This window comes from Rhinoderma darwinii, chromosome 1 (genome assembly GCF_050947455.1).
Source record: "Rhinoderma darwinii isolate aRhiDar2 chromosome 1, aRhiDar2.hap1, whole genome shotgun sequence".
Taxonomy (NCBI): Eukaryota; Metazoa; Chordata; class Amphibia; order Anura; family Rhinodermatidae; genus Rhinoderma; species Rhinoderma darwinii.
Genome location: NC_134687.1, coordinates 60,726,942 through 60,871,120, shown reverse-complemented (window position 1 = coordinate 60,871,120; position 144,179 = coordinate 60,726,942). Strand labels below are relative to the sequence as shown.

Genomic DNA, 144,179 nt, shown 5'->3' with positions numbered 1-144,179 from the left:
CGTTTACGAGAATGGGGAGCTCGAATTTGCCCGAACGGCAGGTCGCTCATGCGCACTGCCGCTCCATTCATTCTCTATGGGAGTGCCGGAGATAGCTGAGTGGAATGTTCGGCTTTTTCAATCGCTGCCATAGAAAATGAATGAAGCAGCAGTGCGCACGAGTGACCTGTCGCTCGGTTCAAACTTGGGGTTCGGGCAATTTCGGGCTCCCCTTTCTCGTAAATGGTGGGGGTCCGAGCGGTCGGACACCCACCGATCAACAAGTTACCCCTTACCCTACGGATAGAAGGTAACTTGTTGTAACCGGAATACCCCTTTAATGTTAAAATATTCGTTGACACAAACATAAATGTTTCGATATAAACAAATTAGACACTTTGTTACTCACTATAACAATTTGAACTCAAATTGATAGGGTGGTAGAATAAAGTATCTATACAAATATAACACAATTGAATCACACACTTGCTTTACAAAAACTTACCCTATTAAACTATGGGAAAGAGATTTAGGGAATACATTCGAGGATAAGCAATGGTTCAATGCTTTTTAACGGATTCATACTTCCCTACAATGCACTTCGCATGTTGAAGCTGCGGTTAAAACGGTTTTACGCTAGTACTATACCTCTGACTGCTTGCAACAGGTGTTCCCTGATCTATCTGTCCGTCCGTCCGTCCGTCCATCTATCTATCTATCTATCTATCTATCTATCTATCTATCTATCTATCTATCTATCTATCTATCTATCTATCTATCTATCTATATCTATCTATCTATCATAATATCACCATGTCCTTTTGATAATGCTCTAGATACTCTGATTTGCTCCCATACTCAAATTAAATGGCTTCTTATGAAATCTTCTCTTGCAGGACAGAAACGTATTTGACAGAATTATGTGATGTTTTAATAAATATCCTTTTTGGAAGCATATAAAATGTACTTATTTGACATATGACAGTCTTCCCTTCTAAATGATCAAAGTTGGCCTTTTTTAGCCTGTCTTATATAACAAATAATGCATTTTAAATATAGAACTCCCAGCATTGCATGTAAAATAACACTAAAAAATGTAAATTGATTCATTTCATAGCGACATATAAAAGCTCTTACTGGAAATATCTGCCCTGGGTCATTACAATATAAAATCACAATTTTCTGCTCAAACTGATGCTTCTCGGATGAATTTAATTTCTGTTGCTGCTTCTGAAATATGTTTATCCTCTACTCTGAGTTTTAAAAATAAATATAACATATTTTATTCTTTGAAGTCCTCCAAGATGTTTATGACAAGACAATTAATCCAAAATGTATGGCCACCATGGCACCACCAGGGCACCATACAGCCTATTTATAAAAGTGAACTCAGCATGATGATTCCTTTTGATTAAAGCCTAACTCCACTTAAACCCTAAGAATGTGAATATCTGTCTGTAGTTAACCCCAATATTCCTCTTTGCCCTTCATGCACTTACAGAGGTTCAGGAAGCTGAAATTAGGAGACATAGGCGTGTGCAGGGCATTTGGTCAGAGAGCGCCTTATGGAAGTCAGAAGTGGAGGATAATGTGCAGTGCACATAGGATGGAGCACCCCTTTATCTGGATCGCCAAAATCCAAAACTTGCAGAGCACGTAGGACATAGCGCACATTTGTTGGACCGCCCAAATCCGAAACTTTTGGGTTTTGCGGCGCACAAATCAACAAAATGGCATCCTTATTTGTGGAGTGAATCTGTATAACCATAATGGCAATCCTTTTTACTATGCCAGTAACTCTATTACGGTGTGGGGCGGATTCATAATATGGTGCTAATGTAATCTTATGTACATTTCCATTAGAATTTTTTTGTATTGTGGTATGGTCCATCGAATGCCAAATAGACAACCCCCCACCTGAAGTCAATAGAGACTGAAAATTGAGATCCATCTATACGGATCTGTGAGAAACATTTGTACGGGTACTGCATGAGAACCTCATCATACACTATAGGTGCATCAATGGAAAAAAAAAAATGCTCTAAGGGCATGACCACACGTGGCGTAATTGCTCTGGAATTCCGCTGTGGACAGTTAAGCGATCGGCAGTAACTGTTTCAGCACCCTGGACAGTGACTTCCGATCACAAGTACATACTTACCGAGAACTCCCTGCTTCTTCATCCAGTCTGGCCTCCCAGGATGACGTTTCAGTCCAAGTGACAGCTGCAGCCAATCACAGGCTGCAGCGGTCACATGGACTGCCGCGTCATCCAGGGAGGGCGGGCTGGATGTCAAGAGAGGGACGCGTCACCAAGGCAACGGCTTGGTAAGTATGAATTTCTTTTTACATTTACTAGGGAAGGGGCTGTCCCTTCTCTCTATCCTGCACTGATAGATTGAAGGGAAGCCCTCTTCCCCTGAATACGCAACGGCTAGTCCGCATCAATTTAATGCCCATTTTAGGCAGAGCCGCAACAGAATCTGCAACGCAGATTCTGTGCGGCATTGATGCGGACAGTGGCGGAAGAACTCCGCCACGTCTGGGCATGCCCTTAGAGGGGCAAACAAGAAAGAGGCCATCTGGTATTGGGTTGAGAGGATGGGAAAGGAGGGCATTTTCCTTGCTACTTTGAAACCGTTCTAAGGCCTTATTTACACGAACGTGTGCATTTTGCGCACGATAAAACGCAGCGTTTTGCGTGCGTAAAAAACTCAGCGTTTTGCGCGCGTTGCAGTTATGTGTGTCATCAGTGTTTGGTGCGTGTGGGTTATTTTTGCGCGTATGGCATCCTTATGTCACGTGTTTTTGACGTATGTAAAATGAAATGAAGGAGGTGGTTTTACTTTTCTCTTCATTTCTTGAGCAACACTTGCGCGAATCACGCACAGCACACGGATGTGCGTCCGTGTGATGTTCGTGATTTTCACGCACCCATTGACTTCAATGGGTGTGTGATGCGCACAAAATGCTCAAGTATAGGACATGCAGTGAGTTTCACACAACAGACACACGCTGCGTGAAAAACACGGAATGTCTGAATGGCCCCACTGAGTTACATAGGTCTGTGCGACATGCATGATTTTCACACGCGTATCACGGACGTGAAATACGCTCGTGTAAATAAGCCTAAGCGTGAGTTCACACTTAGCATAAATATTGGGGAAAATCTGCAGCATAATACAGTAGCAGCAAAGTAGATGATATTTGAACAAATTTCATCCACACGCTGCGTAAATGAGGAGCGGAAAAACAACAGGCTGCAGCGGTCACATGGCAAAAAACGTCATCCCAGGAGGTCAGAGGGTAAGTATGTTATTTTGGGTTTTAATGTGCAGTTTTCCGCAGTGGACAATCCGTCCGAAAAACTGCACCACAATTTGGTGCAGTTTTTTGGCCAGAATTGCCTGCGGTTGCCAGGGCGGATATGCTGTGTACCTCTATGCAGCATATCTGCCCTGTGTGAACGTAGCCTAAATGTTCTGTATGAGGTGTATTTTTATGCTGCTGAATTAAAAAAATGCCTTGTAAAAAGAAGTAGCATGTCACTTCTTGAGGCGTTTTTGGAGCTGATTTTCCATTGACACTATTGTTTTTCAGGCAGATTTTGACCTGCCTGCACTTTCTTTCCACAGTATTTGCAGAGTTTTTCGACCACGGCCATTGAGGACCGCGGGCAAAAAACACAGTGTAAAACACTTTTTCTGCCTCCCATTGATTTCAATGGGAGGTCAGAGTCGGAACCACGGCAAAAAAGGACATGCTGTTTTTTTTTCCCGTGAGCGTCCAAAAGCTGCCTGGGAAAAAAAAAAACACCTCCCATTGAAATCAATGAATCAATTGAAAAATATTTTTTTTTGCCGCTGATTCTGACAGTTTCCGCGTCAAAATCACGGCAAAAAACTCAGTGTGAACTGGGCCCAACAGTAGCAATAAACAGACCTATGCTGAAGGAAAAAGAAAACAAGAAACGGAAAAGCCTTAAATGGAAAAGAGCTCCGGAGAACAAGTCTGAACACTCCTGACACACACAACATAACGTTCATTACGGCACATAACATCTGCTGTACAGTAATTCCTCATTAAATCCTCTTCAGGTTATTGCTGGCAACCGTTTAAAGGATATTTATTTTGTGCTTTTCCTGTCAGAAGACAAATCACATCAGTTTTAATAAGGGGAGATAAAACTACAAGATGCAGCTGAAATAAATGGGAATGATGTTGTGCTGGTTAACAGGATATTTTACATATAAAATACCGTAATACATTTAATATGGAAGATGGAAATATTCCACTAAAGCAGCAGCTCTGAAATGATAATTCTGAGTATGATGTATAATTATTATGTATAAACCTCGAGGAAATGATATAACATAAGGAAACATAATACAGATGTGGCAGATGCCAGCTGGTCAACTGACACTGTTGTTCGTTTGTTAGGAGCCCCACACACGAGTGTGTGCGGTCCGGGATATACGGTTCGTATGTCGGCCACATTTCCCAGACCGAACACACTGCAGGGAGCCGGGTTCCTAGCATCATAGTTATCTATGACGCAAGGAGTCCCTGCCTCGCTGCGGGAATACTGTCCCGTACTGTAATCATGTTTCAATACGGGACAGTAGTTCCACGGAGAGGCAGTGACACCTAGCGTCATAGATCAGAAATGAGGCCAGGAGTCCGGCTCCCTGCAGTGTGTTCGGTCCGGAAAATATGGCTGACGTACAGACCGTACGTATATCACGGACGAACACGCTCGTGTGAATCCGGCCTTAGAGTGGGCTGTTGCCTGTGCAGGGGTGCGTCCACATACGATGGATTAGCTGCAGATTTTCCACATGGATTTGTTGTGGAAAATCTGCAGTGTATTACAATAACAGCAGAGTGGATGAGATTTGAAGAAAATCTCATCCACGCGCTGCGTTAAAATTCTTCAGAGAACCGTTCATAAAATGTATCTGCTGTGGAGGTTTTTAAATCAATTTATGCTGCGGAATCGCTGTACTTCTGTTGGAAGTTTTCACCATTGAATTCAATGGGGAGGTAACACATGCAACAAATAAAATGTTGCGATTTTTGTGGCAGAAAAGCTGCGAGGCTTGGAAGAGGTGCAGGATAACCCGAGATAAGCCAGATTTTTGGCGCATCTTGGGTACGTGCGCCACTAAATTAATCTAGTGCATGGAACTACTTCAGATACAAAGGAGTTCCTGCGCTAGAAATTATTAGTGGTCATTCAGTTACTTTATAAAGTAGGTAAATGATCGCTAGTAACCAGGTAGCGATCATTCACCTTGTTGTTGGCGTTCCTGCGCCATTATCTAATCTAGTGATGCAGGACTCGTCTCTTCTGACCAGTCCTGATCCAGCAGAACGACGCAGGCGGTGTGATGATGTTATACCGCTGCCTGCATCACAAGAAAAGCACTGAATGGCGAGGCAGGGAACTAAGGCTGGGTTCACACAGAGTTTTTTGCAGGAGGAAAATTCCAAACTGAATTTTGAGGCAGATTTTCCTCTGCCTGCACGCCGATTTTCGCAGCGTTTTTCGCCCTCTACCATTGAGCGCCTCGGGCATAAAACACTGCAAAATACGCTTTCTCTGCCTCCCATTGTTGTCAATGGGAGGTCATAGGCGTAAACGCCTGAAGATAGGGCATGTCCCTTCTTTTTCCTGCGAGCCGGTTTTTCCGCTCGCGGGGAAAAAACACCTCCGTCTCCTATTGAGATCAATGGGAGCCATTTTCGGCCGCTTTTTGGTGCATTTTCCGATGCGGTTTCCGCGTCAAAAAACGTGTCACAAAACTCTAATGGTTTCCTTTTTTCAAACGGCCACGTAAAAAAACGCCCCGTCTGAACGAAACACAGTTTTTCCCATTGAAATCAATGGGCAGATGTTTGGAGGCGTTCAGCTTCCGTATTTTCAGGCAATTTTCGAGGCCTTTACGGGGCGCACAAAGGTCTGAATACACTGCGTGTGAACATACCCTTAGAACTGGATATCTCAGGTTCTATCAGACAGGCAATCCTTCGCGTTACATCTGACACAATAAAAAAATATAAGACTTGGACAACACCACTATATCTTAATGGAACTTTGCCAGCGCTCCCTGCTTAAACCGCTCTGAGATGAGGATCTTACCTTCCCAATGTAGCATATGTCTACACATATGTTTCCCCGGAGAGCACTGCTCAACTCCGCCTGAGAATCCTCTGAACTAGATCTGTCCTGATGCTCGGATAATTATTCATGTTGACAAAATACTTAAATAAAAGGAAGAGAAAAATATATAGGGAAAGTGATGATCTTAATGACCACTACTGTATATTAACCCCTTAAGGACACGGACAATTTTAGTTTTTTCATTTTTGTTTTTTGCTCCTCGCCTTTTTTTCATCGTACTGGGAAAAAATGTGTGGCGTGAAATGGGCAAAAAATAGCGATTATGCCAGGTTTTGGGGGTTTTGTTTTTACAGCGTCCATCAGTCGTTAAAACCTATATGTTCACCTTATTCAATGGGTTGATACGATCACGGCGATACCAAATTTATATGTTTATTTTTATGTTTTACCCCTTTTATTAAAAAAAACCTCTTTTGCTAAAAAAAAATTATTTTGTGTCGCCATATTCTGAGAGGGATTCACTGGTGTGATATATGAGTAAAATATAACATTTATTTATAACTCTCTAAAAACAGGGGTACAATCACCACTGTGAAAAAGCCCCACCGTGTGTATAAAAACGTATTAAATAATAAACTCTGAGTTCTAATTCAATTGTGAACCTCCTATAGCTCAGTGTTCAACAAGAATATCAATACGGAATCAGCATTTGAAAAATGGGCATAACAATAGTCTTGACCCTAATTCACACTAGAGTCCGTGATAACCGCACCGGAAGCTCCTAGTGTTGAGGTATACAAACAATGCTAGTGTTCCCAATGCTAAAAAATTCCTATTCACAACCGACCCAACGCGTTTCAATACTCATCATCAGGGGTCTGTAGCTTGGTCACTCTGGCCAGGGATGCCAGCGATATTTAGTTCAGCAGCAGGTATTCTGCTGTACTCCACGGAAGCATGCTCGCATAGATGTCAGCGGCATGCTTCATTCTGGGACTCTGAGTTATTTAAAGCATCTGACTCCTCCCCCTGTCCTCGGCACCGCCAATCGAAACAGCCAAACACACTCACCAATAGAATTCGTGACACCTGTCCATGTGACTCCCGGCCATCAGCTGACAGCCAGGAACCAACATCGACCGCATCAAAAGCCGAACGCGCAGGTGCAGTAGAGGCCACAATCGAGTCGCCCATGCTGCCGGGAACTCACCACTGCAAAGAAGGAGTATATCGATATTTAGGAGTTTGGGTAAGTGTTGCGGATCAGCTCAAAACCCGCAGCTGGACTGCCATTGATAAAACAACTACACTGATAATACATATTGTGTAGATAAATGAATGTCTACCCCACTACAAGGTGTCATTGGAACATCTACTGAATAGACACAGATACAGATAAGTTACAAATCATCAATTTATCTGAGTATAATCTTAGCGCATCCGAGACTATGTTATTAGAGAAGGGGCTTTCATTTGTCCCCACAGTGAGGTTTGATTCATTCACCTGGATAAAGGACTTAAATTTGTTTGCTCGTAAACTCAAATGGATTACATTTTTTAAACATCATAATAGAAAAAAATGTATGGAGATGGGTTTAGAGATATCCGACCTGGAAGGCCTTGAGGCCTTGGAGGGGCTATTAGAGGAGTCAAGTAGAGCCCCTGGACAAGGCCCGTTTACTAATTGAAAGACTAAAAGTAGGAAGCTGCCACCAATAGGAGATTTCACTAATGTAGACTTATTTGTTGACATGGTGGGAGAGGAGATTAAACTATTGAGTCAGGATATGAGGGGTATTGACAACAATTTGTCTAGGTCTGAACGGCTAGCCCTAACCACATTGGAGAAAAAACAAAATATTGTTCTGAAAGCATCCGATTAGGGTGGGAACATCGTGGTTATGAGCAGGGAAGACTACAAAAAAATGTGTGAGGACATTTTGCTCAATCCTGACTGTTATACCATCTTAAAGGATAATCCCACAGCACTGTTCAAAAAGGAGCTTGGCGTATTCTTAGTACTGATGCAGATTTGATAGATCAGATTACGCAATGGCCTTCAGTCAAATTCCGGAGAGGGAAAAACATCAGGGACAGAGATATGCATAGTTGTTTTGACCCCATTGCACCTAAAGGAACATGGCTGGACAGACAAATACCAGGCACACACAGATGTGGCAGGTGCAAGGCTTGTGATTTTATTCAAAAAGGTGAAACAAAAAGCAGGTCCTTGATCAGTGCTAGTGAATTTAATTTCCTATTTCCACAATTTCCCATCATGGCATGTTTTTATAGTCTGCCCAAAATCCACAAAGGGTACCCCCCCTTACGTGGCAGACCCATTGTTTCAGGCATAAACAATCTAACTCAAAATGTAAGCACGTATATTGATCAGGTGCTGCGTCCATTTGTACTGGGTTTAACATCATATGTACGTGATACCATGGATGTTTTGAAACAAATTGAAGGTATCGCTTTGGAACGCAGTACTTTTCTGGCTAGCCTGGATGTAGAGGCATTGTATTCCTCCATTCCACACAAACTTGGCTGTGAAGCGGTAGAGTACTTCTTGAGATCTAGAGGTACTCAATTTGTGGCTCATAACCAGCTAGTTCTGCAGTTATTACATTTTGTGCTGGAGAAAAATGTATTTATCTTTGAAGACAGGATTTTTCACCAGCAATGTGGTACTGCAATGGGAAGTCCAACTGCTCCCACCTATGCAAATTTATTTCTTGGCTTTTGGGAGGGGACAATTGTTTTTGGGGAGAGTTTTTCCAAGTGGACTTCGTCAATAGGGATCTGGATCAGATATATTGATGACGTGCTGCTGTTCTGGAATTCAACAGTGGAAGAATTCAATAGTTTTGTGGCTTCCCTTAACCAGAACGATCTAGGGCTAAGGTTCACATGTGAAATCAACAATCAGGAACTGACTTTCTTAGACCTTAAAATTATAAAAACATCAGAGGGTACAATCCGTACTCAAGTGCATCGTAAGGAAACAGCAACCAATAGTTTCCTGCAATGGAACAGTTGTCATCCTTATCCCCTTAAACGCGGTATTCACAAGGGTCAGTTCATGAGAGTACGCCGGAATTGCAGCTCCATGGACGACTTCGAGAGACAGGCAAAGGAACTTACAACCAGATTGAAGGATAGAGGTTTCCCTAAGGGAGTAATCAGAAAGGCCTATGTGGGAGCGAGAGATGCGGACAGGCAGAGTCTTCTTGTTCCTAGACAACGAAGGGAAGAGAGCGTTACGAGACTTATAGGCACTTATGATTCTAAACAATGTGAAATTATGCAGATCCTGAAGAGATATTGGCGTATTCTTAGTACTGATGCAGATTTGATAGATCAGATTACGCAATGGCCTTCAGTCACATTCCGGAGAGGGAAAAACATCAGGGACAGAGATATGCATAGTTGTTTTGACCCCATTGCACCTAAAGGAACATGGCTGGACAGACAAATACCAGGCACACACAGATGTGGCAGGTGCAAGGCTTGTGATTTTATTCAAAAAGGTGACAAGTTTAGGAGTGTCGTTACGCAATTGGAATATGACATTCGTGATTTTGTCAATTGTAAAACAGCAGGGGTGGTATATCTGATAACATGTCCATGTCCACTGAATTATGTGGGAAAACGGTGCGGCAGTTTCGGCGCCGGATCAGAGAACATGTTGGCGATATTGCGAATTCTAGAGATACTCCTATATCCAAACATGTACACGCTACACATCAGGGTCGTGCAGAATGTCTTAAATTTCAAGCAATTGAACTCATTAGGCCTCCCAAACGGGGAGGTGACTGGGATAACCTCATACTACGAAAGGAAGCCCAGTGGATCTATAGATTGGCGTGCACACAACCAGGGGGTTTAAATGAGCAGACAAATTATGCATGTTTTATTTGAACATTCATTTAAACATGCATTTCCATGGCCAGTTTTCCCTTCAGGATAGCAGGAGACCCATATGGTCGTCATGACAGGTGGTCTCTTTATTATCAATGATCATCATGTGGGCAGTCTGGCTATGGTTCCATATTCAGTAGGTGTTATAATGACACTTTATAGTGGGGTAGACATTCATTTATCTACACAATATGTATTATCAGTGTAGTTGTTTGTCAATGGCAGTCCAGCTGCGGGTTTTGAGCTGATCCGCAACACTTACCCAAACTCCTAAATATCGATATACTCCTTCTTTGCAGTGGTGAGTTCCCGGCAGCATGGGCGACTCGATTGTGGCCTCTACTGCACCTGCGCGTTCGGCTTTTGATGCGGTCGATGTTGGTTCCTGGCTGTCAGCTGATGGCCGGGAGTCACATGGACAGGTGTCACGAATTCGATTGGTGAGTGTGTTTGGCTGTTTCGATTGGCGGTGCCGAGGACAGGGGGAGGAGTCAGATGCTTTAAATAACTCAGAGTCCCAGAATGAAGCATGCCGCTGACATCTATGCGAGCATGCTTCCGTGGAGTACAGCAGAATACCTGCTGCTGAACTAAATATCGCTGGCATCCCTGGCCAGAGTGACCAAGCTACAGACCCCTGATGATGAGTATTTAAACGCGTTGGGTCGGTTGTGAATAGGAATTTTTTAGCATTGGGAACACTAGCATTGTTTGTATACCTCAACACTAGGAGCTTCCGGTGCGGTTATCACGGACTCTAGTGTGAATTAGGGTCAAGACTATTGTTATGCCCATTTTTCAAATGCTGATTCCGTATTGATATTCTTGTTGAACACTGAGCTATAGTAGGTTCACAATTGAATTAGAACTCAGAGTTTATTATTTAATACGTTTTTATACACACGGTGGGGCTTTTTCACAGTGGTGATTGTACCCCTGTTTTTAGAGAGTTATAAATAAATGTTATATTTTACTCATATATCACACCAGTGAATCCCTTAAAATTGTTATGTTGTGGGAGCGCAATTGAATGTATCTTTGAAATACAGTGAATTCATATTCTGAGAGCCATAACTTTTTTATTTTTCCGTCGATTGAGCGATGTGAGGGCTTATTTTTTGCGGGGTGAACTGTAGCTTTCATTGATACCATTTTGGGTACATGCGAATTTTTGGTCACATTTTATTCCATTTTTTTTGGGAGCTAAGGTGACCAAAAAACAGCATATTTGGCAGTCTTATAGATATTTTTTTTACAGTGTTGACCGAGCGGGTTAAATAACGCTATATTGTAGTAGTTCAGACTTTAATGCTGGATTCACACGAGCATCATAGTTATGTAGGACGCTAGGAGTCCCTGCCTCTCCGTGGAACTACTGTCCCGTACTGAAAACATGATTACAGTACGGGACAGTTGTCCCGCAGCGAGGCAGGGACTCCTAGCGTCGTACATAACTATGATGCTAGGAGCCCGGCTCCCTGCAGTGTGTTCGGTCCGGGACTTGAGGCCGAAATACGTTCCGTCCATTACGGACGTAATGTGTTCGTGTGAATCCAGCCTTACAGACACGGCGATACCAGTCATGTTAATTATTTTTGGAAAAAAATGAAAAAAATTAGTTTTTTTAAACTTTTACTTTTTTTTGGGAACATTAAAAAAACTTTATTCAACTGTTTGTTCAACTTCATTAGGAGCCCAGGCTGTCAAGACGTACATCGGCACCCCGCGATTGCGTCGCTGGGGGCTAATAGCACGTTGGAGGGGGCCGCCACTCTGACTCGAATGATTTAATTGCAATGGGTGGAATCAAAGATTTTTTAAATATTCAATTTGATTCCACTCGTTTAACCCCTTAAGGGTATGTTCACACAATTAACAAAATACGGCTGAAAATACGGAGCTGTTTTCAAGGCAACAGCTGTCAAACTCTGAATGTAAACAGAAAAGCACCACGTGCTTTTCTGTTTACAAACATCCAAACGGAGTGTCAAAATGATGGCGGCTGCGCAAAAATCACGCAGCCGCGCATCATACGCTGATGACACACGCAGCTGTTAAGTGCCTTTTGTGCATGCAAAACGCTGCGTTTTTTGCATGCGTTAAACGCACACGCTCGTGTAAATCAGGCCTTATGGGAAACTGTCATTGTCGCTCTTATGTAGGCACTGGGGCTATCACTGTTATGGGAACATTTTGTCACTGTTAAGGACCGCTGTGGCTGTCACTGGCATGGAGGTTCTGTGATTGGTTCTGTTAGGGGGTTACTGTGGCTAGCACTGTTGTGGGAGTCATTGTGTTTGCCTCTCATTACTTTGTGGACAACGTGTCTGGTAATATTAGAAGGTGAAATTCCCATTTGGGGAGTTGGGGGGCACAATTTGAATCCTATCTCAGGCATTGAAAAGGCTGTACCGGCCCCTTTAGGGTCAGTTCACACAGAGTTATTCTGGCACTAATTTTGAAATGGAAACCACGTTGAAATCAACGCCAAAAATCAGCCGAAACGCCCTCCATTGATTTCAATGGGAAACAGAGACTTTTAGCCGATCGCAGGAAAAGTAAGCGGCATGCGTTTTCTTATCGCGGCACTCGTTTCGTTTTCACTGCGTTTTCTTTTGCCAGCGGTACTTGCATTAGATTCAATGGGCGTGGGCAAGAAAAACCAGCACAGGCAGTTTAAAACCTGCCTCCAAATTCCTGAAGGAATTCTGAGGCAGATTTCTTCTGCCTGCATAAAACTCTGTGTGAAAAGGGCCTTATGAAGAATGTTTCTCAGCACCGTGGAGCGCGGTATTTGCATTCAGGCAGGTTCTGTACAACACTAAAGCCCCATCTAATGTTAGAAATAGTTAGTGCAGCAATTTATATTTGTTTGGCACCTTGGGATGCTTCTTTAACGGATTTTAATTAAAAAAACAAATTAAATTCACCACTGACTCATGAGAAATGTGTAATAATAAAGGTATTAATTTAGTTAGAATTTTGTTAAAGGAAAATCATTGAGGCTAAGATTGCAGAGACCACAATTACCGACCAGCAATGTTGGACGAGGGTCAGTCACAGCTTTTACTTAACATTCAGCCATCTACTCATGTTCACATATCTCATAAAGTCATCACAGGATTTGAATGAATCGACCACCAAACTCCCGGTGAGCAAGAACACGTTCAGCTCCACCACTTCAACTCCACAATAACTATCAACCGCCAGCTGTGACTTATCATAAAAAAAACACTGCTGTCACCTACATTATAGCGCCCATCTCCTTATGTAGGAGAGAGGGCACTTATAATGTGGTGACAGAGCCTCTTTAAATGTATGTATTTGCAGGGTATTTGGAGCTCTGTATCAGAAAAACAAACTATAAAGATATATTAAGAAATTATGCAGTGCAGAAATGTGAACCAACTTAGATAAAGAAGACACAAAATAGTATTCAAGGGTGGAAATTCACTGTTAGGGTTGAAAATAAAATCTTGGATTTGTAAGAACATCTATAAGTCTTTATATGGATAATTAGTATTGCCAGTTCCTCTTAAATTGCCTTCTAAGTCCTTAGGGTATGTGCACACGACAACGCCAAATACGTCTGAAATTACGGAGCTGTTTTCAGGATAAAACAGCTCCAGAATTTCAGACGTTTTTACAAGTGCACACATTTTTCGCGGCGTCTTTTACGGACATAATTGGAACTGGTTTTCATTGGAGTCAATGAAAAACGGCTCCAATTACGTTCCAAGAAGTGTCCTGCACTTCTTTGACATGGCCGTAATTTTATGCGCCGTCTTTTGACAGCGACGCGTACAATGACATCTCGTCTGCACAGAACATCGTAAGACCCATTGCAAGCAATGGCCAGATATTTGCCGACGTATTGGAGCCGTCTTTTCAGGTGTAATTCGAGGCGGAAAAACGCCTCCATTATGTCTAAAAAGAGATCGTGTGAACATACCCTTATCGTAAAAAAAAAGCATTAAAGAGCACTACAACAAAACAAATACCAGTAAGAGCATATAATAATAGCAATGACAAAAAAATAAAACTCAATAGGGCAGAAGGGCGGACAGTTCCAAAGATGGAAGATGGAACAAGGTTTCCCAAATGCACATTGGGGTTTAAATTAACTACAGGGGTACCATGGTGAGCCCATAGGAGGCAAGGGGCGTCAATACAGAGCCCATCCGGACTGCACTATTGCTGTCTGGGGTGAATTTTTCTTCTGCCAGCGAATTAGCATTAAAAGAGAACCCACCCCAGTACAGCACATAAGGGCAGCTGCCGGGCTAACATTTGGACATCACTTTAATGGTATATTTAGACTTAGACCGGGTTCCCACGTACTGTAAATGCTGCTGAATTTCTGGAACGGAACTCTGTGTGGAAATTCTGCAGCATTTACAGTAGCAACAAAGTGGAAGAGATTAAGAAAATCTCATGCCCACGCTGAAGAAAAAAAAATCTGCAGCATAAATTAAAAATATTTCATTGCTTTGCTGTTGCAGGTTTTCAAAACCCGCAACAAAAATTCATGTGTTGCGACTTTTGCGGCGGAATCGCTAAAAGGCCTCGTGGGAGGCCCGATTACACGCAAAGAAGAGGGAGGGGGTAAGTATGAATAGTTCTATTTTATCCCCAGCGCACAATGTGGTACGGTTTTTCAGGGGGAATGTGAAGGTTCAAAGTCGGATACGCTGCGCAGTTTTTACGCAGCGTATCCGACCCGTGGGAACCCGGGCTTAGGGTATTAGTTGCAGAGTTTCTGTAAAGGATTTCAATGCGGAATATCCGCTGAGTATTATGGTAACCGCAGAGTGGATATGATTTTTATCATCCGCAGTATATCAATTTATGCTGTGGAAATGTTACACTTTTGTTGCAGGTTTTCCCCATTGAATTCAATGGGAGGTAAAACCCGCAATAAAAAGCAAATGTTGCAATTTTTGCAACGCAAAGGATGCAATTCCACGGCAAAATTTGCGAATCAGAAATTAAAACACTTTTTTTGTGTTTGAATTTAATTTAAAAAAAGTCTACACTTATCCCCGAGTGTTGCTATAGCAACACATCCCTGTATTTTCCGTGCAGCCCGGCCTCCTGCGGTGACATTTCTTCTCATGTGACTGTTGCAGCCAATCACAGGATGCGGTGGTCATATGGGATGCAGGTTCATCGCAGGAGTCCGGGCTGCACAGAGAGCAGAGGGATGTGTCGCTATGGCAGCGGCCGGAGGGTAAGCCATCTGAAAACCTCCCTATTGTGTGAACTCACGTAAGGCAATGAGGCCGAGGCAGCGAGAATAATCAGCACAGTCCGGGGCCACCTGTAACAAAGCCTACATGAAAGGAGATGGTGTGCTTATCCTCTGCACCTGCTTATCTCCATTCACAATAAAAGGAAACAAATTTCATGTTAAAGAAATATTTGACTTCCATTTAGTCCACAAAGCAAGCTCATTACAGTGAATAGCAATTTACAGGATTTCAAGTATTTATCTGCTCAAACAGCTATCATTTAAACCATCTGCTGGGCCGACTATATCGCTGCTATAGAATAAACAAGATTGACATTTTCTCCCGTCTTTGCATTAATTGCAAAATACATTCTGGCAAGGTGTCAAAGCGATTCCCAAACAGAATTGATGCAAAAATCACTACATTAATTAGCATCAATATTTAAAGATACATTTCTAATTTTGCTCTGCACTCGACAACACATGGTTCACTGTCAGGAGGAGAGGATGAGCCGACAAGAGATCTAATAAGATGCGGACGTTTATGCATCCTTGGTCCAGTTCAGTCTAACTCTTGTCAGTTTGATTATAACATATAAGCATAGCTGTCACCATGACCCACACACAATCTGATGAGGTTTTCTTCATTTATTTTCATTAATACATTGTAACACATTGACTCACATTTCAAGACAACAGATTGTTTTACTGTTTTTTTTTTTTATTCACCTTAACCCCTTAATGACCGGGCCATTTTGCACGTTAATGACCAAGGATTATTTTTTGTTTTTTCACGGTCGCATTCCACGTGTCGTAACTTTTTTTTTATTCCGTCGACATAGCCGTATAAGGGCTTGTTTTTTGCGGGACGAGTTGTATTTTGTAATTGTACCATATTTAGATGCTTATAACATATTGATTAACTTTTATTAACTTTATTTTAGGAGAGAATTGAAAATAAGCAGCTATTCCAGCATTGATTTTCACGTTATAAATTTACGCCGTTTACTATGCAGCATAAATAACATGTTAACTTTATTCTATGGGTCGCCACGATTACGGGGATACCAAATATGTATAGGTTTTATATGTTTTTCCTACGTTTGCACAATAAAAACCCTTTTAGAAAAAAATTACTTGTTTTTGCATCGCCGCATTCCAAGAGCCGTAACGTTTTTATTTTTCCGTCAGTGTGGCCATATGTGGGCTTGATTTTTGCGGGCCAATGTGTAGTTTTCATTAGTACTATTTTGGGGTACATAGGACTTATAGATTAACTTTTATTTTATTTTTTATGGGGGGAATGGGAGAAAAGAGAGAATTTTGCCGTTGTTTTTTGTGTTTTCTTTGGCCGCCGTTCATCCGGCGGTTTAATTAATGTGTTCATTTTATTGGTCAAGATGTTACGATCGCGGGGATACCATATATGTGTATGTGTGATTTGTTTTGACAGTTTTACTAAATAAAACCACTTTTTGGGCCAAAAAAGTAGTTTTATTTGACTTTGACTGTAATTTTTTTTTATTTTTTTTTCACAAACTTTATTTAACTGATTGTCATTTTTTTTTTAAGTCCCATCAGGACACTTCACTATGCGATGTGCCGATCGCATATATAATGCTTTGGTATACTTAGTATACCGAAGCATTATTGCCTGTCAGTGTAAAACTGACAGGCAACCTGTTAGGTCATGCCTCTGGCATCGCCTAACAGGCAGATGCTGAAGGCAGACCTGGGGGTCTTTGTTAGACCCCCGGCTGTCATGGAAACCCGACGGCGACCCGCGATTTGTTTGCGGGGGCGCCGATCGGGTGACAGAGGGAGCTCCCTCCCTCTGTCAAACACATTAAATGCCGCTGTCACTATTGACAGCGGCATTTAATGGGTTAAACTGCCGGAATCGGCACGCGCTTCGATTCCGGCAGTTGCAGCAGGAGCCAGGCTGTGTATAACAGCCGTGCTCCTGCCGCTGATCGCGTGGGTAAACTGTCAGTACCCGCGCGACCACAGGACGGATATATCCGTCCTCCTGCGCGAACTAGCAGCTGCTGAGGACGGATATATCCGTCCTTCGGCGTTAAGGAGTTAAAGAGGATCTGTCACTAGTTTATTAATTCTCTATCTCCTAACTAATCTAATAGGCGCTGTGATGATGATAACTACAGTGTGATTGCTTTTTTTCAAAAATGTTTATTATTTGCAAAGTTATGAGCATTTTTCTAAATATGCTAATTTGGCTATACTTGCCAAATAGGAGGTGACTCTTTCTTTTCACTCTGGGTGGTGTAAAGTTTTCTGTATGACGCTGTCCAATCGTCATACAGTTTCTCCCCCTTACCAGCCCAGTAACACAATGTTAACTGCAAACTTGGTGCCATATGAAAGATTAGGTGGTTCACAGCCAGAGATATGGCTGTTTGAGGTGATCCCCCCCCCTTTCCTCCATCCCCAGTCGCTCACACTGTGTGAAGCAGCTTTATGCTGATTGGACAGCGTCAGAGGCTGTAAGGAAGTTCCACCTGAGGAGAACCACTGCTGTTACCTCCCACTTGTCTAGTATAGGCTCGATTACATATTTAGAAAAAAGCTCATAACTTTTCAAATAAACTTTTTGGGACACTATTTTCACTAGAATTATCAGTGTGACAGCTCCTATTAGATTAGCTAGGAGATTGTGCATTATTACCCTTTCCTGCTCCTGGACATACTATTATGTCATGATAAGCGCATGATTCGCGCTCCATGACAAAATAGTATGTCCTGCATGAAACACAGCGCCGTTCGCGCCGGAGGTGTTCATAAGCTGTGATAGCCTGCTGTCGGAAATAGCAGCTATCACAGCTCAGTGTGCAGGGACCGATCTCGGTGGTCCCTGACGATTAACTTCTTAGAAGCCACGTTCAATAGCAATTGCGGCTTTATGGAGGTTAAGCCACCATCAACGGCCCGCTACATGATAGCGGATGGCAATGGCTGCTATGGCAACCGGAGACCTAACAATGGCCTCCGGCTATGCCATCTACGGAAGCCTAGTGGGTCCTGACAAAGTCAGGACCCACTATGCTTGCTGTCAGCGAGTAGCTGACAGCTCTAATACACTGCACTATGCATGTAGTGCATTGCATTAGAATTGCAATCAGGGCTTCCTACCTTCAAGTCCCCTAGTGGGACAAAATGAAAAAGTAAAAAAAAGTTGTACAAAAAAAGAAGTTTCAAAGTAAAAATCACCCTTTTTCCCTTACCAGTCCTTTATTATTAAAAAAATAAATAAACAAATAAACTATACATAGTTGGTGTTGCCGCATTCGTAACGTCCTGAACTACAAAAGTATTTCATTATTTATCCCGTGCGGTGAACGCCATAAAAGAAAATAATAATAAACCATACAAGAATCAAAATTTTTTGGTCACTTCACCTCCCAAAAAATTGAATAAAAAGAGATCAAAAAGTCGCATGTACCTAAAAATGGTTCTGATCAAAACTACAGTTCATTACGCAAAAAACAAGTCTTCACACGTCATTCTTCATGGAAAAATAAAAATGTTATGGCTCTTGGAATATGGCAACACAATAAGTAAATGGTTTTTTATAAAAAGTATTTTATTGTGCAAACGCCATAAGACATAAAAAAAAAACTTTAAACATATGGTATCGCCGTAATCGTATCGCCCCGCAGAATAAAGTGAATATGTCATTTATAAAAAAACAATAGTAGGGGGTGCGGAGCCTGACCGCTGAATGTGATGGCAGCATAAACAGTGCTCCTCACAAGCCGGCTCGGATCCATAGACAGAACGAGGCACAACTTACTCAAAATGGTTAAAACGGGAAAGGCCACCTCTAGTACCCCGGGATTGCAAAAACAGCAAGCTGACCTAGGTAAATTTCTTCAGCGGAGGGACTCGCAAACGGCTGCTGGAGCTTCCAAGATGGTGCCGTATCTTGCATCTGAGGACTTAGATGCTGATAACATGTGTGGAGCGATGGCGGCAGCCTCGGAAGCTGGTGTGATAACCAAATCGTTCCTGAGGAAAACTCTGCAACAGGCTATAACTCCCCTTGAAAAAGCAATCTACGCGAAACGCGCGTTTGGGTTTTTCTCCATACTTGGGTGCTGTCACAACTGAGGAGCCACATGGGTTAGTACTTGCTGGTTTTTTCCACTAAACTACTACTTTTTGTCATGCTGTTACCGGGTTATCTGCATATTTAGACAATGTCTTAAATAGGCTATCTCTACTATTGGTCCTTTTTGAATTTATTACTAAACTGGTACTGAGTGGATTAAATGTACTCACTACTATAAATAAATCACTATCTCGGTATCCCCTATTATTGTTTACAGAGACGCATTATATTGGGAATTTTTAGAAAATACTTTGGACACAAGTGTTCTGTTAGCCTTATTACATTGTTCTAGGGCAGACATGGGCAAACTACGGCCCGCGGGCCACATACGGCCCGTTAGGCTTTTTAATCCGGCCCGCCGAACTTGTCCAAATCATAGTAAAAACCTCCTTTTTTTCCCCTTTCCCTGCAATGCCCACGTTTTCCCAATAGATGGCGCACTCAAAACACAGTGACCGTTGTTAACTCCTTAACGCCGAAGGACGGATATATCCGTCCTCAGCAGCTGCTAGTTCGCGCAGGAGGACGGATATATCCGTCCTGTGATGGCGCGGGTACTGCCAGTGTACCCACGCGATCAGCGGCAGGAGCACGGCTGTTATACACAGCCTGGCTCCTGCTGCAACTGCCGAAATCGAAGCGCGCTCCGATTCCGGCAGTTTAACCCATTAAATGCCGCTGTCAATAGTGACAGCGGCATCTAATGTGTTTGACAGAGGGAGGGAGCTCCCTCTGTCACCCGATCGGCGCCCCCGCAAACAAATCGCGGGTCGCCGTCGGGTTTCCATGACAGCCGGGGGTCTAACAAAGACCCCCAGGTCTGTCTTCCGCAACTGCCTGTTTGGCGATGCCGGAGGCATGACCTAACAGGTTGCCTGTCAGTTTTACACTGACAGGCAATAATGCTTTGGTATACTAAGTATACCAAAGCATTATATATGCGATCGGCACATCGCATAGTGAAGTCCCCTGGTGGGACTTAAAAAAAAAATGTCAATCAGTTAAATAAAGTTTGTTGAAAAAAAATAAAATAATTACAGTCAAAATCAAATAAAACTACTTTTTTTGCCCAAAAAGTGGTTTTATTCAGTAAAAGTGTCAAAACAAATCACACATACACATATATGGTATCCCCGCGATCATAACAACTTGACCAATAAAATGAACACATTAATGAAACCGCCGGATGTACGGCGTCCAAAAAACCCGCAAAAAACAACGGCAAAATTCTCTCTTTTCTCCCATTCCCCCCATAAAAAATAAAATAAAAGTTAATCTATAAGTCCTATGTACCCCAAAATAGTACTAATGAAAACTACGCATTGGCCCGCAAAAATCAAGCCCACATACGGTCACATCGACGGAAAAATAAAAAAATGACGGCTCTTGGAACGCGGCGATGCAAAAACAAGTAATTTTTTTCTAAAAGGGTTTTTATTGTGCAAACATAGGAAAACATATAAAACCTTTACATATTTGGTATCCTCGTAATCGTGCCGACCCGTAGAATAAAGGTAACATGTTATTTATGCTGCATAGTAAAGGGCATAAATTTATAACGTGAAAATTAATGCTGGAATAGCTGCTTATTTTCAATTCTCTCCTAAAATAAAGTTAATAAAAGTTAATCAATATATTGTAAGCATCTAAAAATGGTGCAATTACAAAATACAACTCGTCCCGCAAAAAACAAGCCCTTATACGGCGATGTCGACGTAATAAAAAAAAAGTTACGACTCTTGGAATGCGACCGTGGAAAAACAAAAAATAATCCTTGGTCATTAACGTGCAAAATGGCCCGGTCATTAAGGGGTTAATGTGGCGCGTATTTCTCTTTATTTCACTTTAATTTTCACTTCGTTTCACGTCACCATTAAGCCCTTCGGTTTTCAAAGAGTACAATATCAGCCGTCACTTTGCCACGAAGCATGCAAACTATGCTAGCAAGCAGTCAACACAAGAACGGGCGGCTACTGCTCAGAGGTTGGCAGCTAATTTACAGAGTCAACAGAACTTTTTTCTTGATAAATCACAGTGCGTATGTTATTTTAATCTATTTACATTTCCTCCTCCCAGTATCTGCGAAATAGTATGTAAATGCCATATCTTGCATATTCCTTGAGACAAATTTATTAACTGATAAGGGCTATTTTTCACATTTGAAAGACAGTTAATAAATTGGGTTGTAGTGTTCTTACTGTGCTATGATGTTTGCACACACTACATTTAATGCTTTAGTATATCCGGCCCAAACACTCCCTCCAAATGCTCCTGGCCCGGCCCCTCTGTCAAATTTTAGAACCCATTGTGGCCCGCGAGTCAAAAAGTTTGCCCACCCCTGTTCTAGGGACTTGTTTTAGAGCATATTTTTTTGATAACCTGTTTTGGGAAACTTTCCCGATGTATGTGACATATAAAAACTGTATTAATTAAAGTAGCTTTGTGGCTCCACATTGTCTCCTACTTTGGAGATATGCAGTTATTGGGTTTGTAGTCTGTTTTTTAACCATGTATTTTTGTATTGTCCAATAAAATTTGTAATTTTCTATATTTTGCGCTTCTTGCTTAATAGTTTTGACTCCTTTTCTCGTGTATTTAGTATATGATGTTTGGAGTTTCTATTTCATTATTGGGGAGCTGGGAATTTTTGCACTTGCTGGTAGCTCAACCCATATGACATTATAGTCCCATGAGACATTTGTTTATAATAAAGGCTATAACTCCGGTGATGAAGGAGATAACTGAATTCAAGCCAGATTTTAAAGGTATGGGACATAGACTTGATACCCTGGAATCTGCAGTGTCTGATATAGTTAACCACGCTGACTCCGTGGGACATATGTTACAGGCCCAAGAGTTGCAACTGAACAGAGCATTTACTCTGATTGAGGACATGGAGAATAGAAGCCGCAGAAAACATATTAGGCTGAAAGGCCTTGCTGAATCTTATGCTAATGAGGCATTGCCATCAATTGCACGGCAAATCTTTACCTCATTACGGGGGGCAGAGAGGGCAGAAAAAGTGGTTATAGAACGGATTCATAGGGCCCTAAGACCCAAACCCAAACCGACTGATACTCCACGTGACATAATCTGTGGACTTTTAAGTTACGTAGATACAGCAGCTATTTTAACAGCTAATAGAGAGCAGCAAAGTGTGACATTTGAAGAATCTACTCTTCAGCTTTACCAAGATATAGCGGCGTCCACACTGGCAAAAAGACACATAATGAGGCCGTTGCTTGCGAAACTCTGGGAAATTAAATTGCCCTACACTTGGCTCTTCCCCTTTGGGCTGGCTATCATTAAAGATGGAAGAAAGATCCTGATTCATACTCCAAATGATCTTGAGGAGGCTTGGGAACGTTTGGGAATTCCCCCTATACATATACCGAACTGGCTACTGGCTCAGACGGGCATCACACTACCAGATCTGCCGAAATGGAACCTTGGCCCGTGTATTCAAAACACCGATCACCACGTGAGAAGAAGCAGCATGCAGCAGCATTGGGAGAGGACATAACTTGAACTTTCCGGTTTTGTATAGGGAATGGATTTTCTCTTACAGCAGTCCTTAATTCTTGTGATTTCTAATGATACATTTTATTGACAACGATAGATGTATGACCGTTTGTTTCCACTAGTTATGTTGGTCATAGGCCCACATGTTTCCAGTTCTAAGATGGTATATCCCGCGCTTATGTAAGTAAACCCTGGAGACATGTTGGTTTCCAAAATCATAACGAGGAGTTGCCTGGTCGCGACTCGGTTTATTAACAGTGTTGGGCCATGTGCCTCTCTTTTTGAATGAGCGACATTATCTGCATACTCTTGGGGAGTACATGGTTCAGCGATTATTTGCTGAGACACCATCACTTGGCCAAAAGTGTCAGGAATGTTTGTCTATTTTTTTTCTTCTGTACTCTTTTTCGCGACCGGGTCTACTCTTTCATGTCTAGTGCCTGTAAATGATAGTTTTTTTATTTTGATTTTATTATATATATATTTTTTTTTTCTCAACTCCGTAATCTATTATGGATCTGAGCCAGGGCCCGGATCAGGATTTTTTCTCCTTCCCCCATGCAGCGATGCATTGGCTACAGATTTGGGTTAGTAGTGCGATATCTACCCAACTTAATACATTGTGTAATACAATTTATATTGCCATGCAGGTCATCCATATGCTGCAGTTCTATAGTGCTTGTGCACTTTATATGTTGTTTGTGGTACTTCACCCCCTTTTTTTTTTTCTTTCTTTTTCTCGCCCTTTCTTTTGTTATTTTATACCCCTATTTACCCTCAGCAATACCCTAGACCGCTGAATAGCATAGTATCCACCACAGAAAAATGGCGACAGTGAAGCTGGTGACTTATAACACAAATGGGCTGAATTCACCCCAGAAGCGGAATCAGATAATAACGTTGTTAAGAAAGGAACAAGTGTCTATAGCTTTTTTGCAGGAAACACATTTTAAAGTTGATAAAGTACCAAAATTACCTACTAACTATTTTTCTTCGTGGTTCCACAGCTGCAGCTCGAACTCTGCTTCCAGAGGAGTCTCCATTGCACTGTATAAGGATCTACCGTTCATTTTTTCAGCTAGACATGACTCGAGGGATGGTAGAGCGTTATTTATAAAAGGTAAATTGGGGACACTTCCATGCACACTAACGAATCTCAGGTCTCATGGCTACTTCACATTTTGGAAGAGTTACGTGCTTTTGCGGAAGGCCCTATTATTATAGGCGGAGATCTGAATTTAACGCTTAACCCAGAGTTAGACTCTTCTACATATAAATCTACCATACCACAAATTGGTCGTAGAAAACAATTAAACAAGTTGCAAGAACTTAATTTACTCGATACCTGGAGAGTGTTGAATTCTACGACAACTGATTATACATTTTATTCTCATCCTCATTGCTCGCATCAGAGATTGGATTACCTGCTCATACATGCGCACTTTATAACATCATTGGAGTCGTCAAGCATTGGCCAAATTACGGTTTCTGACCATGCTCCGGTGTTCATTACTTTGAGGGTTACAGAGTTACCTCCTAGAGAATGGACATGGTGGCTGAATGAGTCCCTCCTAGATCCTCCGGACCTAGGCAGTTCTTTGACAGTATCTTTAAAGTCCTATTTTGAAATTAATGCTACAGAGGAGGTATCGGGGACTATAGTGTGGGAAGCACACAAAACTTTTATCAGGAGCATATTAATATCCTTAGGAACAAAGGTGAAGAGAGATAGGGAAAAATAAATATTTTCGTTGCTATCGCAAATAGCGGATACTGAAAAGTTGCATAAAATTTCTCCCACCAAAACGTTACAATCTGAATTGCATATTCTTAGAAACAAATGAAAAGATTCCTTGAATAAAGAGTTTGCAGCTAATTTAATGCACTATCAACAGAAGTTGTATGCACATGGGGATAAAGGCAGAAAATTAATGTCTGCCCTTATTAAAAAGAGAAAAGAAAAGGCCTTTATTCATACAATTAAAAATTCAGTAGATAATAAATGTACAAATACAGCGGATATTGCAGGAGCTTTCAGTGAATATTACTCGAGCTTGTACAATATTCCAGTCCCCTCATTAGAATCGAATATCTCAAGATCCATGCAGATTCAAGATTTTTTAGGACCCCTAATACTGCCCACACTTTCAGATGATGACGCTGAGGAGCTTATGACTCCAGTAACTCTTGAAGAGGTATCTAAAATATTGAGCTCCTTTCCCTCTGGGAAGAGATCAGGGCCGGATGGTCTCACTATTAAGTACTTTAAAAAATGTAAAGATATATTATTACCTCCTTTGGTAAAGGCGTATAATGAGTTGCTCCTTGGAAAAAGCTTAACGGCACAGTCCATGGAAGCGTATATCACGATTTTGCCTAAAGAAGGTAAAGACCCCCTTTTATGTTCTAGTTATAGGCCTATATCTCTTTTAAACCTGGATCTAAAGATTTGGGCTAAATTACTTTCCACTCGGATCCGAAAGTTCCTGACCACCCTTGTCCATCCAGACCAACAGGGTTTTATGCCAGGGAGGGAGGGTAGACATAACTCCATTCAACTGATGAATTACATCCAGAAAGCACATGATTCTAAAATACCTCTGGTTCTCATGAGTACAGATGCAGAGAAGGCTTTTGATAGAGTTGCATTGGACTTCATGGCATCTACTCTAGCAAAATGTAAATTTCCGGAAAACTTTATTAAGGCGATTTTCACGCTGTATAGTAGACCTTCGGCTAAGATCAGGGTGAATGGTGTTTTGTCTCCCTCCTTCTCAATAGGTAATGGCACCAGACTAGGGTGTCCCCTCTCACCTTCTTTATTCATTTTGACCCTGGAAACACTTTTGCAAGCCTTGAGACAAGATGAGCGTAATGAGGGCATACGTATAAATTCGCAAAAACATTTGGTGCATGACTTTGCTGATGATATGCTACTTACCATCACAAACCCGGTAAGCACTCTTCCACATATTTTAGACAAATTTCACAGCTATGGTTTGGTTTCTAATTTTAAAGTAAATTATACTAAGTCTGAAATTCTTAATGTATCATTACCGCCGAGTCAAGCAAGAGGTTTGGCAATTGCCTCTGAATTCAAATGGCCTTCTGCCTCGGTAAAATATTTAGGTATTCAATTGCCTGCAGATCTCAACTCTTTATACAATTTCAATTACCAGCCTCTCCTTCGAAAAATAAAAGATCTTCTCACCTCTTATAACATCCCCTACATTTCGTGGATAGGAAGGAAGAACTTGCTTCAGACCTATATACTACCTGTGTTACTCTACACGATGACTATGGTTCCAATTTACTTGCCTAGATCTTTTTTCAGGATTGTGCAACAAATGTTTTCCAAATTTTTGTGGAAACAAGGATGGCTGCGTGTCTCGTACCGCATCCTCTCGAGGGGTAAACGTCATGGAGGACTTGGTCTTCCTAGCGTAGAAGGATACTATAAGGCTATACACTTGCAGAGATGGTTAGATATGGCTTTGGCATCTGGGGATCTGGGAGGGCTTGCTTTGGAGTCTCTACACTCAGTAGACCATTTTTCAGCTGTCCTGTGGGAGCTGACACAACATGACATAGGATTTACGGCGAATCCTTTATTCAAAGGCACTCTAGCGGTTTGGGCTAAATATGGTTTGACAGACTGGGTGCTTCCTCAGCCGCCGCCATTGATGCCGGTAGCGGTGTTGCTAAAACTCATTTCACTTTTTATATCAACAATCTCTCCATTGTTTTTTATTGCTACTGGAACAGTATATGTGGGACCAGTTGATGAAGATTGCTTTGTGTTATTGTGATGTAATATTTTGATGTCTCTTATTTTTCTGTACTTCATGTTCAATAAAAACAGATTTGATAAAAAAAAAAAAAAAAAACAATAGTAGAATTGCTGTCTTTTAGTCACCACGCCTCTTAAAAAAATAGAATAAAAACTGATCAAAAAGTTGCATGCACTCCATGAAAACTACAATGAATTCCTCAAGGGGTCTAGTTTCCAAAATGAGGTCACTTTTAAGGGGTTTAGCCTGTAATGGTACCACAGAAGCTCTGAAAATACGACATGGCGCCCAGAAACCAATCCAGCTAAATCTACATGGCAAATAGCGCTCCTGCCTTTCTGAGCCTTGCCGTTTGTCCAACCAGCAGTTTATAACCACATATGGGTATTGCCGTAATCGGGAGAAATTGCTTTGCAAATGTGGGGGTGCTTTTTCCCCTTCCTTGTCAAAATGAAAATTTGTACCTTTTATCTTCAAAACTGGATTTATAATTGCACAGCCTAATTCCACAAAATGCAGCAAAAAAATCGGTGGGGTCTAAATGCCCACTATACCCCTCAATAAGTTCCTTAAGGGGTGTCGTTTGCCAAATAGGGTCACTTTTGGGGGGTTTCCACTGTTTTGGCACCACAAGACCTCTTCAAACCGGACAAGGTGCAAAATAAAAAGGAGGCCTCAAAATCCACTAAGTGGTCCTTTGCTTCAGTCCATTACCACACTAGGGCCAAATGTGGGATATTTCTAAAAACGGCAGAATCTGGGCTTGCGTTTCTCAGGTGAAACCTTCTGTGTCACAGGAAAAAAAATTGAATAAAAATTATTTTCTGACAAAAAAAGAAATTAGAAAATGTCACCTCTACATTGCTTTAAATTCCTGTGGAACACCTAAAGGCTTAATCAACTTTCTAAATTCAGTTTTGAATACTTTGAGGGGTCTAGTTTCTAAATTGGGGTGTTTTATGGGGGTTTCTAATATATAGATATATATTAGAAACCCTCAAAGCCACTTCAGAACTGAACTGGTACCTCAAAAAAAAGGGGCTTTTGAAATATTATTCAGAATAGAAGAAATTGCTGCTTATGTTGTAAGCCGTGTAACGTCCTAGAAAAAAAAGAATGTTCAAAAAATCATGCCAACATATAGTAGACATATGGGAAATGTGAACTAATAACTATTTTGGGTGGTATAACCCTCTGTCTTACAAGCAGATACATTTAAATTTCAAAAAATTATATTTTTTCCAAATTTTCCCTAAATTTTGCTATTTTTCACAAATAAACAATGAATATATCGACTAAATTTTACCACTAACATAAAGCCCAATGTCTCATGAGAAAACAAATTTCAGAATCGCTTGGATAGGTATAAGCATTCCGAAGTTATTACCACATAAAGAGAAACATGTCAGATTCGAAAAATGGTCTCTGAGCCTTAAGGCCAAAACTAGGTTGCCGTCCTTAGTGACAGATCCTCTTTAATACTCAGAAGTGATGCTTCCCATACAAAATCTATGATGGACAAGCCATTGTTCAAGTTAATGCACCTAGGTAGAGATCTACAGTAGTAATAATAATACTTAAAGGTTTTTCTTCCACAAAACATATGTATCCCCTATCCACAGAATTGGAGAAATATGTGTGATCACTGGGGGGTCCGACCACTGGAATCCCTAACGATGAAGAGAAAGGGGTACCGAGAGTCCCCCGAAGGTCTCATTGAGAGCCCTTCGGGGGCTTTTCTCCCCTGTCCTCCTCATCGCTGGCGTCCCAGCAATCAGACCCCCCATCGAACACACATGTATCACTAATCCTATGGATAGGGGATACTTGTGTTTTGTGGGAAAACCCCTATAAAGCATACATTCAGCTTTAGACACCATTTTACAGTTTATATAAAGAATGGTTTCTGTTTATAACGCTGTGCCGGATCTGTTGCATGACTAATACCTCATTGACTTATAACGGACAAGCTTGTGACTGTGCAACCAGTAAAATTGTGAATGCCGCTCTGGACTGTAATGCCATGTTCACACTTGCTGGATTTGTAACAGATTTTGGTGCAGATTCTGCACAGAAATCAGCAACAAAGTACATTACAATGCAAGTAAATGGGGTTTAAAAAAAAAAAGGCATTGGAAAGGTTTGAAATGCAACTGTATGCCTATACTTGGTGGTTCAAGTAATTCTAAAATGCTGTAGACTAGTGGTGCACCACCTGCAGCCTCCAACCATCAGAACATAAACATACTTCTCTGTGTCCAGATGGTTTTGGAAGATGCTGCTATGGGGGACACTGTGTTACTGACACTGTAATGGGCAATGAGCCCAATAGCAATACAGACAACACTGTTACTGTTTCATGCCCAGTGAAGACCATGACTTGTATTCTCTTCGGTGGTCCTTGAAAACCTGTTTCATGCACTGCCCCCTCAGGCTCAGCATTAGGCATAACACAGGGGTATTCAAATAGAATATGCCATAGGATATGCCATAAATGTGTTGCCCTGGGCAAGGTTAAAAGTGGGGCCCCAAAAGATTAATTACGGCCTGTTCACATCTGTGTCAGTGTTCCATTGATGGCTTCCATCAGACCTTTCCATCAGGGGAACCAATGAACACAAATCAAACGGAAACCATAGCTTCCGTTTGCAGGAAGACTCTGACGATCTGGCTTCAAGCCAGGTTTCATTGGATTCCAGATCCTCTACAGTTCCTTGGCACAGTGACAGTAGTAATATAGGTATTTCTAGCGTTTCCATTCCATCATCTATGTCTTCACTCCCCCTTCCTAGTGGGAAGCCATCTTTCCTGAGAGTCCTAAGAGACATCTCCTCGGGTGCGAAGGAAGATACTGAACAACATAGTGATGATGATTTGTTTTCCGCGAGTCAGCCAACGGAGTGTGTTGCGGCGGTGGTGGAGGTGGAAGCGGTGTCCGAGACGCATAGCTGTGGTAGTGGGGGTGTTGGTGGTGGTAGCCGTGGTGGCAGACGCAGTAATGAGGGGGGGCATGGTGCCCGCCATGTTGTCACATCACATTCACAACACAGTGACAAACGTTGCAGCGGTAGGGTCAGCTCAGGAGCCGATGACGGCGGCACTGATGCTGGTGTAGGCTCCCGAAAAAAGCCTGCCAGACAAGGGGCAAGCTCGGGTGGTGGTGGTGGTGGTTGTGGTGGTGGACGACATGGTACTACCTCTTTACGGTACTCTGCCGTGTGGAAATTTTTCTGTACCTTCCCGGAGGACGAAAACATGGCACAGTGCCGTATCTGCAAGCAGAAAGTAAGTTGTGGGCAGGGCAACAATGTAGGAACTACCGCTCTACGTAAACACATGGAGCGGCATCACAAGGCCATGTGGGACAATCGACATGCCCCACCATCATCATGTACATCTAATGAAGACCCCTCTGCCGCTGCTGCTGCTGCTCCGAGTCCCTGTCATCTAAGTAGTAGCCAGGCCTTATCCACCATGTCGTTGTCATCATCATCATCACTGTCATCTAGTGCTCCTCCTACGTCCCGTCAGTTATCCATTACGGAATCGTTGTCCAATAAGCAACAATATATACCCAGTCATCCACTTGTCGTGCGGATTAATTCACACCTGGCTAAGTTGTTGGTGGTGCAGTCGCTGCCGTACCACCTGGTCGACTCCACCGGCTTCAAGCAATTGATGGCGTTCGCTCAGCCTAGGTGGAGAATACCTAACCGACATTACTTCTCCACAACAGCTGTCCCTGCCTTGCAGAAGCACGTGTAGGAAAAGGTGTGCCAGTCCTTGCAATTATCCGTGTGCAGCAGGGTACATGCCACCGTCGACACGTGGAGCATCAACTATGGGCAGGGACAGTACAAGTCTTTCACGGCCCACTGTGTCAATATTTTGCAGTCCGATGCATCACCGCAGCAATGCTAGTCATTACCACCTCGTATCTTTCTGGTTCAACTCCGGACACCAGGCGCCTACCATCCTCCTCCTCCTACTCCTCCTCCTCCTCCTCGCCCTCCTCAATGGAGGTCTTCCAGTCCCCGACAGGACACAGTGTATCTTCCACTACATCTCCCTCCTCTTTTCATAGGTGCAATGTGAAGCGCCACAACACTGTCTTACACCTGCTGAGCCTGGGCGAGAAAAGCCACACAGGGCAGGAGCTGCTGCTGTGCATCAAGGAGGAAATTGCACGCTGGCTGTCTCCTCTGAAACTCACACTGGGCAATGTTGTCTCTGATAACGGGAAGAACGTTGTGGCTGCACTGCGTCTAGGTCACCTGACACACGCTCCTTGCATTGCACATGTGATCAATCTGGTCATAACACGCTTCTTAAAGTCATATGGTGGTTTGAAGGGTGTGCTGGCCATGTCCAGGAGGGTTTGCGTTCGCTTTAGACGTTTGTATGCATTTAACCATGCCCTCCTGGACTTGCAGCGTCAAAACAATCTCCCAGAACACAGCCTGATTTGCGACGTTCCAACACGCTGGAATTCCACCCTGCACATGTTGGACCGTCTGTACGAACAGCGGAAAGCCGTGAATGATTTCCTGATGCAGCAGACGGGCAGCGTTTGGAGCCAGTGTAATTTTGAGCTCAGGCACTGGCAGCTGGTTAGAGACGCATGTCGCGTTTTGAGGCCCTTTGAAGAGGCCACACGATTTGTGAGCCGTGACGCTAGCGGAATGAACGATGTTATGCCGCTGATATTCATTATGGAGCAAACGCTCACAGCGATGATTCAGCAAAGGATGGAGGAAGGATCACATCTGGCTATGGATGTTGAGGAGGAGGAGGATGAGGATGAGGAAACAGGATCTGAAGAGGAGCTGGATTTGGAGATGGAATAACAGGAAGGGATAGGGGACGAGGCAGCCGCACAACATGACAGTGATGGTGATGACAAGTCTGACGACGACCTTAATGATGGACAACCATGGCAGTATGGGGCAGAGATGGAACCAACCGGGCCCTCTGCAACGCTGGCGAGGATGGCGAGCTGTATGCTTCGTTACTTGGGCGCTGACAGTCGTATTGTTAATATGAAGCAAAGAGATGAGTACTGGATAGCCACACTTTTAGACCCTCGGTATAAAGCCAGAATGGGGGAATGGGTGAGCAAATTGGATCATTGGCAAGCACTGGCCCAGTTTGCCATGGGTGTACTGTCTTGTCCACCCTCCAGTGTAGCGTCAGAGAGGGTATTCAGCGCGGCAGGGGGCTTCGTCACCCCTAAGCGCACAAGATTGTCCGCCAACAGCTTGGAAAATCTCACGTTTCTGAAAATGAATCAAGCGTGGATCGGTGAGGATTTTAAAACCCCTGTGCCTGATGCCACTGATTAGATCTGACATTGCTGCTGCTGCCGCTGCTGCCTGCTACTGCCACCTGCTACTACGGGATTCTGTCCTGTCCACTCTTTTTTTAATGTGCCGCTGTTGGTGCTGCTACTACTTCTACCACCAATCCACCCCCAGTGCCGTCTGCTACAAGCAGGCCTGCCCCACCACAGGGCTTTGTCCTGTGACTGTCAAGTCACTTTTAATGTGCTGCTACTACTACTACCACCCTTGCTGTCCGTTGGCTACCTCTACTACCACCAATACACCTCCACTGCCGTCTGCTACAAGCAGGCCTGAGGCCTGCCCCACCACAGGGCTTTGTCCTGTGATTGTCCAGTCTCTTTTAATGTGCTGCTACTACTACTACTACTACTACTACCACCCTTGCTGTCTGTTGGCTACCTCTACTACCACCAATACACCTCCACTGCCGTCAGCAACAAGCAGGCCTGAGGCTTGCCCCACCACAGGGCTTTGTCCTGTGACTGTCCAGTCTCTTTTAATGTGCTGCTACTACTACTACTACCACCCTTGCTGTCCGTTGGCTACCTCAACTACCACCAATACACCTCCACTGCCGTCTGCTACAAGCAGGCCTGAGGCCTGCCCCACCACAGGGCTTTGTCCTGTGACTGTCCAGTCTCTTTTAATGTGCTGCTACTACTACTACTACTACCACCCTTGCTGTCTGTGTTTGTGTATATGTTTGTGTCTATATGGGTGTGTTTGTGTACATGTGTTTGTGTATATGTTTGTGTGTATATGTGTGTGTGTATATGTGTGTATGTGTTTGTGTGTTTATGTGTGTGTTTGTGTAATATATGGGTGTGTGTTTATATGTGTTTGTGTATATGTTTGTGTGTGGTTGTTTGTGTGTGTGTAGGTGAGTATAAGTATCGGTATTGTTCACATTGCTAACTTTTTTTTTATGTTGTTGCAGATTTTGATGTACCAATTGGACTACATCTTCGATTCGTTGGACTACTGCGTAGATCTACGTATTTTGAAAATTTTAATAAAATGGTTAACGAGGGTTTTGTTGGGGATTTCTTATTTCAATAAAAAAAATTGTCTTTGTGTTTTTTTTTCAAACTTTATTAGTGCCTAGATAATGGTAGTTGGCTGATTGACAGCGTCCATTATTAAGGCGGTACTTAGTGTTAGCCGGTGCAGAGGCTAGCACTAACCACCAATTATTACCCCGATACCCACCACCACCAGGGGTGCCGGGAAGAGCTTGGTACGATCCAGTACCCGACCATCTGTTGTGATGGTCGGGTACTGGGGCGGCCGTAGGCTGGTATTATGAGGCTGGGAAGGGCCAAAAACAGTGGACCTTCCCACCCTTGTTGCTGCTGCTGCTGTGTTGTATCGGGCTGGTTATAAAAATGTGGGGGACCCCCACGTCGTTTTTTTAAAATTTAACAATAGACGTTGGGTCCCCCACATTTTTAATAACCAGCCATATACAAGGCCGCAGCAGCCTGGCATTACACGGGTGGGAGGGGCCACTGGTTTAGTACATTCCCAGGCTAATAACACTGTGTTGTTTGTGGCTGGTTATGATAAATTGGGTGGAACCCCATGTCTTTTTAATAAAAATAATAAATAAATAATAAAAAAAAATGACGTGGGGTCCCCCCCATTTTTATAACCAGCCAGATACAACACAGCAGCAGCAGCCTAGCATTACAAGGGTGGGAAGGTCTCATAATACCAGCCTGCGGCCGCCCCAGAGCCCGACCATCACAACAGATGGTCGGGTACTGGATCGTACCCAGCTCTTCCCAGCACCCCTGGTGGTGGTGGGTACCGAGGTAATAATGGTGTTTAGTGTTAGCCTCTGTACCGGCTAACACTAAGCCTCCCCTTAGTAATGGACCTTGTCACTCAGACAGCGGCCATTACTAAAGTGATAGTAATAAAACTTGAAAAGAAAAGATATAGATAAAATATTTTATTGAAATAAAGCACCCCCAACACAACCCTCATTAACCATTTTATTGATGAAAAAAAAGCGTCATCTAAGTAGTCCTCGAAACCGACGTAGTCCAAACACCAAACCTGTAAAAAATCAAAAATATATTAAAAAAAATGAAATAAAACATGTCGTAGGCTTAGTTTCACTTTCATGTGTGATACTGACTGTTATACCATGTATAGAAGCCTGCGGCAAAGTTGGCTTAGATACAGGGCGCCAGCAGACAGTATCATACATGGCCATACAGACATATATACAAACAAACATACATACATACATGCAAACATACATGCACATATACACATACAAACATGACAACATATATACATGAAAACATACATACAAACATACATACATGCAAACATACCTACATGAAAACACATACATGAAAACATACATGAAAACATACATACATACATGAAAACATACATGCACATATACACATACAAACATGACAACATACATACAAGCAAACATACATACATACATACATGCATACAAGCAAACATACATACATACAAGCAAACATACATACAAGCAAACATACATACATACATGCAAACATACATACATGCAAACATACATACATGCAAACATACATACATGCAAACATGCATACATACATACATACAAACATACATAAATGCAAACATACATGCATACATACATGCAAACATACATACATGAAAACATACATGCACATATACACATACATGCACATATACACATACAAACATGACAACATACATACATGAAAACATACATACAAACATACATACATGCAAACATACCTACATGAAAACACATACATGAAAACATACATACATGCAAACATACATACATGCAAACATACATGCACATATACACATACATGCACATATACACATACAAACATGACAACATACATACAAGCAAACATACATACATACATACATACAAGCAAACATACATACATACAAGCAAACATACATAGAAGCAAACATACATACATGCAAACATACATACATGCAAATATACATGCATACATACATGCAAACATACATACATGAAAACATACATGCACATATACACATACATGCACATATACACATACAAACATGACAACATACATACATGAAAACATACATACAAACATACATACATGCAAACATACCTACATGAAAACACATACATGAAAACATACACACATACAAACATGACAACATACATACATACATGCAAACATACATACATGAAAACATACATACATGCAAACATACATGCACATATACACATACAAACATGACAACATACATACATGAAAACACATACATGAAAACATACACACATACAAACATGACAACATACATACAAGAAAACATACATACAAGCAAACATACATACATGAAAACATACATACATGCAAACATACATGCACATATACACATACATACATGACAACATACATACATGAAAACATACATACAAGCAAACATACATGCAAGCAAACATACATACAAGCAAACATACATACATGCAAACATACATACATGCAAACATACATACATGCAAACATACATGCACATATACACATACATGCACATATACACATAAAAAGATGACAACATACATACAAGAAAACATGCATACAAGCAAACATACATGCAAACATACATACATGCAAACATACATACATGCAAACATACATACATGCAAACATACATACATGCAAACATACATAAATGCAAACATACATGCATACATACATGCAAACATACATACATACATGCATGCATGAAAACATACATACATGCAAACATACATGCACATATACACATACATGCACATATACACATACAAACATGCAAACATACATACATACAAGCAAATATACATACATACAAGCAAACATACATACAAGCAAAAATACATGCAAGCAAACATACAAGCAAACATACATACATGCAAACATACATACATACAAGCAAACATACATACAAGCAAACATACATACATACAAGCAAACATACATACAAGCAAACATACAAGCAAACATACATACAAGCAAACATACATATGTGCAAACATACATACATGCAAACATACATACATGCAAACATACATAAATGCAAACATACATGCATACATACATGCAAACATACATACATGCAAACATACATACATGAAAACATACATACATGCAAACAAACATACATGCACATATACACATACAAACATGACAACATACATACATGAAAACATACATACAAACATACATACATGCAAACATACCTACATGAAAACACATACATGAAAACATACACACATACAAACATGACAACATACATACAAGAAAACATACATACATGAAAACATACATACATGCAAACATACATGCACATATACACATACAAACATGACAACATACATACATGAAAACACATACATGAAAACATACACACATACAAACATGACAACATACATACAAGAAAACATACATGCATGCAAACATACATACATGAAAACATACATACATACATGAAAACATACATACATGCAAACATACATGCACATATACACATACAAACATGACAACATACATACATACATACATACATACATGAAAACATACATACAAGCAAACATACATACATACAAGCAAACATACATACATACATACATACATACATACAAGCAAATATACATACATACATACATGCAAACATGCATACATGCAAACATACATGAAAACATACATGCACATATACACATACAAATATGACAACATACATACAAGAAAACATACATACATACATACATACAAACATACATGACAACATACATTCAAAAATAAACGAAGAGCTGAACGGTCCCGTCACTTTTCTTCTCCCATTCACAATAACAGAGCGGTGGGCGCAGATGACGTAATCACGTGGGCCTGATATGATTACGTCATCTGCGCCACAACGCATTGTTACCATGAATGCGAGCGGCGCCAAGAAGAAGGAAGATGGCAAGTGACGGGACCGTTCAGAGCGCCGTTACAACGCCTTAGGTGATTATTATTTTATTTTATATATTTTTAGTTGTTCGCCGGGTGCTGATGCAGCACCGGTGCGGCGGGTACAAAAATGTAGTGACAGGGTGGGGGAGGGAAAAGTGGCTTGCCGAAACGGGGTGAATGTAATGTAATGTAGTGTAGTGTAGTGTAGTGTAGTGTACAGTACATTCACGGTAAGTTCGTCTCAATCGGGCTTACCATGCCCGCTTGAGACGAACATTCTCCCGATGTTGCTAGAACTACAGTTTCTAGCAACATCGGGAGCGCGCACACTGCAGAGCGGAGCGGCTTGATTGACATCGAGCCGCTCACGCCCCTTTTTAGAAAAGATAACCAGCACTTGCTGAGTTATCAAGTGTAAAAAATAGGCACTTAGGAAATGAATTTTCAATTTTTTTTAACACCAAATGTTTTAAAATTCATTTCCTGCTGAGAATGTATAAAAAAAAAATTTTTAGTCAACTTGGGACAACCCCTTTAAAGACAGCTCAAAAGTACTTGGATACACTCATGGGTGACCTAAGAGTGTTATACAGGGCTTCTAGGGCTTTTAAACAGTGTTATACACCACTTTTAGGGGCTTTCTTGTATTACAGGTTCGGTCAGAACTAGTTCGGTCCGAATCTAACTTTTTCACGAAATTCGGCGAACCAGCCGAACCGAACTTTTCATAAGTTCGCTCATCTCTAATCTTGACCATGGCAATACAACAAAGCCATGAAGCGAAGGCTTTAGCATATGTAGTGTCGGTCTGTTTGGATTATTTTGAGTAGTTCTGTATAGTTGAATAATTGTGATGTTCGGGTAGCTAAGTGCATAGTTGTTTTCTTTTATGGGCCTGCCCGTGCCGTAATTACGGCCTAAAATAGGACATGTTCTATATTTTTCAACGGCCCGGGCACCTTCCCGTAAGCATACGGGGAGGTACGTGTGGCCAATAGAAGTCTATGGGCCCGTAATTACGGGCCGTAATTACGGCCCGTGATTACAGGCGTTTTTACGTTCGTGTGCATGGGGCCTTAGGGTATGTTCACACACAGTGTTTTCAGACATAATTTTGGCGTTTTATGCCTTGAATTACGGCTGAAAAAACGGCTCCATTACGCCTACAAACATCTGTCCATTGCTTTCAATGGGTTTTACAGTGTTCTGTTCCCACGAGGTGTAATTTTACGCGTCACTGTCAAAATACGGCGCGTAGAAAGACATCCGCGAAAAAGAAGTGCATTTCACTTCTTGGGACGTTTTTGAGACGTTTTTCATTGACTCCATTGAAAAACAGCTCCAATAACGCCCGTAAAAAATGCAGCGAAAAACACGAGTTGCTACAAAAACGTCTGAAAATCAGGAGCTGTTTTCGCCTGAAAACAGCTCCGTATTTTCAGACGTTTTTGTTCACTGCGTGTGAACATACCCTTACAGTAGCTGAAGTTGTTCTTTTACTCTGACATATTTACTTTAGTATTTGTGATGGTGTGAAGATATTCTTCTCCACATACCCATTTCTGACGTAAATCCTAAACCCGGAAAAAATAGGATTGTTTATGGTACCACATAAACATAAAGCATAAAATAATGGCCTCTAAATCTGCATATCTTGAGGAAAAAGAATTTCCCTTATATTTTTATTAAAAATGATTAACATATAGCTTATTATCATTTGTATTATATATGTTTTTATCCCGTCTGACCTCCTTTTAATATTTTACATATTTTGTAGCTTTGTTCATTACTGTAGAAGTGAAGTCTTTGAGCACCATCTTGTGGAATATGGGATAATACAGTTTAGCAAGATGAAAACAAAGCTTTTGTAGGTCTCAAATTGAATCTTATGAAACGAATTATGCAAAAGTCTAGTTCTTCTATGGCAAATTATATAAAGGAAATTATACTGTGAATAGAAAAACTCAACCATTTTCATTTCTTTGATATCTGTAGCGGAATCAGTACTTTTAGTGAAAGAAGTCATTTCGAGTTGGAGTGATAGAATTTATGTGATATTACGAAGAAATATCATTAATCAGCGTTGCAAGTAGAAAACTCACATAACAAGCAGAATTGTATATACAAGACATCTAAATGGTGACAAACGGTGTAATTATAAGGTGCGGTATATTGTGATCTCATAATAGTGTGTATTTGTTAGTGTGTTTATAGACTGTACTCTTTTCTGATATCAAAATAGTATATGTGTGTTGGTTTATTTATAGGCTTTGCTCTATTGTGATAAAGTATAAACCCTACTGTCAGTTATGAGATCACTAGTGTGTGGGTTTGGCCATTGCTCTATTTGGATGATGCCACAGCGTATCTGCATTTTAATAGGCTGCAATTTATAGGGGAGATGCCATACTAGTGTGTCTGTGTGTGTCTGTGTGTGTGTAAAATGTTTATTAGCAAGGACATTACAATATAAACATTACAGACAACACAGAAATGACCAGCATAGAATAGGACAGTATTTAGGAAAGGAATGAACAGCGGTCAATATTAGTTGTCACATTAAAGCATGAAATAATCAACAAAAAATAGATGCCTCAAAAATGGATGAAAAAATATTTTCACAATTTGTGTACAAACTTCAATACAGCCAGATCAAAATTATAAATCGTTTATAGTTTATTGCTTTACAAAATAATTTGACACAATAATAGAAAAAAAGCAAAGGCTATTCATCACATTAAAAAATAGTACAGATACATATCTGGGACAAATACAGATTCCGTACCATTTCTTTACACATTACATAATTGTAGTAAGATGGCATTCAATAGTTTATAAAAGAAAGAAAAACTGCAGCACACGTGTTTTGATGGTATCAAAAAGGCACCGGAAGTTTTATTTCACCATCACAGCGACGTTTCGACCCTAGTGTGGGTCTTTTTTAAAAAGACCCACACTAGGGTCGAAACGACGCTGTGAAGGTGAAATAAAATTTCCTGTGCCTTTTTGATACCATCAAAACACGTGTGCTGCAGTTTTTCTTTCTTTGATGTCCGTTTGGAGTTGATGGGCTACAACTCCCATACTCCCACTACTACTGCGTGCACCGGATGCTTGAAGCATTGGTAGAATTATCCTCCATGAATGCTGGAATTGTGATGTGCTGCTGTTCTCTCTTTATTCAATAGTTAATAAGCACTGCTGGTCTAGCGTTCATCCAAGATGACTGGATTGTCATTAGAGTGATTAACAAAGGTCTACATACTATACTAGAAGCCTTCTAATTGCTATGGAACCCAATGGGAGGAGGAGGCCTAGTAGTGTCGCTGATATGGACTAAACCTGCACCTCATCTCCAAAATCGCAAAGTAAACAAGATTGGGGGTGGTTGACCAAAAGTTAATATTACTATTATCTTCAACAAAGACGTAGGGAGGCATAAGAGCTTGGTCTTTATATACCAGGATGGAGAGGTGTGATGTCATGAACCATCGCCGTCACAACTATGAGTTTATTTGCTTGTTTTTCTCCAGGACCCCTTGAGTGACTATACTAGTTTTACAAGAGCAAGGAGTGCCAGTGTAGTAGCTTGCTGCCTGTGTGCGGTGTTTGATGATAGGTAATAGATCTCTCTGTTTCACCTATGCTTTGCTGATGGGCAGTTTTCTATTACAGAGATGCATTTTTATTATAGAAAACAATGGATGCAGAAATCTGTATTAAAGTATTTCAGCTTCTAATTATCTCATATGCAGGAAATACTTATCTCTACCACATATTTGCCTGCTGTCTAGCCAAGCCATCAAAATAATAATAAAATAAACCTGTAATTTAAAAAAAATAAAATAAAAAAAATAAATCGGCTGAAATAATGGCATACATTGAGCAACATGGTTAATATGTTAACATGGTAGTCTATGGGTGATGGATGGTCGACGAATGCATCTGATGGATGCCATCAGTCCAGTTTCTTATCAAACAAATTCAATACAATATCACAACATGCTAGCAAAACCCTTGACAGGCTGCAATTCACATTCCAACCACTGGATGGCCACAGTTAGACACATATACATAGACATCTCAAAGTATTGCGAAATCATGTGTTTTTTTCAAAGCTGGTCACCACATGGCACACATATCAGAATATGTTGAGATATGAGGAAAGGTAAGGAAGGACTCATCTGTATTTCGGATTTAGAGAGAAACTAAGGAAGGACACATCTGTGTTTATATACATACAGTGTATATATATATATATATATATATATATAGATAGATAGATAGATTTATTCTGGATGTGTGTCTTTTATGTTGCAAAATTGTACCATAAGTATAGGGAAAAAACTATAACGTGATGTTTTGTATATACTTACAGAAACATTTTTAGAATTGGGGCCAGATTGCCCATTAGGCACAATATGCCCATCTCTGGATTCGGCCATTCAGGAAAGGGCTCATGCTCCTTAGGGCTTATTCAGACGAACGTAAAATACGCGCGTGCAATGCGCGTGATTTTCACGTGCGTTGCCCGTAGCTATATTAGTCAATGGGGCCGTGCAGACATGGCAGCGTTTTTTGCGCAGCGTTGCTCCGTTGCAAAAAACTCACGACATGTCCGTTGATTCAGCGTTTTCAACGCATCACGCACCCATTGAAGTCAATGGGTGCGTGAAAACCACGCATGTCGCACGGAAGCACTTCCGTGCGAACTGCGTGTTTGCGCAACAGCTGTCAAAAGGATGAATGTAAACAGAAAAGCACCACGTGCTTTTCTGTTTCCGAACATCCAAACGGAGTGTCTTTGCGATTAGCGAAGCCGGACAAGCGAACCGAACTTCACCGGGTTCGGCCGAACTCGATTTGGCCGAACCCGGCAAAAAAATTATCGGTACGCGACGTCAGGAGATAGTCACTGTCCATGGTGCAGAAAGAGTTAAACTGTTTCAGCACCATGGACAGTGACTACCGATCCCAATAAACATGAACCTGTAAAAAAAAAAAGAAGTTCTGACTTACCGATAACTCCCGGCGTCTTCCTCCAGTCTGACCTCCCGGGATGACAATTCAGGCCAAGTGACAGCTCCAGCCAATCACAGGCCAAGCACAGCCTGCAGCGGTCACATGGACTGGCGCGTCATCCAGGGAGGTGGGGCCCGATGTCGAGAGGCGCGTCACCAAGGACGCGTCACCAAGGCAACGGCCGGGAAGTTCTCGGTAAGTACAAACTTTTTCTTTTTTCACGGCATTCACTGTCGAGGGTGCTGAAAGAGTTAGCTCTTTCAGCACCTTGGCCAGTGACGGGCGTCGACTAGACTCATCTCTATGATGGCGGCTGCGCGAAAATCACTCAGCCGCGCATCAGACACGGATGACACACGCAGCTGTCAAATGGTGTTTGCGCGCGCAAAACGCTGCGTTGTTTGCGCGCGCAAAAACGCAACGCTCGTGTGAATCCGGCCTTAGTTTTAGGGCTTAATTTTAATCATCATGTAGTGTTAGTTGGTACAGTAAAAAAGGAGGAGGCAACACTCCAAGTAGATATCAAACAGTTTATTCACCCATGTGTGCAGAAGATGCCTCTCTTCCCTTTTTGCTTATGATTACGGGATCTACAAGTCAGATTCCTGGAGACTGGCACCCTTTTGGCCCTAGGGAGGTCTGGTTTCTGCTGTGCTGCTCGTACTCCTGGTGTGTGGACGAGCAGGTAAAGTAGTCTTCATTCAATACTTATAAATATGTGATATTCCTCATTGCTATAAGCACTGATAGATGAATACTTTGTTGCACTGCACTCAGCCATGTGATGTCATGCAAGTATTGACTTTGTATGATGCTTGTTCCATTATATAAACTTATTTCAGGTTTATGTGTTTTTATTTACATTTGGGGTGTGATGTTAGTGTTGATTTACCATTGGGAGGGACATAGGGCGCAATGACTATAGGTTCCTGAGATATAAATCTAGTACTGATTAGAATTTATAGATGATTCATTTTAATTTGATTTTTATCTTTTTAACATCAGCACATTTTTTTTTTGTAGAAAAAATATACAGAAGTAGAATATTACTGCTGGTGTTAAATACCGTACAATACAGTTTCATTGAGAGTTTACATTGTTTTTAGTTCACGCATGTTCGGTTCCCATTTCACTTTCATCTCCTCAACTAGATCACTTCTACCACTCTTCTGTAGATGTCGGGCTAAAAGCCGGAACTTGTCTGTTGATGTGGGGAGCCTCTTCTTCCAAAGACTCAGTAATTCATAGATCTGATCAGTCAAATTATCTGGACTTTTCAATCTCACTAGCTGGATAGTACTGCGATGAATGGGTAGAGAAAGTAACAGCTCTGAGGCATCTTCTTCTGAAAGTTCTTGAGCCACCCATTTGAGAACACTGTCCCACAACATATCTGTTATTGAATCATAGAAAGAAAGATAGAATTATCAAGACACCATCTAAGGGGGCAACTGGCAGAATTAAAGCTTGCGCCAAGCATCAGCGTGCTGAAGGTATGTGTCACGTTAGCATCCCAGTGCACTGTTGAGTCTCTCCTGATATGTATGTTTTAGCAAATGTATTAATTCCTCATAATATAACAATGCGGGGTCATCTTTTATTAGAAGACTGCATTGTGTCTTTTCTCCGTTATTCCTCCTAGAAATGTATGAATAAATTGACAACTGGGTGTGGCCATTCTCCTTGTCAATGAGGCGTGTGCTTACACAGTCTGATACTGTCAGCACTGATTGGACAATGTCAGACTGTGTAGGGACACGCCCCATTGACAAGGAGAATGGCAACACCAAGCTGTCAATTTATTCACTAAAACTGACTTGTCAGGAGAGCTGACAGATCCTCTTTACAAAGTTGGAGAAGGAGACGTTAGGGATTCAAACAAAATGTCACCTACGTACATGGCACCCACATTCAGTATAGCACAGAAAGCTGAATTTCATTACAATTATTCTCTTGAAATTATCAGAATACATGGTTTTATGGTTAAAAAAAAACTTTATATCTACTACACAAATATTGTACAGTTCTTACCTCCCGGACCCAATTTCATAAGCTTTGTACTTGATGGACGACTGATATTTTTCTCCACCTGGTGCACAAAACAAGGAAAACAGCTGTAATAATATGTATTATAGATGATACCATATCATTAATCTGATGCTGCTATTTAAAATCTATTAGAAGTTACAAACCAGGCATAGTTTGTACCATCCATAAATGCCTTTCATTTGTGGCCTTGACCTTTTACAAAATGAACTATGCAGTGGCTCCTAATTCCTATCTATTTTATTGCAATATCCCATATATTACTGAATGTTTTATACAGTACAAAAATTAAGGCTGACTTTCAGTATTATAACTGCTATGAAATTAGCTACCCTATTAAAACATGTTTACCCTATTTTTATACCCTATTTTTAAACATTTACCTTGTCAGATGTGAAATGGATTCTATGTTTACATCTGTTTTGAGTGTTAAGTGTTTTAGATGTAACTGGGTCAAGAATATTAAGCTGCTTTGAAAATTAATGTACCAAGGAGATCACTCAGTGTGTTAAGAAATCTTCTTGCCATCTCCCAATTTCACCCAGAAAAAGACATGGCTTCACGGGAAAAAAACCTTAAAGGGGATCTGTCACTAGGTCATATAAGTTGAGCTGGTTAACCGACCTGAATAGTTTTTTTTCTGAACCCCCCCCCCCTCCCGTTCCAGGGATATGGCCCACTGATGTGTTGGATCCCTATATGCTAATTTGCTGTAGTTAGCCAATGGGGTGGAGCTAGCTTCCCTGCCTCTGATGCTGCTCAATCAGCGCTAGGTAGCGTGAGGGTAGTTCACGCCCTGTTGGCTAACTACAGCAAATTAGCATAGCGGGAGCCAACACAACATGGGCCATATTTCTGGAACAGGCTGGGTCCAGAGAATAAAAAAAACAGCGCTGGAATCAGGGAGACAGCACTGTTTAGGTTAGTAAACCAGTTCAACTTATATGCCCTATTGACAAGTCCAACTATGATGCCAGCTCCAGTGCCACATAAGGTGTCACACTGACCATGAGATATCTGCCTGAAGCTAGATGGATTTTATGTTTATTAGGCCATAATGACTTTTGCAGTGATCATAAACCTTTGGCTTTCCATCTGTTGGGAGTAGTGGTTTCTGAAGAGCTGGTGATCCACAGGTTGGAGACAACTAGACCACAGCTTATAAAGGTGATAATTATTTTGTGAATCGTATTTCGACAGAAAAAAGTATCCACAATAGTAAGGGATATGTTTAACTTTGCTCTATCAGATTCTAACCTCATTGGTTTCATAGGTTTAAATTTGTTTGGATATTGAATAAAAATTCCAGCATGGCTAGAAATACAAACAGCATTACATTGAATAAGTGACCCCCAGAATGTGTTCTCATAAATTAAAACACAAGCAAAACAGGAACATAGATCAAGAATATTTTATATTCATACTAAACCCTTTTCAATTTTAACCCTTACAGACATTTAACGTAACTATACGTCATGGCCAAGAAGGGGGAGCATGAAGCAGGCTGGACACAGTATGTTACAGTAGACACTTCATTGTAATGGCCGGGATAGGAGATAAATTTGATCCTGGACGTTTAACCACTTTGATGCAGCAGTCAATAGGGAGCGTGACATCTAAGCCATTAGAAACAGAGGGTCACCCCCATCATCCCATAGCCCACCCACGCAACACAATCGTGGGTTGCCAATGGTTCTTTTGACAGCCTGGAGGCCCGATAAAGGCGCCGAGGTCTGCCATCTTTGTCCAGTGGCAGGGTTTAATAGGAATCAGGTATTGCAGTGTATTGTACTAGTGAACGAATGATCGCATGTTCATGTCCCCTAGGAGGACTAAAGAAATAATTTTGAAAAAATGTAAATAAAGTTTTTAGTAATGTACAAAAAATGATACAATATTAAAAGTAAAAATCTGATTTTTCTTCTAAAGTATTGTAAAAAAATAAACATAACTGGTATTGTCGCATGCGTGAAAATCCAAACTTTTCTAATATAACATTATTTAACTTACAGGGTGAACGCTGTTAAAAAAAAGAGAAAAGAAAAGATGAAAACACTAGAATTACTATTTTTTGGTCACCTTAGCTCCTTGAAAATATAATGGAATAAAAAGTGATCAAAAGTCATATGTACCCTAAAAGTGTACCAATAAAAACTACAGCTTGCCCTGCAAAATAACAAGCGCTCATTCTGCTCCATTGCCAGAAATAATTAAAAAAAAGACTCAGAATATGGCAACACAAAATAAATTTTTATTTTAACAATTTGTTTTTTTGGTAAAAGTAGCACATCATAAAAAAGCAATATAAATTTGGTATCGCCGTAATCATGCTGACCAGAAAAATAAAGTTAACATTTTGCTTTTAACGCATGCTAAACGCCATAAAAACGAAAACCCAAAGAACAAGGGAGAAATCATTGTTTTTCACCCATTCAACAAAGATATTTTTATTATCTCTCCCAGTACATTATATGGCACATTACATGGTGCCATTACAAATGACAACTTGTCCCACAATAAACAACCCCGCATACGGCTGTTTAGACAGAAAAAGTTATAGATTTTGAAAGGCGGAAACATAAAACACAAAAATTAAAAAACAAAAAAAAGTCAAGGGGTTACATTTATAATATGTATGATATAAATGTATTTTTAAGCAGAAAACAGGTACCTTTGGAAGAGTTATTGGTAGCTTGCATACTGGAGTTCTCTGTTGTATAAAGTTATCGGTGGAGTGTCCTGTATTGTAACTTCCAGTAACTTCCTCCTTGGATATTTTATAAAAGACAACAGTCCCCTTATAATGTGGGGAACTGTAGTTTCCAAACTCATCCACAACAGTAAGGTCCAAGTATTTTTTCTGCCTTCTTTGTGAGTGAAATGTCAGTGAAAATGTCTTTCCAGTCTCTTCACCATCTAAAAGTTAAAAAAATAATAAGAACATAATCATGTTAAAAATCTGACTACAAACCCTAAACTATTTATTACATTATAAAACATAAAGCGTGTATAGCAATTTAACTTTTCTCCAAACAACCTTAACCCCTTCAGTATACAGCCTGCTTTGGTCTTGTGGACACAGCCGATTAGAATTTTTCTAAATTTAAATGTATCTACTTGTAAAACAGTTAGTAATACTACACAAAATAGTTACCAGTTAACATTTCCCATATGTCTATTTATGTTGGAATCATTTTTTGAACATCCTCTTATTTTTCTGGGACGTTACAATGTTTAGAACTTTAGCAGCAATTTCTCAAATTTTCAAGAAAATTTCCAAAACCTATTTTTTTAGGGAACAGTTCAGTTCTGAAGTGGCTTTGAGGGTCCTATATATTGGAAGCCCCCATAAATTGCCCCATTTTAAAAACGGCACCACTCAAAGTATTCAAAACAGCATTCAGAACGTATCTTAACCCATTAGGCGTTTCACAGGAATTAAAGTAAATTACAGGTGAAATTTACAAATTTCATTTTTTTGGCCGAAATTAATTTGTTTTTGTACCATAGAAGGTTTTACCCGAGAAACACAACTCAATATTTATTTTCCAGATCTGCAGTTTTTAGAAATATCCCACATGTGGCCCTCGTGTGCTAATGGACTGAAACACAGGCCTCAGAAGCAAGAGAGCACCTAGTAGATTTTGGGGCCTTCTTTTTTTAGAATATATTTTAGGTACCATGTCAGGTTTGAAGAGGTCCTGTGGTGCCAAAACAGTTGAACCCCCAAGAGTGACCCGATTTTGGAAACTACACATCTCAAGTAAGTTATCTAGGGGTATAGCTATCATTTAACACCGGAGGGATTTTGCTGAATTTAGTGAAATTAGTGAAAATTAGGCCGTGAAAATGAAAATCTTTTTTTTCTTAAACAACTTAGATATTTTTACAAGGAACAAAGGAGAAAAATCACCCTAACATTTATAAAGCAATTTCTCCTGATTACGGCAATATCCAGTATGTGGTAATAAGCTGCTGTTTGGACACACAGCAGGGCTTAGAAAGAAAAGGTGCGCTATTTGGCTTTTGGAGCTCAAATTTTGCTGGAATGGTTTTTGGGTGTCATGTCACATTTGCAATGCCCCTGAGGGACCAAAACAGTGAAAACACCCCAAAAGTTACCCTATTTGGGAAACTGGACCCCTTAAGGAATCTATCTAGTGGCATGATGAGCATTTAGACCCCACAAGTCTTTTGCAGAATTTTTTAGAATTAGGCTATGAAAATTAATATAAATTTTTTTTCCACTAAAATTTTCACAGGGGATAAAGGAGAAAAAGCACCCCAACATTTGTAAAGCAATTTCTCCCGAGTACGATAATACCCCACATGAATTCATAAACTACTGTTTGAACACACGGCAGAGCTCAGAAAGGCAGGAGCGCTATTTGGCATACAGATTTTACTGGATTTGTTTTTGGACACCATGTTGCATTTGCTAAACCCCTGAGGTACCAGATAACAGAGGAAGCCCCCAAGAAGTGACCACATTTTGGAAACTACACCCCTCAAGGCATTTATAATTTGCCTTGACATATGAAAGGGCTCAGATGTGAAGAGCAACGTGCGCATTTGAGGCCTATTTTGGTGATTTTCAAACATTGGCCCACAATTGCAGGACTCTGAGGTCACATAGCAAAACAAACCCCCAGGTAGTGACCCCTATTTTGGAAATACACCCTTGAGGGCATTTTAAGGGGTGTAGTGAGCATTTTGACGCCACAAGTGTTTTTTCATTACAAATTAATGAACCCTTTCCGGACTGATCCATTTGTTGCTTTTTCGTTTTTCACTCCCCGCCTTCCAAGAGTCATAACTTTTTTATTTTTCCATATAATGTACTGGGAAACAGAAAAAAAAAACATATTTGCAGGCTGAAATTGAAAAAAATTGTGATTCCTCCATTGTTTTTTGGATTTAGTCTTTACGGCTTTTGCTGTGCGGTAAAATCAACAACTTACCTTTATTCTGTGGCTCAATACGATTACGGTGATACCAAATTTATATTGAGAGCTAAGGTGACCAAAAACAGTTTTAATTCTTTATTTTTTTTACTGCGTTGACGGTGCGAGTTACATACTGGTATATTGTAATAGTTTGGACTTTTACGGATACAGCGATACCAATTTTGTTTTATTTTTTTATTTTATACATTACTTTAGAGGAAGAATGGGTAAAGGGATGTTTTTTTTAACTTTTAATATTTATTTATATATTTTTTCCCCCAAGAGGACTTGAACCAGTGATCATTCGATCACTGGTATAATACTATTGCAGTTTATTGTAATTTTTACAGTTTTCAGTAACAGCGCGATCACTGTTCCTGTATGTTGGTCCCGGGTGTCAGCTGTAATACACAGCTGACATCTGCAGAGTATGGAGCGGGCTCAGCAAGTGAGCCCGCTCCATACATCACCACCTGCACCACGACGTGCTATTACGCCATGGTGCAGATTGCACAGCGGATGGTGCAAAGTGAAAATAGCAATAGCCATTTAAGTGCACAATATGTTGATCCCAGTTTGTGTCACTGAAGACAAATACCTCATAAAATGTTAAGCAGGTTCTTCCGGGTATGGTGATGCCTTATATTTGGACGTAAACTTTTGTTTAGGCACACTGTAGGGTTCAGAAGGGAGGGAGCGCTGTTTGGGTTTTTGGAGCGCAGATTTAGCTTAGTGGTAGTTCTGTGTGGGTTTTACTGGTTTTTCAGTTTATAATGTGGGGGCATATGAAAGCTGGGCCGAATACATCAGGGCGTAATAAGAGGGTTTAATAATGCGTAAATAAATAATAATTCATAGATATGTGGCCAGTATCGCACTGATAAATAATGCCCAATCTTATCCGCTTTTGGAACACTGCACATTTTGTGTCGCCATATTCTGAGAGACAGAACTTTTAGAATTTTTCTCCACCGGAGCTGTGTGAGGGCGTATTTGTTGTGGGACAATCTGTAGTTTTCATTGGTACCATTTTGGGGTACATGCAATATTTTGATCACTTTTTATTCCATTTTTTGTTAAGCAAGTTGACTAAGAACTAGCAATTCTGACAATGTTTTTTATTCTTTTTTATTTTACAGTGTTCACTGCATGCTTTAAATGACATATATTTACTTTATTCTGCGGGTCGATACGATTATGTCGATACCATATGTATACATTTTTTTATGTTTTGCAGCATTCGCACAATAAAATCAGTTTTTTTATTTATTTATTTTTTGTGTCACCACATTCTAAAAGCCATAACTGTGTAAGGGCTTGTTTTTTGCGGGACGAGTTGTAGTTTTTATTGGTACTGTTTTTGATCACTTTTTATTCTATAATTTGGGAGGGATTGTGACCAAAAAATATCAATTCTAGAATTATCTTTTATTTATTTTTTTGCAGTGTTTACCGTGCGGGAAAAATGACATCATAGTTTTATAGTTTGGGTCGTTAAAAACTTTTTAAAAAAATGTTAGAACATTTTTACAAAATTTTTATTAACTTTTTTTAACTTTTGTTTTCGTCCTACTAGGGGACTTGAAGACATGCAGCACTGATCGCTGCTATAATACATTACACTACCTAAGTAGTGTAATGTATTATAACTGTCAGTGTGACGCTGATAGGAAGCCGATGACTTCCGTATATGGCAGACCTGGAGCCCATTATCCGGCCTCCGGTTGCCATGCCAACCATCGGCACCACCCGCCATCGCATCGTGAGGGGTGCCAATCTGCTACAAATCCCTTAAATGCAGCGATCACAATAGATCGCTGCATTTAAGGGGTTAATTGTGAAAATCAGCAGTGATAGGCCTCTGGAAGGCAACAGTGGAGTGTCAGCTGTCGGGGACCTCTCAGTGACCGATGCACACTGTCACCGACAGTGTGCACCGGGAATGACTCGGTAACTGTACTTCCGGGTGCACAAAGTAACCTCCCACCAGGACGTACAGTTGCGTCCTGGTGCGCTTAGGGGGTTAAAGTAAACGCACTACACAAATCAAGTTCATATTGAATTTTCACAAATAATCAGATTCAGCGAAATCTGAAACTTTTCGGGTTCGCGGCACACGAATCATGGCAAAATGGTGATCGCCGGCTAGCTCCTAACGTCATTTTACAGATTAGTAAAAGGATCATTTATAATGGCTTACCCATAATGCCTTGCATGCAGCCTTTCCTCCCTCCAGCACAACCAATCATAAGGAATAGGTGGATGACATTTCTAAAGCAGTTTTAGAGTTAAAGAGCTTGAAAGGTTACATAATGTCCTAGAAGACCTCAGAGTGCCATACATGAGTTTTCACGTCAATCGGAGCACTTGAGTTTCAAATTTTTTCAGGCCTAATCGGACCCTAAACTAATTATTTCTCTCTCTCTTCTCTAGGATGAGCTAGCACAAGGAGTGAAGCCTTATTTTAAAGAGGCTCTGTCACCACATTATAAGTGCCCTATCTCCTGCATAAGCTGATCGGCATTGTAATGTAGATAAGAAGAGTGGTTTTTATTTTGAAAAACGATCATTTTTGAGCAAGTTATGAGCAATTTAAGGTTTATGCTAATTCATTTCTTAATAGACAAGTGGGCGTTTTTTACCTTTTTACCAAGTGGGCGTTGTAAAGAGAAGCATCATACACTTCTCTTCATTCATGTCCATTCGTACTCAGCACAGTGTGATCTCGTGAGATCCCACTGTGCTGTCACATACACCCACATTAACTTTACTGAAGTGTCTTGAGAGTGAATAGACATTGCCTCCAGGCAGGACGCAATGTCTATTCACACTACCGACACTTCGGTAAAGTTTGTGTGGGACTTGCGAGATTACGCTGTGCTGTGTGAGTAAGTCCCACACAAACTTTACAGAAGTGTCGGGCGTGTTGATAGACATCGCGTCCTGGCTGGTCTCGCTAGATCACGCTGTGCTGAATAGAAATGGACATGAATGGAGAGAAGTGTATGACGTTGATTGGTCAGCGTCATACACTTCTCTTTACTATTCCCACTGGGTAAAAAGGTTTAAAACGCCCAGTTGTCTATTACATAGTTACATAGTTAGTACGGCTGAAAAAAGACACGTCTATTAACTGCTTGCCGACACAGGACGAGAATGCTCGTCCTGAGCGGCGAGTACTTGGCGCATTAGGACGAGCATTCTCGTCCTGTGTGACAGCCGTCTCTGAGCGCGATCGAGAGCGGGGCAACGGCTGTAATATACAGCCACGACCCCGCTCTGACAGCGGAGACGAGAGAAACATCTTCTCTCCGCCGTTAAACCTTTGAATGCCGCGATAAAAGCTAATCGCGGTGTTCAAGAAGGGGGGACTGCACTTTGATCGCGTCACAGAAAATAACTGTGACGCGATCAAAGCCCATAACTCGTATGGCCAGACAGCCCAGGGTCCATTGAAGGACCCCAGGGCTGTCTGAACATATTTCCTGTTAGGGCATACTGAGGTATACAACTGCCTGTGTACAATCAGTAACAGGCTAATGTACTGGCATATAGATATATGCCAGTACATTACAGTTACAAAACAAAAATCAAAATGATAAATCCCTTTATGGGATTAAAAAAAAAAAAGTTAAATGAATGTAAAAAAAAAAAAAAAAAAGTAAGAAAAAAACACAGAAACACACATTTTTTTATAATAAACAAACTTTTTAAAATATAAGTCCCAAAACTTGAAATAATACAGACATATTTGGTATCGCCATAACCGTAACAACCTGTACAACAAATGTATAACATTATTTATGATGATCGGTGTATGGTGTAAAAAAACAAATATTAAAACTGCTGCGGAACTGCTTTTTTTCTGCATTTTCGCCAAAATAAACATTTATAGAAATTAAACGATAATGTATTTGTACCCAAAAAATGGTACCTACATAAAGTACAACTCGTCCCGCAAAAAACAAAGTCTCATAGAACTACGTCGTAGAAAAAATAAAAGAGTTATAATCGACGGGATGCAAAGAGGGAAATCTAAAAAAATTGTTCTGTCCTCAAGGCCAAAATTGGCCGTGTCCTTAACCCCTTAAGGACACGGCCAATTTTAGCCTTGAGGACAGAGCAATTTTTTGTAAATTTCCCTCTTTGCATCCCGACGCTCATAACGCTTTTATTTTTTGTACGACGTAGTTGTATGAGACTTTGATTTTTGCGGGACGAGTTGTACTTTATGTACGTACCATTTTTTGGTACAAATACATTATCGTTTAATTTCTATACATTTTTAATTAGATTAAAATGCAGAAAAAAGCAGTTGTGCAGCAGGTTTAATATTTTTTTTTTTTTACACCATACACCGATCATCATAAAGAATGATATACATTTGTAGTACAGGTTGTTACGGTCGTGGCAATACCAAATATGTCTATATTATTTCGTGTTTTGGGACTTATATTTTAAAAAGTTGATTTATTATAAAAAATGTGTGTTTCTGTGTATTTTATTCTTTTTATTTATTTATTTACCATTATTTATTTTTTTACATTCATTTAACTTTTTTTTTTAATCCCATAAAGGGATTTATCATTTTGATTTTTATTTTGTAACTGTAATGTACTGGCATAGATCTATATGCCAGTACATTAGCCTGTTACTGATCGTACATAGGCAGTTGTTAGGGCATACCTCAGTATGCCCTAACAACAGGAAATATGTTCAGACAGCCCTGGGGTCCTTCACTGGACCCTGGGCTGTCTGGCCATACGAGTTGTTGGCTTTGATCGCGTCACAGTTATATTCTGTGACGCGATCAATGTGCAGTCCCCTCTCCTTGAACGCCGCGATCAGCTGTCATCGCGGCGTTCAAAGGGTTAACAGCGGAGAGAAGATGTTTCTCTCCTCTCCGCTGTCAGAGCGGGGCCGTGGCTATGTATTACAGCCCTTGCCCCGCTCTCGATCGCGCGCACAGACGCGCGCAGGGACGGCTGTCACACAGGACGAGTATGCTCGTCCTAATGCGCGAAGTGCTCGCTGCTCAGGACGAGCATACTCGTCCTGTGTCGGCAACCAGTTAAGGGGTTAAGGAACGAATTCGCATAAACCTTAAATTGCTCATAACTTGCTAAAGAATGATCGTATTTCAAAATAAAAAACACTGCTGTTCTCTACATTACATCTCCGCTCACATTATGTAGGAGATAGGGCACTTATAATCTGGCGACAGAGCCTCTTTAAGCTCCTATGCCTAATTTAACCCTCTAATAGGGCCTGCTACTCTATCACTATGCTTACTCAAATGTGCTTTAATACATTTTAGAAGAATAAAGCAAAAGAAAATTCACAACATTGGCATAACCTTACATTGTTTCTGTATAATAAAGCATTGTAGAAATGAGTTTTACCTGATGCTGATATGTTTCCACAAAATCTAAAGTGGATTTGGTCTCCTTCTTGAAGAGCAATTGGTTCTGAGGGTTCAGGAGGCCCAGTGTATCCTGCCTCGATCAGGGCAGGGATTTCCCAGTTTAACTCCTTGGATGGAACCAGTTCAACAATGACTTTATTAAAGTTATCATTTTTTCTGTACAACACAACATTGACCATTGAGCTGTAGATAGCGTATTCCAGGCTCTGAATAAAACTAATCAAATGCTTGTTTTCCATTCCTGAGTATAGACGGACTACAATAAATCTGTAAAGTGAGAGAAAGGGAAGTTCCTAATTAAAATGTATATAACTAATAATGGGATAAAATATGATGATGATGATGATGATGAATAAAATCAGGCAGTTAGAGGAGTCCTTGTAGTAAAGATGGGCAGATGAATCCTGACAGTAGTTGGGAGATGTGCATATCAATGGGTGCCTTTACTTATTAGTTAGAGTTGAACGTTTTATGTTTAGCTTTCTACCCACAGTCGACATATCAAAATAAACTTTAAGATTCTTTGTGGTATAAAGGAATTGATGTTTCTAATTACTCTAACAGTTTTTAAAGTGAAAAGTATAACGCTGAATATGGAAGAATGTGATGATCGAGATTGCAGGAGCTATGAACCTTGGAAGATCACAGTTATACATAGCTCATGTGTTGATTAGGCTGCCGGTACATGAGATGGACTGGATCTTTAATATATTAATTATTTAAGCAAATAATTAGTCATAATTTATATAGTTTATCCAGAGTTTATGAAGTGCATCTAAGTATTCATCCCCTCGGCTATTTTATTGCATGACAAGGTTTAATGACAATAGATTTATTCAGGCTTTCTTTAAATTTAGAAAGGAGTGTAATGAAATTATCTACATCCATGACAATTATTTACCATAAAATAAACGAATGTAAAAGTATTCACCCCATAAATGTGACACATCCGATTTATCACTGATAAAGGCCATCGGAAGTACACTTCATGTTATTAGTCAAAATGAAGAAGAGGCTGGACGCAGCCTGCAGGGATTAAGGGAAGCCGACATGACCGTCCTGGTAGGGAAAGGGTTAATTAGGTGAGGGAGAGTTGGAGGGAGTTGGAGGGGGGACGGGGAGGAGTTAAGGGGGACGGGGGGCCGTTACTGAGCTTCCCGCTGTTTCTCGGCATTGAGCCGGAAGCAGCGGGAGGAGTAACACGAAAACAGTAAGCTCCCACCCTCCCACCCTTGGTTTGTTACTCATTAGGTCTTATGTACGTCCGTCTATGAGCGTTGTGTTTTTATTTGTGTGCTTATTTAACATGTTTTTCTTTTTTCCGGAGTAGGTTCTGTTGTCATGGCAGCTGGCGGGGGGAGTCCTTGAGGCCAGTCAGTACAAAATGGTGGGGGGGTCGCATCGGGGGTATGCGTCCCCCAAAAAAGGTACATGGTTGAAGACTTCATCGGGTGTTATCCCTTTGAAGTTGTCTTCTGGTAGAAGGTATATCACTTGAAGGCTTCATCGGGTGTTATCCCTTTGAAGTGGACTTCTAGTGGTCGGTATATCACTTGAGGGCTTCATCGGGTGTTATCCCCTTGAAGTGGACTTCTAGTGGTTGGAGCCATCTGCAGAGGTGAACGGTGCTTCCGAGCTGGTTTACGGCTGGAGGTAATTGGTGGTTTGCAGATGGCTAATTCGGTGTGTTCTTAAAAAAAAGGAATATCTGAAGGGGCTTCAAGGACTTCCTCTGCTCGGGTTAATGTTAACGTTAAATTGTTATTTACGATTCTGACCCATGTTGGGTCATGTGAATTATTAGGAGGAATTCTCGGGTGGATTCCTAACTAGTTATCCGAATGTTTCGGATTTAAATTGTTTTTATAAAACTGTGAAATTAATAAACGGCTGCTGTGGCCATTTCACATCCAACCTCGGTGTCATGTGTCTTTACTAAAGTGGGGGTGGGGGGATAGTATGGTCTAAGGTTAACACACGACTCTACTTAGGCAGGTCAAGTTCCTGTGTGTAGTTAAAGGATAAGTACACCATTGAAAAGAATTGTATTTAAAAATGTTGTTTACTTTTTTATAATACAGCTTGTATGTCTCCTGTATACATAAAAGATGTACCGTTCTGTCTAAGCCAAGTCTGTCAGTTTCTGGACACCCAGGATCCAGCTAATAATGATCACATCTCTAGCTGAAGAGGCCTAAATTTATTGTTTTCGCCCTTAAAAAATGCTCTGAAGCAAAAAATCCAACAGGACCTACAGGCCCCTCAGTGCTGACTGACGTGGCTCACCTATTGCATGTGAGTTTGTGCTGCAATCTTACATAATTGTGCAGCACAACACAAAGTGGGAGAAGTGTTGCCATGGTGCCCCAGCCTTAGGGCGTAAGTAATTTTTATAAGCACTGAGTGTCATTCAGACTTCAATTATGCCTGACGTCTGGATAAGTGACAGATTTTGCTTTTAGGATTTTCCTGCATATCGCTGGCACTAACACTTTAATTAGATCCAGGTTTTTACACTAAGGGTATATTCACATGGTGCGGTCATATCACGGTTTATCATGAAATTGCAGCAGGGTGCAGTGGTTTTGCAAATAACGCATCGATTTGCTGTAATTGCGATAATAAACCGTGATTTTTACCGCATCGTGTGAATCTACCCTAAGACTACAGAAACTCCTCAGGCTAAAATGCATAGTGAAAGAAAAGTACCTGACAGAAATATAACTTTTATCTTTTCTTGATAAGAGATTGTTAAATATAAGATATTTACCAATGTGATGTTTTTGTTAGATTTGTTTGCTTGTCATTTCTGTACATTCGGGGGAAGAATAAATACTTGTACACTGTATGAGCGTTGTGACAGCATCATTCCCCATAGTCATGTGATCTGGCGTAGGTTGATCCTCTGGCTTAGGCTGAAAGCATAACCAGGTTAAGCCTGGCGCTGTTTTCCTCTAGTAGTAAAGCTCGGCATAAATATGAAGCCACACTGACTTTTTCAAACTCTTTCGTATGTGTCAAAAGTGGAATCATAAATATAGTGTTTGGCCGAATGCCATGTCTTTTTTTTAAGTTTTTATGCCAGAAAACTGACGTACATGCAATGATAAGTTTGCCTCATTGGGGCTTCAAATAATATTGAATTGATCCTAACCCTGTTAACTATTGCACTCAATGTTTTACCTCTGCATATGTTCAGTTGCTTCAAATAAGACAATTCCATTCTGAACATTTTTTACCACAATGTCATCTAAAATAATCCACTGATCTTCTTTTAATGCCAGCAATTTCAGTAATTCACTATGATTATCACCATGCTTCCTCACTGAGGCACTGACAGCTCTGTAATAGAAGAGAACAACAATTATGGATTTAGTATAATGATTTATAAATACAAGACGTTGCCACCTTTACAGGTTAATAAGTAATAAAGTTTCGTATTTAATGGTATTTGGGCTAATTTTGTTAAATATTAAATTAATAGTTCAAATTTCCATGGAATAAAAAAACCTCATCTTTCGATTTATCTGGTAAAGGAAGAGTTTATGTCATTGTGCCTAGATAGCTGTCTAGACACTTTGGAGTGGAGTATTTATTCGAATAAGATTGCACGGATGTTACCGAACTATTCATTAATATATACTGTATGTTGTATTCTTTTGCTTTTAGAAAATGCAGTAGCTCCCACTCGATGTTATATATAGCTGCTTGAGTGGCGTGTTTTCATATTCAAAATGTAAAAATGTGTTTTATAATAAATCTCGTACTCTCAATATTTTTTTCTAAAACCTGCGTAACAAGCATTTTACTAGAAACCAGTAATGTCACCAAAGAACAATAAATTGAGCATTATTATAGGGAAAAAAATCGTAGTTGGCATTATGTATTGGTGTAACTACAGATGTAGCAGCTATGAGGCTGAGGAAGCCCACTATGGTGCAGTAACATTGTTCCTTTTTGGAAGTTAAGTAAGGGTCCTCTTGCACGGTCCGACGTAGTCAGCTACGCTATTGTTTTCGTGAAAAAAACAAACTTTACGGAAGCTAAACAAACTGAAACAAACTGGAACGGAAGCATTACCGTTGAAATCAATGGTAATGCAAATGGAAGTGTTAGCTTGAACTGAACAGATGAATGGAACCCAAACACTGATTTGAACAGGTCCCGATAAACGTCTTTGAAAACATTACAGCTGACAGATTATTTTTAAAGGTTAGTTCCTTTCTGGTCATCAAAAGTCGAATATTAGGGAATTTTATATATAGATGTCCCTTAAATGACTATAAACATGATCTTTAAAAATAACCTGTAGTAAGGTTTGCAGCCACTAGATCTCTAGCATGTCGTTATGCAGCTGGTGATTAGTGTTTCAAATCTGCCCAGATCGAAACCGGATGTTTAAACAATAGTTAGTAAAATAATTTACAAGTTAATGAGATGAATCCGGGAGCAGCATAAGGCGCATTCGCACAGCGCACATAAAGCCGAGGACAATACGCTGCACATGCACAGAGATCAGGGCCGGCCTTAGGGATGTGCGACATGTGTGGGTGCGCAAGGGGCTGCAGCCTCTAATTTAAGCAAAAAATAAAGTGCTTTATTCAATCAAATGCAGACAAAGCTTGAGAATCAATCAATCAATCAATCAATCAATCAATCAATCAATCAATCAATGAAAGGTCCTAAGGCTGGACAGAAACGTCTCATCTCTGCATTTGATTGACTAAAGCAATTTATTTTTTACTTAAATTGGAGTGCTGCTGAATTTCTTCTTGATATATTATACAGTCCTTGGATCAGGATTATCTGCTGTGCACCCGTCACTATAATGGGATTTGCTACAGAGTGCTGCTGTCTTTCATTTATATATATATATATATATATATATATATATATATATATATATATATATATATATATATATATATATATATGTATATATATATATATATATATATATATATTTATATATATATATATATATACACTACCGTTCAAAAGTTTAGGGTCACTCAGAAATGTCCTTATTTTTGCAAGAAAAGCACAGTTTTTTTTCAATGAAGATAACATTAAATTAATCAGAAATACACTCTATACATTGTTAATGTGCTGCAAACGTCTGGTTTTTAATGCAATATCTACATAGGTGTATAGAGGCCCATTTCCAGCAACCATCACTCCAGTGTTCTAATGGTACATTGTGTTTGCTAACTGTGTTAGAAGGCTAATGGATGATTAGAAAACACTTGAAAACCCTTGTGCAATTATGTTAGCACCGCTGTAAACAGTTTTGCTGTTTAGAGGAGCTATAAAACTGACCATCCTTTAGGCTAGTTGAGAATCTGGAGCATTACATTTCTGGGTTCAATTAAACTCTCAAAATGGCTAGAAAAAGAGAGCTTTCATGTGAAACTCGACAGTCTATTCTTGTTCTTAGAAATGAAGGCTATTCCATGCGAGAAATTGCCAAGAAACTGAAGATTTCCTACAATGGTGTATACTACTCCCTTCAGAAGACAGCACACACACAGGCTCTAACCAGAGTAGAAAGAGAAGTGGGAGGCTCCGCTGCACAACTGAGCAACAAGACAAGTACATTAGAGTCTCTAGTTTGAGAAATAGACACCTCACAGGTCCTCAACTGGCATCTTCATTAAATAGTACCCGCAAAACGCCAGTGTCAACGTCTACAGTGAAGAGGCGACTCAGGGATGCTGGCCTTCAGGGCAGAGTGGCAAAGAAAAAGCCATATCTGAGACTGGCTAATAAAAGGAAAAGATTAATATGGGCAAAAGCACACAGACATTGGACAGAGGAAGATTGGAAAAAAGTGTTATGGACAGACGAATCGAAGTTTGAGGTGTTTAGATCACACAGAAGAACATTTGTGAGACGCAGAATAACTGAAAAGATGCTGGAAGAGTGCCTGACGCCATCTGTCAAGCATGGTGGAGGTAATGTGCTGGTCTGGGGTTGCTTTGGTGCTGGTAAAGTGGGAGATTTGTACAAGGTAAAAGGGATTTTGAATAAGGAAGGCTATCACTCCATTTTGCAACGCCATGCCATACCCTGTGGACAGAGCTTGATTGGAGCCAATTTCATCCTACAACAGGACAATGACCCAATGCACACCTCCAAATTATGCAAGACCTATTTAGGGAAGAAGCCGGCAGCTGGTATTCTATCTGTAATGGAGTGGCCAGCGCAGTCACCAGATCTCAACCCCATAGAGCTGTTGTGGGAGCAGCTTGTCCATATGGTACGCAAGAAGTGCCCATCAAGCCAATCCAACTTGTGGGAGGGGCTTCTGGAAGCATGGGGTGAAATTTCTCCCGATTACCTCAGCAAATTAACAGCTAGAGTGCCAAAGGTCTGCAATGCTGTAATTGCTGCAAATGGAGCATTCTTTGACGAAAGCACAGTTTGAAGGAGAAAATTATTATTTCAAATAAAAATCATTATTTCTAACCTTGTCAATGTCTTGACTATATTTTCTAGTCATTTTGCAACTCATTTGATAAATATAAGTGTGAGTTTTCATGGAAAACACAAAATTGTCTGGGTGACCCCAAATGTTTCAACGGTAGTGTGTATATACATATATATATATATATATATATATATGTGTATATATGTATACATGCTTCGTGTGTGTGCGTGCGTGTGTGTATGTATACATTCCTCGAGTCTGTGTGTGTATACATGCCTCGTGTGTGTGTGTGTGTGTGTGTGTGTGTGTGTGTGTGTGTGTGTGTGTGTGTGTGTGTGTGTGTGTGTGTATATTTGCCTGTATGTCTAAATATATCTTTATGTATATTATATATTTTGTTAATTTTTTATTTCTGGAGGGTAGCAATAGAAAGCCCCGCATATCCAACCTAAGGCCGGCCAGCCCGGACAGTGAAGCTAGGTGTACTTTCCTCCCCTTCATGTGTGCAATGTTCATGCGAACAATGCTGCCGCACTCCTCTCCTGGACTCTTTTCAGTATCTTGTAAGTTATTTTACAAACTATTGCCTAAATGAACAGTTTAAATCTGGGCAGGTTTGGACCACTAAGCCTCAACTGCATAACTACATGCTGGTGGTTCAGTGACTATAACCTAGTGAAAGGTTCGCCTTAAAGAACCCTGCCAATATCTTGTAAATTCGCCAGCAGAATACAGGCCACTGTAATGTCATCACAGGAGAAATTAAGTGTCACACAGTTTTTATTGACAGCAGAAAACAGGCCACTGTATAGGACAGTCTATTTTCTGTCTTTAACACATCAGACAAGGTTAGTAGCATAGTTATATGGGGTGCAGAGGTTGCAGTCTAATTTAGGCCTGTCTGAGGGGGGCAAAAAAGGTCCCTCCCACATAAGGGGACACCAGCACTAGAAACAGCAGCTAACAGTTACGGGGGCCCCAAGTACAACGTTTGCATTGTGGGCCTGGAGCTTTAGGCTACAAGGTTATAGTAATACTGCTTGTGTTTGCTAACTACCTGCTGGGAAGCCATTGCCCTGTATTATTGTAAGATTTCAAAGGGAGCGATTCTCATTATAGAAGTTTAGGGATGGTGCTGTATACTGTATTTAATTCTGTAATGCAAATGTTTGAGGTTCACCAAAGGTGAAGCTACATTTTAAGGTTCTCTTTAAAGGAAACAAAAGATACATAATATATTCTAATAATTAAATGAGCCTTTGTGAATAACATTAAAACTGCGACTAAAATGTGGTAAAGAATTCAGTGTTAAAGTTAACAAAAGTCCTAAAAGCAGCGACAACAAGTTCAGTATAAAATAAGAATAGAAAAAAACCTTACCGAATCTGATGTGTTCCCGTGGTTTTTGAAGCTGCAGCGCTTGCTGCCCTCTTATTTTCTGCATCATCTCCTGCCTTCTTTTTCTCCGGGTTCGGAGGGCATGGAAGGAAAAATGTGACAGGCTTGTGGAAAGCCTGAACTGATGGCTGTTTCACATGAATGAGAGGACTGCTAGACACGACTGGATGATATATATCATGTTTTGTTTTCAGTACAGAGATCAACGATGTATCTATTGGTTGAACCTACAAGAATAATCTAAAAGTTACAAATGGTTTTGAAATAGAAGAAACAGAAATGTGAGCATTTGACCAATACTGGTTTCGGATAAAAAAATTAAATTAATATTGGATTTCCAGTGGTAAAAATGAAGGCAAGATATGAATATATCTATTGAGAATTTTCCAGTGTTTAAGGCTAGGTAAACCTTAGGCATTTTTCTTTTAAATAAAAAGTCAGTCAGAGACACGCAGGACCCACTGACCCCTCAATCCGTCAGGTCCGCAGGACTGATGGATTCAGGTTATAGCGAAAGATACAGATGCTCTGTATAGAGAATACAGAGCAGCTGTATCTCAAAAAGTAAGAAGAATCTTCAAAAAACTATTAATAAAGTTGCACCAATCATACTGACTAACCTTTTTATTAAAAAAATAATAATTGCCATTCAAAGGTTTACATAGCCTTTAATGGGCATCAACAAATGGTGATAATTGCCAAAGAAAAGCCTCTCCCTATTTCCACAAACAACCTATAACTTAAAATGAGCCAAAATACATTACTCTCTGAATAAGCAACCAGGTTGTACTAAATATATCCTTGTAGATATTCCAATTGACAAGAGTATCATGGAACTCAATGGTTCAATGGTGACTTGACTTCATTCAAATAATAAAAAGATCAGTAAGGGCTCATGCACACGACCGATGTTTGTTTCCGAGTTCTGTCAGTTTTTTTTAATGGACAGAACTCGGATACACTAAAATCCATGCATTTAACAGGGCTCATGTACACTTCAATTTTTTTTAACTGATCCGTGTGTCAGTTCCGTTATTTTTAGAACATGCACTATTCATGTCAGTTTTCAGTGTTCCGAGTCTCCATTCAAGTCTATGGGTCAGTGGAAAAAATGGACGGCATCAGATGTTGTCCGTGTGCCGTCCGTTTTTCACTGATCAGTTAAGAGAAATGATGTAGTAAAGATATTTTTTAAAAAAAGTCAAAGCAGGAAATATCTCTAGTGCCTTGCAAAGCATTGTGGAACTAGGCCTGGAGATATTGCTGCACCACAGTCTGCTGCACAAGTTTGCTGAAATAGCCTGTTTGAGGTGGAAAAATTAATCACGCTGGTAAGAGATTGGCCAGTATTGTGGGACAGCCGTTCTGAAGTGTACCGTAATCGGTACCAAAAAGATGCTGCATGGGAGGTGGTCTGCAAGGAGATCTTCCCAAGCGAATGGTCCATAGGGAAAAAAACAGAACGTGAAACAATCTGTAAGTGCATGTACCTCTGTCTCTCCTGTGCCATGTAATATGAGTAAATTATTAAATGCAAATATTTTGTTCCAGTGAAACATGTAAAGGGCAGGTGGTACAGCAGCCGCGACCAATTCCGTAAGGAGCTGATCCATCAAGCCAAGAGGAGTGGAGATGCCCCACCTACCCGGAAGCCCTACCTGTTTACCGAGCAGTTGAGGTTTCTAAGCAGTGTCATGGACAAACAGGCTCAGCACGTGCACCGTATCATGCTACAGTGCGCTATGTGTGCACCATATTATGCTATAGTGCACTATGTGTGCACCGTATTATGCTATAGTGCACTATGTGTGCACCGTATTATGCCATAGTGCGATATGTGTGCACCGCATCATGCTATTGTAACGTCTATGGCCACGGCCCGTCGTTATGACTTACCCCTCGAAGGCCGTGGCCATGGACTTGTGTGTTCTCTGCAGCATCATCCCCCAGTGAGGTGCCGGCACTCACTTCCTTGTATCGAGACTGTCTCCCGGAGGGTGCGCGCACCCGCGCGTGCACGGTCTTAAAGGGCCAGTGCGCGCATAATTGCAGGAAGTCTGCAATCAAGCCCAGAATGCTACTGGACTATAAAAGGGGCTCTGCCCTCTTGTTCCTTGCCTGAGCATTGTTCTTTACCCAAAGTTTGTCTTGCAAATGGTCTCCTAGTGTCTTACAGTTCCCAAGTGTTCCCTGTTACTGTATCCTGTATCCTGTTTCCCATGCTATCCAGATCAAGTACCGTGCTGAGCTGTTGTCGTGTTGTGCTGCATTCCACGCCTGTTCTGCTATGCCACGCCTGAGGTCTACCCGTCGCCGGGTCACAGCCTAGCCTGCCTTCCTACTGTCCGACTTGCCACAGGTACCCTTTCTGGACTACAGACTCTGTACTATACCTGTTTGGGCAGCTGCCGTCCCGCTACGCGGAACAGCCCAGTGGGTCCACACCCCGCATCGTGACAGTACGCTCAGGTCCTGGATCCCACTGGTCAATTCAAGGGCATGTCACCCTCCCAAGCCATGCAGGCGGACCTGCAGGATCTTCAAGCAAGACAGGATCAACTTCATGTCGCAGTGGACTCCATGGCACAGCAGCTAGGGACACTAGCTGCTTCCCTTCCTGCCTCTATGCAAGCTCATCAGATCGAGCCTCCTGCTACACCTCCTGGCAGTTCCGGTTCGGATCCTCGGTTCTTGCTGTCATTACCTTATCGGTTCTATGGAGACGCAAGTACGTGCCGGGGGTTTCTGAATCAATGCTATATCCATTTTACTCTGCACGCCAGAGCATTTCCGACGGATGGAAACAAGATCGCCTTCATCGTGTCTCTGCTTGTCGGCAAGGCCCTGGCATGGGCAAACCCTATCTGGGAGCGTCAGGGACCCGAGACCCAAGACTTCCAGGGGTTTGTGCGGTTATTCCGGACAGTTTTCAAGGAGCCAGGACGAGTCTCATCGGCAGCCACTGCTATCTTTAACATTCGCCAGGAGGACACCTCCGTGGGCGAATACACCATCCAGTTCTGGACTTTGGCAGGAGAACAGTCCTGGAAAAATGAGGCCTTGGTGGAATCCTTTTGGCATGGTCTATCGCCCGAGATCAAGGATGAACTTGTTGCTCGAGATCTGCCACCTGCCTTGGACGACCTGATTCTGCTTGCCACTCGGGTGAACATAAGGTGCAGGGAGAGATCTCATGAGGTTCATTAGGAGAGATGGCTTCCTAGACTGGCGCCCAACTTCCAGCAACCCCTCTTGCCTCCTTTTACTGCTTTGCCCGAGGTTCCGATGCAAGTGGATCGGCTAAAATTTTCTGTCCAGGAGAAACAGCGCAGGCGCACCTCTGGACTCTGTTTATATTGCGGCCTCGCTGGCCATGTTGTGCGCCTGTGTTCTCAGAAGCCAAAAAACCCCAGCGCCTAGGTTTGGTTGGACAGACAACCCTGGGCGCTACTGCATTTAATCCAGAACTATCCTCCAAACTGTTCATTCCCGTAACCATCATTGCTGGTGAGAGACCCCATCTGGTCTCTGCCTACCTGGACTCTGGCTCTGCAGCCAATTTCATCTGCCAAGACCTTGTGGATCTTCTTCAGTTGCCAACTATCCTGCTGGAAAGGCCGTTGATCGTTGCCTCGGTGGATGGACTGCCATTGCCTTCTCCAGTTTTGTCTGTGACCAAACCATTAAGACTTCAAAAGAGTGGGAGCTCTTCATTCTGAGCTCATCTCCCTGTTTGTCCTGTCCAAGGCCGTCAACCCCGTGCTGCTGGGTTTGCCTCCGTTTGCACACTCCAGTCCTGGATTGGAACTCTGGAGAGGTTCTCCAGTGGGGTCGCAAGTGTCTCGACCGCTGTCTGGGTCATTTCCAGCCACCGCAGCCTCCTCCGCTTCAGTCACTGGCTGGGTTGCCTTCTTGTTACTCTATGTTCTCTGATGTCTTCAAAAAAGAAAGAAGCTGAGACCTTGCCGCCACATCGAGCATATGATTGCCTGATCGACTTGGTTCCTGAGTCGTCCCCTCCTCGCGGTAGAGTGTACCCTCTTTCCTTGCCGGAGACCCAGTCTATGTCTGTCTGCATTAAAGAGAATCTGGAGAGGGGCTTCTGTAAAGGATCTGCCAGGCACAGCTTCGGGGTTAACTCCCATAATTAATCAGTCAGCACCTGAATCTACATCCCTGAGACTGACTCCAGCTTACACCACTCAGGCTGGCAGGCTTAGGAGTGGGAGAGCCTATCGCAACCTGGCCAGACTCAGCTAGCTCCCGCCCTTGGTCTATTTAAGCCTGCCCTTCCTGTCCCTCGGTGCTTGTGATTCTTTTCGTGTGGTTTCCTGGACCAGCTACAGCTCCTTCTATTTTGATCCTGCTCCATACAGACGCTGGCTTACTGACTACTCTTCTGCTCTTCGTTTGGTACCTCGCACACTCCTGGCTTGACTCGGCTCGTTCACCACTCTGGTTGCCGTGGGCAACTGCCCCTTTCCCTTGCTTGTATTCCCTTGTATGTTTGTCGTGTTTGTCGTGCACTTACTGAGCGCAGGGACCGCCGCCCAGTTGTACCCCGTCATCTAGGGCGGGTCGTTGCAAGTAGGCAGGGACAGAGTGGCGGGTAGACTAGGGCTCACTTGTCCGTTTCCCTACCCCCCGTCATTACAGCTTCATTCGTAAATCCTCATCCCCGGCCGGAGCCGGGTTTTTCTTTGTCAAGAAGAAGGATGGATCCCTCCGACCCTGCATTGACTACTGAGGCCTCAACCAGATCATGGTGAAGAACAGGTACCCATTGCCCTTGATTTCTGAACTGTTTGATCGCATACGGTGGGCAATTTTTTTTTCTAAACTGGACCTGCGGGGGGCCTAAAATCTCATCCAGATTCGTCAAGTTTACGAGTGGAAGACTGCTTTTAATACTCGTGATGGGCACTATGAATACCTAGTTATGCCCATCCGCCTGTGTAACGCCCCGGCAGTGTTTCAAGAATTTGTCAATTAAATTTTTCGTGATCTCCTTTATGTTTGTGTTGTGGTGTATCTCGATGACATTTTGATTTTTTTCCCCAAATCCAGTAACCCATCAGAGTCATGTCCGCCAGGTGTTGTTTCTTTTAAGAGAGAACCATCTTTATGCCAAGCTGGAGCAGTGTGTGTTTGAAAAAAAAGTATCTTCCCTTTCTGGGCTATATCATCTCCGATCAGGGTCTCAAGATGGACCCTGAGAAGGTAAAGTCTGTCCTGGAGTGGCCACGCCCCCAAGGCTTAAGGGCCATACAACGTTTCCTGGGATTCACCAACTTCTACCGGCTGTTCATTTCCAACTTCTCATCTTTGACAGCTCCCATCTCCACCTTCACTAAAAAGGGTATGAATGCCAAAGTGTAGACTCTGGAGGCAGAAGACGCATTTGAATCCTTAAAAAAAGCCTTCACGTCAGCCTCTATTCTTCACCACCCTGATGTATCCCTACAGTTTTCGAGGTGGACGCTTCCTCTGTTGGTGCTGGTAAACTGTTGTTTCAGAAAGGTTCGAAGGTTCGAAGGGCAAGACTGTGGTGTGTGGCTACTATTCCAAGCTTTTTTCTTCTGCAGAGCGCAACTACTTTATTGGGGATCGGGTGTTACTGGCCATCAAGCTGGCCCTGCAGTAGTGGAGACACCTACTGGAAGGCGCAGTTTATCCTATCCTGGTCTTCATGAATCACAAGAACCTGACCTACCTACAGACGGCCCAGCGTTTGAATCCTCGTCAAGCCAGGTGGTCATAGTTCTTTGCTCGGTTCTGGTTCGAACTTCACTAACGACCTGCCGACAAGAATGTGAGGGCCGATGCCTTGTCTAGGTAATTTGAAACAGAGGACACTGTGGAGTCCCCACAGAATTTTATTGGTCGTTCCTGCATCTTCTCTGTGAACCATCTGAAGGTTAGAGACATTCCTCCGGCAGGGACTTTTGTGCGTCTGGCAGATAGAGGAAGAATCCTTTGCTGGGGTCATAGTTCCAGGCTGGCAGGTCACGCGGGGGGCTCGGAAGACCCAAGATCTAATCGCCCGCCAGTTTTAGTGGTCCACGCTGCCCAAAGATGTCATGGACTTTGTCTCCTCATGTACGGTATGCGCAGCAAATAAAGTTGCCCACTTCTGACCAGCTGGTTTGCTTCGACCACTGCTAGTGCCCTTTGCTCCCAGGCAGCATGTTGCAATGGACTTTGTCACGGATCTCCCTCTCTCTACTGGTTGCAGTGTGATCTGGGTGGTGGTGGATTGATTTTCTATAATGGCTCATTTTGTTCCCTTGACTGGTCTGCCTTCTGCTGCGCAATAGTCCGAACTCTTCATTCAACACATCTTCCGTCTACACGGCTTGCCCCTGCATATTGTCTCGGACCGAGGGGTCCAGTTCACCTCAAAATTTTGGAGAGCACTCTGCGGTCTCCTCTGTGTAAAGTTGGAATTCTCTTCGGCCTATCATCCCCAATCCAATGGGCAACTCGAGAGGGTTAACCAGATTATGGAGAATTATCTGCGTCACTTCCAGGTACGAAGGTATGGTTGTCTTCAAAGAATATCTGGCTGAGGGTGCCGTCCAGCAGATTTTCCCCTAGGTTTCTCGGACCCTTTGAAATCCTGCTACAGATTAACCCGGTGCCATACAAGCTGCGGCTGCCTCCTACCCTCAAGATCCCTAACTCCTTCCATGTCTCCTTGCCGAAGCGCATTGTCCTGAACCGCTACTCCAGGACTCGTAGGTCCGCAGTGGCCCCTGGCGGCTCGTCAGATACTTTTGAAGTAAGGGAGATTCTGACCACCAAGAAGGTGGGAGGAAGGACGTTTTATTTAGTGGATTGGAGTGGGTTCGGTCCAGAGGAGAGGTCTTGGGAGCCAGAGGAAAACATTGATGCCCCTGTCCTCATGAGGAAGTTTCTTTCCCGCTCTGGTCCCAAGAAGAGGGGGCGTAAGAGGGGGGATACTGTAACGTCTATGGCCACAGCCCGTCGTTCCGACTTACCCCTCGACGGCCGTGGCCGTGGACTTGTGTGTTCTCTGCAGCGTCGTCCCCCAGTGAGGCGTCGGCACTCACTTCCTGGTATCGAGACTGTCTCCCGGAGGGCGTACGCACCCGCGCGTGCACGGTCTTAAAGGGCCAGTGCGCGTATAATTGCAGGAAGTCTGCAATCAAGCCCAGAATGCTACTGGACTATAAAAGGGGCTCTGCCCTCTTTTTCTTTGCCTGAGTGTTGTTCGTTACCCAAATTTTGTCTTGCAAATGGTCTCCTAGTGTCTTCTAGTTCCCAAGTGTTCCCTGTTCCTGTATCCTGTTTCCCGTGCTATCCAGATCAAGTACCGTGCTGAGCTGTTGTCGTGTTGTGCTGCATTCCACGCCTGTTCTGCTACGCCACGCCTGACGTCAACCCGCCGCCTGGTCACAGCCTAGCCTGATTTGCTAGTGTTCAAGTTGCCACAGGTACCCTTTCTGGACTATAGACTCTGTACTATACCTGTTTGGTCAGCTGCCGTCCCGCTATGCGGTACGGCCCTGTGGGTCCGCACCCCGCATCTTGACAGCTATAGTGTGCTATGTGTGCATCATATCTTGCTATAGTGCGCTATGTGTGCACCGTATCATGCTAAGGTGTATTAATTTCCATTTTTGATCTTTTTTTAAATAGCACAGCAGACAACTTGGCTCGACAACAGGAGCAGCAAGAGGACAGTGATGAGATACAAATTGTCCATACCCCATCTCCTGCCAGCACTCAGTCAGCTGAGTCACAGAGGGACCCTACTCCTGCCATAGGGACTACTGGCATACACCTCCAGCGTCCACCAATCAGAGGTGCAGGGGAAGAGTGGCAGAACCGGAACATGGCTCGGATTGATGCCGAATCCTGGGGTTCTTATGAGAGTGCCAGAAGCCTGAGGATGCAGAGGAATGCTTCCTTAAAAGCCTTACTCCCCATCTTAGGCAAGTTGACCCTGAGTACCTGTTGGCTACTAAAAAGGCCTTACTTACAGTCCTGGAGGCTACAAAATCTCCCAAAGACTCTAGGGAGTTTTTTAGGGGTTTAAACAAGTTGGCAGAGTCAGGTGTCTCTGGTACCCATTCGCCACCTGCCCCATATCCTGCTCCACAGCACCATCAATTTAGGCCAATGGCCTATGAAAGCTCACCTCTCCTATATACACAGGACAAGCCAGCTCACAGGCCAGATTATTTTTGCCCTCCTCCCACTGGGCCTTCTTAGCCTAGCCAGCAGTTTGGGCCAGATCGAGGAGAGGGAGGCACTGCTGCTCCTCCCCCTGGGCCTTCTTACCCCAGCAAGCAAACTATTTGGCCAGATCGTGTTTAGGGGTCATCAGCTAGTCCAGGTGTGCCAACAATGCACCAGTTTGAGTAGTATTTTTTTTTTTTACATTTGAAAATTTGATAATTAGCACCATATTGGTGCAATGTTATTTGTTTTTAGCACCATGTTAGTGCATATGAGTACTTTTAGCAGCCGAAAAAAGAAAATAAGGGTGATTTTTAAAAAGCTAAAAAAAATATATTTAGCATGGTGTCATTTATGGTTTGGGAGTTGGGGGTGGATAAACAACATTCCGGATATAGGAGCAGGTTCAAAACATTTAACACGCAACTATGCACCATCTCTGGAGCGTCCTGGCGATACAGCCTGAAATAAAATAATTAAAATATTAATAAAATATACACAGACAATTAAGGTGGTATTCATTTTTATTATTTTGGATAAAACCTTCTTTTAATGTGGTATTAGTTTAATTTTTGCCTAAATACAACAGGTTAAAGACCTATTTATGTTAAACAAAAGAGGTTTAAATAATTTTCAAGTTTTTGTAAAAAAAATAGTGGATTAAAAATAAAAACTACAAATGTAAAAGAAAAAGTATTTTGGCAAAAATATGTAAGTTCACAACCCTCATCAAGGGTCCTCATTGTCTTGCGAGTCCCTACTCTATGTAACAATAAATAAACAATTAACTAACTAACTCTGAAAAAACAGAAGCAAGTGCCCTGAGACAGAAAAAAAATTATAGACCTGTGCGACCATAGTCCTACTGCCAGGGAACCGCTCCCTCAAGGGGCAAACAAAATAGTCTGCATATACTTCCCGGTGAGCAATTCCAGCAGAACCATGTCTTCCGTACATCGTCTGGTTTTCATTGACTGTCGAGACGGTCCCTTGTTCTATGTTCCCGTCCAAACTTGCATCATAAATCCTGTAGAAATTATGTAGAATGAGACAAGCTTGAATCACCAGGTTTACATTGTCCGGATCCATCTGGATGGAAGACATAAAAATCCTCCATTTGTTAGCCAGAATCCCGAAGGCGCGCTCCACATACCGATGGGCCCTGGTAAGTCGGTAATTAAAAATGCGCCTCCGGTAATCCAAACCACGCCTCGGGTATGGGCGCATCACGTGGAGTGGACAGACCGAAGCCCTCATTAGCAACTACAACAAAGGGTGCTGGTGTTCCAGATGATCCGGGCAGTAGGCGGGGCTCAGGGAGGGCAAGCTGGTTGTCAAGAAGCCGCTGCCCCATTCTGGAAGCCCTAAAGATGTGAGCATCCGCAGTGCTTCCATAGGCCCCAATGTCCACAATTACAAACCGGTATGAACTGTCACCGAAGCCAACAGTACCACCAAGAAAAACTGTTTGTAATTATAGAATCAAGAGCTGGAGTGCGGCGGCTTCTTGACACGGATATGCTTTCCATCCAGTGCCCCGATGCAATTGTGAAACTGTGCATGGTCCATAAACCCGTCGCCGATACACAGCCAGTCTTCAGCCGTGGGCACAGGTATCAACATCTCCTTAAGTATGTTCGATATAAGATCACAAGTCCACCAGACTATTTTTCCTATGGCACTGGTCCCCAACAGAAATTCAAAGGGGAGTGAGGAAAAAGTATTTTCAGTTGCCAGGAATCTGGAAATGCTAAAAAAAAATAGAACATGTAATGGCAGGGGGGTAGGGAAACAGACAGTGAGCCCTAATCTACCCACCACTCAGTCCCTGCCTACTTGCAACGACCCGCCCTAGGCGACGGGGTACAACTGGGCAACGGTCCCTACGCTCAGTAGGTGCATGACAGACAAACAGACAAGGGGACACAAGCAAAGGGAAATGGGGCAGTTGCCCACGGCAACACCGTGAGCAACAAGAGAGGTGAACGAGCCGAGTCAAACCAGGAATGTACGAGGTACCAAATGCAGAGCAGGAGAGTAGTCAGTAAGCCGGGGTCAGGATGAAGCAAGGTCAAATAGCTAGGAGCTGCAGCAAGGCCAGGAAACCACACGAGAAGAATCACAAGCAAAGGAGGAACAGGAAAGGCAGGTATAAATAGACAGAGGGCGGGAGCTAGCTCCGTCTGGCCAGGCTGCGATAGGCTCTCCCACTCCTAAGCCTGCCATCCTGAGTGGTGGAAGATGGAGTCAGTCTCAGAGACATAGAACCAGGTGCAGACTGATTACCCATGGGCGTATAGACAGAAGTTGTGCCTGGCAGATCCTTTACAGAACTGTCATATTCCTCCCTGGTGACAGGGTGGGATGGGGCACAGGGCAATTTACTGTAGTTCTAGCTGTACCAGGGTGACAGGGTGTGATAGAACAAAGGGCCATTCACACTTTTGCTAGCCTTATCAGGGTGACATGGTACTGCTAGCTGTATCAGGAGCACATGGGGTACAGGGGTAGTGTGTGTGCTTACTTCAAGGTGATAATGAGCCGTTCTTCAGGTGATATGCAGAATCCCATATTGGTGTTCTGGTAGGTGAGACCAGGACGCAGAGCCTCCAACAACCGGTCGAGTGTACGGACAGTCATCCGACAAAGGGAGTGAAACTTCTCCTGGTGCTGATGAAGGTCATTGTACAGGGTATGGAAGTGTCACTTGCAGGCCCGCTGAGAGACAATGGGATTGACGCAGCACCTCCTCCTCTTCCTCGTTGGTTCTTCTAGCATGTCAGATTGCTTTCCAAGGGCCGAGAGAGAAGCCAGGCCAAGAATAAATCTTCCGCAGATGATGAGCACATGTTGCAAGATAAAATATGGGTAATGACAGGGGGGTAGGGAAACAGACAGTGAGCCCTAATCTACCCACCACTCAGTCCCTGCCTACTTGCAACGACCCGCCCTAGGCGACGGGATACAACTGGGCGACAGTCCCTACACTCAGTAGGTGCACGACAGAAAAACAGACAAGGGGACACAAGCAAGGGAAATGGGGCAGTTGCCCACGGCAACACCGTGAGCAACAAGAGAAGTGAACGAGCCGAGTCAAACCAGGAGTGTACGAGGTACCTAACGCAGAGCAGGAGAGTAGTCAGTAAGCCAGGGTCAGTATGAAACAAGGTCAAATAGCTAGAAGCTGCAGCAAGGCCAGGAAACCACACGAGAAGAATCACAAGCAAAGGAGGAACAGGAAAGGCAGGTATAAATAGACAGAGGGCGGGAGCTAGCTCCGTCTGGCCAGGCTGCGATAGGCTCTCCCACTCGTAAGCCCGCCATCCTGAGTGGTGGAAGATGGAGTCATAGAACCAGGTGCAGACTGATTACCCAACAGAAGTTGTGCCTGGCAGATCCTTTACAATATGCCAATAAATGCGAGAAACCAAGAGCAAGGAAGCAGAGGTATTTAATAATGCTCTGTATGTTGTAAAAGCCAGAGAAAATGGCATCTGGCACACCATGTGACTTTCCTGTGGGTGTTTTCAGTGGGTTGGAACAACATTTTTGACAAAATGACACCATTAATTTTTTTTCACTGATCAGTGAAAAACGGAACAGAAACGGATGGTACTCGGACGAAAAGGGATGCAAAAAAATGGATACTCGGATCGGATCGCAAACGGACACGGATGCAACTCGTATTGTACTCGGACACAAACGGATGAAAAAAACGGACACTCAAACACTCGGTCGTGTGCAAGAGGTGTAAGTAGTAAGGAAGGTACTTTCCAAGAATAACTGTATTTCACGTCTGATTTGCCTTTTTGGGCCACCTCCTTGTACTTTTCCTCCATACTACGTAGTGATCTAAAAATCAGCATACATAGGGGAAATTATCACATTTTACCAAACTATCCCTGTATTCAATCCATATTTTCTTTCTCTACAAATGTGTCTCTCTTTATACCTGCCATGTAGAAATGAAGTTACCACATTGGGTGTTATGCACGTGACAACTAATGTGTTCCTTCATGTGATTCATGTTCACTAACTTTCCCTGGTACACCATGAATTGAGTGGGCTAAGGACCCCAGAAATTACTGCATAGGACCATGGAAAATATGAAGTCCACTATTCCCTAAGTATGAAGACTTTACAATCTCCCTGTAAATATTCTGTTATGGACTGCTTATTAAACCCCTTGGCGCCACAGCCATTTTTCATTTAAAATTTATTTTCCACTCCCCGCCTTCCAAGAGTCATAACTTTTTTATTTTCCAATCAATAGAGCGGTGTGGATGCTTATTTTTTGCAGGAGGAATTGTAGTTTCTATTGGCACTATTTAAAGTGCCATATAATGTACTGGCAAATTTAAAAAAAAACATCTTTGTGGGGTGGAATTAGAAAATACTGTGATTATTCAATTTTTTTTTTGGGGGGGGGGGTTTGTTTTTTTCGGCTTTCAGAGTGCGGTTAAAAATGACAACTTAACTTGATTCTGCTGGTCAATATGATTACGGCGATACCAAATTTATGTAGTTTTTTAAATGTTTTACTACTTTTACAAAGAATAAACTGTTAAAAAAAATTGTTTTGTGTTGCCATATTATGACAGGCAGCACCTTTTTATTTTTTTGTTGATTGAGCGGTGTGAGGGTTTATAATGACGAGATGTCATTTTTATTGTTACCATTTTTTGGTGCATACGACTTTTTGATCCGTTTTTTACCTTTTTTTAGCACTAAGGTGATCAAAGAACAGCGATACTGGCGTTTTAAATTGTATTTCTTTACGGCGTTCCTCGTGGAAGTTAAAAATTTTGTTTCTGTTTTAGATTACTTTATAGAGGAAAAACGGGAAAAGGTGTTTTATTTGAATATAGAAGAAAGGTAAAGAATGGATCCAGCGCTGAGTCCTTTTGGATCTGTTTAAAATAGGAAGCTTCTTCCAAGTTTTATTGTCAAAAGGGATAAAAACAATTGCGGTAATGGTAGATATTCCCAGAGTACAAATGAGGCCATGACTAAGGACGCAGTAGGCGTTAGAAACGCGTAGGCACCGCTCACACTGCTACAATCCCTCCATTGTACTCCGGGAATATCTACCATTACCGCAATTGTTTTTATCCCTTTTGACAATAAAACTTGGAAGAAGCTTCCTATTTTAAACAGATCCAAAAGAACTCAGCGCTGGATCCATTCTTTACCTTTCTTCTATGTTTATACGTGTGCCAACACGAGGACCCGTGCGCGATACCACACATCTGTGATTAGGCTGAGCTGGAGGAACCCTCCTATTTGTTTCTGTTTTATTTGAACTTTTAACCCCTTAGTGACCAGCCCATTTTAGGGCTTAATGACCAAGCTATTTTATTCATTTTTCTATAGTCTCATTCAAAGAGCTATAACGTTTTTATTTTTTCGTCTACATAGCTGTATGAGGACTTGTTTTTTGCGGGATTAGTTGTGCTTTTTAATAGCACCATTTTTGGGTACATATAATTTTTATATTAACTTTTATTAACCTTTTTGGGGGGGATTATAAAAAAAAACTGAAATTCCGCCATTGTTCTATGCGTTTTTAAATTGACGCCGTTCACTATGCGACGTAAATAACATGTTACCTTTATTCTATTGGTCGGTACGATTACGGCGATATTACATATGTGGAGGTTTTTTTATGTTTTACGACTTTTGCACAATAAAAACACTTTTGAACTAAAATTATTTGTTTTTGCCTCGTCGCTTTCCAAGAGCCGTAATTTTTTTTATTTTTCCATCAATGTAGTGATTTTTTGGGCTTGTTTTCTGCGGGACAAGACGTAGTTTAGAATGGTACTGTTTTGGGGTACATGGGACTTATTTATTCATTTTTATTATGACTTTTTCGGGGGGCAATGGAAAAAAATTGCAATTTCGCCATAGTTTTTTGCGTTTTTTTTTACGGTGTTCACTATGCGGTTTAAATGACATATTAACTTTATTATTGGAGTCATTACGGTCGCGGCGATACCACATACGTGTACTTTTTTTTTTTTTTTACACTTTTACTAAATAAAACCACTTTTTATGGAAAAAAATGGTTTTATTTATTTTTTTACTGTAACTTTTATTATTTATCTTTATTTCACTTTGATGACTGATTTTATTAGTCCCACTAGGGGACTTTACTGTGCGATATTCCGATCGCTGCTATAATGCTCTGGTATACTTCGTATACCAGAGCATTATTGCCTGTCAGTGTAAATCTGACAGGCAATCTGTTAGGACGTGCCTCCGGCGCGTCCTAACAGGCATATGTCCAGGGCAGACCTGGGGGCTTTTATCAGTCCCCCGGCTGCCATGACACCCCATCGGAGACCCGCGATTGCATTCGCGGGCCGCCGATGGGTGACAGAGGGAGCGCACTCCCTCTGTAAACAAAGTTAAATGCCGCGGTCGCTATTGACGGCGGCATTTAACGGGTTAAACGGCCGCGATCGAACTAAACTTCGATCGCGGGCGTTGGAGCAGGAGCTCAGCTGTCATCAGACAGCAGAGCCCCGGCTCCTGCCTGCACGGGAGACCCGTGCAGGACTTAGACTAGGCTGACGTGAAAAGGCGTCAGCCTAGCCTAAAGCCCATTAGTGAATCACGTAAAAAGGCGTATTAGTGGTCACTAAGGGGTTAATATGCTTTTTATTTTTTGTATACCACTGAAAACGTTATTTAACTGTTTTTAACACTTTTTATGCATCTCCCTATGGGATTTGAACCAGCGATCATCAAATCGCTCGTACAATACACTACAATACTAATGTATTGCAGTATATTGCCATTTTTTAAGGCTCCTGTTAAGCCCTGCCAGGTGCAGGACTTAACAGGAGCATAAAAACGGCAGACCTGTGAAACCTTCATTAGGCCCCCAGGCTGCCATGACAACTATCTGCATCCCACGATTACGTTGCGGGGAGTCAGTAGTCTGACGGTGGGGGCCGCCCCCTATTTCTAACGGCTTAGATGCCGCTGTAGCTAATGACTGCGGCATCTAAGTGGTTAAACAGCCAGGATCAGCGTTTTCTCTGTTCCTAGCCGCTAGTCCGAGGTGTAAGCTGAAATGTACAGTTGACGCCTGCAGCATAGGGAGCGGGCTCAGGGTGTGAGCCCGCTTCATACTTCAACCCCCTCACCGGGACGTACGGGCACATCCTGGTGCATCAAGGGGTTTAAATGGTATTACAGTTTCAGGAAATAAAGATGTGTCTTTGTATCATTAACCCCTTCGCGCTCAGCGACGTAATAATCCGTCGCGCTAACTGTATCGTTAGCGCTCAGCGACGGATTATTACGTCGCGGGGATAACGGCCATTTCGGCCGTCCTTTCGACACATACAGGAGCTGTGACAGCTGCTGTCTCGTACAGCAGCTGTCACAGCTCCTACAGCGGGGACCGATCGCTGTGTCCCCGCTGATTAACCCCTTAAAAGCCGTGTTCAATAGTGATCACGGCTTTTTAGGGGTTAAGCTACAATCGCCAGCCTGCTACGCGATAGCGGCTGGCGATGGTGGCTATGGCAACCGGACACCAAACAATGGCGTCCGGCTCTGCCATCGACGGAAGCCTAGTGGGTCCTGACAACGTCAGGACCCACTATTCTTGCTGTCAGTGAGTAGCTGACAGTTCTAATACACTGCACTACGCATGTAGTGCAGTGTATTAGAATAGCGATCAGGGCCTCCTGCCCTCATGTCCCCTAATCGGGCAAAGTAATAAAGTTAAAAAAAAGTTAAAAAAAGATGTGTAAAAATAAGAAAATAAAAGTTTTAAAAGTAAAAATCCCCCCTTTTCCCTTATCAGTCCTTTATTATTAATAAAAATATATAAACAAACAAATAAACTATACATAATTGGTATCGCCGCATCCGTAACGGCCTGAACTACAAAATTATTTCGTTATTTATCCCGTGCGGTGAACGCCGTAAAAGAAAATAATAATAAACCGTACCACAATAACAATTGTTTGGTCACTTCACCTCCCAAAAAATGGAATAAAAAGAGATCAAAAAGTCGCATGTACCTAAAAATGGTACTGATGGAAACTACAGTTCGTTACGGAAAAAATAAGTCCTCGCACGGCTTTATTGATGGAAAAATAAAACCGTTCTGGCTCTTACAATAAGGAACACAAAAAGTGAATGATTGTTTACAAAACTTATTTTATTGTGTAAACGCCATAAGACATAAAAAAAACTATAAACATCTGGTATCGCCGTAATCGTATCGCCCCGCAGAATAAAGTGAATATGTCATTTATAGCGCACGGTGCACGCTGTAAAAAAAATAGATTAAAAAAACAATAGTAGGATTGCTGTTTTTTAGTCACCACGCCACCTAAAAATAGAATAAAAACTGATCAAAAAGCCACATGCACCCCAAGAAAACTACAATGGATTCCTCAAGGGGTCTAGTTTTCAAAATGGGGTCAATTTTGGGGGGTTTCCACTGTTTTGGCACCACAAGACCTCTTCAAAGCGGACATGGTGCCTAATAAAAAGGATGCCTCAAAATCCACTAGGTGCTCCTTTGCTTTGGAGGCCGGTGCTTCAGTCCATTACCACACTAGGGCCACATGTGGGATATTTCTCAAAACTGCAGAATCTGAGCGATAAGTATTAAGTTGCGTTTCTCTGGTAAAACCTTTTGTGTTATAAAAAAAATGGTATAAAGAGGCTTTTCTAACAAAAAAAATTTTTTAATTTCACCTCTACTTTGCTCTAAATTCCTGTGAAACACCTAAAGGGTTCATAAACTTTCTAAATGCTGTTGTGAATACTTTGAGGGGTCTAGTTTCTAAAATGGGGTGTTTGATAGGGGTTTCTAATATATAGGTCCATCAAAGCAACTTCAGAACTTAACTGTAACCTAAAAAAAAATAAAAAATTAGGCAATACTTCGCTTCTTACATTATACTGATAATGAGCCGTGCCCACCCCGAGATGACCCCAGTTTTGTCCGTTTGTATAAACGGAGACCCCTATTAGACCGTTTCAGTGCCCGGTTTTCCCAAGCATACACCCCCAAGAAGTGTATTTCTATTGATGAGTCCTTGGTGGATTTTAAAGGGAGGGTTCAATTCTGCGAGTACCTGCTGGGTAAGAGGGCAAGGTATGGCGTGAAGATGTATGAGCTGTGCGAGAGTGCATCCGGGTATACCTACAGGTTTAGGATATATGAAGGGAAGGACACCAGTGCTCAGCCCCCAGAATGCCCCCCCCCTTACTGGGAGTTAATGCAAAAATTGTGTGGGATTTGGTACACCCACTGCTGGACCAGGGTTACCACCTCTACCTGGATAATTTTTATACCGGCGTCCCACTCTTCAACTGCCTCGCTTCCAGTCCTGTGGCATGCGGCACTGCTAGAAGAAATCTGAGAGGCCTCCCTAAGACTCTGCAGGGCAAACAAGAAGGGGTGAGCGCAGGGCACATTCTAGCAGCAACATATTGTGTGTCAAGTACAAAGACAAGAGAGATGTCACACCAGTACCCATGTACCTGTACGAGGTACCAGTACAGAGACCCCTAAACCAGACTGCATTCTGTACTACAATAGGTACATGGGAGGGGTGGACTTGTCAGATCAAGTCCCGAAGCCCTACAGCGCCATGCGGTGTGGTATAAGAAGCTGGCCGTGCACATCATACAGATGGCTTTGTACAATGTGTACGTGCTACGTCGATGTACAGGCCAGAGGGGAACTTTCCTGGAATTTCAAGAGGTGATTATCAAGAACCTAATCTTTAGGGACCAGGAACGGGGGGGCACCCAGTACTTCTGGAAGCGAGGCCACATGCATCGTACCAGGACAACTCTTTCCAGGAGAAGTTCCCCAAACTGGCAAGAAGGGAAAAAGTCAAAAGAGGTGCAAAGTCTGCTATAAGAGGGGTATAAGGGAGGACACAATATATCAATGTAACGCGTGTCCCGAAAAACCAGAGCTCTGTATGAAAGTGTTTTAACATTTATCATACATCCCTTGTTTTATAATTTACCCCAATTCTACTTACCCTGATGCACTCCGCACAGCTTATCCCCCCTTATCTTTCCCTTCTGAGCCCTGCTGTGTGCCCAAGCAGCTGATAACAGCCACATTGAGGGTATTGCCATACCCGGGAGAACCCACATTACAGTTTATGGGGTGTATCTCTCCGGTCAAAATGCTCACTACACCTCTAGATGAATGCCTTAAGGGTGTAGTAAAACGGGGTGACTTCTTGCGGGTTTCAACTGTACTGGGGCTTCTGCACACATGACTTTGCACGAGAAAATCCCCAGTAGGCCAAATGGTGGTCCTTTCGTTCTGAGCCCTCCCATGGGTCCAAACGGCAGTTTATCACCACAAATGGGGTATTGCTGCACTCAGGACAAATTGCGCAACAGAATGGGGTATTTTATTTCTTGTGAAAATAAGAAATTTTTTAGCCAAAACTACATATTATTGGAAAAAATTAATTTTGTTTTAATTCCAAGCCCAATTCAAATAAGTTCTGTGAAAAAACTATGGGGTCAAAATGGTCACAACACCCATAAATGAATTCCTTGAGGGGTGTAGTTTCCAAAATAGGGTCACTTCTGGTGGGTTTCCATTGCTTTGATACCTATAGCCTATGGGGCTCTGCAAATGCGACATGGCACCCGAAAACCAAACCAGCAAAATCTGTACTCCAACAAACACATAGCGCTCCTTTCCTTCTGAGCCCTCCCATGGGCCCAAACAGCAGTTTATCGTCACAAATGGGGTATTGCCGCACTCAGGACAAATTGGGCAACAAAATGTAGTATTTTATTTATGGAGACAATAAGAATGTTCGAGCTAAAACGACATATTATTGGAAAAAATATTTTTTTTTTTAATTCCCAGCCCAATTCAAATAAGTTCTGTGAAGAAACTATGTAGTCTAAATGGTCACAACACCCATAAATGAATTCCTTGAGGGGTGTAGTTTCCAAAATGGGGTCAGTTCTAGTGGGTTTCCATTGCTTTGATACCTCTGGGGCTCTGCAAATGCGAGATGGCACCCGAAAACCAAACCAGCAAAATCTGCACTCCAAAGAACACACAGCGCTACTTCACTTCTGAGGCCTCCCATGGGCCCAAACTGCAGTTTATCGCCACAAATGGGGTATTGCTGCACTCAGGAGAAATTGGGCAACAAAATGGGGTATTTTGTTCCCTGTGAAAATAAGAAATTTTGATAAAAAATGACATCTTATTGGAAAAAATGTAATTTTTTTCATTTCACAGCCCAATTCAAATAGGTGCTGTGAAAAAACTGTGCAGTCAAAATTGTAACAACAACCATATTTGAATTCCTTGAGGGGTGTAGTTTCCAAAATGGGGTCACTTCTGTGGGTTTCCATTGCTTTGATACCTCTGGGGCTCTTCAAATGCAACATGGCACCCGAAAACCAATCCAGCAAAATCTGGACTCCAACAAACACATAGCGCTCCTTTCATTCTGAGCCCTCCCATGGGCCCAAACGGCAGTTTATCACCACAAATGGGGTATTGCCGCACTAAGGACAAATTGGGCAACAAAATGGGGTATTTTGTTCCCTGTGAAAATAATAAATTTTGATCACAAATGACATCTTGGAAAAAATGACATTTTTTTAATTTCACAGCCCAATTCAAATAGGTGCTGTGAAAAAACTGTGCGGTCAAAATTGTAACAACAACCATAAATGAATTCCTTGAGGGGTGTAGTTTCCAAAATGGGGTCACTATTCGGGGATTCCTACTGTTTTGGCACCTCAACACCTCTTCAAACCTGGCATGCTGCTTAAAATATATGCTAATAACAAAGAGGCCCCAAAATGCACTAGGTGCTTCTTTGCTTCTAGGGCTTGTGTTTTAGTCCATGAGCGCAGTAGAGCCACATGTGGGACATTTCTAAAAACTGCAGAATCTGGACAATACATATTTAGTAGTGTTTCTCTGGTAAAACCTTCTGTGTTACAGAAAAAAAATGAATAAAATTGAAATTCAGCAAGAAAAATGAAATTTGCAAATTTCACCTCCACTTTGCTTTAATTCTTGTGAAATGCCTGAAGGGTTAAAAAACTTTCTAAATGCTGTTTTGAATATTTTGAGGGGTCTAGTTTTTAAAATGGGGTGTTTTATCAGGGTTTCTAATACATAAGCCCCTCAAAGCCTCTTCAGAACTCAAGAGGTACCTTAAAAAAAAGGATTTTGAAATTTTCTTAAAAATATGAGAAATTGCTGTTTAGGTTCTAAGCCTTGTAACGTCCAAGAAAAATAAAAGAATGTTCAAAAAACGATGCCAATCTAAAGTAGACATATGGGAAGTGTGAAATAGTAACTATTTTGGGTGGTATAACCGTCTGTTTTACAAGCAGATGCATTAAAATTCTGAAAAATGCTATTTTTTCCAAATTTTCACTAAATTTTGCAATTTTTCACCAATAAACACTGAATATATCGTCCAAATTTTACCACGAACATGAAGCCCAATGTGTCACGAGAAAACATTCTCAGAATCGCTTTGATAGGTTTAAGCATTCCGACGTTATTACCACATAAAGTGAAATATGTCAGATTTGAAAAATGGGCTCTGAGCCTTAAGGCCAAAACTAGGCTGCGTCCTTAAGGGGTTAAAAGGGTTTTCCCATTAAGAACAATCCACAGGATAGGCCATAAATCTTTGACCCCGATGATAACTATAACAGGGGTCCTGAATTCCCATTCCTCCTTATTGCACGGTGAGGAGGAATTTGAATGGAGCGGAGGTCATGCATACTCACTGCCGCACTATTCAATGTCCAGCTGATCAGTGTACACACACGGTGGGACCCCCAGCAATCACACATTAATCACCTATCATGCAAATAGTTTATGTTTTTAGCAGGACAGGGCCGTAGCTAGGGTGAGGCAGGCGGGGAATGTGCCACGGGCGCTACTTAGAGGGGGGTGCCAGGGCCGCACTGTCCATGACGGCGACCTGCTGCCCCTCAGAGGGGTCGGGGGTGCCACTGAAACCAGCCGCCACCACCCCCTCCTGCACTATAATTGTACCTGTGTCTATAGGACACAGGTACAATTAGAAGCAATGAATGGCTGGGTACGTTCCGTGCACGGCCATACATCTCCTTTCTTATATTGAAGTGGCGCGCTACTTTGCGCCGCTTGCGTCGTTTAAAGGTGCTGATTGACAGTCAATGTGCCCTGCCAATCAGCGCCTTTCATAGAAGAAAATCGCCCGATCACGTCATCGCGCTGCTTGAGTCATTCAACCCCAGGAGACCTGCGCAGAAGAGAGCAGGTCTCCATTGCCGCCGGACGGCGCAGGAATGGGATTAAGGTGAGTTTGTATAGTTTGTTTTTTTATCCTAATAAAAAAGTGTGTGGCATTATCCACCGGGAGTGGCTTTATCTACAGGGGTTTGTTTTATCTACAGGGGGGCTTTGTAATCTACGGGGGGCTCTATCTACAGGGGGGCTATATACTGGAGTGGGCTATATGTAGAGCACTATATACAGTGGTGGGCTAGATGTGGAACACTATATACAGGGGTGGGCTATATCTACAAGGGGGCTATATACAGGGGTGGGCTATCTGTGGAGCACTATAGTGGGAGCTATATGTGGGACACTATATACAGGGGTGGGCTATATGGGGGGCACTATCTACAGGGGGCTCTATGAGGGCACTATCTACAGGGGGCACGGTGTGTGTGTGGGACACAGTGTATGGTGCTATTATAATTAGAGGTGCAGTGTATGGCGCTATTATAATTAGGGGCATAGTTTGTGGTATAATGAGAACTTTATCTTTGTGTATAGGTGTAGAAGTGTTTGAAAAGTGAGAAGCTGAAGTGGCAAACTGCAGAAATGGGCTGTGACCGGGAGAAGTCAACATAGAGGTCTGGACCGGATTGAGAAAAATAACTAGAACCTGTGAAGCCACTGGTGAGTCCCTTAATGCAAATGTTTATTCTGCCTCTAATCAGTACTGTAGTCACTGTATGATCTGCAGCGAGATGATGGGTGGTATGATTATGATATGATTTTTTTTGTGAAACAGCAACTCCCAGCATATCCTTACTATATATATATATATATATATATATATATATATATATATATATATATATATGTACTGAGCCTTTGTTCTGGAGCTGTATTTATGTACTGAGCTTTGCTCTGGTGCTGTAAATATGTAATGATCTTGGTTCTGGTGCTGTATTTATGTACTGAGCTATGTTTTGGAGCTGTATTTATGTACTTAGCTTGATTCTGGTGCTGTATATATGTAATGAGTTTTTTTCTGGTGTTGTGTATAGAACTATATTGCTTGTAAAATGTAGAAATGTATTTATGCTCGAGTTACATAAAAAAATGTGGAAAAGAAATGACACTTCATTGATTGGTAGAGAAAACCAACATGGCGAGGGGGAAGGAGATGTCGGGAAAGAGGTTAGGGGGGGGGGGTGGCGCCAAACTGAAAATTTGCACGGGGTGCTGGGGCACCTAGCTACGCCTCTGAGTAGGATGATTATTATATAAGTTATTCATTTTTCTAATATACTTTCTGTATTAATTCCTCACTGTTTCAAGATCTTTGCTTGCTGTAATAAAATAGGAACCTTCATTGTTTACTTCCAGAGGTCAGAAGAGTTGAGCACTTGTGTGTCCATCACATGACCAGTACCGACTTTTACCCACTGGAAGTAAACAATGAAGCCTTCTATTGAATGACAGAAAGCAGAGATCTTGAAAATTGTGAGGAATTGATACAGAAAATATATTAGAAAATTGGCATACATTTAATACAATAAATACAGATGTAGCCGTCTTTACCTTGACTTTTAACACATTAAATAAACAGATGCTAGATCCCTTATTTTGACTTTTTCAATGACTTTCAATGGCTTTTGTAGTGTGATATCACGCTGCATCAAGTTATCAGAATCAAGTTAAAGATGGCTACATCCATAAACTGCATTTGCAAAAACCAGGATACCCCTTTAAGGTCTTGTGTACTGCACAGCCCTGTGTTTGTAGTAAGCCCTGCAACCTTGTGCCGTTACCATGTTACCAACATAATCGTTTCTACTATAATCATTGTTAGCAAATTACAACAGAGATGTGAAAAGTTCATAAAACCCATTTTAAAGTTGTAATATTACTTTTATTAAAAAGTTATAATTTAAATTAGCGTCACAAAATACGATTTGCTAACAGGATATTAATGGTAGGTAACTACCCGCTCGTCTACAGTACTATAGCTAACTCAGCTGTTCTGTGTTCAACCCAAGGGGTTCATTTAAGAAATATCAAATTTCCATGAACATTAACTATGATTTTTTTAAAACAAGAAACAGCTCAGTTCATCTAGGAGATCAATTATATAGAGGAGTCTTTATACCTGCAGATGGTGAAATCTGAGGTGCGTACATAAAAGTCAGTATCTTGAAATACTTACCCCCTAAGGAGTACTTATCATTGCCAGCACATTACAATCATTCTAAGTTGTAATAATGCCTTTCCCACTTTTGTCTCAAGGACTGCTGCTCAGGGAAATAACTCTCACAATTTATGTTCCAGATGTAACACATTTTAAAGAAAAGATACAAATTCCGACTTACAGTACCTTAAACTGCACAATTACTGAAGAGCTAAAGCAGCTTGGGGGGTAATTTAAGGAAATCCGTGAATCCACGCTCAGCTTTAAAGATAATCCTTTTTTAAGAACAGTAAAATTCTCCTTCTTCAAACATGAAACTACAGAAAAGGTGCCAAGTTTGTACACTTTAACCTCTGCAAAACTCCCCTGCATTAAACAAATGACAAACATAAAACATTACAAGAAGCCTAGATAAGATGTTAATATGAAATTGCTGCGCATAACATTTAACTGAAAAAATATAATTAAAAGACACTCAAAATAAAGGGTAAGAGCTGACCTGAGGATGACATGTCTAGAGAATAAAGTAAGTTTACAATTATATTTTTGTTCTAAAGATTTGGAAAGTTGCTGATAAGAAAGCAATGTGTACTAAATTAACCTAGCCGGGAACCAAGAGCATGAATGTCATATAGGTAATCCCTGCCACTGGTACAGATATCACAAAGTTTAACTTGACACTCATAATTTGCTGCAGCGGGAAATCACGCAACAAAAGCCATTGAAAAGTCATTGAAAAAGTCAAGTTAAAGTTTCTTGCCACTGTGTATTTAACGTGTTAAAGAGGCTCTGTCACCAGATTATCAAATCCCTATCTCCTATTGCATGTGATCGGAGCTGCAATGTAGATAACATTAACGTTGTTTTTTTGGTTTTTTTTAATGATAATTTTTGGCTAAGTTATGAGCAATTTTATATTTATGCAAATGAGCCTTTCTAATGGACGACTGGGCGTGTTTTCTCTTATTTCCAACTGGGTGTGTATTTAGTTTTAAGCAACTGGGCGTGTTTTCTCTTATTTCCAACTGGGTGTGTATTTAGTTTTAAGCAACTGGGCGTGTTTACTTCTTTCACTGCACAATCACACTGTGCTGTGGATCATGCTGGGCTGGAACAATGAGAAGTGTAGGACACTGATTAGTCACTCACCAGTTGGTAAAAAGTAAAAACACGCCCAGTTGTCCATTGAGAAACTCATTAGCATAAATCTAAACTAGCTCATAACTTGCTAAAAAATTATTATTTTTACATAAGACTACAGATGAACCTACTGAGATATCCAGCGTGAAAGTATCAAATTCAGTGAAAGTTAAAGAGGCTGTGTCACCACATTATAAATGCCCTATCTTCTACATAATGTGATCGTTGCTGTAATGTAGATTACAGCAGTGTTTTTTATTTAGAAAAACAATCAATTTTGACCAAATTATAACCTATTTTATATTTATGCTAATGGTTTCTTAATGTCCTACTGGGAGTTTTTTTTAGCTTTTGACCAAGTAGATGTTGTAAAGATAAGTGTATGATGCTGACCAATTAGCGTCATACACTTCTCTCCATTCATGTACTCAGCACATAGTGATCTCATGAGATCATGCTGTACTGTAACTTACTCACACATTAACGTTACTGAAGTGTCTTGAGAGTGAATAGACATCACCTCCAGCCAGGACGGGATGTCTATTCTCAATCCCGACACTTCTGTAACGTTTGTGTGGGACTTACTCAGAGCAAGCGTGATATCGCGAGATCACGCTGTAAATGACCTGGCTGGAAGCGATGTCTATTCACTCTCAAGTCACTTCAGTAACGTTAATGTGTGAGTAAGTGACAGCAAGCGTGATCTCGCAAGATCACTGTGCTGAGTACGTGAATGGAGAGAAGTATAAGATGCTGATTGGTCAGCGTCATACACTTCTCTTTACAACGCCCACTTGATCAAAAGCTAAAAAATGCCCAGTTGGGCATTAAAAAATCCATTAGCATAAATCTAAAATAGGTCATAACTTGGTCAAAATTGATTGTTTTTCTAAATAAAAAAAAACACTGCTGTAATCTACATTACAGCACCAATCACATTATGTAGAAGATAGGGCACTTATAATGTGGTGACAGAGACTCTTTAATGATACTTTAAAGGGGTTGTACAGGGAGGGGCCGGTTTTTAATACTGATGACCTATCCGCAGGATAGGTCATCATTATATGATCGGTGTGGATCCAACAGCCAGACCCTGCACTGATCAGCTGTTCTGGAAGCTACGCAGTGGTCGGCGCCGGAAGCATATGGCTCCGGTCACAGTATAGCGCCATGCTGCGGTACTGCAGCTCTGATCCTATTCAAGTGAAGTAGAAGTCAAGAAAAATCCAAAAAGCACACGATTTGGACTAAGGAATTACCTTCTTTCATATAGGCTGGGGTATTTTGTACCCTTTGAAGATACATATCAGACTGTGGTACTATCTTCTATACGACTGTCAGAGCGGAAAAATAACTGTTATATTTTTACTGACGGGATGCATTAATGCCGCAACAGTGCTGTCTACAGATGATTGTCTCTAGTTTGGCTCATAGCCTGAGTCAGTTTCAAGGCTCTATAAAGTTTTGGACATTGGCTTACAGGATAGCCACCTATAAGGCTGGATTCACACAAGCTCATTATGTCCGTAATGGACGGACGTATTTCGGCCGCAAGTCCCTGACCGAACACACTGCAGGGAGCCGGGCTCCTAGCATCATACTTATGTACAATGCTAGGAGTCCCTGCCTCGCTGCCGGACAACTGTCCCATACTGTAATCATGTTTTCAGTACGGACGTAATGAGCTCGTGTGAATCCAGCCTAAGCACTAGCGAGACAGTGTTTTTCAATTCTGAGAATAGCGATTTTGTATCATCCTAGCCATGAATAAGGACGGAGATACCGTCTGAAACGCGTAGGCTACCTACCATTACTCCTATCATTGCAAGATATTATACATGCTATCGAACCTCTTATTTTTTAACAAGAATAATTAAAACTTAGAAAAAGATTCCTTTTATTTCCACGAATGCTGGATCCAACCTTCCTTTCCTTCTTTGTATATCTTTACTTAGTAGGGCATCACAGTGCTCTAACAACACAGCACCGAAATTTTAAATGGTTTAAGCCCGTTTCAAACAACCATATTTTACCATCCGTATTACAGCCATGATGCAAATACCCTCCTTGGTTATACTGAATTCAACTTTAAGATCACAATAGAACCATAGAACCTGGGGATCAGACTTTAGTTCAGTAGAAACATGGGGATCTGGGTGTTGCAAACAGAATACGGATTCTAAAATGTGGCCTTGTAAAATCATTCTAATCCAGCAGAATTTATCTGTCACCATATTTAGAATAACAGGAGTCAGTCACTAACCTTGTATTCTCCATGATGTCCTTCTAAAGAACTAGGTGTTAAATAACTTGACTGGAGCTTTTCATCAATGACTTTTACCATCACATCCTTATAGCTTCCTCTGTAATGACTATTAAATGGAATTGAAATACTGATTGGAAAAGGGATTTTAACGTGATCATCAAGACTAGATATATTCAAAACATTTCCGATCAATTCTTCTGAATCCGATACCACTAAAGAGCTCATTTCATCCATAGATCTGCACTGTAGCTTCTGTAGGATGGAAGGAGGTGCTTTAATAAAACAGACAAGTCTTTCTTCACCAATCTCCACATCTGGAAGAGTGTACCTGTAATACAAAATCCCAATTACAGTGTAAATCTCTATGATGTTGATGCAGCAAAAGGATACAAAAAGTGTAAACATCACTCATTACTGATTCTTAGGGCTAGTTCACACGGTGGATTTTGTGTGGCGGGTCCCGCTGCAAAATGTACCGCGGAACTATTCCTGCCGAGGGCAGGAAAATTCCTTCCTCCCATTGACATCAATAGGAGGTTCAGGCGGAAGATCGTGCAGGATGCTTTTTAATCCCGCGTTCTGAAATAATCAGCTAGCGGGAAAATTAAGCATCCGACTTCCATTGAAATGAATGAGAGGTGGAATTCTGCGGCGGAATCCGTTGCAAAATTCCCTTATGGTTGCAAGCAAAACATTTCTATTTACAAAATAAAGATATTTCTGTCTACTCGACAACCCTAGGGAGATAGTACCTGCCACCCAGTCACTTCTGAAGAGCTCCTAGCGTTACAGCCTTTTAACTTTTCCTTTAATCACTGCCCTAGTTGATTTTAGGAAATACCACAGCTCTACAGACAGATATTAGATTATAGGACAATGACAGAAAGACTGACATGCCAGGAAAAGTAAGAATTTGTTAATATGGACTAATTACCAGATACAGAAAGAGGGAGATCCATAGATAATAGGAAAAAAATACATAAACACCAAAGCAAGATAATTACAGCTGCCAGATGACTTCCTTGAGAGCTGAAGCCACTGGAAGTAATAAGTCTTGGGAAGAGCCATCTATATAGAGATATTGTGATAGCATAATCTGTATTGGTGCCCTATTACAAAACATAGAAGGGATAGTAGCAATAAAATGAGTTTATTGCCTTTAAAGGTTAAGGGTAAGGTGTCATGAATTTTTTTTTTTTTATCATATTGCTTTTAATATGATATTAACATATATTGTATTTATTTGTGTTCTCATGTTCTACTTTTTACTGTGTTCTTACTTTTACTTCTCTATGGGGGCTGCCATTTTTTTTTCATCTCTGTTTGTGTCGATTAACGACACATACAGAGATGGAATACGGCACATACAACCCCATAGAGAATACGAATGGGAGCTGTTCCATTCTCAGCAGCTCGTTTGCAAAGCAAAATCCGGCACCATTTTCATGTGAACCGGAAGCAACTGCCGGACAGTCAGATGACGACTTCCGGCCGCGGCTTCCGGCCATATGTTCAGGCGCAAGGAATAGGAGCATAGACCAGCGGAGGCAGCAGGTAATTTATGTTTGTGTATGTGATGTGTGTATTATGTTCGTGTATGTTCGTGTGATACAGTCTGCTGAGCCCTGTATCTAATCCTCCTACACTGTGCAGTCGCTCAGAAAATGGCGGCACACAGTGTAGAAGGGTTGAAGATTCAAACCCTTCCTTCTCCTGGCACTAGCCAGAAGAAGGGAGGGGGATTGTGTGAGGACACTAGAGAGAGTGTGTCCACCCCAAATTTGAAGCATAAATCAATGAGGTTGCTTTACCACATTGACCATGCTGCTAGTGCCCAGCACATGGAAATGTTATCAATTAGAATCTAATTTATAATATTTCCTGACTTGTGAAAAAATTAAAAAAAAATAAAACAATGTGTAATCACTTAAATAATAATGGTTTAACTGAAAAAAAATATATAAAAATTTCTAGCGACACATTCCCTTTAACTAAACTTTTAAAAAACGTTTGACATCTCATGGTGACATGTCAGAAGTTTTGATCAGTGGGGATTCGAGCATTGAGACCCCACCAATCGCTAAAATAAAGCGTCAGAAGCGCTCGGGTGAGCACCACACCGCTTCATTTATAATCAGCCTTCTGCTTTTCTCGGAGCGGTGTGTGGGCTCAATAGAAAGTCTATTCCAAGGAAAGCCGATCAGAAACGAAGCGGCACAACACTCTCCTGAGTGCTTCTGCCGCTTTGTTTTAGCAATCAGCGGTGGACTCAGTGCTCAGACCCCCACCAATAAAAACTTCTGACATGTCACTATGACATGTCAAAAGTTTTTTAAAAGTTTAGTTACCGTTTAATCGGTTGTCTTAGACTAGAAAAAAAAGACCCACTTATTTATCAGAAACAGAACCACTCTTGTCCATGGGCTGTGTCTGGTATTGTAGCACAACCCCATTCATGTGACAGGGACAGCCCATGAAACGAAGTGGTGCAAGAAAAAAAAAAAGCAGACAACTCTTTTGAGAAGGGGCCCTAAAAACAGTTCTCCTCCTAGGACCCTATTTCATGATTAACAAATCGTAATAGTTTTGGTATATCTTACCCCTAAATAACCCTTTTGCAAGATTTCCATCTATAATTGCAGTACTTTCTCAATAATTAGTTATTGTACTGTTTATATATAGAAAATTAATGCATCCAAATAACATTATTGAGAATCAAAAAAATGCACCTTACTCTCTATAGGTCCAGGCTCCTGAATCCAATAAACGATCAACTGAATGGCTTGTCCCGTTAATAGTGACCTCTGAGCCAGGCAGCTCCGCTACATTCTCCTTTTGGTTTGGTTGTGTAATAATTTTTAGATCACAGGTCATACTTGCGTTGTTTAGATGAGCTTGCTCCTCAGTTACTGACGTAGAATTTTTGTCCATGATTTGTGACTCATTGGTTTCATCATTACTGTCATTGTTATTGTCTATTATAGAATTGTCATGTTCATCCCTTTGTGCATTTATTGTTAATTCTTTTTCCTGACTTGCATCTACCCCCAGTTCAGTAGTTTCTATGGTATCTGTGATTTCTTTTTTATTTATAATTCCATTGATATCTTCATTAGCAATTTTTACTGTAATCTCACCATTGTTATTTTCATTGGCAGGGTGTTTAGACTGTACATCAATGTTTTCCAAATGTTCTTCAGTTAGCTTCATGTTTCTTTCTGTATCCCAAAGTATTTGGCTCACCACAATAAGATAATTGATGTAATCTGCATGTGAACAAAAGTAAACGAGTTGATCAACAAAACTCTATATTTGATTGTACGTACCTCACCCCTCATTGTTTAACTTCTCTATACCCAACAGTACCTGCTGGAGGGGATACAATAAGCGCGGCATGCTGCAAAATATTCTATGGAAATACTCTCATGTTCAATCTCTGTGGCAATCAAATTCACACTACTATCCGCTCCCTTTGACCCAGCTTTAGCTTTTGTTTTGCTTGGCGATATCCTCAAGCCACCCCACCGCTGGAGCAGTAACACGCAAAATATCTGTCTATGGGCACCAAACTCTGTATCACAAGATTCTGGATATCAAAATAGATCCCTACAATGACAGACATAATCCATTCACTTAACTGTTCTTGCCTAAATTAACTTATGCTGGCTAAAAAAGATAAGCAACGATACTTCCTGAAACCCTGGAGAATTTAGTTATCTAGTAAACACCTCACATTATATATATATATATATATATATATATATATATATATAGCTAGTTACTACTTATAACTCAAAAATTAAATAGTTGTTCTATGTTTTACTTATACATAATTTGTCTATTCACCATGTGTATGATAACTTAAAGAGGACCTGTTCGTTTTCCTGTCTGTATAAGAAAATGTTATGCCCACGGTCGCAGACCGCCGGCACACTGTACTTACCAGCAGCCGCGAACGCAGGACTCAGATAACTTGCCAGCCCCTCCCAGGAGACGCCAGCACTTGCGGCTGCAATGTCCGTCTATGGTTTCTAGGGTGCACTCGCTCGTTCCTGGCCTTGAAGTGCCAGGGCACGAGTAATTTGTTCCCTAATAAATCCCCTGATCTCCCTGGACTAATAAATTAACTCTGCCCTCTTTCTCCTTGCCTGAGCATTGTTGTTGTCTTCCCATGTTAGTTAAGCAAATAGTCCCTTAGTTGTATCCTGTGCCCAGTGTTCCCGTATCCTGCTTCCCGTATCCTGTAGTCGGGATGGTGCCATCTGCCACATCCCGTGTCATCTGCCACGTCCAGTCCCATCTGCCACGTCCGGTGTCAACTGCCACATCCCGTGTCATCTTCCATGTCCAGTGTCATCTGCCACTTCTGGTGTCATCTGCCACATCAAGCATCGGCTGCCATGCCAAGCATCATCTGTGCCACAAGTCATCTGTGCCAAAGCATCTGCTACATCTCGGGTCCGTCTGGACTCTCATACACGCACTCTTGAGCTTAGACTTTCCATTGACTGTTGTTTGGTCAGCTGCCACTCCACTACGGCAGAGCAGCCAAGTGGGTCCACATACCCCAGAACCATGAAAGAAAATAATTATAGTTCCGATAAAATAATTATTCTAGTGTAGAATAACTCCTACCGCTCCTCTGTTATTCCTCCTACAAATTTATAAATAATTTAAAAACTGGATATTGGGATGTGTCCCAACACAGCTTGACATTGTCCAATCAGAGCTTACAGTTTTTAACAAGGCAAATGTTAACACCCGGTTGTCAATTTATTTATACATTTCTAGGTCAAATAACAAAGGAACAGCACAATGTAGAGTTCTAAGAAAAGATGCTTCAGAATTGTTATTTCATGGGGAATACAAGTATTCAATAAAATCGACATGTCAGGAGAGCTGGCAGGCCCTCTTTAAAGTGAATCTCCATATTTTACAGTTAAGTCCAGAATTATTTGGACAGTGACACAATCTTCATGATTTGGCCTCTGCTGCCACCACATTGGATTTGAAATGAAACAACTGAGATGCAATTGAAGTGTAGACTTTCAGGTTTAATTCAAGGGGTTGAACAAAAAAATATCCTGTGAAACAATTAGGAATTACAACCATTTTTCTACACAACCTCCTCATTTCAGGAGCTCAAAAGTAATTGGACAAATTAACATTACCATAATTAAAATGTGTTTTTTGTAATACTTTGTAGAGAATCTTTTGCAGGCAAATGACTGCCTGGAGTCTGGAACCCATGGACATCACCAAACGCTGAGTTTCCTCCTTTGTGATGCTTTGCCAGGCCTTTACTGCAGCTGTCTTCAGTTGTTTCTTGTTTGTGGGTCTTTCTGCCTTAAGTTTTGTCTTAAGCAAGTGAAATGAACGCTCAATCGGGTTGAGAACTTGTGATTGACTTGGCCATTGCAGAATATTCCACTTCTTTGCCTTAAAAACTCCAGGGTTGCTTTCGCAGTGTGTTTTTGCTCATTGTCCATCAGTACTGTGAAGTGACGTCCAATCAACCTTGCTGCATTTGGTTGAATCTGAACAGAAAGTATATCTCTAAACACTTCAGAATTCACCCGGCTGCTTCTGTCTTCAGTCACATCATCAATAATCACTAGTGACCCAGTGCCTTTGGCAGCCATGCATATGACCATGCCTCCAGCATGTTTTACAGAGGATGATGTGTGCTTTGGATCATGAGCCGTTCCAAGCCTTCTCCATACTTTCTTCCTCCCATCATTCTGGTACAGTTTGATCTTAGTTCCATCTCTCCAAAGAATGCTGTTCCAGAACTAGGCTGGCTTCTTTAGATGTTGTTTGGCAAAGTCTGATCTAGCCTTTCTATTTCTGAGGCTGATTAATGGTTTGCACCTTGTGGGAAACCCTCTGTATTTGCTCTCATGAAGTCTTCTCTTTATGGTAGACTTAAATACTGATACACCTACTTCCAGGAGAGTGTTCTTAAATTGGGTAGATGTTGTGAAGGACTTTTTCTTCACCATGAAAAGGATACTGCGATCATCCACCACTGTTGTCTTCCATGGACATCCAAGCCTTTTGGAGTTCACGCAATATATGTTAACGAAAAAATGGATCAGTAACGGCGCTGCTACTTAGTAATGATGAATAAAGATGATAAGTAGATAACTGTTTATTACAATCTAGGCTACGCATTTCAATACCGCACTGGCATCTTCATCAGGCCATATAAAATATCTGTACAGACACCAATGTTTAAATACATCCCATTGTTAAAAAAAACGCCATGTGACCGGGGTCAAAGTACCCCGGTGACGTCATCCTATAGGTCAAAGTTTAAAGTTTAAAATCTTTGCTGGTTAGCAGATAAAATGATAAATATACATAATACTAAACATCATTGTTTTTCAAACAGAAAGAAGCAATAACTATCAAGCATTGAAGAATATAAAAATAGCGTATTCAAGATACATTTAGATGCTGATAAGATCGTGAAGTAACCAATTGGGCATGAGAAATGGTAAAAGAAAACTTGTTTAAAATCACATAAAATAATATGAACATTGTAATAGGGATTACATATACAATGAATCAAAGTGAATGATAAAAAGATATATAATAAAATACAAATGAACCAATTTGTTTGCTGCAGGTCGCACAGGTACACAAGCGCCAACGGAGCGTCCCTGGAGTCAAGGCAACCACACTCAGCCCAGGACGCCAGCGACGACCACGAAGAAGGACTGGATATGTCACAAAAGTGTTGATGACATGGTAAGTCAACTAAATAACTTAACGTGTATACTTTAACATTAGCCTTTCGCTAGAGCATTAGAATTACCACGTTTATAGAAAATAAATAGTTATTTCTACAGCATGTGATTATCAATCGAGGGATGTTTCTGAGATATCATTCAGGCCTTTTGGGTGCAGAGTAATAAGTTTAAAAATCCAGTAATGCTCTCTTTGTTTTAGTTTTTGAAAACGGTTAGGGACATCGGGAGGTATTTGTTCTATGGGGGTGATATTAATTTGATCAAATTGACAGTTATGTGATAAAGCACAGTGACGAGAAACACTGTGTTTAAGGAATCCTTTAAGCACATTGAACCTGTGCTTATTGATTCTACTTCGTAAACATTGGATTGTCCTCCCAATGTATTGTAACCGACACAAACATTCCAAAAGATATATAACATACATACTCCCACAGTTCAGGAAGGACTTAATGGGAAAAGTTTCAGTGGTAACTGTTGAAGAAAAAACATCCTTTCTGTGTGAAATGTTATTGCAGCATAAACACCGTACTTGACCACATTTAAAGGAGCCATTTAAAGTTGGAAATTTTTTGGGAGTAATAGGCTTGGAGTTATATATTCTACTAGGGGCAAGAATATTTCTCAAATTAGATGACCGTCTGAACGTGATAATTGGTTTATCAGGCAGAGCATCTTTCAAGAACGGGTAGTTTTTCAAGATGTGCCAATGTTTAGTCAGGATTAATCTCACAGATTTGTTCCCACTATTGTATGATGTAATGAAGTTATTTTTAAAAAAATTTCTTTCATTCTTCGTTTTAACTTGGTTAATACAAGATTCTTGGGTTAATTTAGCAGCTCTGGAACGTGCCCCTTTTATCAGATTTAATGGAAAAAAAAATTATTTCAATCTTCTTTCAAGGACATTGCATTCTTTAAAGAAGTTATCAGAAGAGCAATTCTTCCTTACTCTTCTAAACTGTACAAAGGAGACATTTTTAATCCACGGTGGATAATGGGCACTTCTAAAGTCAATATAGCTATTGACATCAACAGCTTTAAAGTGTGTTTTAGTGTTACATTTATTAGTGGTTTTGTCAAAGCTAATAGTCAGATCCAAAAAATCAATACAACAAGTAGAGAAGGTGTGAGTGAAAGTTAAACCAAAATCGTTCGAATTAAGTATATCAATAAATGTGAAGGTCTCTTCTTCCTCTCCTTTCCACACAAAAAACAGATTGTCAATAAAACGTCTGTATAGTAAAATTCTGTCTTTAAAACAGTGATTATTATAAATGTATTTGTCCTCAAAGGTACCCATATAAAGGTTGGCGTATGCTGGGGCAAAAGGAGACCCCATAGCACAGCCCTTTATCTGGTTATAGTAGTGATTGCCAAAGCTGAAGACGTTTCAGAATATAATCTATGCAGTCAGTTAAAAATCGGGTTTGTGCTGTTGGTATGTCAGAACTGGAAGCTAGAACGGACTCTACCACTTCTAGGCCCCTATCATGGGGAATGTTACTGTAAAGGGCTTTGACATTCGATGTTCTCAACTGGGTCCCAAGACCTCTCTTCTGGACCGAACCCCCTCCAATCCACTAAATAAAACATCCTTCCTCCCACCTTCTTGGTGGCCAGAATTTCCCTTACTTCGAAAGTCCCGGACGAGCCACCAGGGACCCCTGCGGAATAAGGAGTCCTGGAGTAGCGGTTCAGGACCACAGGCTTCAGCAAGGAGACATGGAAGGAGTTAGGGATCTTGAGGGTAGGAGGCAGCCGCAGCTTGTAAGACAGCGGGTTACTCTGTAGCAGGATTTCGAAGGGTCCGAGAAACCTAGGAGCAAATTTGCAGGACGGCACCCTAAGACGGATATTTTTTGAAGACAACCAAACCTTCGTACCTGGAAGAAACTGAGGAGGAGCTCGTCATCTTGTATCTGCCTTTCTCTTCATGTGGTCCACCTCCACAGGATAGAAGATCGGGTCTGTTGCCATATTTGCAGAAAGTCCCTGAAAGTAGAGTCAGCTGCAAGCACCTGGGACATAGTAGAGACAGGAAGAGATATATGAGGATGTTGGCACCCAGTTATCATGCCATCTGGAAACAAAGTGACGCAGATAGTTCTCAATAATCTGGTTAACCCTCTCGACTTGCCCATTGGACTGATCCCCAGGCCGAAGAGAAGTCCAACTTTACACCAAGGAGACCGCAGAGTAGTCTCCAAAACTTCGATTGGAACTGGACCCCTCGGTCCGAGACAATATGCAGGGGCAAGCTGTGCAGACGGAAGATGTGTTGAATGAAGAGGTCAGCAAATCGTGCAGCAGAAGGCAAACCAGTCGAGGGAACAAAATGAGCCATCTTAGAAAATCGATCCACCACCACCCAGATCACACTGCAACCCGCAGAGGGAGGGAGATCCGTGACAAAGTCCATTGCAACATGCTGCCAGGGAGCATCGGGCACAGGCAGTGGTTGGAGCAGACCAGCTGATCTGGAGTGGGCAACTTTATTTGCTGTGCATACTGTACATGAGGAGACAAAGTCCATGACGTCTTTGGGCAGCGTGGGCCACCAGAACTGGCGGGTGATTAGATCCTGGGTCTTACGAGCACCCGCGTGACCTGACAGCTTGGAACTGTGACCCCAGCGAAGGATTCTTCCTCTGTCTGCCAGACGCACAAAAGTCCTTCCCGGAGGGATGTTTATAACCTGCAGAGGGTTCACAGAGAAGATGCAGGAAGGATCAATAATGTTCTGTGGAGACTCCCCAGTGTCCTCTGTCTCAAATGACCTCGACAAGGAATCGGCCCTCACATTCTTGTCGGCAGGTCGGTAGTGGGGTTCGAACCGGAACCGAGCAAAGAACAACGACCACCTGGCTTCACGAGGATTCAACCACTGGGCCGTCTGTAGATAGGTCAGGTTCTTGTGATCAGTGAAGACCAGGATAGGATGGTCTGCGCCTTCCAGTAGGTGTCTCCACTCCTGCAGAGCCAGCTTGATGGCCAGTAACTCCCAATCCCCAATCGAGTAGTTGCGCTCTGCGGAAGAAAACAGCTTGGAATAGTAGCCACACACCACAGTCTTGCCCTTGGCACCTCTCTGGAACAACAGTTCACCAGCACCAACAGAGGAAGCGTCCACCTCTAAAAAAAAACTATGAGGATACATCAGGGTGGTGAAGAATAGAGGCTGACGTGAAGGCTTTTTTTAAGGACTCAAACGCGGCTTCTGCCTCCAGAGTCCATACTTCGGTATTCATTCCCTTTTTAGTGTGTGTAGAGATGGGAGCTGTCAAAGATGAGAAGTTGGGAATAAACAGCCGGTAGAAGTTGGCGAATCCCATGAAGCGTTGCATGGCCCTTAAGCCTTGGGGGCGTGGCCACTCAAGGACAGCCTTTACCTTCTCAGGGTCCATCTTGAGACCCTGATCAGAGATGATATAGCTCAGGAAGGGAAGATACTTTTTTTTAAAACACACAGTTCTTCAGCTTGGCATAAAGATGATTCTCTCTTAAATGAAGCAACACCTGGCGGACTTGACTCTAATGACTTACTGGATCTTTGGAAATAATCAAAATGTCAGCGAGATACACCACAACACAAACATAAAAGAGATTACGAAAAATGTAATTGACAAATTCTTGAAACACCGCGGGGGCGTTAGAAAGACTGAAGGGCATAACTAGGTACTCATAGTGCACATCACGAGTATTAACAGCAGTCTTCCACTCATCACCTTGACGAATCCGAATCAGATTGTAGGCCCCCCGCAGGTCCAGTTTAGAAAAAAATGTTGCCCCCCGTATGCGATCAAACAGTTCTGAAATCAAAGGCAGTGAATACCTGTTCTTCACCGTGGTCTGGTTGAGTCCTCGGTAGTCAATGCAGGGTCAGAGGGATCCATCTTTCTTCTTGACAAAGAATAACCCAGCTCCGGCCAGGATGAGGATTTACGAATGAAGCCCCTCTCCAAATTCTCTTTAATATAGGCAGACATAGAACAGGTCTCTGGCAAGGAGAGAGGGTACACTCTATCGCGAGGAGGGGACGACTCAGGAACCAAGTTGATCGGACAATCATAAGCTCGATGTGGCAGCAAAGTCTTAGCTTCCTTCTTATCGAAGACATCAGAGAACATAGAGAAACAAGAAGGCAATACTACAAATGACTGAAGCAGAGGAGACTGCGGTGGCTGGATATGACCCAGACAGCGGTTCCAATCCCGGACTGGGGCGTGCAAACGGAGGCAAGGCAAACCCAGCAGCACGGGGTTGACGGCATTTGACAGGACAAACACGGAGATGAGCTCAGAATGAAGAGCTCCCACTTTAAGTCTTAATAGCTTGGTCACAGACAAAACTAAGTCAGGCAATGGCAGTCCATCTACCGAGGCAACGATCAACGGCCTTTCCAGCAGGACAGTGGGCAACTGAAGAAGATCCACAATGTCTTGGCAGATGAAATTGGCTGCAGAGTCAGAGTCTAGGTAGGCAGAGACCGGATGGGGCCTCTCGCCAGCAATGATGGTTACGGGAATGAACAGTTTAGAGGAGAGTTCTCAATTAAATTCAGTAGCGCCCAGGGTTGTCTCTCCAACCAAACCTAGGCGCTGGGGTTTTTTGGCTTCTGAGGACACAGACGCATGACATGGCCAGCGAGGCCACAATATAAACAGAGTCCAGAGGTGCATCTGCTCTGTTTCTCCTGGACGGACAATTTTAGCCGATCCACTTGCATCAGAACCTCGGGAAAAGCAGTAGAAGGAGGCAAGAGGGGTTGCTGGAAGTTGGGCGCCAGTCTAGGAAGTCGTCTCTCCTGAAGAACCTCATGAGATCTCTCCCTCAGCCTTATGTCCACCCGAGTGGCAAGCAGAATCAGGTCGTCCAAGGCAGGTGGCAGATCTCGAGCAGCAAGTTCGTCCTTGATCTCGGGCGATAGACCATGCCAAAAGGATGCCACCAAGGCCTCATTGTTCCAGGATAATTCTCCTGCCAGGGTCCGGAACTGGATGGTGTATTCACCCACGGAGGTGTCCTCCTGGCGAAGGTTAAAGATAGCAGTGGCTGCCGATGAGACTCATCCTGGCTGCACGAAAACAGTCCGGAATAACCGCACAAACCCCTGGAAGTCTTGGGTCTCGGGTCCCTGACACTCCCAGATAGGGTTTGCCCATGCCAGGGCCTTGCCAGCAAGTAGAGACACGATGAGGGCGATCTTGGTTCCGTCCGTCGGAAATGCTCGGGCGTGCAGGGTAAAATGGATATAGCATTGATTCAGAAACCCTCGGCACGTACTTGCGTCTCCATAGAACCGAGAAGGTAATGGCAGCGAGAAGCGAGGATCCGAACCGGAACTGCCAGGAAGTGTAGCAGGAGGGTCGATCTGAGGAGCTTGCATAGAGGCAGGAAGGGAAGCAGCTAGTGTCCCTAGCTGCTGTGCCATGGAGTCCACTGCCACAAGAAGTTGATCCTATCTTGCTCGGAGATCCTGCAGGTCCGCCTACATGTCTTGGGAGGGTGACATGCCCTTGAATTGACCAGCGGGGTCCATGGCCTGAGCGTACTGTCACGATGCGGGGTGTGGACCCACTGGACCGTACCACATAGCTTGACGGCAGCTGACCAAACAGGTATAGTACAGAGTCTATTGTTCAGAAAGGGTACCTGTGGCAACTCGGACAGTAGCAGGACAGGCTAGGCTGGGACCAGGCAACAGGTAGACGTCAGGCGTGGAGTAGCGGAACAGGCGTGGAATGCAGCACAACACGACAACAGCTCAGCACGGTACTAGATCTGGATAGCCCGGGAAAAAGCATACAGGAAAAGGGAACACTTGGAAACTGGAAGACACTAGGAGACCATTAGCAATACAAATTTTGGGTAACGAACAATGCTCAGACAAAGAACAAGAGGGCAGTGCCCCTTTTATAGTCCAATAGCATTCTGGGCTTGATTGCAGACTTCCTGCAATTATGCGCGCACTGGCCCCCTACAGTCTCGATACCAGGATGTGAGTTCCGGCGCCTCACTGGGGATGACGCAGCAGAGAACACACATGTCCATGGCCACGCCTGTCGAGGGATGTCAGAACGACGGGCTGTGGCCATAGACATTACAATTACAATGCTCTACCTACAGCACTTTCCTTTTAATCTCAATATGAGTGAATGTAATTAGAGGTAACCATATCCATAAACTTGCATGTATAATCCATATATGACAAATGTCTCTAGATGACATTGGCTTTACCTGCAACGCATTTTGGAGTCTTTATTAGCTCTTATGTTACATACTATAGGCATTCTATTTCATATCATATATCTGTGTTTTGTTTTTGCAAAATTCTTAATTTTTATGATATTATCACACTTATTAATTGTATCTCTCAGAGTATCTGCTGTACAGCCCCCAAACTGAAGTTGAAGGGTATTGTATGTCCACACATAGCGGATTTGCTGCAAAAATTAAAAAAAATGTCTTGCAGAATTTTGTGTGGATTTCTCTGCAGCAAATGTCTTAATTAAAAAAAAAAAAAAAACACTATAATCCCCTCCCCTACCCTAGGCCTTTACATTAACACAGTTCTAGTACAGCAAATAATGTGAAATGGTTCAAAAGTAAGTTGAACCAGTGTGATAGCTTATAGTTTAAGTGGTTAGCATATTTTTTCTTAGTGAAAGCTATAGTATAGAATTTGGTGGAAGCCAAGAAGCCAATCGCACATGGGAGATCCAGTCACTGGATTTTTCGCAGACCCATTAAAATCTGATTGCCCACCATGTACTTGTATTAATAATTTTTCAATAAGCTTCCTATAGATTTATTGAAAAACATTATCTTGGCATGATGGGTTTTTGAGGCCACTAGCTTAGTCCCACTTAGAGGTGTGAGATTGTCTGACTTTTCACACTGAAATTTCAGGTTGAGAAGACTTGGTGCTCTTTCTTTCTTGTAAAATCAATTTATGGGAATATTTCCTAAAATTAAATCTCCAAAAATAAAGTCACCCCATGGCAAACACTTCACAAGCATTTTTTGCCATATTTTCTTTTTGGTGCAATAGTTCTGCAGATCATTACTACTATTAGTGAATTGGAAAAGTTAGGAATACATTCCAATAGAAGGAAAAGCATCTTTAAAAAATGAAAACATATTTATTAGTCAAAACCGAGATTGAATACAAAAATAATCAAAAACTGTTTCAAAACTTCCCTATGTGAGCCTGATATAACTTGGCTTCAAACTAGTGTGTGTATGGAAAGCTTAATTTATTAACCTGCAATTATTTATTACCTTTGTATTTCAGTTGTTTATTTTGTCTGAACCAGAATAAGACATACAGATGCATGCAGATATTTTTTTCCTTACATATTCCATATAAATGCATGAAAAATAAGTCACATCATGTTCCATTGCATGCAGTTTTACAGAGGAATATTTATCTAGAAGCAATACTACTAGGGGAGAATGCACTGCCATACAGAGGTACCATACAATATCACATGGAGTGCCTATCCCTCTATAATATAGACCCGTAGATACTTAAACATACACAATACATAACAAATATAACATACGTAAAATGCAAAAGAGTCTCACGCTGTTGTGTAGACAAAAGTGTCATTAGTTATGCATAGTGTAAAAAACAGCTTGATCTACTATAGTGCTAGTATAAAGCAGAAGTTCATTGTAGAAGCCTAGAAATAAATTGCTAAACTACGATCTATGTTCCTTGTCTCTTTTATTATAGGCCTTTTTGAATTTAACCCTCTAATAAGCTGCAATTACACGGGTTGTTTGGTTTAGGAAACAAACCCATTTAAAAGCACACTGTTAAAGAATTCTAACGCTGGCAATACACATAAGACGAAAGTCGGTTAAAATGTCTGAAATTGATCAATTATACAGAAATGTTTGTTTGCGACTACTGTCTGACAAAAAAGTGATCTGTGATGTTGTTTTCAGCTGTCGTTAACTGAAACTAGGTGGCAAGGGCATAATCAGCCAATTGCGGACGATCATTTGCCATTTTGCACAACCACATTCTGTTGAAGTACGCTTTTTACAAACTATTTCCGTGATCTGCCAGTCCAGTATGCTTATAGTCCAATCCTTCATACTGAAACCTGAATAAAACCAGCTCAATTTAATAGAGTGGGGACACATGGTCAGGACCCTCCTCCATGAGCCAGAGCAAAGAGTAGCAATAAAGAGCGTGTCTCACTCAAGATGACGGACACATATGTGCATTACGCGGACACGTTGGCTTTAATTGGAACTGTGTAATGGCAAATTTTCCGCGAAAATTGAACACTTGCTGTTGGGCTTCCCCACACAGGGCCGCACCGTCCATGAGGCGAGATGAGCTACTCGCCTCGGGTGGCGACCTGCTGCCCCTCTGAGGGGGCGGTGGCACCACTGAAACCAGCTGCCACCACCCCCTCTTGCACTATAATTGTACCTGTGTTTATAGGATGAAGATACAATTATATGCATAATATTTTTCTGTTGAAAGTGTGAGGGGCTATATGTGGGGCACTATCTACAGGGGGGGGGCTATATGTGGGGCACTATCTACAGGGGGGCTATATGTGGGGCATCATCTACAGGGACGCTATATGTGGGGCACTATCTACAGGGGGCTATATGTGGGGCACTATCTACAGGGAGGCTATATGTGGGGCATTATCTACAGGTGGGTCCCCATCTATAGGAGCAGATATATGTGGGGCACTATCCACAGGGGGCTATATGTAAGGCACTATTTTCAGGGGGCTATATGTGGGGCACTATCTACAGGGGTCTGTATGTGGGGCACGATCTACAAGGGGCTGTATGTGGGGCACTCTCTACTAGTTTTTTTTGCAGAGGGCTCTATGGGAAGCACTATCTGTAGGAGACTATATGGAGGGCACTATCTACAGGGACTCTATGGGGACAGTATCTATAGGAGGCTCTATAGGGGGCACTATGTATGTGGGGCACTGTCTACTGGGGGCACTATGTGGGGCACTGTCTACAGGGGGCTCTATGTGGGGCACTGTCTACAGGGGGCTTTATATGGGGTACTGTCCACAGGGGGCTTTATGTGGGGCACTGTCTACAGAGGGCTCTATGTGGGGCACTGTCTACAGGGGGATATCTATGTGGAGCACTATCTACAGGGGGTTTTATAGGGATACTATCTACATGGGGCTTTATGGGGGGCATTTTCTACATGGGGCACTGTGTGTGTGGGACATGGTGTATGGTGCTATTATTATCAGGGACACAGTGTATGGTGCTATTATAATTAGAGGTGCAGTGTATTGCGCTATTATAGAGAAGTTATCATAGGGGTCTGGACCGGATGGAGAAGAAAAAGAGCAACTAGCATTTGAGAAGACGTCACTTGTGAGTCACTCAATGTAAATGTTTATTCTGCCTCTAATCAGTACTGTAGTCACTGTATGATCTGCAGTGAAATGATGGGTGGTATGATTTTTTTTGTTGTGAAACAGCAAGTCCAAGCATATCCTTACCATAATTCGGGCCATGCCGGGAGCTGTAGTTTTACGCCGTACAAACATATACGGCAGGGGTTGAACTAAATTGAGCTGTATTTGTGCTGGTGCTGTATTTATGTACTGAGCTTGGTTCTGCTGTTGTATTTATGTACTGAGCTTTATTCTGGTGCTGTATTTATGTACTGAGATTGGTTCTGGTGCTGTATTTATGTATGAGCTTTGTTCTGGTGTATTTATGTACTGAGCTTGGTTCTGGTGCTGTATATATGTATGAGCTTTGTTCTGGAGCTGTAATTATATAGGATATATTTCTAATAACAAAATTGCAGCGCAGATGGAATTGTTTTCAATTGATTGTATATGTAATGGGAACCTGTCTGGTAGTTTTAACCCCTTGAATTGCCACCATGGGGTAATACATCACCTGACAATATTTCCAAACATTCCCTTGAATGTTTTTTTCAGATGCAGCAAAATCTATAAAATCAACTTTTAAAACGACGCACACTGTATGCTAATTACTCATTAAAGGGTCATGGGGCAGTGCCGCTATCCTGAAGAGTCACATAGTCCTGCCTCCAAACCCACCTTTCCATGCTTGATTGACATCCCCTGGCTGTTATACATCACTACCAGTCTCCTCCAACTGTCCTGGATGTACCATTGCCTTGTACTACTTGGGCACGCACCATTCAGGGAGGTGTACTCTGCCCGGCTTCATCGCTGCCCCACGCATGCCAGGTGAGTACAAGGCAACGGCACATCTGAAGGAGTTGAAGGAGGCTGCTAGTGATGTAGAACAGCCAGGGGAATGTTAATCAAGATCTGGGGGGACCATTTCAATTTTCGCCTCAGGCAGCAGAAATGCTAGAATCGGCCCTGTCCCCACATAATACCGCTGATCTCTGGAGTTTAACAGCAGAAATTTCAGTGATGAGCATATTGTCTGCGGATCTTTTGTTTTATGTCCCTTAGGGTATGTTCACACGGCCAAATTTCAGACGTATACGAGGCGTATTTTGCCTCGTTTTACGTCTGGAAATACGTCTCAAATACGTCGGCAAACATCTGCCCATTCATTTGAATGGGTTTGCCGACGTACTGTGCAGACGACCTGTTATTTACGCGTCGTCGTTTGACAGCTGTCAAACGACGACGCGTAAAAATACAGCCTCGTCAAAAGAAGTGCAGGACACTTCTTTGGACGTTTTTGGAGCTGTTTTCTCATAGACTCCAATGAAAACAGCTAAAAAAACGGACGTAAAAAACGCAGCGAAAACAGCGTGAAAACGCCGCGAAAAATGCGAGTTGGTAAAAAAACGTCTGAAAAGCAGGGTCTGTTTTCCCTTGAAAACAGCTCTGGATTTTCAGATGTTTTTGTTGACTACGTGTGAACATACCCTCAGGGCTCATGCACATGGCTGTCTTATGGCTCAATTTGTATTGAACCATAACAGTACTTATATTATGCTTTGCGTCTGTCTCTGCAGCATGTCTATGCATTTCTATAAACCCTATTCAGATGACTGGACAGTCAGGGAAACAGCAAATCTGCCACTTGATATAACCTTTTAGTTGCATGCAACTATGTGCACTCCTGTGGACTGCAGCTGTCACTCTTATGGAAGGAAGTTAAAAGCTATAGAAACCTATGAAGCATTTATTTATTTTTTTACTAAAACTGTATTGTAGTGTTTTGTGCAACTTTGTAACTCATTTTTATTAAAAAATGTATTTTTACTTTTTCAGATACAGCTTCTTTGTATCCTGGATACATAGAAGCTGTATCATGCGCCTAGACCTGAATCCGTCAGCTCAGCGGAACTAATGGCTTCAGTGACAGCAGGTCTTGCATTTGGATCCACTTGTTATCGATCACATCTAAGTTATGAACTTGTGATTGATAACAGCTGGAGCCTGACACTGACGGATTCAGGTTTCAGTGCACAATACAAATTCTATGCATCCAGGATACATACAAGCTGTATCTGAAAAAGTTTAAAATATTTTTTATATAAATAAATTACAAAGTTGCCAAAACACTACAATACAATGTTTTAGTAAAAAAAAACAAAAAGGCTTCAAAGATTTACATAGCATTTAACATTGAAAGGCTGAGCTATAATACGTCTCCATGTAGCCGCAGTCACTTTGCTATCAATTCGAGTCTCATAAAAAGTATTTATTGCAAAATTCCTCAACAGATTTAAAGATCTACAGTATGCCTTCAATCTGCTGCAGATTTATCCTGCAGCAAGTGAATGTAGTTTGGTAAAACCCCATTCACTTGCACTATTTTGTTGCAGATTTTGTCGCTCATTACAATATTTCCCTATTGGTCACAATACAATCACAGGAATACGGATATGGTGGCACATTTTCCCCCATAGAGAAACATTGAAGTTGCACAACAGTATCGCCAATTTTACTGCGACCATGCACAACCAAAAGTTGGCGTGGGGCCATGGCCATGTACTGTTGATGAAGAAAGCAAAGCAATCGCTCTGCTCTCTCTCAATTGACAGACTATAAGTACTATATATATATATATATATATATATATATATATATATATATATATGGAGTATATAATATTTTATTTATTGTCTTACCATTTGTTGTGCTGAGATCCTTAAATTTCTCCTGTAGTCCCTTTAAAATCTGAAGCGTGGTCTGCAGTGTCTCTGTTGTTCCACTCAGTTTCGCACAGAGAGTTCTGCTAAGATCACGGATTAAGGGAATTAATAGACATATGAGTTCTTTTATGTCTTGATTATTTTTGGGATGCGATTCTTCCAGTACGGCTTTCACGTTATCATTGTACTGTTTAATCTGTGTCAGAATCAGAGTCAGATCGTCTTCAGGATTTGTTAGATCATTTGATAGCATTTCCATCTTTGCTGTGAAATTCTATTATTTTGTTCCAGGCTGGTTTTAATGAGGTCGCAGTGAAATTTAAATAGTGTTTCTCTGTCCACTGTTCTGCCTGTTAAAGTGCCCTGAGCAGGCTTTCTTCCAGCTCCCTGTCATTGAGTCACTATTAGCAGCAAGTTACTATAGCCACTGCAAGGAGTGTCAGAGGCAGCACAGTACACACAGATTACAGATAAGGAAGTGAATTGTCCACTTCTACAGTAATTAACCACCAGTGAATGACATGGGATTTGTTTATTGTACCTACTTTTACACTGCTCTGCTGAAAATTCCTCTTTTGTAGATAATCATCAGTTTGATATGAAATATATTTACTGAAACAACATAGATTTACTTTTGTTTTGCTGAGAGGAACATTTCTGTATAAATGAAAACATAACTAATCAAATTTTCTAAATTTTCATTTAACCCCTTAAGGACGCAGCCTAGTTTGGGCCTTAAGGCTCAGAGCCCATTTTTCAAATCTGACATATTTCACTTTATGTGGTAATAACGTCGGAATGCTTAAACCTATCCAAGCGATTCTGAGATTGTTTTCTCGTGACACTTTGGGCTTCATGTTCGTGGTAAAATTTGGTCGATATATTCAGTGTTTATTGGTGAAAAATTGCAAAATTTAGAGAAAATTTTGAAAAAATTGCATTTTTCAGAATTTAAATGCATCTGCTTGTAAAACAGACGGTTATACCACCCAAAATAGTTACTAGTTCACATTTCCCATATGTCTACTTTAGATTGGCATCGTTTTTTTAACATTCTTTTATTTTTCTTGGACGTTACAAGGCTTAGAACATAAACAGCAATTTCTCATATTTTTAAGAAAATTTCAAAAGCCTTTTTTTTAAGGTACCTCTTGAGTTCTGAAGTGGCTTTGAGGGGCCTATGTATTAGAAACCCCCATAAAACACCCCATTTTAAAAACTAGACCCCTCAAAGTATTCAAAACAGCATTTAGAAAGTTTTTTAACCCTTCAGGCATTTCACAGGAATTAAAGCAATGTGGAGGTGAAATTTGCAAATTTCATTTTTCTTGCTGAATTTCAATATTATTCCATTTTTTTCTGTAACACAGAAGATTTTACCAGAGAAATACTACTAAATATGTATTGTCCAGATTCTGCAGTTTTTAGAAATGTCCCACATGTGGCTCTAGTGCGCTCGTGGAATAAAACACAAGCCTCAGAAACAAAGGAGCACCTAGTGCATTTTGAGGCCTCTTTTTTATTAGAATATATTTTAGGCAGCATGCCAGGTTTGAAGAGGTGTTGAGGTATGAAAGCAATGGAAACCCACCAGAAGTGACCCCATTTTGGAAACTAGACCCCTCAAGGAATTCATTTATGGTTGTTGTTATCATTTTGACCACACCGTTTTTTCACAGCACCTATTTGAATTGGGCTGTGAATTAAAAAAATGATATTTTTTTCCATTAAGATGTAATTTTTGTTCAAAATTTCTTATTTTCACAAGGAATAAAACACCCCATTTTGTTGCCCAATTTGTCCTGAGTGCGGCAATACCCCATTTGTGGTGATAAACTGATGTTTGGGCCCATGGCAGGACTCAGAAGGAAAGGACCACCATTTGGCCTACTGGAGCTTTTCTTGTGCTAAGTCATGTATGCAGAAGCCCCTGAGGTACCAGTACAGTTAAAACCCCCGAGAAGTGACCCCATTTTAAAAACTACACCCCTTAAGACATTCATCTAGTGGTGTAGTGAGCATTTTGACCCCACAGTTATTGTGTAAAAGGTAATGCGCAGCAGATGGTGCAAAGTGAGATTTGCAATTTCCTATGCATATATGCCATTTCAGTGTCTGATATATTGTGCCCAGCATGTGCCACTGGAGACATACACCCCATAAATTGTAATGTGGGTTCTCCCGGGTACGGCAATACCCTACATGTGGCTGTTATTAGCTGCCTGGGCACACGACAGGGCTCAGAAGGGAAGGACCACCATTTAGCCTACTGGAGCTTTTCTGGTGCTAAGTCATGTAGGCAGAACCCCTGAGGTACCAGTACAGTTGAAACCCCCGAGAAGTGACCCCATTTTAAAAACTACACCCCTTAAGACATTCATCTAGTGGTGTAGTGAGCATTTTGACCCCACAGTTATTGTGTAAAAGGTAATGCGCAGCAGATGGTGCAAAGTGAGATTTGCAATTTCCTATGCATATATGCCATTTCAGTGTCTGATATATTGTGCCCAGCATGTGCCACTGGAGACATACACCCCATAAATTGTAATGTGGGTTCTCCCGGGTACGGCAATACCCTACATGTGGCTGTTATTAGCTGCCTGGGCACACGACAGGGCTCAGAAGGGAAGGACCACCATTTAGCCTACTGGAGCTTTTCTGGTGCTAAGTCATGTAGGCAGAACCCCTGAGGTACCAGTACAGTTGAAACCCCCGAGAAGTGACCCCATTTTAAAAACTACACCCCTTAAGACATTCATCTAGTGGTGTAGTGAGCATTTTGACCCCACAGTTATTGTGTAAAAGGTAATGCGCAGCAGATGGTGCAAAGTGAGATTTGCAATTTCCTATGCATATATGCCATTTCAGTGTCTGATATATTGTGCCCAGCATGTGCCACTGGAGACATACACCCCATAAATTGTAATGTGGGTTCTCCCGGGTACGGCAATACCCTACATGTGGCTGTTATTAGCTGCCTGGGCACACGACAGGGCTCAGAAGGGAAGGACCACCATTTAGCCTACTGGAGCTTTTCTGGTGCTAAGTCATGTAGGCAGAACCCCTGAGGTACCAGTACAGTTGAAACCCCCGAGAAGTGACCCCATTTTAAAAACTACACCCCTTAAGACATTCATCTAGTGGTGTAGTGAGCATTTTGACCCCACAGTTATTGTGTAAAAGGTAATGCGCAGCAGATGGTGCAAAGTGAGATTTGCAATTTCCTATGCATATATGCCATTTCAGTGTCTGATATATTGTGCCCAGCATGTGCCACTGGAGACATACACCCCATAAATTGTAATGTGGGTTCTCCCGGGTACGGCAATACCCTACATGTGGCTGTTATTAGCTGCCTGGGCACACGACAGGGCTCAGAAGGGAAGGACCACCATTTAGCCTACTGGAGCTTTTCTGGTGCTAAGTCATGTAGGCAGAACCCCTGAGGTACCAGTACAGTTGAAACCCCCGAGAAGTGACCCCATTTTAAAAACTACACCCCTTAAGACATTCATCTAGTGGTGTAGTGAGCATTTTGACCCCACAGTTATTGTGTAAAAGGTAATGCGCAGCAGATGGTGCAAAGTGAGATTTGCAATTTCCTATGCATATATGCCATTTCAGTGTCTGATATATTGTGCCCAGCATGTGCCACTGGAGACATACACCCCATAAATTGTAATGTGGGTTCTCCCGGGTACGGCAATACCCTACATGTGGCTGTTATTAGCTGCCTGGGCACACGACAGGGCTCAGAAGGGAAGGACCACCATTTAGCCTACTGGAGCTTTTCTGGTGCTAAGTCATGTAGGCAGAACCCCTGAGGTACCAGTACAGTTGAAACCCCCGAGAAGTGACCCCATTTTAAAAACTACACCCCTTAAGACATTCATCTAGTGGTGTAGTGAGCATTTTGACCCCACAGTTATTGTGTAAAAGGTAATGCGCAGCAGATGGTGCAAAGTGAGATTTGCAATTTCCTATGCATATATGCCATTTCAGTGTCTGATATATTGTGCCCAGCATGTGCCACTGGAGACATACACCCCATAAATTGTAATGTGGGTTCTCCCGGGTACGGCAATACCCTACATGTGGCTGTTATTAGCTGCCTGGGCACACGACAGGGCTCAGAAGGGAAGGACCACCATTTAGCCTACTGGAGCTTTTCTGGTGCTAAGTCATGTAGGCAGAACCCCTGAGGTACCAGTACAGTTGAAACCCCCGAGAAGTGACCCCATTTTAAAAACTACACCCCTTAAGACATTCATCTAGTGGTGTAGTGAGCATTTTGACCCCACAGTTATTGTGTAAAAGGTAATGCGCAGCAGATGGTGCAAAGTGAGATTTGCAATTTCCTATGCATATATGCCATTTCAGTGTCTGATATATTGTGCCCAGCATGTGCCACTGGAGACATACACCCCATAAATTGTAATGTGGGTTCTCCCGGGTACGGCAATACCCTACATGTGGCTGTTATTAGCTGCCTGGGCACACGACAGGGCTCAGAAGGGAAGGACCACCATTTAGCCTACTGGAGCTTTTCTGGTGCTAAGTCATGTAGGCAGAACCCCTGAGGTACCAGTACAGTTGAAACCCCCGAGAAGTGACCCCATTTTAAAAACTACACCCCTTAAGACATTCATCTAGTGGTGTAGTGAGCATTTTGACCCCACAGTTATTGTGTAAAAGGTAATGCGCAGCAGATGGTGCAAAGTGAGATTTGCAATTTCCTATGCATATATGCCATTTCAGTGTCTGATATATTGTGCCCAGCATGTGCCACTGGAGACATACACCCCATAAATTGTAATGTGGGTTCTCCCGGGTACGGCAATACCCTACATGTGGCTGTTATTAGCTGCCTGGGCACACGACAGGGCTCAGAAGGGAAGGACCACCATTTAGCCTACTGGAGCTTTTCTGGTGCTAAGTCATGTAGGCAGAACCCCTGAGGTACCAGTACAGTTGAAACCCCCGAGAAGTGACCCCATTTTAAAAACTACACCCCTTAAGACATTCATCTAGAGTGTAGTGAGCATTTTGACCCAACAGTTATTGTGTAAAAGGTAATGCGCAGTAGATGGTGCAAAGTGAGATTTGCAATTTCCTATACATATATGCCATTTCAGTGTCCGATATATTGTGCCCAGCATGTGCCACCGGAGACATACACCCCATAAATTGTAATGTGGGTTCTCCCGGGTACGGCAATACCCTACATGTGGCTGTTATTTGCTGCTTGGGCACATGGCAGGGCTCAAAAGGGAAAGATGAGGGGGATAAGCTGTGCGGAGTGCATCAGGGTAAATTAAAAATCAAGGGATGTATGGTAAATTTTAAAACAATCTTTCATACAGAGCCCTGGTTTTTCGGGACACGTGTCGCATTGGTATGTTGTGTCCTTCCTTATCCCCCTCTTATAGCACACTTTGCACCTCTTTTGACTTTTTCCCTTCTTGCCAGTTTGGGGAACTTCTCCTGGAAAGTGTTGCCCTGGTACGATGCGTGTGGCCTCGCTTCCAGAAGTACTGGGTGCCCCTCCTTCCTGGTCGCCAAAAATTAGGTTCTTTATAACCACCTCTTGAAATTCCAGGAAAGTTCCCCTCTGGCCTGCACATCGACGTAGCACGTACGCATTGTACAATGCCATCTGTATGATGTGCACGGCCAGCTTCTTATACCACACCCTCGATTTCCGCGTAGCGCTGTAGGGCTTCAGGACTTGATCTGACAAGTCCACCCCTCCCATGTACCTATTGTAGTCCAGGATGCAATCTGGTTTGGGGGTCTCTGTACTGGTACCTCGTACAGGTACATGGGTACTGGTGTGGCCATGTATTGTTGTCAATACAAGGACATCTCTCTTGTCCTTGTACTTGACACACAATATGTTGCTACTAGAATGTGCCCTGCTCTCACCCCTTCTGAGTGTTTGCCCAAGCAGTGTTTTAGGGAGGCCTCTAAGATTTTTTCTAGCAGTGCCGCATGCCGCAGTCCTTCTGGAAGCGAGGCACTTGAAGAGCGGGACGCTGGTATAAAAATTATCCAGGTAGAGGTGGTAACCCTGGTCCAGCAGTGGGTGCACCAAATCCCACACAATTTTTGCGTTAATTCCCAGTAAGGGGGGGCATTCTGGGGGCTGAATACTGCTGTCCTTCCCTTCATATATCCTGAATTTATATGTATACCCTGATGCACTCTCGCACAGCTTATACAACTTCACGCCATACCTTGCCCTCTTACTTGGCAGGTATTGGCGGAATTGAAGCCTCCCTTTAAAATGTACCAGGGACTCATCAATGGAAATACACTTCTCGGGGGTGTATGCTTGGGCAAACCGGGCACTGAAATGGTCTAATAGGGGTCTCAGTTTATATAAACGGTCAAAACTGGGGTCATCTCGGGGTGGGCACTGCTCATTATCGGCATAATGTAGGAAGCGAAGTATTGCCTCATAACGCATCCTGGACATGGCCATACGGTACATCGGGGTGTGGTATAGGATGTCCGTGCTCCAGTAGGTCCTAATGGATGGCTTTTTTAGAAGCCCCATGTTCAAGAGCAGTCCCCAGAACTTGCCCAACTCTGCTGCGTTTACAGGAGTCCACCTCTGGGATTGGGCATAAAATGAGTTGGGGTTCTTGGTGATATACTGTTGGGCATATAAATTAGTCTGGGTGACCATTAGCTCTATAAAGTTATCAGTGAAGAAGAACTTGAAAAAGTCCATCTCACTGAACCCTGCCGTGTTAAATTTGATGCCTGGGCTGCCCGTGTACTCAGGGATTTGGGGTTCATAATGGTCTGGTGTGGGTGTCCAAATGGGGTCACTTCGCTCAGGGGTATCACTTGTTGTGGGGTCACTTCTCTCAGGGATTTCTACTATGGTGGTGGTCCTGGGGCGTCTCCTAGGGGGTCCCTCCTCTTCATCGCTGGATGAGGAGGTAGACAAATAAAATACTGTATCGCCATCCGACGAGTCTGTGTCGGAGGCCAGAAATGCATACGCCTCTTCAGCAGTAAATGTCCGTTGGGACATGCTTGTTGTGCGAAGACAAAATTTATATACTGCAAAAAAATAAATCCCTAACTGGGAGCAATAGGATAGCACAACTAGCACAAATGTGTGTTTTGTTTTTAGAGAGCAAGTGGACTTCCCTGACACTAAAGCTAACTAGGGCGAGGGTTCCTAACACTAAACCTAACTAAATTTTATGTGGACTTCCCTAACGCTAAACCTAACTACGGCGACGATTCCCTGACACTAAACCTATCTAGATTATTTCAAGCTTCCCTGACACTAAACCTAACTACGGTGACGGGTGCCTGACACTAAACCTATCTAATTATTCCGAGCTTCCCTGACGCTAAACCTAACTACGGTGATGGATCCCTAACGCTAAGCCTATCTACGGTGACCGATTCCTGACGCTAAATTCCCTGACACTATACCTAACTACGCTTTTTGACGGTTCCCTGACACTAACTAACCCTAATACTAAACTAACCAGTTAAATTTTCAAAATTGGCTAAACTAACTATTTTTTTTTGTTTCTTTTTTTTCTTTTTATATTTTTTTTTTTGTTTTATGTTTTATATAGAAAAAAATGAAAAAAAAATCCCCAGGGACCAAGAAATGTGGTCCTGAAGACTGAAAAGTGGTCAGTGATAGGAGATCACTGACCAAAAAACGTGGGTAGAACTCAAAGAGGAAGGGAACAGGAGTGGGTAGTGGATGGGGTGGTGGGAAGCAAAAAAAACGTTGTTTTAGAAACTTTTTTTCACTTTTTTTCACTTCTTTTCTCTCTGACTCTCTGCTCACAACCGATCTCAACGCCTCGCTAACTCCAACAGGGCGTTCAGGGCGGTTGCAGCAGGATGTGAGGTCAGAGAGAGGAAGTGACGAGAATGATCGCTGCTATTGGCTAGTTACTCACTGACTAGCCAATAGCGGCGATCGGCGAGGCGGGACCATAGTAAATGGTCCCGGCCCATTATGCTGTGATAGCATGCTGTCAGAAACAGCAGCTATCACAGCTCAGGAACGCCGGGCTCGAGCACTGCTGTGCTGAATGAGACCGATCGCTGCTATTGGCTAGTTACTCACTGACTAGCCAATAGCGGCGATCGGCGAGGCGGGACCATAGTAAATGGTCCCGTCCCATTATGCCGTGATAGCCTGCTGTCAGAAACAGCAGCTATCACAGCGCATGAACGCGCCGGGCGCGCGCACCGCTGTTCTAACTGCAAGACGTACTATTACGGCATGGAGCGCGAACGATAGAGCTGCCATGACGTAATAGTACGTCAAGGAGCGGGAAGGGGCTAATACTAAACTAACCAGTTAAATTTTCAAAATTGGCTAAACTAACTATTTTTTTTTGTTTCTTTTTTTTCTTTTTATATTTTTTTTTTTGTTTTATGTTTTATATAGAAAAAAATGAAAAAAAAATCCCCAGGGACCAAGAAATGTGGTCCTGAAGACTGAAAAGTGGTCAGTGATAGGAGATCACTGACCAAAAAACGTGGGTAGAACTCAAAGAGGAAGGGAACAGGAGTGGGTAGTGGATGGGGTGGTGGGAAGCAAAAAAAACGTTGTTTTAGAAACTTTTTTTCACTTTTTTTCACTTCTTTTCTCTCTGACTCTCTGCTCACAACCGATCTCAACGCCTCGCTAACTCCAACAGGGCGTTCAGGGCGGTTGCAGCAGGATGTGAGGTCAGAGAGAGGAAGTGACGAGAATGATCGCTGCTATTGGCTAGTTACTCACTGACTAGCCAATAGCGGCGATCGGCGAGGCGGGACCATAGTAAATGGTCCCGGCCCATTATGCTGTGATAGCATGCTGTCAGAAACAGCAGCTATCACAGCTCAGGAACGCCGGGCTCGAGCACTGCTGTGCTGAATGAGACCGATCGCTGCTATTGGCTAGTTACTCACTGACTAGCCAATAGCGGCGATCGGCGAGGCGGGACCATAGTAAATGGTCCCGTCCCATTATGCCGTGATAGCCTGCTGTCAGAAACAGCAGCTATCACAGCGCATGAACGCGCCGGGCGCGCGCACCGCTGTTCTAACTGCAAGACGTACTATTACGGCATGGAGCGCGAACGATAGAGCTGCCATGACGTAATAGTACGTCAAGGAGCGGGAAGGGGCTAATACTAAACTAACCAGTTAAATTTTCAAAATTGGCTAAACTAACTATTTTTTTTTGTTTCTTTTTTTTCTTTTTATATTTTTTTTTTTGTTTTATGTTTTATATAGAAAAAAATGAAAAAAAAATCCCCAGGGACCAAGAAATGTGGTCCTGAAGACTGAAAAGTGGTCAGTGATAGGAGATCACTGACCAAAAAACGTGGGTAGAACTCAAAGAGGAAGGGAACAGGAGTGGGTAGTGGATGGGGTGGTGGGAAGCAAAAAAAACGTTGTTTTAGAAACTTTTTTTCACTTTTTTTCACTTCTTTTCTCTCTGACTCTCTGCTCACAACCGATCTCAACGCCTCGCTAACTCCAACAGGGCGTTCAGGGCGGTTGCAGCAGGATGTGAGGTCAGAGAGAGGAAGTGACGAGAATGATCGCTGCTATTGGCTAGTTACTCACTGACTAGCCAATAGCGGCGATCGGCGAGGCGGGACCATAGTAAATGGTCCCGGCCCATTATGCTGTGATAGCATGCTGTCAGAAACAGCAGCTATCACAGCTCAGGAACGCCGGGCTCGAGCACTGCTGTGCTGAATGAGACCGATCGCTGCTATTGGCTAGTTACTCACTGACTAGCCAATAGCGGCGATCGGCGAGGCGGGACCATAGTAAATGGTCCCGTCCCATTATGCCGTGATAGCCTGCTGTCAGAAACAGCAGCTATCACAGCGCATGAACGCGCCGGGCGCGCGCACCGCTGTTCTAACTGCAAGACGTACTATTACGGCATGGAGCGCGAACGATAGAGCTGCCATGACGTAATAGTACGTCAAGGAGCGGGAAGGGGCTAATACTAAACTAACCAGTTAAATTTTCAAAATTGGCTAAACTAACTATTTTTTTTTGTTTCTTTTTTTTCTTTTTATATTTTTTTTTTTGTTTTATGTTTTATATAGAAAAAAATGAAAAAAAAATCCCCAGGGACCAAGAAATGTGGTCCTGAAGACTGAAAAGTGGTCAGTGATAGGAGATCACTGACCAAAAAACGTGGGTAGAACTCAAAGAGGAAGGGAACAGGAGTGGGTAGTGGATGGGGTGGTGGGAAGCAAAAAAAACGTTGTTTTAGAAACTTTTTTTCACTTTTTTTCACTTCTTTTCTCTCTGACTCTCTGCTCACAACCGATCTCAACGCCTCGCTAACTCCAACAGGGCGTTCAGGGCGGTTGCAGCAGGATGTGAGGTCAGAGAGAGGAAGTGACGAGAATGATCGCTGCTATTGGCTAGTTACTCACTGACTAGCCAATAGCGGCGATCGGCGAGGCGGGACCATAGTAAATGGTCCCGGCCCATTATGCTGTGATAGCATGCTGTCAGAAACAGCAGCTATCACAGCTCAGGAACGCCGGGCTCGAGCACTGCTGTGCTGAATGAGACCGATCGCTGCTATTGGCTAGTTACTCACTGACTAGCCAATAGCGGCGATCGGCGAGGCGGGACCATAGTAAATGGTCCCGTCCCATTATGCCGTGATAGCCTGCTGTCAGAAACAGCAGCTATCACAGCGCATGAACGCGCCGGGCGCGCGCACCGCTGTTCTAACTGCAAGACGTACTATTACGGCATGGAGCGCGAACGATAGAGCTGCCATGACGTAATAGTACGTCAAGGAGCGGGAAGGGGTTAAAGAATCACTGGAATAATGATAGAGCTTTATAAAATATAACTTTTACTTCATATTGTTTAAAATAATGTGCAAAACATACACACAGGACAAATTTAAAGGCTAAAAATGTGCTCTCTTTTGTGAGAGAAAACTGACATTCTGTACGTTTTGTGCAGAGTAAATGCAAAGCTCCAAATATTACTGCATAAAGGAGGAGGTTTTTTGGGAGAACAGCATTATCTGCCTGGACACATATAAAAGGAAAATAGGAGGTTTCCCAGTCCCCAGCTACAGGATCAAGATGGACTTGGACACACTATAGAATGGGTAGGGGGGTGGATTACCCCAAAATATACCTTTGAAAAAACCTCCTCCTTTATGCAGTAATATTTGGAGCTTTGCATTTACTCTGCACAAAACGTACAGAATGTCAGTTTTCTCTCACAAAAGAGAGCACATTTTTAGCCTTTAAATTTGTCCTGTGTGTATGTTTTGCACATTATTTTAAACAATATGAAGTAAAAGTTATATTTTATAAAGCTCTATCATTATTCCAGTGATTCTTTACTAATTCTAAATAGAGTATTTATGCTATAAAAAACCTTTGGTGGAAGGAATAAAAATACCACCTGACATCTATTTAAATTTTCATTTAGCAAGTTAAATAAGTTGACCCTGATCAGTAATTGTAGTTTTAGATTGCATCTTTCCAATGCATGGGCGACCATCTGACCAGAGCCGTATTTGGAGTTTGTGCTGCCCTAGGCACTTTTAGGGCGGACGCCCCCGATAACACAGCTTTTCTGCCGCAAAAATCGCAACATGTGCTAGTTGTTGCGGGTTTTACCTCCCCATTGAATTCAATAGGGAAAACCTAAAACAGAAAATCAGCGATTTCACAACATAAATTGACATGCTGTGGATTAACAAAACGCACCGCAGGTCAATTTCTGAACATTTTTTTCAGTGCGTTATTCACGCAGCGTGTGGATGAGGTTTGTTCAAATATCATCCATTCAACTGCTACTGTATTATGCTGTGGATTTTTTGCAATATAATCTGTTGCGTAAAATGCGCCATGTTTACGCTATGTGTTGACATACATTAAAAGAAATGCTCAGTGCTACCCCATTAACATTCCCTCCCCTGCTCCTCCCATTTCCCCTATCATTTATCAGGTCACAGTTTATTATTATTTTTTTTAAAAACAACACTCCTGGAGCGCCCCTCCGTCCCGATTAGAGCAAAAACACGTTACCTCAGTACATCATCCTACTTTTAACAGTAGGCCAATGAACGGAGGTAACCTGGGACCATCTTATGTAAACTAACCAATGACAGCTTAGAGCAGTCACTGCTTAGTTTGATAAGCCTTGTAAGTGACACGGGAGCACAGACCCAGGAAGGTAAGTATAATAATCGTTTTGCTTTTTTACTTATTAGTGTTTGACACGATCCGTGGGTATGTGGACCCACTAGGCCAGACCACCATAGCGGAGTAGCAGCTGGTCCAACAGTCCTAGTACAAGTGTACCTTTGATAGTCCAAACAGTAGTAAAGGCTAGGCACAGATGAACTTGCAGGCACTTGACACCAGACGTGGTGTATAATAGCAGGCGTGACAGGTGGCACATCACGACTCCAACACTCTAAGGCACAGGAACAAATATAGCACGGAATACAGGATACAAGTAGCAGGGCAGGAACAATGGGAACAGGACAACACTAAGGGACCATTTGCTAAGACTTACATTGGTAAGCAAAACAACGCTCAGGCAATGAGTGAAAGGGCAGAGCCCTTTTTATAGTCCAGGGTGATCATGGGCTAATTACAGATTTTACACGTGTGCGCTTACTGGCCCTTTAAGGCCGGGCGCAAACACACGTGTACACCCTACGTGAACCAGCACAGTCGTGAGGAAGTGAGTGCCAGCGTCTCTCAGGAGGGAGATGCCGCCCAGTACTCACTCGTCCATGGCCGCGGCCATCGAGTGGTAAGTTAGAATGACAGTCTGCGGACGTTGTGGACGTTACAGTGTTACTAATGTGTGTTTTTTAGTGTGTTTTTAACATGTTCGGTTGTTGGACTACGTTGGATGCGAGGACTACTTTGATGACTGTGTTTTTATTTTCAATAAAATGGTTAACGAGGGTCGTGTGGGGGCTTTTATTTTTATAAAATATTTTTTCTGTGTGTTTTTTTTTTTTACTTCATTACTACTGCCTGGCAGCTACTTGAAAGAAGAGGCTAACACTACCCCCCCCCATTATTACCCCGGAACCCACCGCCACCAGGGGTGTTAGGAAGAGCCGGCTACAATCTGGTAACCGAACATCTGAAGTGATGGTTGGGCACTGGGGCGGATGCAGAATGGTATTATTAGCCTGGGAAAGCCTAAAAACAATGGCCCTTCCCACCCTGGTAATGCTAGGCTGCAGCTGCTTTATTGTATCTACCTGTTTATGAAAAATAGGGGGACCCCAAGTTGTTTTTTCAATTATTTATTTAAAATAAACGACGTGGGTCCCCCCCCTTTTTCATAACCAGCCAGATACAACATAGCAGCAGCAGCCTAGCATTACCAGGGTGGAAAGGCCCATTGTTTTTGGGCTTTCCCAGCCTAATAATACTAGCCTGCGGCCTCCCCCGTGCCCGGCCATCACTTCAGATGGTGAGGTACTGGATCGTACTTAGCTCTTCCCGGCACCCCTTGTGGCGGTGGGTACCGGGGTAATAGTGAGTGGGTTAGTGTTAGCCTCTGCACCAGCTTACAGTAAGCCCTGCCTTAGTAATGGACCCTGTCTATCAGACAGACACCATTACTAAGGCAGTAGTAACGTAGTTAAAAAAAACAGACACAGAAAAATATTTTATTGAAATAAGACCCCCTACACAAACCTCGTTAACCAATTTATTGAAAATAAAAATGCCATCATCGAAGTAGTCCTCGAATCCGACATAGTCCAATGACTGCACCCATAAAAAAAAATACACAAAACAAACATTAGTAACATTGAGCCCTTCCCGACATTTGTCGTATGGATACGTCATGGAAAGCTAGTGCTTCCCACATTTTGCCGTATCCATACGCCAAATGCTTGGCACCGGCTCAGAAGCACCTAGATTTTAATTTTCACGGCCTACTTCGAATAATTTCTGTAAAAAACCTGTGCGGTCAAAATACTCACTATACCCCTAGATAATTTCCTTGAGGTGTTTAGTTTCCCAAATGGGGACACTTTTGGGGGATTTCCACTGTTTCTAAAAACTGCAGAATATGCGCAATAAATATTGAGTTGCATTTTTCTGGTAAAACTTTCTGTGTTACAAAAAAAATGGATAAAAAATGAATTTCTGCAAAAAAAACACGAAATTTGTAAATTTCACCTCTACTTTGCTTTAATTCCTGTGAAACGTCTAAAGGGTTAAGAAACTTTCTAAATGCTGTTTTAAATACTTTGAGGTTTTTAAATGGGGTAACTTATTGTGGTTTCTAATATATAAGCCCCTAAAATCCTCTTCACAACTGAACTGGCCCCTGTAATAATAGCCTTTTGAAATTTTCTTGAAAATGTGAGAAATTGCTGCTAATGTTCTAAGCCTTGTAACTTCCTAGAGAAATAAAAGGATGTACAAAAAACGATGCCAAACTAAAGTAGACATATGGGTGATGGTAATTAGCAACGATTTTGTGTGGTATAACTGCCTGTCTTACAAGCAGATACATTTAAATTGAGGAAAAAATAAATAAAAAATAAATTCGCTCAATTTTGGTGTTTTTCACAATTAAATACTGAACGTATCGAGCAAATTTTGCCAGTAACACAAAGTCCAATGTGTCATGAGAAAACTATCTCAGAATCGCTTGGATAGGTGAAAGCATTCCGATGTTATTACCACATAAAGCGAAACATGTCAGATTTAAAAAATGAGGCTCTGTCGGGAAGGTCAAAGTGGCTAAAGAGGGAAGGGGTTAATAAGTAAAAAAGCAAAACCATTATCGTACTTGCTTTCCTGGGTCTGTGACAGTTAACTAAGCAGTGACAGCTCTTAGCTGTCATTGGCTCATTTACATCACGTGGTCCCAGGTTACCTCAGTTCATTGGCCTACTTTTAAAAGTAGGCCATTGAACTTAGGTAACCGGCCACCACGTGATGTAAATGAGCCAATGACAGCTTAGAGCTGTCACTGCTTCATTTACTAAGCCTTGTAAGGGACACAGTATGACCCGAGATGCGCCAGAATAATTGTGCATCTCGGGTGCGTGCACCACTATAAACCTAGTGCGGGGACTCCTTCAGATACAAAGGAATCCCGCACTAGGAGGTACTAGCATCGGCGGGGCTCAGCCATAAAGTTTCCGTTGAGGCAGGCCTGGTCTTTTCTGATCAGGCCTGTCCCAACAAAACTACGGCAGGTGGCACGATGATGTAATCGCACCGCCTGTGCCACAAGAAAGTGTTGAATGATGAGGAAGTGAACTAACGGTTCCCTTGCTTCAACTGCACTTTCAATTGTATGTACTTCCTAAGGACGCGGATACAATTGAAGACAGTACATTACATTAGGGTTGTCACGATACCGGAATTGAGACTTCAATACCGATTCTTTGTGTAGTATTGCGGTTCTTGATACCAAAGTGATACTTTGCCAACAATAATAAAAAGTTCTTCCATTTTCTGATGTGAGACACGTGGTGTGATGAATTTTGAACCTCCGTGTGCCTCACATTAATAGTAGTTAGCCCCATCGTGTTCTCAGTCATAATTGACAACATTGGGTTAATGTGTGAGGATCATGATGGGGTTAATTACTATTATTGAGAGGCACATGGAGGTATAAAATTCATAACACCTCGTGCCTCACATTAATAAGTGAAAAAAGCAGTTTTTATTTTATTTATTTATACTGTACACAACAAATATAGCTGTAAATTTGTTGTGCATGTTATTACGTTCACGACAAAACCGAATGTGTGTATATTTTATGTATTGAGACTTTTATTTTATGGTTTATTGTAAAAAATGTGTGTGTGTATTTTGTTTAAAAAAATTGTTTTATTTAACATTACTTTATTTTTACTTTTTTATTTTTAAACTTAAAAGGGGTATTCCAGTTACAACATGTTACCCTCTGGACATTCAGGTCACGAGTTACGTTTTTAATAAAAAAAAAAAGAAGAACAAATACGATCCTCCAGCCGCCCCCCCCCCTCCCCAGCTGTACGCCCTAGGCACTGCACCCCCAGTTTCTAGTGGTAAATACGGCACTGCATCTAATGAATAAGAGTGGGAGATGCTCTTTGCAGTGGATTTCTGCTCTGGCACAAAGAGAAAGGAACCCCCTTTATGATGCTCTTATACGCTAATAGGGCATGTAGAAAACGGTGGATCTAATGGGACAACCCCTTTAAAGATTAACGCCAACATTTTATGACAGTATATATTTTTCACCATATTTGCAAACGGCTGTAAATGAAAGCAGACCTACTGTAGATCAAGATTTGCGGATGTAGGCGCAATTTTTTTTTATTTTAGAGATAAACTAGAGCCATACTGCCATGACAATATCCAATTAGCATCATACTGTGCTTAGTAAAACCAAATAGACCATATAGTAGGTCAATTGTCTTTTTTTTCCAAAGTTATTATTCAACTTTATATCATACTGAGGATTATACATGGAAACCACTGGGAACTTTAACTTCCCCTGGCTGCCCAAACTTATTTTCACTGGTAATACAGATGCATTCAACCTTACATTTGCTTGAATTTGGTTAAGGACTCACAATTTTTAATGAAACCAATTTAATACAATATTGCGACATGCTAACAAAACCCTTCAGAGGCTGCAATGCACATCACAACAACTGCGTGGCCACACATAGACTCATAGCATACACATCTCGTCACAAATTTTCGCAAAATCATGTTTTATTTATCGTCTCACGCCACATATTTCAGGATATGTTGAGATATAAAGAAAGGTAAGAAATTACACATCTGTAGTAGTGATTCTATTACTAACGCCATTTAAGGAATCCCACATAAGCGAGCCTTTTTTAATTTTAATGTTTACTAATGCACAGTTTGCTTTATATTGTGGTTTTGTTTCTTTTGGCAAAACAATGATAATGACAAACAAAGAATAGGAAAAACATAAACATTACACACTCTGCATCACACGCTATACAGCCATTTGCCATCTGTGCATATTACTTTAATAGGAGGATAAGTGGCTCAGGTGTTGCTTTTCTCCTGGTAAACAAACGATCAGACAGGTAAACATCCAACCATAAAAGGGGAAATGGATGCAAAATTTATTTATTCTGTTCCCTTAGACAGTGTACATTATTTCATTTTCTCATTTCTCAGGGTCCCTGGTGTCTTAGTTTACATTATATTCAGTATACTGTTGCAGCATTTTCTCCTACATCATATAAGTGTTTATGAAATTACATTTTAAGATGCTTTAAAGGGGCTTTCCCATCAGAGACATTTATGACATATCCACATCGCTGAGTTACGCTGTTTCCGTAAGTCCCACATCGCTGAGCTACGCTGTTTCCGTAAGTCCCATAGAACTGAATGGTAGTTACAGAAGCAGTGTAGCTCGCATGCTACGCTGCTTCCATAACTGCCATTCATTACTCTGGGAGTTTCCGTAATTCATGGTCAGGAATCACACGCGTCAGCCACATCACAGAGAGGTAGAACGGGGTTTAGGGGGCTTTTTACAAAATGGACCATACTACAGCCATGTGCATGAGCCCTAATGCCCCTTTCCCAACAAATTTGTAGTCAAATGTATCAATTTGGTTAGCAAAAAAAATGTCTGGGGCAAATGTATATCTAAAAAGTGATCTTCTGGAATATGTTATGTTTGTATATTATTATTTATTTTTTTCTCTGAAGAATAATAGTAGCTTCTATGCTATTCAATTCCACAAAAGAATGTATAAGTTGCATTTAGTTTTTTATAATGAATGTCAATGTTATATGTAGGCTTCTATGTGCCATACATTTGCATATCTTTTTCAATACAGTTAAAAAAAACATATTTCTTAGGCTAAGTTCACATCTCGTTTTTACTGTATGTCTGACATGCACGTTTTCACATGAAAAAACAGTGTCAAAACGTACACCACAGCGTGTACATTGATTTCTATGGTCACGAGGGACACCATAATAGTGTAGTTTGTGGATACATTTTGTATGCTTACGTTCTATCCCCTTTTTTACAAGTCCTGAAAAGTGTAGTCTTCTACACTTTTAATTACTTATCAAAAACGTATACCACACGTAAACATTTTTATTTGTATTGAAGTCAATGGCGATGTATGGATGACATATGCAAACCTAGACCCTACGAAATCAGCAAGATCTTGTGACAAAACAGTGCCTCCCACTGCCCCGCCCCTCAGAACTGGTGCCAGAAAATATTGCAACCATTCCCTACTACTTCCTTTATATTTTGACTTTACAAAGCTTTAGTGATTTGGTTCAAGAACAAAAACGTATATGAATTTAGAAGTTAGAATGCATGTGTTCTTGTAACTTCAAGTGTATACGTCGCCATATACCACAAACGTGTGCATTAAACGAGATGTGAACGGAGCCTTAACTGTATGCCAAAACTATACTGTGGACGTAGCTAATAAAGTGATTAACACAATTTTAGACATTAATGGCATATCCACATATGGATGTCTCACTTCTGGTGGGTGTGTCACCTCTGGGACTCCTACTCCACACTGATAGGTGGGTGTCTCACCTCTGGCACTCCTATTTCAAAGTAATAGGTGGGTGTCTCACCTCTGGGACTCCTACTTCACACTGATAGGCGGATGTCTCACCTCTGGGACTCCTATTCCACACGGATAGCTGGGTTGCTCACCTCTGGGACTCCTAATCCACACTGATAGGTGGGTGTCTCACCTCTGGCACTCCTACTTCACACTCATAGGTGGGTGTCTCACCCCTGGGACTCCTAATCCACACTGATAGGTGGTTGTCCCACCTCTGGGACTCATACTTTGTGGGAGAACAAGCCAGGGGAAATCTGACCTCCTTTTATTTTCTACAGAGGCAGCCAATAATGGCCGCTTCAAGACCGCGATTCAATGGAGAGGTCACAAATGTGCATTGTTCTCCCCATCGAAATGTATGCCAGTTATTGTTCTCTCTATAGGAGTGACACCTAAATATCAGACATTTTTGGCATATCCTGTAGATATGCCATAAATGACTGAGATGGGAATACCTATTTAATGTGCAAAAACTACATTGTGTGTCACTTTGATTGCAAGTACAGATGTAGAAATCTTTAACTTGAATCTTGATGTGTTAAATACACTGTGGCAAAAAACTTTAACTTGACTTTTTCAATGGCTTTTGAATGACTTTTGTTGTGTGAGATCCCCCTGCAGCAAGTTATCAGAGTAAAGTTTAACTTTATTATATCTGTATGCTCATCTAAATATTGTTTCATTCTAAATTGGCTCTAAATTTTAATCTATAATTATTCTGGAATGAAAAGAACATATTAGGTATATTAACACAATGATGAGAATACATTTGTTTATGCAGATACAGTAGATGCCTAATGCCTGAATACTGTTGTTATTTGCCATAGAAACATCTTATCTCAGTTCACATCTGCGCTAGGGCTCCGTTCCGACGTTCCGTCTGAGATTTCCGTCGGAACGGTGCCCTGACAGACACAAACCGAAAGCATAGGTTTCCGTTTCCATCACCATTGATTTCAATGGTGACGGATCCGGTGCCAATCGTTTCCATTTGTCTCAGTTGTGCAAGGGTTCCATTGTTTTGACGGAATCAATAGCGTAGTCGATTACGGTATGGATTCCGTCAAAACGACGGAACCCTTGCACAATGGAGACAAACGGAAACCATTGGCACCAGATCTGTCACCATTGAAATCAATGGTGATGAAACCTTTGGTTTCCGTTTGTGTCAGTCAGGGTCCGGAACGTCGGAACGGGACTCTGGCGCATATGTGAAAGAAGCCTTACTTGTATATTTTTAGAAGTATTTAGCCCACCTCCCCCTTTACTCACCTAGGCCCCGTTCCCACGATGAACTGAGCTGCTCCATGATGGGATCCTTGCGTAGGGCGGTGTGATCCTGAAGCCTAGTACAGAGTTTTCCAACCTTTTCGGACTCGAGGCACCACTAGAAAAATACAATTTCCTCAGGGCACCCCTACCAAAAATTGTTTTGAGAAAGACAGAAAACGGCTAAAAACAAGCACACACTCTTAGGGTATGTTCACACAGCATTTTTTGTAAGGCAGAAAAAAAATCTGCCTCAAAATTCCTTCAGGAATTTTGAGGCAGATTTTGAATTGACAGCGTTATTTTAAGTATTTTTTTAAGGCGTTGAAGCTAATGCAAAAGACGCAGGCAAAAAAGCACCAAACAAGCGCCGCAGGTATTTTCTGCCTCCTATTAATTTCAATTGGAGGTCAGAGGTGGAAACCACTTGAAGAGCATCAGCCCCCCACTCACAGTAAAATGACCATCAGCCCACCACTCACAGATTCACCCTGTAGATAGTGCCACTCAGCCCCCATGTAGGTAGCGCCACACAGAGCACTTGTAGGTAGCACCACACAGCCCCCTTGTAGGTAGCACCACACAGCCCACAGCTCCCTTGTAAGTAGCACCACAGAGCCCACAGCCCCCTTGTAGGTAGCGCCACACAGCCCTATTGTAGGTAGTGCCACACAGCCCACAGCCCTCTTGTAGGTAGCGCCACACAGCCCACAGCCCCCTTGTAGGTAGTGCCACACAGCCCACAGACCCTTTGTGGGTAGCGCCACACAGCCCCCTTGTAGGTAGCGCCACACAGCCCACAGCCCCCTTTTGGTAGCACCACCCCTTCCTGTAGATAGTGCCACTGTAGATAGTGCCACTGTAGCTCCGTGAAGGAGCGAAATCCCCCTGTGGCCGGGGATTCCGCTCCTGGAGCGCTCCGCTTGATGTCTCTGTCCATATATGGACAGTGACATTAGGGGAAACTCCTGAAGCGGAATCCCCTTCCACAGCTTTGCCGATGCTGTGACCGGGGATTCCACTCCAGGAGAAGCCTCTGCCGTCTGTATCCATTTATGAACAGAGACATCAAGCGCTTCATCCAGGAGCAGAATCCCCATGTGGGAGCTACAGTTGCGCTAGTAGATAGCAGAGCAGGGAGTTGCTAGTGGCACCACTGGCGCCACCGGCGCCATGAGCCATGGGGGTCCCGTCCCCTGTCCCGACGGGCGGCACGAGTACTCTCATGCCTGGTGTCCGCTAGCAGCCGCTATAGCTGCTACAGTGATAGCGACGCCACTGAGTGAAGAAGCGCCCGGGCGTAAAGGCGGCTGCTGATTCGCCGGGCCTGGGTGCTTCTGAAACAAGCAGGGGAAGGGAGCCAGCGCAGCGCCCCCTTCCACCTGCTGGGTGATGCGACCTGTGCAACGGCACAGGTCGCACACCCCTAAGGCAAACCCTGGTCAGAAGCATTAAATCTAGGCTGTATGGAGTCTAATCAGGTTACTAGATACATTCCAGTTACCAGGTACATTTTGAGACATAGAAATGAAACTGACTTAGTACATTCAGTGCTATTAGCAGAAGTGGAATTCTATATTTGGAAAATATAATCAGGGTCCATCAAGAAATAATTACTACAAGTTAATTCTGCTTACACTGCATTTGGGCACTACTTTCAGTAGAGAAATTCCAATGTACGTACTGTATGCCCCAGACTAAAGCAACTCAATGCCAATACATTTGCACACATCTACTATTGACTATTTTTTTTGCATGTAGTTGACTCCAATAAAAAATTGAATTGCTCATGCTTTTTCAATAGTTGAGGCAAAGGTATACCAACATATAGAGGTCAAAAGTGTGCCAAAAGGACATTTTTTTTAGTATACATTTGGCTAATGATAGTCAAAGGGTAGGTTAGACTTATATATCGTGTGAATTTTCTGGTGTATCAGCCAAGCGGATTGCAGAAACACAGTGTGGATTTAGCCCAAGAAGTAGCACACTTGAAATGTAACTTCAAATGGGAAGTCCAAAGTCACAATACAATTGCTCGACTAGAAGAAATACATAGAACTTGATACAACAAGGGCACCATAAAAGCACAACTTTTGCTGAAAGTGAGATAGTCGACTAACAGTTGCATGTCGATAAAATGTAGTGATAAACGTCACAGAATATTATTGCGTTTTGTTGGTGTGTGATTCAAGGGGAAAATAATTAAACATAAATTGCATTACTTACCAGATTATCAAACCTGATAGTCCACATTGGAAGTTTTTTTAATATTATTGATGTAGTTTTTATTTATTAGTGGCCATTTTTTATGTATGATTTTTTAAATGCAATACATTTTTTTTATGTTATGTGTCTCAGCTTACAATGTCAATCTTATATATATATGCTCTTTGTTGACGCAATCATCCGCCAAAATACATTAGACTAAAATTGTATTGGACATGTCAACCGATACCCGCCCTCCAGTGATTTATCCAGTTTCAAATCATAGGTAATCGAAAAATGTATATGTCATAGAGATATATTAAAAGTTTGGATCAGTGGGGGTTCAAGTGCGGAGATCCCCACCGTTGCTAAAACGAAGGTGCAGAAGCGCTCAGCTGAGCGCACTGCACCTTCGGCTGTGATCAGCGCTCATCGTCAGGCTGAAGACGGCTTACATAGAACGTCTATGAGAGTCATCTTCAGCCTGATAGGGAGCGGTGATTACACGGAGTGCTTCTGCACCTTCGTTTCAGCAATAGTGGGGGTCTCAGCATCTGGACCCCCACCCATCCAAACTTTTGAGATGTCTCTATGACATATCAAAGTTTAATGAAAGTGTAGTTACTCTTTAAGATAGTGGCGGACATAGGAAGAAGAGTACCTTTATGCAGGAAAAGTAAGCATTCCCCTTGCAGTCCAAGAACTGTTTTTTAAGTTTTTTTCAAGAGTGAGCGGATCGTCATAGCGCCTCTTTATTGGTTTTTAACACATTCTTCATTAGTGTGCCAATTTCTCTGGTATATCACAAGAAATTATTAAAGGGGTTCTCCGGGCATTTTATATTGATAGCTGATCCTTAGAATAGTTCATCATTATCAGATCGGTGGGGATTCGACTCCTGGCTTGCCCGCTGATCGCCGATATTCCCCTCTTTCTAAAATGCACTCTAGGTTAATACAAAACTGAACCAAATGACACCATGTGAGCCTGGCCACATGTTTTTTTTTTCTACATGTTTTTTTGTGTGAGCCATGAACCCTACACTCGAGTTAGGCTGGATTCACACACAGCATTTACAGTAGTTGCATTTTTCCATGTCTTTTTTAGCTGGTTTCACACACCGTATATATATTTTTGTAGCATGCTCTAGGTGTGATGTTTTTTTCTGGAATTTTGTTTTTTATAGGTTTCCTTTATAGGACTTGCCTGAAAAATGCCTGAAGAAAGGCATGTATAAAAGGACACTACATGAAAAAAGATTGCCACCAAAACGCATCTAAAATAGACCAATAAAAATGCTTGAAACACATTGTCTTTCTTTACATGCATTTCAAAACGGAAAAAAAAAGTGTGTGAAGGAGGCCTAAGCTTAATTTTTTTCCTGGCATTTTCTTAGCCAAAATCTCTGTGGCCAAATTTTTGCTGTTAATTTATAGTTGTTGCAAAATTACAACTCCCAGTCTGCCATTCTCAGGGCTAGAGAATTATAGGTTGGAGGCTCCTGATCTTTTTTTTCAGTAAAAACAAAACATTTGCGATACAGCATCGCAATACATACAAAACCTTCTTCCATAGTATGCATACTCATGAATACATAATAACATCACATAGCTTAGTATCAAATACATAATATACCATCCACAAATCCAGTGCACATTAGAGAAAGAATGAACAAACCCCCCCCCCCCCCCCACAAGGCCAATCAGAGTACTCTACACCTCACATATTATCTACCTGACTATCTCGGTCTAGATCTGACGATGAACTCAGGTCTCTGCATTCCACCCATGGAGACTATATTTTATCAAATTTATGCTGAACATTCCTAGCAGTGTATATATGTTTTTCATGCGTGCTAACCACGTGACAATGTTGTGCAATAAGTTTCCGAGCCACATATAGCATACGAGCAACAGCCAGATTAACATGTTCAGAAATAGAAATATCCTCCACATACCCTGGGAGACATACAAACGGAGTGAAATCTATCGCCACTGTATAGATAGAAGAGATAGTGTCCACTACCTCCAATCAGAACTGTCGCAGCTGCACATATTGCCACAACATGTGCATCAACGTGCCAGGTTCCCCACCACACCTAGGACAGTCGGGGGAGTCCCTGACCCCAATTTTAGTCAGAAATTCCGGCATTCTATACACCCGATGTATCAGATATAAATGAGAAAAACGATGTGCCTCATTCATAGAAAGTTTAGGTATCCGCGACAATATATCTCCCCACTGACTTTCTTCTATGGGCCCAAGATCTCTTTCCCATTTACTCCTCAATATGGACAGTGAATCATCTAGGAATCTTATCAGAAGACTTTTGTACAGAAGGGATATAAGGCCAGAAGTATGACTAGTCTTGCTAATAACTCCTATCAGGACATTATCCATTATTGTGACAGTGTTACTCCTATTCTCCACACCGTATGCATGACAAACCTGAAGATATTTATAAAATTGGATATGAGGAAGACCAAACTCCGTCTGTAAACATGAGAATAACTTAAATTCCTGATTATCCAACAACTGGTCCATTCTCCGAGCCCCCTTGTCCTTCCACAAGGCAAAATCTGTTAGCGTGTTCATATGGGGCAACCAAGGCGTATCCCAAAAAGCCGTATATTGTGTACAACCCGTGATACCTTGAACAGTTCGAACACTCCATCATATTTAGTGCATCAAATACAGCGTTGGATAATTTTTAGTATGCTGTTTAAATGTATGGGCCTCTAGTGCCTCGTATAAAGAGTCTGAACATAGGAAATGTTGTAAAAGCAGGTTATTAGAATCCACTGAGTCATCGATATCCCACCCTCTGAGATGCTGCAGCTGAGAAGCCAGATAATACACTCGGGGGTTAGGGACCGCCAGACCTCCGTCTGTCTTAACTCTCTGTAAAGTCTCCAACTCGCGCATGCCCTGTATTCCATATAAGAGACCTAAATAGCCTATTAACCTTTTAGAAGAACCGCTGAGGTAACCATATAGGTGCATTGCGTAAAAGATTGAGCAATTGGGCATCCATATCATTTTAATTAAATTACATCTGTCAATGACTGATAGATACAATTTACACCACACATCTAACTTAAGTTTAAATCGGGCCAGTAAAGGGGTTAAATTCAATCGTTCAAATTCCTCCAGTGTCAGATATTTCCACTCCAAGATATTTAAAGGAGGTGACACATTTGATTGCGAGATTTACACATGGCACCTGCGTGTGTGAATCATCCACCTTTATCAAGACAAACTTGGACCAGTTAATGGTCAAGCCTGAGAACCCGCCAAACTCCCCAATAGCTGACAAAGCTGCATCCAAGGAGTCAGCATTATACTCCAGAAGCAGTAGTATGTCATCAGCGTATAACGCCAGTTTATCCTCCTGCTCTCCATGACGGAACCCAACAATGTCGACAGAACCCCTAATCAATACTGCTAACGGCTCGATGGCAATGGCAAACAGTAACGGAGAAAGCGGGCAACCCTGCCGTGTACCTCTACCCAACGGAAATGCAGCGGTCATAAAGTTATTTACTCTAATTCTAGCCATAGGTCTATCATATAGCATCCGAATCCAGGAAATAAACGAGTCCCCAAAGCATATTTTCTGAAGTACTGCCCATAAATATGCCCATTCTACACTATTGAAGCTGCATCTAGAGAGCAAAGTACCCTCCTACCTGAGTTGTCAGCTGGGAGTTGTAAGATCAAAAATAACCCTCTAAAGTTAATAGCTGTAGATTTATTATGCATAAAGCCAGTTTGATCAGGGTGTATTATTGACGTGATAATGCTGGACAGACGGATAGCTATAGCCTTAGCAATAATTTTAATGTCCCTAGGCAACAGAGATATTGGTCTATAAGGCTGGGTTCACTCATGGCGGAATTTCTCCATTGACTTCAATGGAGATTCTAAATTCCGCAATGAAGTCCGCAGCTGTCATGCACATGTTATGTGTGCTGCGGATGCGTCTTGCTTTTTTGACATGACATTTCTTCATTCTGGCTGGACCTATGTATTTCTAGGTCTACAGCCAGACTGAGGAAGTCAATGGGGCTCCCGTAATTATGGGAGTGTTGCTAGGAGACGTCAGTAAATAGTCACTGTCCAGGGTGCTGAAAGAGTTAAGCGATCGGCAGTAACTGTTTCTGCACCCTGGACAGTGACTACCGATCCCAATATACAGCAACCTGTCAAAAAAATAGAAGTTCATACTTACCGAGAACTCCCTGCTTCTGTCTCCAGTCCGGCTTCCCAGGATGACGTTTCAGTCTAAGTGACGGCTGCAGCCAATCACAGGCTGCAGCGGTCACATGGACTGCCGCGTCATCCAGGGAGGTCGGGCTGGATGCCGAAAGAGGGACGCGTCACCAAGACAACGGCCGGTAAGTATGAAATTTGTTTACTTTCACTAGGGAAAGTGCTGGCCCTTCTCTCTATCCTGCACTGATAGAGAGAAGGGAAGCACTTTTCCCACAGTCCGCAGCAGCTAGTCCGCATCAATTTACTGCACATTTTGGGCAGATCCGCCGCAGAATCTGCAACGCAGATTCTGTGCGGCATTGATGCGGACAGTTGCGGAGGAAATCCGCCACGTGGGGGCATACCCTTAGAGTCTGCCAACAAAGGATCTTTACCAGGTTTCAAAAGAACCACTATCACTGCCTCTCTCATAGTGTCAGGTAGACCCTGGTCTCTAACAGCTGACGTATAAACATCCAAAAGATGTGGCAGGAGTAGGTCACCCAATTTTTTTAAAATTTCCGCCGCCTAGCCATCCAATCCCGGGGTCTTGCCATTAGCTAAAGACACCACTGCCTTCTGCAACTCTTGAAAGGAGTCTCCAAAAATTCTTTATCGCTAGAAGCTAAACATGGCAATGAGATACCCGATAGATATGTATCTAATTGTGCCTCAGACACATGAACATGCGAACTGTATAAAAAGGTGTAATAAGATTTTAATACCTCCGCTATCTCTGCATTTCCATATACCAGGACCCCATCAGCATTCTGTATTGTTGTAATATATGTTTTCCCATACTGCGCCCTTGCCACCATTGCAAGCATATGTCCCGTCTTCTCCCCATCTGCATAAGAGCGCTGTTTCTGAAACATCCTCTTATTTGCCGACATCTCTAGTAGATGCTTCTGCAGTAGTTCCTATCTTAGTGCCTTTCTAACATAAAAGAACCTTGTTGTTGTTTTTAAACATAATGAATAAATAGTAACATATTGTTACTTTATTTTGACATAACATGATGTACTGTTCCACCATATTATATATTGTGTATTTCCCTGTCTTTTAGTATTTTGTTGCATAACGTTTTGTACTGATATGTGGATAAAAAGGCAGGTAGAGGAAGTGACGCCAAGGCCTTGAGACAGAGTGTACGCACGTGAAACGGCCGTAGGCTTAATTCCACATCCTGACCGAGATCCAGAAATAAAGAAGTTTGTTGTAATCCGGTGAGTGCCTCGATATTTCTACTTGTTTCATTCAAGTTCCATTTGTGCTGTACTGATCGATGAGCACCCCCAGGCAACGTAGCTGCTACAATCATCAAAGATAAGAAGACCATTTTTACATGCTCCGTTTATACAAGTGATTCTGGTTCAGCAGTGCCAGCCGTTTTTTCCTTCTATTTAATCTAAATAATGAAATACTTTTGTAGTTCAGGCCATTACGGACACGGCGATACCAATTATATATAGTTTATTTAATTTTTTTATAATAATAAAAGGACTGATAAGGGTAAAAGGGGAATTGCTTTTCTAATACACTGCACTACATGCGTACTGCAGTGTATTAGAGCCGTCAGCTACTCCCTGACAGCAAGCATAGATGGAACAGTTGTTTGGCCTCCTGTTGCCATAGCAACCATCGTCGCCCACGATCATGTTGTGGACATCGATGGTATTTTAACCCCTAAGAAGCCGCGATCGCTATTGAACGCGTCTTCTAAGGGGTTAATCTTCGGGGACCACCGCAATTGGTCCCTGCTAAAGGAGCTGTGGCAACTGCTATACGAGACAGCAGTTGTCACATCTCTTGTATGTGTCGGGAGGGGGGGCCGGAATGGCTGTTCCTCCTATGACGTACTATTAGATCATGGAGAGCGAACGATGCGCTGATCAGGATCTAATAGTACGTCCAGGAGCGGGAAGGGGTTAAGTCACATGCTGCTTGTTTCCCATCAGTTTTGATCTTGTGTTTTGCTTCTTTTCTTCGCAATCAGTGAATGTTTTTTTACAGGTCTCCACATGTTCTAGAATTATTTGCAGATGTTTCTTGGAATACCTGTAGGTAAATGTAGATTCTTTGGAAAAAGGTATTTACATTTATGTGTCATAGTTCATGTCCTGTTCAGCTCACTATGTAAGTCTTCATAAACATTACGTCATGTGACTTGTCTAATGTGCTTTTAATTGAAGCTGTACTTTGTTAAACTTATTGCACAATGTTTTTTAGTAATTAAATAACATATTTGTAATACACTTTTATTGACCAGGGCCCATAAAATGTAAAAAAGGACTAGTGTTGTATGTAACGTGGCCGTGAGGAGCCTAGAATAAAAGCCAACCTGATCGGCATCAGCCATATTATGAGATTATGGTCCACCACAAAAAATTTCTCAGATTGAAAGCCTAAAGCACTTCCAGCATAAGTTTTGCAGCCGAGCAGAGGAATAATTTTCACGCGCGTATCACGGACGTTAAATACGCTCGTGTAAATAAGGCCTTAGACAGAGATGTCTTCTGCCGTCTGGTTAGACTATTCAAAAGGGTGGAGTCTAATTTTTCCACATTCATCTGATAATCCAGAAAAGAACACTTATAAATCCCACCCCACCCGGTCCTGTAAATACCTCATTAATACAAAAACAAACAAATTATTTTACTAAAATCTTGCATAAAATTAACAATATTCAGACAATTTTCATCTCCTTCCCATCTAAATCTGTAAAGACTCATCTGGAGTGACGTCACCTTGGCCTCTTGTGCAAATTTGCTGGAGGGGGATGGTCTCTTACAAAATACCTCATATTGGGTGGAGACTACATCACAGCATACTAGTGCCATATTTACTGTTCTGAAAGGATCTGGAACCATCTACACAGAAAAACTCAAAACCTGGGTTACTCTCTTTCACGTTTAATCTGCATTACTCATTGGGGTTTTATACACATTTTGTAGACCTCCTAGAACCAAATTAATTAATTCAAAACAAAATTCAAAACAAAACAAAATTGGACCTGATCAGTCTCATCACCACTCCCCCTTTTTGGACTCTGCGGAAGTAATGTAGCAGGGTTCAAAACGACATATCTCAACATAGTGAGATTGGGCACTCTGTCTGGGGGCACTAGTTTGGCCCCCTGTAATACACAATAGCCTGAAACAAAAATTACTTTCTCCTGACAAAACTGCATTTTACCTTTAGATAACTTGCAACCATTTACTTTTAAAACATCATACATTTTCAAAAATGACATTTAAGCAATACTATAGCACTTGTCTGCATGTGTCAAACAAAAATAACATTTGTAATTCTTTATCCAATAAAATAGAAAATAATATCTGCTACTAATAATTACTGCAAACCAATAAACTATATGTTGGAGTAGGGAACAATAGGGGTACATATGTTTTCAGGAGCCCGTGTCTCACAATATCTGTATAATAATTCATTTGAATTAACTTCAAAACATTACAACATTTAATCTTATCACATCATAACACATGAATATGCAACATAACTTTTATCTTTTTGCAGACAAATTCAGCCGGCTGTAATATATTACTCCCTCTATACTTCTGGTCAACAGCGCATGCGCAGAGATAAGAAATAGTCCTTTACACAAAGGAGAGGAACTGATTACCTTTAGAACTCTAATTATTTAACCCCCATACACAAGACACTAAGAATTACTGTACTGCTGTTCTGTAATAAAAGCATACAATATACATCTGCTATATTGTGGCTTCTAGTTTCAAACGTCACACATGTGACATCACACACATGTCTCACACATCACAAAGATGTCACATCACACCCGTTCACATTACACTCCCCCCGTTCTGACCCACATTAGTCACTGCAATGTACCTGGCTGCTCTGTTTTCTTCACTCTTCCTATCAAAATTTACACCTGTATTCAAATTGTTCTTTCTCACATAAACTTACTTGTAACTACCTGTAATCACTTACTTTGTCATTTTAAAATATGCCTAGTTAACAGAGGTTAACTCCTGGCCATCCACCATCCCTTATTCAACTTTCCACAAACCATTCTATTTATCACATGTAACCAACTATCTTACCGCTGCCAGCCTCTTCAACATTTTTTTTTTTACAGTGTGTTATTTTGCCTTCACATTCTTCCAACGTCACAAGATCCAACTCCCATCACTCTTTAACATTCTTTACAATTACAGCCTTAGCTCATTTTGCTCATTCTGCTATACTGATGGCCGGTACCCATGCCCCACGGCTGTCCCGTATTTTTGTCTCACTTTCTCCTGACCCCATGGTCGGAGAGCAGTAAAGTGATCTGCGGTAAACCCCCCACCTCCGGGCAAACTGCCCACGTCTGCCGACAGATATCTCAAACCAGTCTATCTCCTAGACTGTCTTACCAATACAATATCAAAAGTTGGTTCTCCAGACATTCTAGCAGTAGGGTCTCCTTTCCTCTGATCCCTCACTGTTTTGAACATCAAGAACAGACAAAATGCTGCCAATCAACAATCGTGAACCTCCATTGAATCATGCAGGAGTTAGTCATATTAATTTCAAACCTCTACAAACCCTTCACTGCCGGGGGTTCATACAGCCATTGATGTATTTTGGTGATAATTTCTTTAAGGGCCCTGGGTGTGAGCCAATACTAATGTATTTCACTGTAATTTGTGTAGGTAGTTATATTACTATGACACAGATGGCAATTGGGGTGTGTGTCAGGGTCATTCATTCAATAGAGGATGTTCTTTTTCAAGTATTCAATCCGGCGGTCTGATGTTATACTACTACAGACTGACTGACTTTGGCTGTTATATTACATCAAAAGTCCATGCCGGATTATCAAATGCGTGCTAGAAATCAGTCTGTACTGATTCCCACCTTATGTCAGTCTGACAACTACTGGTCGTTCATCTTTTTAAGGACCCTTACACACAGTATTACAAGCTGGAAGTGTGTGCTAAAAGTGTATCAATGATTATTCAAAACAACATTCAAAGTTTTCCCTATTGCACTGGATTCTCCATTATCAGGACTTAACCATTAAAGCCCTTGTGGTACTACTGGATATTACTCACAAATATCCAACTTTTCTGTCACCCACAGACAGTCAGTACCTCCCTACTATTATCTCAGATCAAACGGGTAACAGGATATCTATTCTTAACGATTTTGCACAACAGCTAAATAATAAATGACACACTACAACAGAGTAGCACAAGATTTTTTTTCCACTGTCCAAGCTACAACACTTTCATTTAAAAAATTTCACATGTGAGTTACAACTTCTCTCAACCACGCTCTACGTCACCACATTCCAAAGGGCGAGGTCATCACTTCTCACAACTTTTTGGGCAAAAATTCTCTGATATCTTTCATATCAACAACTCAAGATCACTTACGCACCTGCAATTTTTCACCACACAAAAAGTTTCAACACTTTTTTTTGGATCCATCCTTTCATATCATTACTGGATAAAATGCCTCGTCCAGAAGAAGAGACGTCATAACAGCTAAATTCCAAGGCTTACGCAATAGATGTGTGAATGGTGTAAGGAAAAACTCCTTACCTACCGCAGTTTTTTTTTTATTCACAGATGTAAAGCCAGACCTCTCCAGTGACAGCTTTTCAGACGTGCAATCTCACAGGTTTTTTCGGCACCATTACTGTTGTGGAAGTCAATGGTTCAAAATATATTAGACTGAAATTTAGACAAGTGTTCCAACCGACACTGATGCCAGGAACTTTATCCATCATCCTAATCAGGATATTTTATATCGATATGAGAGAAGAAATAACACACAAACGCTTCTCGTATGCTCAAAATACTCCTCTGCCTTTTATTGCCAAACTCAATTACAATAATATCATTCAAGAGGGTGTAAGCTTGAGGTTAACCAATCAGAGGCAATGTGACAATAACTCTTATTCAGCCATTAGCATACCATGAGAATATTTCAAAAGCATTATTATACACCGTGTTCCAAATTACTATGCACATTGGATTTCAGTGTCATAAACATTTAATTATTCGTTTTTCAATTAAACTAATGGATGGTATTGTGTCTTAGGGCTCTTTGGATCATTGTAATCAATCTCAGACACCTGTGATAATTAGTTTGCCAGGTGTGCCCAATCAAAGGAAAACTACTTAAGAAGGACGTTCCACATTATTAAGCAGGCCACAGGTTTCAAGCAATATGGGAAAGAAAAAGGATCTCTCAGCTGCCGAAAAGCGTGAAATAGTGCAATACCTTGGACAAGGTTTGAAAACATTGGATATTTCAAGAAAACTTAAGCGTGATCATCGTACTATGAAAAGATTTGTGGCTGATTCAGAGCACAGACGGGTTCGTTCAGATAAAGGCATAATGAGGAAGGTTTCTGACAGACAAATTAATAGGATTAGGAGAGCAGCTGCTAAAATGCCATTGCAAAGCAGCAAACAGGTATTTGAAGCCGCTGGTGCCTCTGGAGTCCCGCAAACCTCAAGGTGTAGGATCCTCCAGAGGTTTGCAAGTGTGCATAAAGCTATTATTCGGCCACCCCTAAACAATGCTCACAAGCAGAAACGGTTGCAGTGGGCTCAGAAATACATGAAGACTAATTTTCAAACCGTGTTGTTAACTGCTGAGTGCCGTGCAACCCTGGATGGTCCAGATGGATGGAGTAGTGGATGGTTGGTGAATGGCCACCATGTCCCAACAAGGCTGTGACGTCAGCAAGGAGGTGGCGGAGTCATGTTTTGGGCTGGAATCATGGGGAGAAAGCTGGTAGGCCCCTTTAGGGTCCTTGACGGTGTGAAAATGACCTCTGCAAAGTACATAGAGTTTATGACTGACCACTTTCTTCCGTGGTACAAAAAGAAGAACTGTGCCTTCTGTAGCAAAATTATCTTCATGCATGACAATGCACCATCTCATGCTGCAAAGAATACCTCTGTGTCATTGGCTGAATGGGCATAAAAGGATATAAACTCATGGTGTGGCCCCCATGTTCCCCTGACCTCAACCCTATTGAGAACCTTTGGAGCATCCTCAAGCAAAATATCTATGAGGGTGGGAGGCAGTTCACATCAAAACAGGAGCTCTGGGAGGCTATTCTGACATCCTGCAAAGATATTCAAGCAGAAACTGTCCAAATACTCACAAATTCAATGGATGCAAGAATTGTGAAGGTGATATCAAAGAAGGGGTCCTAACATGTAACTTGGCCTGTTAAGTTTTTTTTTATTGAAAGAGCTTGTCAGGATTCTGTTGTTGTACTGCAAAATTACCACTAGTGGCCGCTGTTTTACACTTTGAAGAATTGTGCTGCACTTTTACTCCTTACCACTGGAGGCTGCTGTTTTTCCCTTAAACCTGCCCTTAACCAAGATGGCAAATGTTGCATCGTGTGGAACCACCTTGTTTCCTGTTTGGGCCTACTTCAGACCACATGGAATACCAAACAGTGCTTGAGTATTGTGACTTGTTCTAGTCTCCTGCTCCTGAGAACTGTCTTTGCCAGACTGTTCCTACTTTCTTGCTATTTACTGCTACTCGTGTTCCACCCTCCAAGCACTGTTCCTGGGGACGTCTCACCGGGTTCTGCACTGTGCTCCGCTCGCTACTTCTGACCATAGGATTCCAGCAGTGTTCGCCAGTATCGTACCAGAGCTTTTGATTTCTGTAAATATGACCTCCTGATGCTGCAAATTCAACAAATTACCATTTTAGTTCTCTTTACAACCTTTAAAATGTTTTGATCTCTGTTATGCATAATAATTTAAAACAGTGCATTTTGAGTTTTTTACTTCTAAAAAAAAATCTGTTATCATTAGGAGATTTGTTCAATAAAATTTGCATTATACTCCAACGGTTGATGGCTTGAAGATTATACTGACTGTCATTTGCATCGACTATTTAGGAAAATCAGCGAAAAATAACATTTGCATAATAATTTGGAACGCGGTGTAGTTCTTCATTAAAATTCTGACCTCAGGTAACACCTGGAGACAGGCATACAATAGAGTGGTGTTAGTTGTTGAGGCCACATCAGTATCTATTTTATTCTCATCTCACTCCCCTTCTTCTTTGTGAATAGTCTGTTCATACAATTGCAACTCCCCCAAGGTCAAACACACAGTTCTTCGTATCAAACATTAGATAACTCAGAGACACATATTTTTGCAGACTGAAGCAGAACTATGTGGATGAAAAGTAATTAGAAAATGGAGAATAAATATCTTCGTAATTCGGCATGCTTGATAATTCATAATGTAATTTAAAACAGAGAATATAACCAAACGGACCATCCATCACACATGTCAGGGCCGGCGTCAGCACCCGGCGAACTCGGGCAAGTGCCGGGGCCCACTACCCTCAGGGGGGCCCACTTGGCCGCCGAGTGCTGATTCAGCCATCATGGCTCTCCTTATGGCAGCTGTCCTGGCTTCCCCGGGGAGTCCAGGGGCATGGGCTGGGCCGGGGGGCAGGTGCAACCCGGGTCGGTCTCCCAGCAAACTTTTAGGGCCATTCTCCATAATTTTTTTCCTACCCTCCCCCCGCCATGGCCGCGGCCGCGCTATTCCTTATCTAGCAGTAGCAGACAGATAGAAGACACCGAGGATAGGGAGCCGGGTTGAGACTGAGGTGAGCGCTGTCTTAAAACCAGTGAGCGCCGCTCACTACACTCAGCCTCCTGCCCCTTATTAACTTAAAAAAGACATCGCTGGCCGACGCTAGGGATTGGGGGGGGGATTTGGGCTGTTTACGTGGTGGGAGTTTGGCTGTTAGCAAGGAGGGGGATTTGACTGTTAGCAGGGGGAGATCTTGGCTCTTAGCAAGGGGAGTGGTGATTTTGGCTGCTAGCAAGGGGAGTATTTTGGCTGTTAGCAAGGGGGTGTTTGGCTGTTAGCAAGTGGGGTTTAACTGTTAGCAAGGGGGGATTTTGACTGTTTGGAGGGGGATTTGGGCTGCAAGCGGGGATTTGGGCTGTTTGCAAGGGGGGATTTTGGCTGTTTGCAAAGGGGGTCTAAGCATCGCGCTGAATACAAAGGGCTCTATGGGGAGGATTATCTGCAAGGGGGGTCTCTGAGCATCTATGACTGCTCAGTGCTCAGAGCCTGCAGCAGTCAGAGTCAGCCCCCCACACTTGCAGTATACTTCTTCCCCATAGAGCTCTCAGTCAGATGCTCAGACCCAGGGCCGGTATTAGCACCCGCTGCCCTTTGGGGGGCTCACTCCCCTGCCGGGTGCTTCTTTATGCTGCCATCATGGCTCCTCCGAAATCCCCGGCCAGAGCGTTGCCGACGCTCTTGCTGGGTATTCCGCTCCTGGAGGAGCCCCTGACATCAATGTCCATGTATATGTTTGGCAACGCTTTGGCCGGTTGATTCCACTGTTAGAAGGAGCCTCAGTGGCGCTATCTACAGGGGTGTTGTGTGTGGCATTATCTACAGGAGATGTGTTTGTGGCATTATCTACAGGGGGCTGTGTGTGGAATTATCTACAGGTGGCTGTGTGAGGCATTATCTACTGGGAGCTGTGTGTGGCATTATCTACAGGGGGCTGTGTGGCATTATCTACAGGGGGTGTGTGGCATTATCTACAGGGGGGGTGTGGCCATTA

General features: G+C 42.0%; 1 protein-coding gene across 2 annotated transcripts; it reads right to left on the bottom strand.

The window, feature by feature from the left end:
* Positions 1–40,033: 40,033 nt before the first annotated feature.
* DTHD1 (death domain containing 1) lies at positions 40,034–108,671 on the bottom strand. Of its 2 annotated transcripts, XM_075858974.1 has the most exons (10): positions 108,194–108,670; positions 92,064–92,595; positions 89,327–89,657; positions 86,110–86,289; positions 62,249–62,493; positions 57,622–57,780; positions 54,416–54,705; positions 46,739–46,983; positions 44,053–44,110; positions 40,034–43,414 (listed from the first exon to the last, which is right to left on the bottom strand). In XM_075858974.1, the coding sequence occupies exons 1-10, from the start codon at positions 108,474–108,476 to the stop codon at positions 43,113–43,115; spliced, it is 2,625 nt and encodes an 874-aa protein (XP_075715089.1). In that variant the 5' UTR covers positions 108,477–108,670; the 3' UTR covers positions 40,034–43,112. The 2 variants fall into 2 exon arrangements, with proteins under 2 accessions (XP_075715089.1, XP_075715099.1); XM_075858984.1 differs by lacking the exon at positions 86,110–86,289 and having other exon boundaries at positions 108,194–108,671.
* Between the last annotated feature and the right edge of the window lie 35,508 nt (positions 108,672–144,179).

What these genes read in the sequence shown, in the direction of transcription:
- DTHD1 (XM_075858974.1), bottom strand. Translation starts at nt 108,476, where the DNA reads ATGGAAATGCTATCAAATGATCTAACAAATCCTGAAGACGATCTGACT. An exon ending in GCAACTGAACATATGCAGAG is followed by an intron (nt 54,706 to 57,621) that starts GTAAAACATTGA and finishes CTCACTTTACAG; the next exon opens with ATTTATTGTAGTCCGTCTAT. An exon ending in TATGAAATTGGGTCCGGGAG is followed by an intron (nt 43,415 to 44,052) that starts GTAAGAACTGTA and finishes ATTCAATAACAG; the next exon opens with ATATGTTGTGGGACAGTGTT.